Source organism: Clinocottus analis, unplaced genomic scaffold (genome assembly GCF_023055335.1).
Source record: "Clinocottus analis isolate CAN_PGR_092001 unplaced genomic scaffold, fCliAna1.0.p SCAF_19, whole genome shotgun sequence".
Lineage (NCBI taxonomy): Eukaryota > Metazoa > Chordata > Actinopteri > Perciformes > Cottidae > Clinocottus > Clinocottus analis.
This window is the reverse complement of record NW_027175920.1, coordinates 13,570,045-13,688,232: the sequence shown is the minus strand read 5'-3', so window position 1 is coordinate 13,688,232 and position 118,188 is coordinate 13,570,045. Positions and strand designations below refer to the sequence as shown.

The window sequence follows — 118,188 nt, the reverse complement described above, 5'->3', positions numbered from 1 at the left end:
GAAAGACTGATTATAGAATGTAGAATTTAGAAGTTTTATTTTGAAGTTGTGTATCCAGTTACTTACTTACTTACTAGTAAATTGACTTTTATGAGTTTACAGAGGTTTTTTTTGTGAATGAAATATTTTACGCAACATTAGGAAAAGGGTTCGCTTGTAGTGGTGAACCCACCGAGAACTAACCCCTAAATCTGGAGCTCCTCTGGGCCGTTTTATCAGCCCGTTGTTTTTGCTCTCCAGCTCCTTACTATTGGGTGAATAAAGCAAACAGCAGACAGATGAAGATCGAGACTAGCTGGTGAACACAGTGGAGCATTTAGCACCTAAAGAACTGATAGTTTCCTCAGATGTTAGAGACCAAAAACTGAGCTAAAAGTGAGAGTGACTGACTTTCATCTGTCACAGTCACAAAATAATGTTTAATAGTCCAAATCTAAATATTAGATTTTATCAAACTTAGATAAAAAGGTGTCCAAAGAAATAGGTCAGTGTTTCACCGACTGACTTAGTACAATCTAGATTTCGAGCAATCATCCTTTTTTGTTGTCAAAATTAATGTCAGTTGGTTAAATTATTGACTTTTCTCCCTATAAAAATGGGGAAAAAATGTCCTCTCTCAAAAAACAAAACATGTTCTTTTTCTATTTAAGTTTCACAGAGTAGATATGTTGCAGTCAACAAAAAAAGAAAGCCATTAAGATCAGCTGTACTTTAGGACCCTCTAAATGTGTTTATTGGGTCCTTTAAGTAGGAACTGAAGGACAACTCGTCTTCCGCAGTACAGCAGCTACAAGACGGACCATACAGTTTAACTGTAAAAGCAGATGTTAAATTTTATTCACAACTTTAAATGCAGGTTTTACAATCATTCCGAGTGTGTCAGACACAAGTTGGCTTCAGTTTGTGCAGCGTCACCACTGGTCGGTACCCGCCAAGTGATGCGTTCAGTCGACAGAGCAGACAATTGTACAATCTGATTCAGAGCAACACAAACAAAATGTGTTTCTGCACCGAATCACCAACAATACTGTCAATCAACGTGACAAACGCAAAGAAATCAGAGGAATATTTAATTGAACATTAACAGTTGCATTGTGGTGGATCCACACGGAACAGATCGCCTGTTTATGGCCACAAGCTTCAACAAAGCACTTCAGATTCCCTGATTAGCATTGGCTGATTTTAGCATCGCCATTAGGGGGGCGGGACGTGGTGAAGCAGTTTACGGAGATAGTGGGAACATGTGTTTTTAGAATTTAAACAAATTAAAATAAATAAAAAAGGTTAAATATCTGTGTCTGGAGAGCCACACTGGCCAACAAAAGTATGTGAATACACCAATTACCACTCAGAAGATTTACCTAGCAACATTAAACAATTAGAGAGGTCAAAAATATTGTGATTTCCACAGTTGAATCGGGTTTTTTGAATCTCAGCCAATAGATACGTTTTTTATGATTTAGGATGGGAATCGTGCATGTGCCAACACTTTCACAAACTCTTAAAGAAATAGCTCATTTTTGGGAAAGGAGCTCGTTTGCATTCTTGCGGAGAGTTGCGTGGGAAGATCAACGCCACTCTGTGGGGTAAAGATGAAGCTAAAGCTAGCAGTTGGTTAGCATAAAGACTGGGAAAACATGGCATTAACGATGGCCACAACTTGACCAAAAACAGATATATTGCGCCAATACGTAAGCTTTAGACGTGCCGGTTAGCAGACTTTGTTACCAACATTAGGAGCCAGACTAGATGCTTTTAGTCTTTATACGGAGTAACTTTTGGTTGCAGCTTTATATTTAGCATACGGAGCCGAATCGATCTTCTCATCCAACTCTCTATGAACGTTAACAATTTAAGTGTCAAACTATTTCCTTAGTATTTTGTGTTTCGGTAAAAACAAAAAACTCAACTTTCACAAGCTCTTAACAAAAAAAGCATTTAGGGAAAACATATTGCACAATGTATGAAGAAAAAAAAAAAAGGACGAGGAAAACAAATACGCGGTATGTTTTTTTCCTGCTACTATTCTGTACAGTTTTATTGAATTAGAAGTTCAGTCTGGCGCGTTGCGTTTATACAGTGAATATAAGAAACTCTAGTAATACTAAGGTGACGCTTTACAACGCAGGATCAGAGACATGTTACCTCATTCTGATGCTGCAAACATCTAATATTGGTATATACACAAACACACCTATGTATATATGACAACAACAACATGTGCACACATACAGATTCTCTCCAGTCTCGAGGCACTCCCTATAGTTCGGTTAGGTGGTGTTAGTTGACAAAAATCTCAATATTTTCAACCCGTCTAACTATCAGAATCGTCTATGCGATTAAAAATAACCATCCTTTTGTAAATTCCTCGGAAGACGTCTTAAAAAGCGGCACGTTGTCCATTCAAAAAAATAACCTCTCTTCTTTTCGCTAAGAGTTTGGTTTGGGAGTCAGAGTCCCGTGTTCAGAGACAGTCCTCAGGAGTCCACGAGAGACAAAAGTCTGCATCCCTGACGGCGTTTCCATCCGTTCATCTTTGCCGTCAGGGTTTCTCTCCAAAGTCTGTGCTCCGCTTTCTTTGTCCTCCCGTCATCTGTAGCTCTTTTACAGAGTCTGCCAAGATAAGGAGAGGTGCAGCGTGGGACCTCTCCTCCAAAATAAGAAAATAAAAGGTGGAAAGAAAAGAAAAAAAAGGAAAACGGCTGTGTCAAGTCTTTAAATGGGTCAATGGTCATATTTTGTCATCGGTCATCTCCAGGAACTGGGCGTACACATCTCTGGCACACTCCCCTTTCTGGTTGAAGAGGAACTTGTAGTAGCTGCCGTCAGCACAAATAGCTGCAAAGTGGAGGAGAGAAACGAGAATACACTCAAGTCAGCAAAACACAGACTAGACGCAGAATCAATCGTCTTGCTTTATTTGAATGTACCAGTTGTTGCAAGTCGACCTGCACGACATGTTCCTTTGAGTCGAGCAAGTAACATTCAAGTAACTGCTCCATGCACACAACAAGGGCTTTTGTGACAACCGAAAAGAACAAAAGCGTCACTCGCTACTAGTTGTTAGGGCAAAACAAAGAGTCCATCTATCAAATTTAGTAACATTGTTACTCCGTCTTTGTTTTCTCATCTGAATAAGTCAAGCTCACTCGAGGGGTTTGATTTTTCCACCTCAGGGTTGCATTTCTTGCACAGTCTTGCTTCTTTTTAGCAACGGCTATCACAGCTCTCAACAATCCTACGGAGAGTACAAAATTATCTTTACCGATAGAGAAGAGGCATTTCACAACCTCCAGCAATCCCCGATTACGTGCACCGCGAGACGCCCTCCTACTCTGATTAGTAAAAGCCATTTTGTGCATCTAACGGTCAGCGCGATGTTCTTGGGAACCTTCTCGCGCCTCGTCGATTGCAACAAGCTTTACACGGGTTTGAGAGGGACGGCATGAGACGAGCGTTGAGTCCTGAATGCCAAACTGAACTCACCGATGACGGCATTGGTCTCCGTTCCAAAGGCACACACGCAGGGAGAGCCTGAGGGGACCTGGAACTTAGAGAAGCTCCACTTGGAGCTGAAGTATTTGGGAAGAAAGCTAGCTGACGCCAAACTGCAGTGAGAGAGAGAAAGAGAGAGAGAGAGAGAGAGAGAGAGACAAGGACACGCAATCGATCAGGACTAGATTTGACATCACTTTTGTGGAGAAAATATGGAGAAAAAAAAACTTCAGTTGAGACTAACCTCGACTGTTTGTTCCTTTTAGGGTCCTCTGCAGCGAAGATATGCACCGTGCCGTGGTCACTGGACACGCAGATGAGGGACGCGTCTTGGTTGAAATTAATGCTGCGAACGACAGAAATAATGAGAACCGGAAAGGCTTTCATGAGCGTCTTACAATAACACATTGACTTGTAGCCAGCTTATTGGCACAGAGACACTGCTCACCTTTATTATAAAAAAGGGCATGAACTCACTTTCTATAAAAGAACAAAGGTCGGTAGCAGTGCTACAGTGTGTGACTTAACAATACGAGTGGCCTATCGATCAGGGTTTAAAGGGCACGGTTTCTGTCATCAGGCAGAAAAAGTGGATTGCAATGCTTGTTAGGTAAACACAATGTTTATTGTAATTTAAATTAAGTGAACCATGTTGGACGCTCACCAATAAATGTTAGCTGCCTGAGAGCCTCGACGTAGCTCCTGTATGAGCTGGCCCGCGGATGTGTCGAAAATTCTAATGAGGGTCCCCTGCGGAAACAACATGGATCAGTGGCGAGGTGGCGACAGCCGACACAAACAACACGGCAATAGAAGAATCGTCCTCCGGCTCACTTTCTCCGACGCCGTAGCTATTCTCGTGCCCTGCAGGTTGAGAGCGATGCAGCATAGCGCCCCCTCGTGGGCGGGAATGTCAACGGGGGGCTTCTCCGTGTTGGCCAGGTCCACTATCTGCACGTGGCCCGAGTGAGTCCCCGGGAACGCCAGCAGGGAGTTGTTGCTGTTGGGACACAGCACACACAGGCCTGAGGAGTACAAATGGGGAAGAGAGGGGGGGGAGGGGGTTGGTCATCTATTGATATCCCTTTCAGGCTATTGGTACTGGCATCGGAATATAGCTGAGGGGCCTGACCTTTGGGGTTATAGCAGGTCTCAAACACATGCAGCTGATGGGGGTTGTGGGTGAAGGTGAAGACTTTGATCATCGAGTCCAGGACCACCACGATCCTGAGACCAAAGGAGAACAGACACACAAGCTGCATTTTAAGCTAAATGTCAAAGACTTTACTACACACAAAAAAGCACCCACAAACCTAATCCTAATCTGACATTTAAAAAAGAAAAAGTGTTAAATTCAGAAGCCGCTCGATTGACAATGAGTGTGAGAGACACGGCATCAGGGCGTGCACCCCGTCTCATTGTAGACAGTACTGCTGTGTGATTCAAATGAGACACATTGGGAAGTGTTTTAGATGCCTGCTGACACAGGCGATCTCTGAAACCCTTAGGAAACTTGCATCCACCCACTCGTGCCTCATTACGTAACACTCATTTCGTAACTATCAAAAAGTATGACTTTTCACCTGTCCCGCCGAAGCTTCACCGCTTTGACTTCTGTTGAGAACTCAATCTCAATTACTGTCTTCTTCTTCAGGTCATCCCAGATCATCACTAGAGTACCAAAAAACAAACAAAAACCACCATCTGAATAAAATATAACAAAAGTGGCAGCGGGAATATTAATTCATTATCACATGGACCAAAGTATGATACTCATCAATTCAATCCATAGGAGTGTATAACCTATAGATACGCGTCTTTTTATCACATTGTTTGCACTTCCTGGCAGTGAAGAAGAATTCCTAATGATACAATTCAATAACTGAACACAGCCTGGACCTGCACAAGCAGCAGAAAAGAGATGGCTGGATTGCCCAATAAAAAAAAGTGACTCATTTACTAAAAAGCCTTTGAACACCCACACAGATGATTTTGGTTAATAACCTGAGAGTAGACCTCTGCTCAGGAGTGTGCTGTTGAACCGGTTTGGGTGGGACAATCTACCTGCACATCAACCAATATCATTTAATCGTAGATGAGAGACCTAATAGGTTCCCGTCAAAGCTCCGGCCCACCTTCGACCTCAGCAGAGTTCTGAATCAGGTGATGACTGAAAACACCCGTGTTGGTTGTACAGAGGCTTGAAACTCTTTTAAGGTATTGCTAATTTTCTGTCACCCATTATGAGCTTCCAAGCTACCATGGCAAGCAGTAATGGCTGTGTTTTTGGTGTGTATTTTCTTCAAACTAACATCACTGCATCAAAGAAAAACTGTCTCTGACTTTTGTAAGTCACATTTCTGACTTTACATGATCTACAGACATCCTAAAAGATGTAAACCACGAAGTCATTTTTCAGTGCAAAAAACTGGCTTGAGTCCAGTGTAAACACTTCATCTGATATCGGGGCAAAAAAAACAGAAAAACAATCAGCATTGCTAACTTATAAAAGACAAAACATACCTTTGTTGGTTGGGTACTTTGGCTTCTTTCCTCCTCCCACCAATGCTAAATAGTTACACCTAAACAGCATCTCCACGTGGCCGACCCCACCCTCCAGGAACTCTGAAAGTCAAAGTCATAGGTAGTGAACATCAATAACAATAAGCTGTTACTGTAAAAGAAGACAGCCCACTGCTTCTTAAAACCCCTGCTTATTCATATCTAATGGATCCTCTCCCTCTCTGCATGTCCAGCACACATAACATCAGTAGGAACACTTCCTGTGAACTAGTCCATGATCAGTTCTTTCCAAATTAGAAAAAGTTTTCCTGTGTGTGTGTGTGTGTGTGTGTGTGTGTGTGTGTGTGTGTGTGTGTATTCCATATTAATATTGCTGGCCCTCTTGCAGGCGACCATCAGTCCCATGGTTTAATTAATATTCCGTGTGGAAGAGTGATCCAGGAAGTCTGCCGAGTTACATTATCCCCATTTGCTTACCGTTTGAACAATAAGGATGCTTTAAGTATTAGTATAAAAACAAATGTTAACGTCAACAAAGCTCGTTACCTTGTTTCTCTTTCTCTTTGAGAGGATCTGTGTTGTACACACGGAACCCGGTCTCCATTCCACAGGCAAAGCATCCTGGGAAAGACACACACATCAACAATTATTGTCATGTCCGGAGCTTTTTACAATTAGATCTTCAAGTGGAATCATGAATGTCGGCGGCATCAGGAAAGTACTGCAGCGATAAGAAAGAGACAGAGTTGACACACAGCATGGAAATGATGCGCCTCTGAGGGAGTTGCCTGTAAAACTGGCGCACCGTATGTTGACATGTGACGACAGCGATGTTCGGTGCTACCGCTAGCAATAGTTCTTCAATGGGCCACATGAGGTCACGTGAACGTTTTCTTTATTACCTTAAACTACCCCTAATTTCTGACAAAACTAACACAACGTTAGCTGGCACCGTCCAGTAGCGTCAATACCAATACATGTATATTAAGTTAAAACCAACTAAAGGCGAACACTTTAAATCTACGGCCTGTGAAAACGTGTGTGGGTGGGGAGAAAATATAATTTACTATGAGCATTACATTTGTACGTCTCACAACTGAGAAATCTAAGAACAATGCTGAGCGTCAGGAGACATAATATGAGCTCAATAACGCGGTAAAACCGGTCAAACTTAGCCTAGCAGACGGTTTTCTAGCTAGCTATCGTTGCCGCTGGCAGTCGACGTAAGTTACGTCGTTGTGGAATTTCGGCTAACAGCAGCGTTGGCACTAAGCTCGAGTAACCACTGTTCACACAGTTATCCAAGTATCTACACTTTCACCACTCGCTAGTGACTCGCTTAATAACCAGCGTCATTTCGCTATAGCGTTTGGCTAACGTTAGCTGATTTAACGACTATATTGTAGCTGAAACAAACTAAACAAGCTAACGTTACGTTAGCTGAGCAGCTAAAGCTAACATTAACTCAACGTTGCTGTTTTCTGGAGTGACTACCACACAGCACCAATATGTGCCAGTACCAATAAAATTAATAAAACAATGTAGAGCTATTGTTATGCTTCATTTATGCTCTGTGAAGACATCGGTTTAGCACCGCTAGCTTAGCATCAACGACGCTGCCAATTTCTATTTGAAAAAAACAAACACATTACAGCACCACGTCTTACCATTGTCCTGGTTGAATCCAGCATAAAGCAGCCCGTTGCCGTGAGGATTAGACGGTAGTAGATTCATTATTTTAACACAACAACAGAAAGCCAAATAACGTAAGTCCTCGAGCTGCTGCCTGAAGAGCTAACCTGCTAACGCTACCATTCCTCCGGAGTCTGCTGGGCAGAGAGCAGGAAAACAACTGCGGCTCCTGCCGGGAGAGCGCTGTCCGCAGTCAACTGGGGAGTTTACGGGGCACTCCGGGAACGTAACGCTATTTGAGGAAATATTTAACGCTGAAGTCATTTGAATAGGATCTTCATTAATGTGTTTAACATACAGTGAAGTTATTGTAATGCTTTTGAGACAAGCACTGAACAAGAAAGGGTTTTAATCAGCGAACTTCAGTCGCCGTTGTCGATGATCGGATTCACGTTTCCTGTAGACATAGTTTGTCGTCATGCTTAATAACAGAGATGATATGGTAAGTGTAACGGCAGTGTTACTGTGAGTAGCATGATAAGTTAGATTTTCCAGCGATTTAAAAACAAAATGTAAGATAGTTTTTGTCTTTAGTGACGTGGCATTTCACTGTGAGTCATCCTAACATATACTCGACGTAAACCAGTCCAACCTCGTAACCCCAAGTCACTTGATGTATTGTCGTAATTTCGACAAAGCGCCAGTTCCTGTTATGTAGCCCCAGTGGCCTAATGGATAAGGCACTGGCCTCCTAAGCCAGGGATTGTGGGTTCGAGTCCCATCTGGGGTGAGCATTTTTTTTTTCCAGCTGAACCGAGTTATGTATACGTTCAGTATATTCACACATTTACGTACTTTAGTCATGAGGGCATTTGCCTTTGCAGCCAAACTATCCAGCATCAATATTATGCTCCAGTTATATTACCAACATTTATTGAAATGAAAAGCAATCAATTGAGTGTTGGAGCTGATGGAACGAGCTAAAGTAAATGTAATGTTTGATATTTATCAAATTAAAAATATATATTAAAAATATACCAATTGTTCTTTACAAATCTGCAAATTGGTTGGATGAAATTGATTTATAAAAGGTGCCTTTAGAAAATAAAAACATATTTGCAGTGTAGAAGAAAATGTATCTTTAAATTGTATTAACTGATTATTTTATATTGCCTGTGTATTCATGCCCGTTTGGTCTGTGATGGTAACCCCTGTGCAGAGAGAAACTATTTTTACATTAATTAACAAACCTATGTGTAAAACTTTTGGTGGCGTGTGAAGAGAGCACAGGCCAGACCTAAAGAGGCCACATCTTAATGTATCAATCACTTTGGTAACACGGTACTGTACTGAGCCCCACCACTACAGACGTGTGAGTTGGGTCGAAACATATTTGCTGTAGAAACATTTGTCAAGGCTCCATCCCTGCATCAAATCAAACCAGAGTTCCTGTCAACAAGGACCAATGTGTAAGCGACCCTTAAAACACATTTGAATAACCTCACACCTGAGCAAATCGAATGCCACTTGAAATCAAATGTTCAATTTATTCAAGAAAAGAAGTCAATTCCCAATAGAATCAAGGATTATATTGTTTATACATACAAATCTTATGTAGAACTACAGCAAACATTTCTGTAAAAAATACAAAAGGTAATTTTTTTTTAAACATGTTTGTTTTAATAATGCACTATACAATTACACAGTTCCCAACAACAGACGTCGTGACAGCAACGTGGCTGACATTAAGGAAAACGTCCTTCTACTGGAACACCCTGTTTCAATTGAACTGTCAACATCCGCAGGGCTAATGTGTTCCCGGGCAAGGTCAAATCCTCAACAGTTCCTCAAAATCGGGCCGATGCCCGACCCCTGACCTCCTTCACTAGGGGACCGTCGAACAGAACCCCCATGCAAATTAGTATGGTGCTAACATTAACTACGCATGAACGAGTCTCCTGTGTCGCTTTAAGCCATGCAAGCTTGAGAAGCCCTTGCTGCACACAGAACAAACATATGGTCTCTCTCCTGTGTGGGTGCGCATGTGCAAGGTGAGGAAGCAGGACTGGACGAAACCCTTTTCACAGACGTTGCACTTGTAGGGCCGCTCCCCTGTATGGTACCGCCGGTGTATCTTTAACTCTGCGGCGGACCTGAAGGATTTGTCGCAGTCGTCGCACTTGAATGGCCGTTCGCCCGTGTGAATCAGGGTGTGTCTCACCAAGGCGTCCTTGCCGAAGAACCCCTTCCCGCAGAACTCGCACGGGAAGCGCAGCCCTTTGTGGTGGAAGTTGTCGTGCTTCAGGAGGCACCTCCGGGACGTGAAGGTCTTTCCGCACTGGGCGCATGTGAAGGTCGGCATGGGCTTATCAGACATGGGCTCGCCGGAGTGGTGCACGCGCTCCACGTGCCTGGTCAGCGTGACGCCGTGCCGGAACTTCTTGCCGCACTCCCAGCAGAGGAACGGATACGCTTTGGTGTGTTTTTTCTGGTGCTCCACGAGATCGGAGTAAGACCGGAACCGTTTGCTGCAGTGGGGGCACTGGAATGGTTGATAGCCGGTGTGTTTCCATTCGTGTCGGATGAAGCGCTTGAGACTGGCGAAGGTCGTCAGGCAGTGAGTGCAGGTATAAGGCTCGACGGGGTTGTGGACATCGATGTAGTGCTTGTGAAGGGACTTGAACACAGGAAAATTCTCCTCGCACCGGTTACACTGAAACGGCGTGTGCGATTCCTTGTGCATCGCGAGCGCCTCCGAGTCGCGCACCAGCTTCATGCACACCTCGCAGTAGAGCGGGTTGTGCGTCTGCTTGTGGGATTCCAGCGTCGACTTGTACTTGAACGCCTTGTCGCATTTGTCGCACCGGAAACAGTGCTTCATGTCCTCCGGCTGCTCCGGGTCCACCTGCTGCTCGTTGTAGCAGATGTTTCTCAGATGGAACCTGAAAGTCTGTTTGCACTTGAACTCGACGCTGCAGTGGGGACAGTAGAACGGACCCTCGAGCACACTTAATTTTTCTTCTGGGCTTCTCTGTCCAGATTCTTTAGATGTCCCCTCCGCGGAGGTCTCGCAATCAGGGTCCTGGTCCACGTGGGGCTGCTCCTTAAGAGTTTCTTCGTCAGGAACCCCGCTGGAGGACTGTTCACCCTCACCGGTCTCTTGCTCTTTTGCTTTCCTGCCCGGCCTCGCCTTTGTCTGATTTGGACACCGATGTTGCTGCAAGTAACGCAGGCTCTTGTAAAACCTTTTACACGAAGGACAAGAAAAGGGCAGCTCCTCCGAGTGACGAGTCATGTGCCGCTCCAGGAATTTGGGACGGCTCACCACCGTGCCGCACACTTTGCACGTTCTATCGTCTAGGTCATTGCTTTTGGTCGGGGACTGGGATCCGGCACACTTTGTAGGGCTACTGTTGGTGTTCTGCAGCTTTCCCGATCTCCTCCACTGCGACAGGTACCGTTTCATCTTGAGTCCGCGGTTCTTCCGCACTGGTCTTTCCCACGCAACCTCGTAATCTGGGTCCTCCTGCTTGCCCCTCGCTCTCCCTTGCAATTCAAAGTCTTCGTCGTCGAGCCGTTTCTTTTTCCTCCCGCGCCGGTTCGGCTTCTTCTCGACGCCATCGAGCACTGTCACCTGGCCGTCCACCCCGATCATCAGTGTCCCGGATTGGTCGTAGTTGTGGTCGTCTGCCATCTCACTCTCGCTGGCGTCGGGGCCGTCGGCGGAGTCAGTGATCACCACTGCGTCCATTTCGGCTTTCACCCCGCTGCGGAGGCCACGCCACTGGGCTCTCGTGCCCTCGCCGGAGTTCCCGGTCCCCTCCGCATCCACCTCTTTGTTCTCGGACTCCACCTCCATCTCGGTGCACACCGTGTACATGAGTCCGCTCTCCGCGTCCGTTTCTGTCTGCTCGTTGACGATCACAACTCTTTCCACAGGAGGGAGACACAGGGCTGACAAGATGCCACTGTCCACAATGAAAGATTCTGAAACGAGGAAATTAAAAAGGTATTGAGTCTGTTGTATTTGTCATTTTAACAGGGAAAAAAAAAAGTATCATATATATATACATATATATATATATAAATAATACACAAATGTTTCCACTGACACAAACACTTACAGTGAATGATAAATAAGTGGTTTGGTGTGCAATAGTTTTTTTTTGTTTCTGGAACAAACAAAGCGTTACAGCGAGCGTCTATCATAATCACCAATATCCTCCAATTGTCCGAGGTCCTTCTGAGTGTCCAGCAGGGCTTTGAGCTCCTGAGGTTGAGCAAAAGTCTCCATGCATTTGTTCAGAACCGAGGAGGTATCGCTGAGCAGAGATGCGATCTGGCAAAAACAAAACGAAAACAGATATGAGGCAATCGTGAGGACAGATTCCTTCTTTCATACACGTATGAAGCAACAGAAGAGAAACTTTAAACACTGGAGTAAAAAGCCGATGTTCTAAATATAAATAAAAAGGGGACTTTGACTGCCAGTGCTTGTGACAATCGGACGCAAAAAAACTGGCCTAATTAGTGCTTTGGAATAGAGCATACTATTGTATTGTTGAGTCGATATTGAAGTCTACCTGTTGGAGAGTTTGGGTGGGAAGGAGCTTTTCGAGTCTGGACAGAAACAGACACATCAGTGTTTGGATTGCTTTGTCATATGTGGGGCCAAAGTCTCCTGGGAAAACATCCTGAAACATAAAAGGAATTCATAAAATGTTAAATATCAGAGTGTCCCATGCACATCTTGACTCCTTAAATACTGGGCAAACAGGAGCATGTCATAAAACAGTACAAGAATTCCCTGTGAGATGTAAACTTCATTAATTCCCCTCGAAACTAAAATTACCTGGAAGAAGTTTCTTCTCTCCTCAGGATCTCTCAGCAGATTTTGGACAAGGCCCATGAATTGCGAGTCAGGTGCTTCTTGCCCTGAATTATCTGCCTGCAAAAAAAGAGAACGGTTTGAAATAGCAGGAAAAAAAAGATGTTAAAAGCAAGCGCTTTAGGACTACCAATCATTACTGCCAAAACTACAGCGGCTTAGTCAAATTGAAAACTGAAACCCAACAACAACAAAAACTACAGGTTTAGACTCACCTGCACATTCCACAGAGATCTGAGGTTCTGCATTCGGTCCAGATGTGGCTGAATAAGATGGAGTTCTGCAGTCTCCTCAGAGCGACACAGCTCTAGGATCAGCTGCAATCAGAGGACAGCAACAATACAATTAACATGGGATACAGCGAAGAGAGAGAATAACCACCGGTTCTGGGTTTAATGAACACATCGCCCTGACTGGAAACTGAATTCACATACAACACCCGAGAGCTTTAATCATAGACAGTCCCAGTGCATCTGTGACAACCTGTTGATTGATATCCTGAGACACAGCTGGAATTCTGTTTCTGAATCACAATGATCAGACTTCTATCGTTCCGTGCAAGAAAGCAGAAGATGCAAGTCACTGAAGAAGTGGCGCTGGATACAGCTCCAACAAAAAAAGAATGCAAAAAAAAGGAACTGAGAAAAGAACTAAGGAGAATGTTTGTGCAACAAAGTAAGAGTACGCAAGTGAACGATTCTGAACGCCTGCCAGTTTGATGATTGACAAAAATGAGGTGCAATCAATTTAAAACTGTCTCTGTTCTATCCACCAGGTTTAATCAAGCAATCCATCACATTAAAATAGCATTATTCACCTGTAGTATGTTCAAAGCCCAAATGAAAGGATGATTTTTGGGCATCAAACACACCACCTTGCCTGTAAGAAGATATTGATTTTACAGGCAATGTCATCTTTTTCTTTACAACAAATTCAACTCCTCCTTACCCGTGCTCTGAGACCCAAAATGAGTTCGGCCCGCTGCCTCGTGGAGAGAAGTTGAGGAACCATCTCCGTGACCATGAACACAAACTCCTCAAGCAGCCCATAGTCCAACACAATTTTCTGCTCCACCGTCTGCCAGATGGCCGCGGAGACCAGACGAATTGGCGGGATTAGGAGACGCAGCGCGGAGAGGGGAAGGGAGGGACCTACAAAATAGGATAATGGTTGAAATTAGAAGTTGACAAAGCACCACACCCACACTGAAACAAGTGTTAGTTTGTATATTAAGAATATATTACTTGATAGCCTGAGTTACCCGTGCCGTTTCTGGACATATTCATATCTCCAGACATAAGCACATTCTGGCTTAGTAACGAAATGACATTCAGAGGGCACAGAGCTTAACTATTGCCAGACTGGTTAATGTCAACTACATTTGCAAAATGGTCAACCTTGATGTTCAGCAGCATAATCAGTCACCCAGAGAAAGAGATACGTGCACGAAATAGTAATAAACGTACACAACCGTGCAGCTCGCGCCGAGTCTGTATTAGCGCCAACCACGACTTCTTCCATCTCTGGTCTTGTTTGACCTCCCAACCTTTGTTGCACCGATCGCACAGCTATAACCAGACGGAAAAACTGTGGTGTCAGGTAATGTTTGTGTTAAACAAATAAGCACTGCAGTGTTTTATGGGAAATCATTGGAAACCTTGGCGTCATCTCTTGAAGCGGATGTTTCTCCTTTCATTTCCGGGATCTAACGTAAAATGCACATCCTATTAAATGACACGATACACGTCATAACCAGTGGCTCTCACAAAGTGCATATTTATTGATAATGACCCTGCGTGGTAATGTATTCATTTAGAGTCTGTCGCAGTTTGTCGGAAACCAACTCAGACACTAAACGTTAGTTTAGTGCCTCAGCTGCAAAACTAAGTTTTTCCGGCAGCTAGCTTAGCTAGCGTTAGCTTGGATAGCACAGCCTGACGCTATAATCGAGCGAAAGCCGATAGAACGAAACTGTCACTTCATGTCCGTTGTGAGGTTAAACGAGCCACCGGTGTCCACCGGCAGGCAAATATGGGGCAGTCAACGTGGACTTTAAAGGAGTCATGTAGTGAGTTATCGCTCAAATGAAAAAAACTGAAGTTAGCAATGCCATTCCCGCGCGCGGGCTGCGTTGCGGCCTAACCAAACAAATGTGTTCAAAGCAGTTTGTACCCACCAGACATATCTCCGTCCATCCTGGATGTTCACTGCAGTTACATTACAGTTCGCGGAAACAATGTCCGTTGCTCGACCGAGGCCAAACCAAATAGTATAACGGCAGTTGCGTTCAGGACACCGAAGTCACACAAGCGATCTTTGTACGTCAACGATAGCCTGGCGTTCCGTCCGGAACAACAATCCGACAAGAAACAGCAAGATGTGATGAGTTCCGCGTGTTCCTTTTTGTTCCTCCCCGTGTCACACGCTAATAATATCATTTATATCTGTTGTATTCAAATACAAAAAAAACCTCTTACAAAGAGTTTGATTTCACTAACTAACTTAATGATTGACTAATCACATCATGTTGTTCGTCCATAAAGAGACGGACAGTCCGGTGTAAGGACTGACCACTCAGTTCTTATCATGATGCGCGGTCTCATCCGGATAAAGTATGCAAATCAAACTAAACTAAACATTTTAGATATTCATATGTTTGATGTACAGGTCTAACTCAACATTGTTTGAAATGTTTTTGAAAACATATCTACATACATGTCTATAAATATTTCTTCATCTATAAATAAATAACTACATAACATACACAAATACATCTATAAATAGATATCATATGCCCAAGTGAAAGCAAATTAAACTGTTAGAAATAACTACAAATACAAAACATTTTGTGAAATAATAAAAATTAGTCAACATAATTGAATGTGGTGAGGAATTGTATTATTTTATTTCAGTTTCTAATAGTGCTTTTACAGTTTTTTTTAATAAGGCTTTCAGAAAATATGTCTGAATAATAACTTGTTTGAAAATGTCAATGAAGTAAATTATAGTCAATAAACAGCCACCGCCGTTAAACAGATGCATGGACCAGTTTTTTGTGTCGTTGCATGCTGTAGCGCGTGGGAAAAGCCTTGCCGCAGAAATGACAGACAAATGGCTTCTCCCCAGAGTGTACTTTAGCGTGTGTGTTGAGATAACACACTTTTATAAAGCCCTTTCCACAGATATCACATTTAAATGGTCTGTCCGTGGTATGGTGTATGAGGACATGCTTCTTCACTTCAGAAGCTGACCTGAAGCACTTGTCACACTCGAGCATGGTGCATTTGAATGGCTTCTCTCCCGTGTGGATCAATTTATGCCTCGCTATCGTTGACGCGGAGACCATCTTTCCGCAGTACGGGCACGGGTGATGGAACAACTCGCGCTGGTGTTTGGTCTTCTGGTGTTTTTTCAGGGCACCTTTCTCCTTAAAGGACTTCTCACACTCAGTGCAGGAAAACTTTTTCTCGTTTCGAGCCTCGCTGTGGATGACATTCAAGTGGCGCAGCAGGTTGGGCCTATGGGCGAACGTCTTGCCGCACTCCGCGCACAGGTAGGGCCTCTCTCTCGTGTGGACCCGCTCATGGGAGATGAGATCCGCGTCGCTTCTGAACCTCAAGCTGCACAGGGCGCACTGGAACGGCAGGTGGCCCGTGTGCTTCCACTCGTGTGTGATCAAAGCGCGCAGCTTGGGAACAACCTTGGGACAGTAGTTGCATTTGAACGGCCGTCTGATTTGGTGAATGTTCTCGTAGTGCCTGCGCAAGGGCTTGAAAAGAGCGAAGGTCTCCTCACAGCGGTTACACTGAAACAGGGTGTGAGAGGACTTGTGCCTTGCCAGCATCGCCGCGTCCCGCAACACCTTCCTGCAAACCTCGCAGTAGAGGTCATTGTGGGTCCGTTTGTGACTTTCCAGGGACACTTTGTTCCCGAAAGCCTCGCCGCACTCGTCACACTTGAAAGGTTTCGCGGACCCCACCGACTTAGCTGGATCCACCCACTGCCGACTGTGCTCGAAGCAAGTCCGGTTCAAGTGCAGCCTCAACGACGAGAAGAACTTAAACCTGCTGTCGCACCGAGGGCAGGCGTAATTGCCGGAGGGGAAGTGGGTCTTCATGTGGGTCCTTAGGCCTGCGGTCACAAGCTCACTGCAAATGAAACACTTGACTTCACGGGTCTTTTTGAGAGCGCTGTCTTTGGTGTCCGAGACGCCCGACTTTCTGGCGGCAGCTGATACCTTTTTGGGAACAGTGAAGGAAGGGTCCTCATTCAAATCCCCTTCAGTAAAGCTTCCGTCAGGAGTCCCACACGGAGACTTGTCGTCCGAATAGTTGGAGCCCGAATCAGCCACACTAACACTAATTTCTGCGGTCTTGTGGCAAAAGTCCTTATCGGAGCAGAGAGACCACGAGTCGTCACTGCAATCGTCGATGGGAGCCAAATACGAGTAGTCGACTATGCCGAAGCTGCTCGAGTCCTCGTTGTGTAAACAAGCCCTACTGGAGGGTTTTGTCATCCCGGGAGACGATTTGTAGGCAGGGAAGGCCTCTTCACAAAAACCTTGTTTCTCTTCCGACAGAATCTTTTTCATCCGCAGGCCTCGGTTTCGTCTCGCAGGGAGAGTCCGCAGCGGCACGTCCAGTCTTTTTAGCCGAACGCAACATGGTTTGAGAAACCAAGGCTTCTTCTCTGCTTGGCCTTTAACAAGCCCTGTGTTTCCCTCATGTCTTTGAATGCCCCTCAAAGCCCCACCTGTTCCCTTTTCTCCAGGAGTCACACTGGTCTCATCAACCTTCATCCCACTCGTCTCATGTTCTGCGGTTGTGTCGTGAGACAATATCAAAGATCGCTTCTCCAAATCAGATGCACACAATAGCGTATTATCCAAGATGTTTGCTTGTGGTTCATCAGTCGCAGTTCTTTCTTTAATGGTGAGTTTTAGGGCTGAAATAATGCAGGCGCCATCCAAGGAACCATCTGAAAAGAGAATGGGGGGGGAAAAGCAATCAAATGGTGACTAAAAACAACAAAAGTACAAAGTATGCAGATATCAGAAGTGCATCATTCAGGGAAAACGCTGACTCGGAGGAAAAGGCCCAATTGGAATGACAAACCAAATGACGCCAGGAGCGTATTGAAAGGAATTGGTAACTATAGAGACTTGCCATTGTGATCCAGTTGGCTGAAGTTTTTTTGAAACTGCAGCAGAGTTTTGAGCTCCCTGCATCGAGACATAGAGTCTATACATTCATCAAGAACCGACGACGCCTCGCCAAACATGAAGGAAACCTGGAAGAAAAGGAAATGCAGAAGAAGGAAAAAAGAAAATTAAAAGAAACACAAAAACAAACTTTCAACTGACATCAACAACTGTTGGAGTCCCTCCTATCTGGCAGGAGGCTGCAGTCAATCAGGACCGAGACCTCCTGCCACACCAACAGCTTCTTCCTGTCGGCATTTGGGCTCATCATCAGAGCCCGGATCCCCCACTGACTGACCCTGTCCCCCATCAGGACTACTTCTTACCGGTCACTCCCTTGCACACTTCATATTTAAATACACATTTACACTTTCACATTACACTTTGAACACACTTACAAAAGACGTGTTTATGTTACTGCTATCTGTTTGTCTGAGCACCTTATTTTATACTTAATTCAAAATCTATTGCACTGTTGTTGTTGATTGTCTCGTCTGTCTAATGCTATAAACTTTGCGCCAAGAAAAAATCTTTGTCTGTGTAAACAGACCTGGCAAATAAATGGTTCCTATTCTGATGTTGCATTAAGAAACATGTGAGGTCTCTTCCTTTTGTACCTGTTGGAATGTCTGGAGAGGAAGAAACTCTTCGAGCCGGCACAGAAACATCCACATCAAGTCGCACAGTGCGTTGTCGTATGTGGAACCAAACTCTACGGGGAAAACTTTCTAAAGGATAGACACAGAGAAGAAGAAGTGTCTTAATTTCATGAAAAAACTATGACGACTGAAGTTATTGAAGAATTAGAAATAGAAGGTGTCAGAGAAAGACGCACAATGCAAAGGGAGTCAATGTGGAGGGACACGTTCATTCAATATGCATAACGCAGTTACAATAGGGGATACATTGTTGTTATGCATAAACAATAACACAAGCCTGCCCACTCTTTTATATAAACATATTCAAGGTGCAACAAATATACTAACCTGAAAAAAGTGTTTCCTTTCATCACGATTTGCCAGCAAGTTCTTGACTAGATCCACGAATTCCGAGTGTGGCACTTTGATATTTGAGGCACCTCCCTGTATAAAATGACACAGGCATTTAAAAAGAAACGGAAAAAAAAAAAAAAAGGAAAGGAGTCGATGACATCGTCAGCGCGGGGCTATTTTATAAGACCCCTCTATCAGATTTCTTACAAAGCAATACGCCCCTTTAAACTCACCTCTATCACCCACGCCTGGATGAGCGTTTGCACTCTGTCCAGGTGTGGCTGAACCAGCCCGAAGTCGGCAGTAGCTTCGAACTGACACATCTCCAGGATCAGCTAAACACACAAAGCAACAGTATGTTAAAAAACAGAGACTACAGTAATACAGATGAGCGGTTGCTCCTCCCTCACCCGCGCTCTGAGGCCCAGGATGAGTTGGGCCCTCTGGCTTGGGGTAAGTAGCTCTGGAACGATGTCCGTAACCACGGAAACAAACTCCTCCAGCATCCCATAATCGGCCACGACTTTATGCTGGACGGTCTGCCAGATCGCCGCCGAGACCAATCGAATGGGTGGGACCAGGAGGCGCAGGGAGCGGAGGGGGAGAGGAGCACCTGAGTGTAAACAGCAGTGGGTTATCTCAACGCAATGGACACCTTGAGTTTCTATGAACGCATCTCACCTTTACATGTGCTTAATACACGTAATGAAATAGAACGTACATGGGGTTTGTACCCGCAGTAACAAAATCTCATTCAAAAATACCATTGGCATGTGCAAAGAATACAAATTCGGTGGCCGCGAACGGTTCATGCTCGCGCGCACTGAAACCCGGATGTGCGACACGGACGTGTCAACAAAGAGCGCCGACGCTCAGAATGTCTTGTGTGTCGCTTCTTCACGGCTGCAGTTTGCTAAACGGGATTTCTTCGTCTGGATATCTGCTAGGCAACGTAGTGTCCTTTAAATTATTCCAACAGTGAAGCTAGCTAGGTAAATAGTGTTCTATAAACCTCAGTGTTTCCAATGGGAGTAACGTTCATAGTTACTCACGGTTACTCTTTGGTATAGTATATTCCATCCCGTTTATCCACCGCGTCCAGCTGCGATGTGTTCTGGGTTAACTTAGCAGTACAATTTTACAGTTACTGGAGAAGTGCTCCTGCTCCTCTCACTCTTAATTTGGTCGAGGAAGTTGTCGTGGTCCGACGAAGATCTTTTTCCGGGTTGCGCGACGTCGAAGGTTCCTAGCTCAAGTCGTGTGCACTGGTGGGGAGAAGGCGATGGAGATGAGAAAGTGAGGAGAACATGAGATGATGGATGAGGATGGAAGACAAAATGCCAATATAGATGAGACATCATAAATAATCTGAGAAATGCATTGCTACATGACAGTTTAGTTCCTTTTGCCAAATTATGTATACACAAGTGTGTTATGCTGTATTTGGTCTTTAACAGAATAAAAAACAAACTGAGATACATGTACTTAAAAAAAGGACACTCACTTTTCAGAAGCAGTTCTTCATCTTCTGTCTGCCATGTCTCAAAACAAGACTGCATATCGATTGCCTCCACGTGGCTCTCAACATGGCTGCAGCATTAATGGTACAAACTGTGACAAACACGCTGACGGAGCCGTTTAAATGAGAAATAGTTTGACAAATCACAATTACTGTCTTACTTGTGCATTATTCAAGGTATATACAGATATTTAATAGTTAAGAAATGAGACCAAATAAACCTATTAAGGCCTATTAAGAGTCCCTCATTCTTTTCCTCTCATCAGCAAAACAAACAACCTTCAATATTAGACTCAGGGAGACTAGCATTATTAGAACAATAGGAACATTCAGACACTCTTTTGTGGCTCTAAGGTGTACTACAGATATAAAGACTGGATCCTACTAGATCCCCTGTGACCCCCCCTCCCCAGTTTATAATATGTATCTAGGTCTTGAGCCGGAAGAAGGTGGTGAGGGATCCCTTTGGTAAAAGAGTGAGACAATATTACTGATGGCCGCGACGTAAAATCGGTAAAGTGCTCTGTAAAGGTCGTAACCACAGCATTGACACAAATGTTTACCATAAAGTCTTTATTTGTGGTGGCAACATCATGCAAAAGCTCTGGTAAGAAATTCTAAGGAAACTTGGAATGGTGTGTGATAACTAAAATAGAAGCAGATTCGTCTCGAGAACCATTTCAGTGGAACAGCGTTCGCAGGTGTGCTCTTCTCCAAAAGGGAGATTTCATTCCACTGTCCAAATTGCACACAAACTACGGACTCCGTTGATCGGACACCCCGGGAAGAAGATAAAAACAAAATACATCTGCGGCTAAAAGAAAAATTAAAGACGTTTGTTTCATTTTTCCTTCAAACATTTACAGGGGTCTTATTAAATTAATGGGCTGGAGGGAGAAGAGAAGAGAAGAGAAGAGAGAGCGAGAGAGAATTACTGTAAAAAAAAAAAAAAAAGTAAAAAGGGATACTGAAATAAAAAGCAAATAGCTTAAAAAGCCATATTTGCAATGATGCATGTAATTTCCAACCCTTTACTTTCATTCACACAAAAGCAACTTATACCTGTCAATTTTTTAACATTGATTTCTGGAAGAGAGAACGTTACATTTTGGCATCTACATTGAATTTCTACTCTACAAAGGTCACGGGAAACTGAAATAGACAAAGTATTTATACATGGAAATGCATAGTGGTCAAAAATGAAAAGAGAAAAACATGAGTAATTTGACCATTCCACAAATTCCTCCTCGAATTGATTCAGGAAAAAAAAAGAAAGCACATTTATTTCGATTGCTTTAGTCAATAACATCCCACCACAAGAAGTCCGCTTCAATATCATACAATGCCAAATTGAAGGCAATTTTACATCTTCAGCTCTTATTCACCAATGTGTCAAATCTTCAGAGTACACATTTTTCTGTAGAAAAAAAAACAGTGTTTTTTTTTTTTTTTTAGTTTGTAATTTTTCTTCTTTCTTTATACAGAATATTTAAAAAAAGTTAAGGCAAGATGCATCAAACAGAAATCCGAAAGGCCACGAACCAGCCTCTGCAGGCGTTCTGATCCCGATGATTCTGGATCAAAAGTAGGTGCAGCCGGCGGCTCCCATTCGCTCTCTGTCTCAGGCATCTTACACTGGCAGGGGGAGGTGAAGAGGACGAAGCAGTGGTGGAGGGCTGGGTGGGGTTAAGGGACTCAGAGGCATCCACTACCTCTCCTCCTCCCCTCCGATCCCTCTCTTTGAGTCTCCCAAAACACTCCTCTTTGGCACTTAAGCCGGCAGACTCAGCTTCTTTCCTTTAAGCACTGAAATGAGACGAGACAATGTTTTGGTTGACGCTTACAACACGACAGATCGTCAGCGTTTATACAGCAAGAAAACTGTTTTTTGTGCCGACACTCGAGAACTAGAGACCCTTTATAGCATGACAATGACCAAAAAAAGGTTGTTTCATTCATTAATTTGAAGAGACAAAACTCCAGAATTGAACGTAAAAAAGGACTGTTTTGTTTTTCTCATGAAACATCTCAAATAGCAAAGTTATTTTATCTTTTGATGCCATTTCTTTTTCTAGTACAACCCGGTTTTAGCTAGTGCAGTTATGAATTTATTTAATGTCCTTTTAAAATGCTCTGAGCAGAACATATGGAATTACATTCAGTATTCACAACCAGCCCCCCGCTATCTCACCGACCTGCTCCAGCACCTCGCTCCCTCCGTCACTCTGATGCCAACCTCCTGTCCACCCCACTCATGACCAAGCGCCGAACCTGGGGTGACAGAGCTTTCTCCATCGCCGCTCCCTCCCTCTGGAAGTCACTCCCCAAACCCAGTATAGACTGCACCAACCTGACAACTTTTAAACCACTAATCAAAACGCACCTTTTTAGATCTGCTTTTAATGTGTAATTACGAATGTGTAGTTACGAACACTGGACTGCCTGGAAGGTCTGGAGCTTTATTACAAAGGAACAGTGTGTGAGATTTAGCAGCATCTAGTGGTGACGGTGCAGATCCCCCCCCCCCCCCCTCTCCGCTCAGCCGCATCTTCCCAACGCGTGTCAGAACTACAGCGAACCTAAAGTAAAGACAGGTATCTTTAGGCTTGTATTACTACAAGGAGCTACTCTTACCAATACTTGGTTCTTTTTCATGACAAAGGCATCGCTTTTTAGTCAATCTTATCTGTCCTATTGTCTGCTTTCTTTCAGCCATCAGGGAAACTTACAAGAACAAACTAAGATAAACAGACTAGTTTGTATCGTCTAATCTTGACAAGCTTGCTGTAAGAGAGGCGAGATGTGCGCTGCAGCCTAAATCACCCCAATACATTTCAAAGCACTAAACAGTAACGTAAGGTTTATCAGTACCCCAACAATTTAACCATAGTTTAACGAGTTTGGGTTGACTGCTTTCAGTTGATTTACGGTTAAGTAACCAATCTATGTACAGTAATGCAAACTTAACCCACTACTCGAGCAAATGGAAACACTTTGGATAAACAAAAGAAACAAACACGCAGCAGCACTCACCTTTTGTTACATACAAATAGAAGAAGTCGCAGTAGAGGATGGTCTGTACCACACCAGCAACGATGGCAATCATGTCAAAGAATCCCTCGAAGTAGAACCTCCATATCCAGTTGATGAGGTAGAGGGCTCTGTAGAGGCCCAGGAAGAACAGGTAGTGGGTCGTGATGGTCTCGGCCTCACCGGTCTTGCTAATCATGAAAAGCTGTGGCAGGATGGCCACCGACTCCAGGTAGATGGAGAACGTCCACAGAATCTGGGCAAAACAAAGGAGGAGACGGAGTGTTGGTAGGAGGAAATAGTGGGAGAGAGCGCCATCATGTGCCGACTGAAGTCAAAGAACATTTGCATACTTGTATCCTCCCCAACTGGCTGTGTGCTTAATGTGTGTGCGTGCGCTCAATGTGTGTGTGTGCGCTCAATGTGTGTGTGTGCGCTCAATGTGTGTGTGTGTGTGTGTGTGTGTGTGTGTGTGTGTGTGTGTGTGTGTGTGTGTGTGTGTGTGTGTAGACTATTTCACAGCTGGAACCGTCAAAAATGTCTAAATGTGTCCTTTCCTACTGCAGTTTACATGAATGACAGGTGTTACCGGTCTATGTTCATGTTGTAATGCCATGAATTCAACTTCTGGAGCGAGAGAGAGCAATTACTAGAAAGCACAATCACACATTGACGAGCAAGACAATAAAAGGTTGGGCTGGTTTAAAAAATAAATGAAAAACAAACAGAGAGAAGCCATGAATGAGAGTGTAGTGACTCCTAAGCAAATGGAAAATTTGCCGTTTAGAGCTTCCTGCATGAAAGACGAGATTTACATGTCGCCTCGACTATGGTTTTCGGCTCCTACACATTGATTTTTGTCTTTGTCGCTTAGAAAACTTGCTGGAAAACTACCAACGCGTGCATCCTCCATCCTAAACAGAACTTTAATCTGCTTCATTACGGCGGCCTCGGCTCTGCAAGCAGCTTGTCTGCATCATTGTCAGGCTGGCCATCTGTTTTTATAAACATGATACATTAATCACGTTGTCGTCGTGCGTGCATTGCTGTGACTGATTTGAATATTGGTGCCCTTTTCATTATCTTATTTGGGGTTGCGGAAAAAAAAAAAAAGGTGCAGAGAGAAAAAAGGAGAAAATAATAAAGCGTGGCACCAGTTTGGTGTCCAAATGAAGAGCCGGCAACGCAACACAAGCTGAATGAGCCACGACTGCTTAGAATCAAACCGGTTTAAGTTTGTACATCAGACCTGTAAAACCGGTATTCAACCCAGCTCTTCAAGATGTGCATGTTGATATATTGTATTCTTTACTGACAGTGACAACCAAAGGGACGGCTGGCTGCTGTATATGGAGCATCTCTGCTGTATGATAGGATAGGGGGGGTTATCACAGTGCGGTGTTGCTGACCTCCAAGGGAGAGAAGTCGTGGTTGACCAGGAAAGCCAAGCCACCAACCGGGACGACCAGAAACTCCACTCTGAACGTGTCGTGGTTCCCGTCATAGGTGGCCTTGAACTTGGCGTAGATGAGGTACACTGTGGCGTACGCACACCCGATGTAGATGACCTGAAAGACACAGACAATGCGTTACAAATAGATATTCACAGCCGATCCTACATCGACGAGCAACATCACACAGCTTTATGGCACGTTGCACGACCAGCCTTTAGCAAACACGGGCGTGTTAGCTCGCCGCAGTAGTCGCGCCAACGGCACAGAGAGTTAAACTAACGGATACAAGTTCCTCACCTTCATGGTGGAGTTATAGAGGGAGATGAAGGAGGTGAGCAGGTCCAGGTAGCGAGTGGTGAACACCAAGCCAAACAGGACTTGACTCTTTCCAGAAATACCTGTGAGGAGACCACAGAGGGCATTTGAATTTGTTTTATGGCAGGGAAATAGGTCCATTACAAAAGACTATATTGTCACATGCACATAGGAAAGTCAAAACCTAAATTTAACCAGTCAGCTGGGAAGCAACGAGGGAGTTCAGTGTCTCACTCAAAGACACTTTGACACAGGAAGCAAGGCTGCTACCCCATGTATATTAAAAAAAAACACTTAACGACTACTTGCATTGTTATCCAAAAGATAACAATGTAATACATTCAGTAATACATTGTTATCCAGAGGGCGATCCATACAGTTTTCATGGGACTTGCTAGTGTTATAAAAAAGTAGTAGCCAGAGCTCACAATACATGGCACTACATTTGTTTTTTTGTGCTTCATTTACAAGTAATTTGCATTTTAAACAAAAAAAACAACAACATCTCTCTACAAATAAACCAACAGAAGGTACTCACTGCCATGACGCAAACCTCACACACACCGCCTCGTCGTTCAAATGCTTTCAAACAACATATATCTGTTCACACCATCTCCAAAAGGGAGAACCGAAAATGGAAACATGAAATGTCACTCATTCAGAATGCAACATTCACTCCCTGTAGTCAGCCTCTGGACAGACAACACAAACGACACATCAGAGCCAAAGCTTGAAATTGCAATTTTTACTGGCATGATCACAGCAAACATAGTCTACTTATAATAGATCAAATATGCAACTGTTTAGATCATTGAAGCGTGAACTGCAGGTGCAGAGCTATGTGGTTTAACAAAGAGCAGCATTGACATAACTCTCTCTGGTGAACTTATGCCTGTCCTGCAGTGATACGACCATAACCTTTGACCATCGGGACAACGCAGCAAAGTGCTCCCCGATAAGGCAACACGCGATAATTGCCCCGGGCCCGACAAAAAAAAAATCCAGAAAAATGGATACAGACACTGACTTTTCATCTTCGACTGTCAGACGTGTGAGCAACTCGGTGTTGCCACGTCAGAGAGGTCACCCTAGTTAAACTCAGCGTATGGGAAGATCAGAAAGTTGAAGCTAGCACAGTTCCACCCTCACTCCCAACAAATTAAATAAACGAGGCCCAAAATGGCCAACTAACAACTGCTGTGGCTCTCTGGAACCCCCATGTCCCCTAACCTGACGTTGTTGCGGGGGGCCATAGCACTGTCAAGGCTAACGTGAGCTAACAGGAGAGCTGCAGCTAGCTGGACTTGACAGGTGGCTTTGGGTGTGTTTTCTTCCGAGACGAAAGTGTATCAAGTTCCACGTCGCGCCTTGGTTAGACACGTTCCTGACACTGACAGCGAGGGTCAGAAACGATGGCTAGCTAACGTCAGTGTTGCTAGCCAGCCGGCTAACGATAGCCGATAAGCTAATGGGCTCCAACTAACGTGACAGAATTAGTTTCACAGTAGAGATACCTTATGTGCGGTCACGCAAACTGTAAAGGGTATACGACTGACTGACTTACCAGCACAAGACCTGGATTTCCATATTTTTAGCAGCAGGATGATGATGGCTGCTAGATGGGAGAGATCGCCGGTTAGCCTGAACACGTTCATGTTTATTGGAGCTCCGGCAGAGGAAACCCGATTTTAGGACTCTATAAAGAGCTCCGTTTGTCTGCAGAAAACGATTAGTTTACGATCTGACAGCGTTGGATGACACCGTGACACTAAATAGACGGTTTCTAGCTTCAGAAGCTGGGAAAATGGCGAGTAAAGAGCGACGTGGCTTGGGGACGTGGCCAAGACAACAGCACCCAATGCAAGACGGGAAAACGTCCTTACGCTCAGCCAATCAGAAGAGAGGATCGCATTTATTTGCATAAATTATGCGATTCGAATGCTGCCTCCACGCTCTGGAAGAAATACAGTAAATACGAGCTTCCTATTTCAGCTCGAGGTTGCACACGTACAAGGAAATGTACCAGGAAATCCATCTCCGCTAAACAGAGGACATATTTGACACACCCGAAGACGTTGCTATTTTAATTTGAACTTAAACGAAACTGATGTTTATCACGCAAGTGTCCATTTTTGTTATATCATGATTAGTTAGTTCGTCCATTTACAACATTTTGGTTTGTGCACTGCAGGTGTATGTGAGCTCAATGACACTTCATTTAGCCATTAAAGTCAGTGGTGAAACCTTCAGATATACACCTGTTCAAAGGTTAATTACGTGAATGAGAGTCAAGACTTTTGACAAAAAAGTATAAAGACTATTTTAATAGGGTTCCTAGTGGACCCTTGAACTCTGTTGAAGACAGCTGCTACAAACTGACTGCAATTCAGTTTATGAAATAATCTCCACCAATTACACATTGAGTGGCATGGCCATATATGAGTTGAGAATTGACTGAAATTAATGCATGATGTGATACTCTTTCAAAACAAATAATGCATTAATTGTGGGGCTTTATTTTAATAGTGCCTTTGTGCACCACTGATTTAAAGTGAGACTATGTAATTTTGGTCGACTGTGGCTCAGTGGTGAGCGGGGTCGTCTTTCAATCAGAGGATCGGTGGTTCGATCCCCGTCGCCGCTAGCCCATGTCGATGTGTACTTGAGCAAGACACTTAACCCTAAATTGCTCCTGTAGCTGCGCCTACGGAGTATGAATGGTTCACTATACTGATGGCACCTTGCATGGTGGCTCCTCCCATCAGTGTGTGAATGGGTGAATGATGTCTCGTAGTGTAATGTTGGTAAACTGTTGCAATATTGTTGTGCAACTGACAGCAATCTTCTTTTTGCCAAGCAGGCCAAGACAAGAAGCAGTTAACATTACTTTGTATAGTGTAATAGTAGCAGCGTTAAAGTTGTAGTTAGTGTATTTTACAAGTTTGTATAACTTTTCTGTTCAAGCTTCCGTTTTGATAAACAAGGAGGGGTTCAATCATGACCACAACCCGGAGCAATGTTCACAAGTTCCCAGTTGGTACCAGCAGCAGTACAGACCTAACATGAGAAATCACCGTTAAAATAAATTCTCATTTCTACAATATTACTACTGTAATTAAAGAGTTTATCAACGCATAATTTATTATAGTATTCTTTACAGTACGGCAGCTAGGCCTGCAAACATTATGTTGTATTCCCACAGCGACGTGATTCTCATCTCTGGTAATGTTTTTTCCAACTGTATGCGTTGCTGCATCCTACTAAAAAGTGTTCTTCATTGTTCAGAAAGAGCTAGACGTTGTTTTATCAAGTCTTGGTGGAGACAAGGATGCCAGAAACACAACTCCAGTAAATGCTAACGTTGCTCTTGCATGTGTAACTGAGACAATTGTTACCTGACTCTATTGTGCTTTCAACTAGTTGTGCTGCCCTCTGGTGGTAACAAAATGAATAATCTAAGTTCCATAGGCTTGCTTTGAAAAAGGCCTCATATCATTTGCATTATGTTGTTATCTTATGTAATCACCAATAGCAGTAAAAGTTAAAAAAAATACCCTCCATAAAAAAAATTGCATTAAAATACAAAAACGTCCATTTCACTGTTTAAATCAAGTGTGTGCACAAACACTGATCTTGTCCTCAAACTGAAACTTTCATCCAGGGTTATTTCCATTCCAGGATGATGAAACAATAACAGTTTACACTTTTCATGGATAACTGAACACTTACAGCATGTCTTAGAGGAATTGATCCTCAGCTGCATTTTAATAAAGAAAAATTCAGTTTGTTTGTTTGCTTGCTTAAAAAGTAGAGATATCACTGTCGCACAAGATGGCTGGTAAATGTAGGATCTACAGAACCTGCGCATCCCAGCTGCATCACCCTTTCTAAAGAAATACCGTCAGAAATATTGTGTTTTCTGAATGATGTGTACAAAAATTGCACAAAAATTCATCCAGGAGGGAGGCTGCCGATACACAGCTGTGGTTGTCGGGGTCTCCCACGATTCCATGTTGCATTTTGGGGTTCAGTCAGACTCTGATGTCTCCTCTGAGGCCTTGAGAACAAAAACCGCATCGTCGAGGACGTAGTAATCGTTGTACATGTCCCCCTCGCAGAGGTATGGCAACCGGGTGACGGCCTCCACCACAAACCCCGCCCTTCGGAAGACCTCGTTGGACATGTTGGTCACTTGCTCCTCCCACGTTTTTCCTGTGACTTTAACGTGTTCTTTGGGACGCTGCCATTTCCCTCCTGGGGACAAACACAGACAGAATGATTGTATTACGCTGCATAGAAGGGAAGTGAGCGGGAATCATGCGTGTGAGAGCGGATTCCCGACTGACCGACTTCCACGTAAGGCTGGAAGGGAAGCACCGCAGCCAGGATGAGTCTCCCTGTGTTGGGAACCAGCGACCGCCTGATGTCCCGCAGGAGATGGAGAGGATCGTCACAGCGGTCCAACAGGTTCAGACAGCTGATCATATCGTACTGGAAACCAGTTTGCTGCCACTCATCGATACCGAGCAGTCTAAGCACGGCAGAAGAAAGTAATGCATTAACAAATTAAATTTAGGGCTTTACGGAAATTAGAGTTTCAGGCTTTTACACTTTAAAAATAGTTTAATTAATATCTTAAAAAGGTGTTAAATGTGATATTCAGAGCATTAATAGACCAGCAAACAACTATTATTATAGTTAATACTTAAATTAGAAGCTCACTGGGAATCAGAGCTGCTGGACTTAGTTCTTATTTTATTAATTTATTTGTGTCGCAAAGGTTGAGTTTCATCAAATGGCAGCTTGACAATAAACAAAAAAAATTGAAGTAAGAAAACAAGCTTGGAGCCATAGATAGCTGACTGTTGTGCTGATGGGATTAGTTATGTATATCGCACTGAATTGAGATTTGAGTTGCTCACTTGTAATTCCTCCTCTGGAGATGCCATTTCATGGGCGCCGACACCTCGGTTGCATAGACCTCTTTGAAATGGGCACCCATCACTTCCGTGACACCCCCGTCCCCGGCGCCGAGGTCCAGGAGCCTCCCGGACCTCCACTCTGGGTCGATCCGGAGCAGCCGCTGGAACTGCTCGGCGGAAAACACAAACATGGAGCCCCGACCGAGAAACCTGAGAGGAGGGAGATCGCGTCAGGACTGTTTTTGCACTACAGTAGGAGACGGGGCATGGGTGTGTCCGCGCCACTCACCCATTAATGGAGGTGCGCGAGACCAGTGGGCCGAGGACCGTTGACACGAACGAGTGATAGAGCTGGGTGAACAGCCAGCCAGACTTCTCCACGCTCCCCTTGAGGAAAGCCTTGGTGCCCGAGTCCAGGTGGCTCTGGACGAAGAGGGGTCGCACCGATTCTCCGAGCAGGTCGGCTCCGCACCGGTACCACTAGAGCCACAGGGGAAAGAGTAACACTAAATTTAAGACAACTTTAAGAAGCACTTACAGCAGGGAGATGGATTAAATCTCCTCCCAGTTTCATGGATAAAATGTGGATTAAACCTTCTAATAAATGTAAACACATGTTCCTTTGATTGGATCTTTTGTTTTTGTTTTCATGTAATTAAATTTGGGGATTTCAAATGTGTATCAAACCTCGAGGGAAGTCAACTTTCAGCAAGCAAACCCCTCTAGTTTATTTCCATTTGACGTTTGGCACCTAACCTGCTGAGATTTTGTGGGTATGATTAATTGACATGTCATTTTTTTTTTAATTTGTGTTAGCACACCCACGTATCCAAGTCTCTGGGTCTCTTCAAATGATTTGCATTTGGTGTTTCAGTGGACAACTCAGACACACTTGGATATGTCGACCAGAAAAACTCCAACAGAATCCTGACATTAATCCAGCCAGGATACATGCGGGCATAAATCTTATTCCTAAAAACTACAATGTGAGACTGAAACATGCAAAAACAAGAGAAGAAATTCTAAAACAAAAGATCATCAATAATAACGTTAGTAAGACATTAAAAAAGGAGGCGGAAAGATCAACCTCTTCTTTGAACAGCCTCAAAAATAAAAATAAAAATAAAAAATTTCAACCTCTGTAGCTTCCTATTGTAAACTGTTCACGGTCACGAGTCTGGCCTTCACTCTCTTCAAATCGGGCACCGATCTCGGACCCAGCGCGTTGACCGACCGGGTGCGGTTCAAGCAATGCATACCTCTTGCGTCTCGATCGCGGCCGCGTCGTTCTCGCTCGCCATGTTCATAAACAGCGAACGTGCCAGTGGGCTACGGACGTATTTCCCCGTCCACATCTTCCTGATGGAGAGCAGAAAGGCGACGTAACCCAGCAGCCACGCAAAAAAAATCAGTGTCCTCAGCTGTAGATGACACATAATGGACAACAACCCTCAGTAGGAAAGCGGACAGACAGCTGCTGCAGTCTGGAGGACAAGGAAAGACAAACCGGTGGTTTAGCACCGAAGACGTGCTTAATATTTGATGCTGATAAAGGAGGCAATGGCAGCCAATTGTTAAGCAACACGCCAGGGCATGTCTCCAATTCCAAGACAACAAACAAACAAACCTGGGGTGCGGTGTTTTTTTAAGAAAGCCTGCTGCTATTTACTCGCCATCTTAGTCGTATAATCCGACTGTCCTGCTATTGTTACTTCTAATAAATTACCCTTGCTCGTTTTTCAGCTCCGTGGTCTCTGCCCATTATGACAACAGACATCTGCACTTCCGCATAGTATGCACTTCCGGTGTTACCGCTAAATATGTCCCCGGATTCATCGAACCGCGGACTCTGTTCGGCTTTAACTGCTCAACTGCATCGTGTGTTGCCAATTCAGAGAGGAGGGTCACCGGTAAAGCCGAACTATGCATCACGTGTCTAAGAAGACAGGTAGCCGTCATGTTTCACACAAATATTTAAACTATTTTTTAGCGTGACGTCATCGCCGTGGCCTCGTTCCATAACCTCTAAAATATTGCGCTGTATAACATAAAATTGTTTCTTCGATACACGTCATTTAAGGGCTCAACAAAAAAGCGCACATTATATTTATTACAGTGTCTTTATTCAATGGTTTACTGTAGGGGTTAATACTTGCCATGAGTTTTGTGTGTTTTTGTTGCGCAGCTTTGTGACGGGTTAACGTTACTCTCACGTGGCCCGCCGCGCAGAACTCGGTTCTGAATCCCTCACATTAAGCATCATGGGATGTTTCTCCCCGCCAGCCCTTGAAATGAAACTCGAGGACCGTCACGAGAAAAGAAATATTTAGTATTTTTGTAATTCGTATCATTTTCATCCATTAAAGTAGATCTGCGAGGCCTGAAGCAAACAGTGTGTTGAAATGTTTCAAATGAACAGACCCAAACTTTAAGAAAAAATACAAAATTATGCTGTGCAATTAGGGCATGGAAATAGGCCTTTTTGGCAAGTACATTTGACGAAAAATACAGTCTTAACCCCTAACTTGAAAAAAACCAACAAATTTACTTGCACATTTATCACTTTTTTTTCCTGAAGCATTAATGCTTTTTTGTTGTTGTAAACAACTAATTAATCTCTCCTTATAGCTCCCCCTCTGCCCTTGTCCTGTCTGCGTCTCCTGGTCCCACCGCTTCGGCTGCTCTCCGCAGCAATCTGGGAAACTGTCCAGCAGAAAGTTGTGGCCGACTACGGGCTGCTGGACGACTTTGTGACAGCAGTCACTGAGATTGTCCCAGAGCTTCTCAATCCTAGACAGAGGCGGTTGCTGAGCCTCGGCCTCCGGGCTCAGGTACCATTTTGAGGACTCTAACATGATGCAATAATGAGCAGGCAAATTGGGAATTCAACACATTTTCCACTGTTACAACTCTGTCTTGGTTTTAGCTGACACTGGAGTTGTGTCGCCCAGAGCGGACAATAGACATGAAGACCCTTCAGCCACACCTGGACGTAATCACTTCACTGTGGAACACAGAGGTACATTCGCCTTTGTTTCATGAGTTTTGTTGGTTTTATATTCTTTACTCAACAAGAACTTACTGACTTCCAACCCGTTTTCACAGATGAGTGATTCAGGGGCTGGGTCTTGTGCACCCAGCTTTCTCGGTCTTATTCACACCCTGCTGAAAGACCAGGAGGAGAGGCAGCACTTCTTCCAGGTAGGTGGTGTCTCTGGCTGTGTGACTTTGAGATATGTTCATCCTGACTGTTTATCAATGTCACTTGCTAAATTTTAGGATGTTTTCCCGGTGAGGTTTGGAGACAAGTACTCTGAAGACATACAGATGTTTGTGGAGATATTCCTCTTGCAGCTTGACAAGCTGCTTCCTGTACCAAGTCATAAACAGGTAACTTGCACTGTGTGGTCAAGACTTTTTTGAAATTTACGACACTATCATTTTGGGAAATGCGCTTATTTGCTTTCTTTCCAAGTGCTATAAGTAGATTCATATCAACCACCAGGAGCTGGAGTCAAACATCATTAGTATAGCTTAGCATGAAGAATGGAAATGGGGGAAACCACTTTCCAAACCATAGCCCGCATAGAAATAGACATAAATTGATTTTATATACGCCCCCCGGTGGCCAGTAGATATAATGAAGGTTCAATACACTCCTGCATCGACTTCACTTTTCAGACCCGGAGGTTGTCGCCTGGTTCAAAGTTGAGAAATACACTTACCACAACAATGGCACTAATGAATACACTGTAAATTGTAAACTGCATCTAATTTTTGGAAAGAAAGCAACTAAGCAATTTCCACCACAGTGTTTAACTATTCAACTGATCTTTCTTTCGCACGAGCAGGTCGCCTGTATGCTCAGCGACGTGCCTTCGGTTCTGTCCGAATGTGTGCAGTCTTTCCATCAATCTCAGGAACTAAAGTTTCTCCTGGAATATCAGAAAGAGCTCAGTCAGCTGAATAACAGTGGTGAGTCTGGATGGAAGACTGACATAACTGTGGTAGAAAATTCGGATCTGCTATATCATTGAAGGCACTCGGCTGTTCATCTAGTGGTAAATGTGTGTATTTCAAATTTTCAGATCAAACAGTTGGCGCCAGCATTTGTTCAGCTCTCTGTCTGCCACCTCTTACAGCAGCCGTGACGGAACGAAAAGAAACGCCACTAGAAGTAAATGTGCTCACCGATTACATGGAAGCCTTCAACAAAGAACTAATAGTGGGTACCGCGACACAAAAAAAAAGGGCAGAAGATGTAAAGACGTCGATCGATGACCTAGGGAGGAGAGAAACTGGAAACTTGGAGAATCAACCCTTGGGTAACGGTGTGGAAGGAGTAGCGGGTGAGCTCTTGCGCTCTGTTACACATATCGGGTCTTTGGACGGGGATCAGGCGAGTGTAGACTCTTGTGCCGTTGATGTTCAAGTAGGTTATGTTAAAATCCTTGCTGAGGATGCTGTTTCCACGGAGAACCAGCCCTCAGCTGAAGACTCAGTGATAGATATTAGAGAAGACGAAAAAGTTCAGGCACTGGTTAGAACTACAGACGACAGTGAGCGCAATATCATGAGCCCTAGTGAGACTGAAAAGTGCACGACCGAAACTTCCAGCACAGCAATTGACAGACAAGTGCAAAACATCGACATATCTAAGGTAGTGCCGTCGCCTGTACTGTATGCACCTGCTGTGGTCACATCCAAAAGGCCGGTCAGAGAAAACCGAGGTCTAAAGGTGAAAAACGTTTCAACAAAGAACAAAAATGAGCAGCCAGAGAGGGATCCTCGAGTCCCGTCAACCGGCAAGACTTGTCCCACATGCGGTAAGACGTACAGTCGTGCGTCAGATATGAGACGGCACCAGAGGACCCACACGGGAGAGCGGCCTTTCCGATGCTCGCAGTGCGAGAAACGCTTCCAGTTCCAGCATGACCTCAAGCGGCACGAGTTGAATGCGTGTCGAAAGCAAGTGGACGTTCACGGCCAACTCCGAACTCCGCCTACGGAGGTGAGGACTTGTGAAAAGCAACCACTCAGCAGCAAAGTCCAGATAGGAGCCATGAAGGAGCAGAGCCAGGATGCTCGTCGGGGTAATCAGAGGGGCAGGAAATCAAAGAGTTTCAAGTCAAGAAATACACATAAACCCTCCGATTCCGGACTGTATTGTGTTGAATGCAACAGGTCGTTCCCAGACACGGAGAGACTTAAAACGCATAACCTGAGACACAAGCCTCGTTCGTGTACTAAGTGCGGGGAGAGTTTCAACGGTTTCGTAGACCTGAACCAGCATTACGCCGACGTGCACGACTTCAGAGGACCTTTTCCCTGCACCTCGTGCGAACGCACGTACACAGATTTGAGAGGTCTGATCAGGCACGAGCGGCTCCACACGGGCGATCTCCCTTTCAAATGCCCCAAGTGTCCGAAAGCGTTCGGCTACGCGTCCGCTCTGGCGCTGCACGACCGGACTCACACGAAAGAGGCGCCGCTCCTCTGCTGGGACTGCGGGAAAGGCTGCAGGTCCAACGCCGCTCTGAGGATCCACAGGCTGTGTTGTCACAGCGGCACCACGGAGAAGCGCTTCTGCTGCGAGCACTGCGGTCAAGCGTACGCGCTCAAGAGGAGCTTGGACCTGCACGTGGCGAAGCTGCACGCCGGCGTGCGCTACCCATGCTCCCGCTGCGGCAAACTGTTCCGGAGTGCGAGTTCGCTAACGAGACACGATCTGACCCACACGGCGGAGCGGCCGTACTCGTGCGCCGAGTGCGGCAAGAGTTTCAGGTCGGCGTCGGAGCTGAAGATACACACTCGCTACCACACCGGGGAGAGGCCGTTCAAGTGTCGGGAATGCGGCAAGGGGTTTGTGCAGTCGTACTACCTCACCGCACACATGAGGATGCATACGGGGGAAAAGCCGTACAAATGTCCGACATGCGACAAATGTTTCAAAAGCGCGGGTATTTTGAAGAGACACCAGATGACACATACAGGAGAGAAACCCCATAAATGTTCAGCCTGTGAAATGGCTTTCAGTCGGCCAGAGCTTGTAAAAGCTCACGCCAAAAAGTTTCATTAAATGTATTGGCTGACCAAAAAAATGTTTTCTTCAAGGAGTAATTCAAATCTCTCACAGGATCAATAAAGTCTGTGTAAGTAAGTTCTATTTGCCTTTCAATAAATGGTCTTTATCAGTATTGTTCGTTTGTCTTCTGTGGTGGCTGTGGGCGTGGCTTGGCTCAGGCAACAGGTGCTGTTGATGAGGCCTAATTGGCCACAGGTGAAGCCGCTTAGGGGTTTGTGTCTTGTCCCTATGTGAGGCTCAGCCTGGATGGAGCAGGGAGGCGAGAGCGGAGGCACAGTCTGCATGTCACAATAAAACCGGTTACCAACGTGATATCAGTGTGCTCGTGTCATTGGTGCTGGGGGGAGCCCGGGGAAGTAGCAGGAGCTTGTTACAGTGGCCTCTGCTGCTGAGCCTAACCATGCCCGCAACCACCACATCTTCACATTCGTATCATCATAATCAGGTGCTAAATTGGAAATCCACGCAGCGCCGGCTGAGGAGCCGGTTCGCAGCCTACAGTGCTGACGGCGCCAAGAGTGCAAATGACGCGAACTGTCGAGGGGGAGCTGGAGGGAGCTGGAGGGAGCTGGCGGGAGCTGGCGGGAGCTGGCGGGTGGATGGCGGGCGCGCTTCCACGACGCCGTCAGTCTCGACAGCGTTAGCAGCTGTAACCACCATGAGAGCACGGGTGCATCTACGGCGCACGCTGACACGCACAGACATGATTAACTTGTTAAACTACATTCAGGAGATGTGAGGAATGCTTCAGCATCTTAATCTCATCCAGTAATGTCCCATAATGTTACTTAATTGGTAGCACTTTATAATAACTACACACTATTTAGCATTAGTAGAGCATGAGTAAACACTTAAATCATTTAGAAAGCATTGTTCCAACATGCACACTGATTAGTATGCAATGCATAAGCATAGTTATACATGTTTTACATTAATAAGCTTGACTGAGTTCCTACTTTATAAATGAAGGATTCCCCATTTGTAAATAAAGTAATATATATTAGAAACTAATTAATAAGGATTTATAGATGCACTAATAGTTAACATGTCCGTTTTAATACTGCAATTCACGATTAATTCAGGTAGTTACTCGTCATTAAGTGTTTCGTGTGACCTCATCCAAAGTGATGACTATGGATTGTACATACCAGCAAACTATGAAACATCTCAACACTCGTGCCACTGACGGGCATGGACCCCATCACCAACATATTAATGTTCTTTATCACTTTGTGTTGTGTCTATTTCCCTTTTGTGTTGAGAAGATAACTGAGACTTGTGTTAGCTTTGAGGCACTACTGGCCTTTCAATGTCACGTATTAATGCGTTGTAGAGCATAGATAGTCCTCACTTTCGATGACGTCACACAAAATACTTAACTATTAACCACCTGAATTAATCAAGAATTGCAGTATTAAAACATGTTAATCATCAGTGCCTCATATATAAGTCCTTAAGCATTGGTTTGATATATATATATATATATATAGATATATAGATATAGATATAGATATATAGATATATATATATATATCTTAATTTACAGATGGGGAATCTTCATTTATAAAGTATGAAAACCAATCATGAAATGCATTAAAGTCAAACTTATTAGTCAAGACTAAGGCATGTATAACTGCCTTTATGACTTACATACTAATGAGTGTTCATGTTGGAACAATGCTTTATCAATAAGGATTAAGTGTCTACTTATACCTTATTAATGCCAAATAGTGTGTAGTTATTATTAAGTGCGATCCGTAATTTTATTGTTTCTATTCCATCCATTAAAAGGAATGGGGTGTAACATTTAGGGGGGATTCATTGGCAGAAATGGAATATAATGTTCATAAGTATGTTTAAATCAATGTGTAATGACCTGAAACTAGGAATGGAAACTAGGGTTCTTTTCCACGTCGATGTTAAACTACAGACACAGCGACATGGGGACAGTTCAATGAAGCCGGAGAACAACCACGCTCGTTACTGTACAATAAAACCTTTTGACAGTAACAAGCAGATACTTCATCAATACATCTGTTCAACTGGCGATGTAAACAAACGTAAAACCTAATTAAATCCCAGTCTGTCATCCACTGCCGCCATGTTTACACAAGCACAGAGCGAAAGATCAGCCGTTCTTCTTTCTTTTTAATCACAAGCCGTCTGCATGAAGTCACTTTTTCTTAGTCTGGTCTGGTAAACTTCTCTGCTGGCTGAGTCAAAGCAGTCTGGAGGACAGACTGATACTATCTGATTTCTGTTCATTATTTATCAACTTACAGTCCTTCTATAGTGACTTTGCTGAAAAGGAATGATTTAATCACAAGAGTATTGATATGAGTAGCTCCTTGTAGTACTAAAAGACAAAATATATTTATCTTTATCCGAGGGCCATCTTAGTTCTAGAGACCGGCAAGCGGAGGGATACGTTCGTGCTTGCGATCTGCAGCCTCACCACTAGAGGCCACTAGATCCCACACACTTTAATAAGTCGGCTCATCTTTCCACATTGTGACAAAAAGAAATAACTCTTCAAACAGACAGTGTGTTTGCAGTTGCCCCACAGAAAAAAGGCTTTTACTCAAAGAAATACAAACTAAAAGGTTATGGGTTTTAAATAAATTTATATATAAGAAAAAGAAAAAAGAAAAGAAGCATTTACCCACTGAAGCAGAACGAACACCTATCACTTGTTTTTCCTTGTGTAACATAGAATACATTCTGAATAGGCTTGTTTGGTGGCCTTAACAGAATAAAATAATAAAGCAAAGAGTTGTCAACTTTAACACAAAAGGTAACAAACACAGCCCATGATGATGGGGGTGAGGGAGAGGGAGACAGCAAAATGAGAGTACAAAAAAAACAAAAACTAAGAGGGTTAAGTGCAGCACTGGTCAGAATCATATAGTGTAGATTCAGTCGAAAGTTTCTTCAGTTCCATATTCAGATAATCTGCTCAAGTACATTGTCTCTAGATCAGTAACATGCAAGCTCGATGAAGCATATGGTCGAATACGCATGGGAATATACTTTCTCATAGGATATTTATAAAATCTGAAAAAAAAATCTGTAGATGTACAGTGATAAAGCAATTTCATTTGCATGAATCAGCAGGGGGGAAAAAAAGAACATCCACTCCGTAAATAGTGTTTTCTTTACTACATTCATTTCACTGAACAAAGAGTCCACATATATATTTATATATATTTTAAAAAAAGGATTCCCAAAATATCATGTTGTGATGTTTAAATGTTCTTAAAGACCCCACTTATAGCTTTTAGTTAAATTATTACTAGATAGTATCTGTGCCTTGGTAAACGGAGAAACACTCAAAAAAGATCCAAAGATACACTTGTACAACGGAATACTGCATATCTACTCACGACTGGGTTTAGGTAGGTCACATGGAGGCTAGCTGCCGGAGACGGGAATGTCCACACGCACGTTACACACGCTTCCCTTTTGCCGGAATACACAACTGGTGAATCCGCTCGGTTGCTTTTCTCTATCCGACAAACAGTAAAGCGCTTGTTTGCAATGCTACCAGGATGAGGCTTCTTTTCCGTCTTTGGGGGAAGTTTCAGGACTCTTCGCTTGTCCAATAAAAGTATTTTTTCTTATTTATTTTTTTTACATCTGGAAATCTCAGATTTGTGAAAATGTCTCCCTGTGCTTCTTCTTGCCGTCTGGGTCTCAAGCTTCATCAGCAACTCTTTGATTTTCAAATTTTGGTCTTTAGTTTTTGCATCGTACTGTATTTAGTGGTCTTAAACATATGGAAGAGGATTTGGGGTGGGTCGGAGGCGGGGCTTTCCAACATTCTGTAGTCCCACGGGTGTTTCTGAGTCTCGTCGTTTTTTGTGTGTTTTTTTTTTGGCACCTTGGAGTAGATGGAGGGGTGGGAGGTGAGGCTCAATGTGTACAGGAGAGCAAGGGGTCAGGACGCAGACCGGTGTGTGTGTTTGTTTGTTTATGTGTGTGTGTGTGTGTTTGGGGGGAGGCTACTTGTCACCGATCTGTTCACTGACCCCCGCTTCTCCGGCTCTGTCCGTGGTGCCGTTTTTGTTGGTGTTGTTGTTATTATTGGTGGCCACTGCTGCTGCTCCACCCTCCTCTTCCCCTTCTGCTTTCACCCTCTTTGATTGGGGTTGGTCTTGCAGTTCTCCGTTCTGCCTTTTGGTAGGGAGGCACGCTGAGGCTGAGGCGTGGGCCGCCAGGAGGTGAAGAGGGTTTGCAACAGCTGGTAGGAAAAGGAAAAGAAAGAATTATTGTAACTTCTGCATGCTTCAAGACATCTTTGACCTTGCTATACAATGGGCGACTGTGGCTCAGTGGTGAGCAGGGTCATCCTTCAATTAAAGGATCAGCGGTTCGATCCCCGCTGCCACTAGCCCATGTTGATGTGTCCTTGAGCAAGACACTTAACCCTAAATTGCTCTTGTAGCTGCGCCTACGGTGTATCAATGGTTGATAATGCTGATGTGGCATCTTGCATGGTGGCTCCTCCCATGTGTGTGAATGAGTGAATGATGTCATGTAGCGTTAAAGCTACTTTGAGTGGTCGGAAGACTAGAAAAGCTCTACAAGTACAGGTCCATTTACCATTTACACTGTACACAATACTTTATTATTTTTTTTACATGACATCGGTCAAGGCTGAAACATCCTCCAACAAATATAAGCATTACAAAAACGACCATAGAGCAGTGCTTTTTTGCCCGTCGCTGCTACATGTCAATTTTAATGCGAGTGCAGGATGCACTCGACCCAACGGGATCCGGCATGGCTGCAGCCATCAGTGCAAACGTGGTGTTTCATATTGTCGTCCGTACCGGCTCACTTACTTCCTTAGCAAATTTGGTTTTGGTTCAATTCTGCTAATCAATAATTGGTGGTGGGGTTAACGTGCAGAGAAGAACAGCAATGTAGCGGAGAAGAAGAAGACGGAGAGCATGTCTTTGCTCTGCGTGTGTGTGTCACCTGTGCTAGCAGCAGTAGTGATGGGCACCAGATGGGTCCCGTTTTGTGTGATGGCCTTTACTGGGAGCTGGTGCTGACCGAGCGGGGCTTGCTGCACGATGGTCAGCGTCGTCACAGGCGCAGCCTGAGAGCTCTGGATGATGCGGCTGACTCCGCCTATCGACGAGGCTGTGATGGAGGGGATCGACTCCACTTTGACTGTACGTGGGGGGCGGAGGGAATACATTATATCAAATTTAATTCAGACACGCAGTCGAAAAACATAAATGCGTTATGAAAAAAAAAACTGCTCGGTTCGGGAACTCACGTTTGATCTCTCTGTGCTCTTTGTCGCCATTCTCCTGAGGTTTGGGGCTGGCCGTGGCAACGGGCTGCCCGCCGACAGTTGCCATCGTGACAGTCGGGATCTGGTGGACGACGTGCACCGTCTGCATGACGGGGGCGGAGTTCACCGACGTGGTTACGATGGCTGGCGACGCCATGGTGTAGGTCACAGGCTTCATGGTCGTTTGAGGCATCTGGCGCTGCACGGCGATCAAGACCGGCTGGTTGTTGAGGGGGGAGCCTATTAGGGAGGGAGGGTGCGCCATCACACACAAATATAGCAACAGTGAGGACTATTTTCAACCATATGGCGGCTTCAAATGTCAATCGTTTCATTCCGAAGACAAAAAAAAAAAGGTTACTCTTTACCATGCTGTGCAAAGCGGGCCTCCTGGATAACGGCGAGCTTGGGCTGGACTGTAGCGGTTTGGATGGGGGCTGGCGGTGGGGTTGGCTCTGGCTCCATGGGGACTGGGGACCCCTCTCTGGACAAGCTGTCTGGAGTCTGGACCCCGCTGGAGTGAGCAGACAGGGCCCCTGTGTGGCTAGGAGAAGCTGGAGCGCTCCTAGGATGGAGGATGAAGTACGGTTAATTATGGCCATATGTTGTAGTCGCACAAACGTGTGAAGTAATACGCTCGAGTCTAAATTAAAAGGTGCTTTAGAAAATACCGGCCCACATCTGAGCATCTCCACCCACGGCTTGAGAACTACCCTTTTTGCAAAAGGTGGACCATAATTTTCTTGCAAGCCAATCAGAGCAAGCCAGGCCTTTTGTTTTTGAAACGTGGGGCTTAAACAGACAGGCGATAAAACAGAGTGTTTTCAGACGGACGGTGAATTCAGGTTAATTCAGACAGACAGTTAAAAAAATAAATAATACAAGTACAAACTTGAGAACGAGCCTGATATGGGCCCCTATAAGTGCTCCATACCTGGAGGACAGAGGGCCCAAGGGGGTCCTGAAGCAAGGCACTCCCCTTGGCCGGCGCTTCCTGAAGGCCTGTTCTATCAGCTTGCCCTCAGAGGAGGGGTCGATCCTCCAGAAGGAGCCCTTGCCCGGCTCCTCCTGAGAGCGCGCCACTTTGATGAAGTACCGGTTCAGGGACAGGTTGTGGCGGATGGAGTTCTGTAAAAAAAACACCAAGAGAGCGTTACCAAAAGCCAAGGGACACTTTTTAATCCCGGGAGCTACATTGCATTTGTTATATGGTGTTGAAATATAAAAAATGTTTACATATGACGGCCGACCCTTCAGTCCTGATGGAGAGCGCAACTGAACGGTGTCTGCGTTACTGTACACCCACAGACATGCAAGTGTAAACCATGGTGCCACGTAGTGAAGAGACTGACCTGCCAGCCTTTATCAGCCGTTCTGTAGTAGGGGTAGTTCTTGGTGATGTGTGTGTATATTCCATTCAGTGTGAGCTGTTTGTCCTGGGCCATGGTGATCGCTTGGACTATTAGTTGTGCATATGAGTACGGAGGTTTGGAGTCATCCTGTGGACAAGAAAAAGAGAAAGGATTTTTTTTTTTTCAGTGAAATAACAATTTTACAAAGTTGCGTCGTCACCTACTAGTTAGATCACAAGCGTATACATGCGCGAGCGCGCACAGACACACTCGAACTTAGCAAAGTTCAACCAGGTCCTGTGCTCCAAAGTTGTTGTTGTCAGCGTTGGGCAATATTTTGACTTCAATGAGTAACCAGGGCTGGTAACATTGAACGGTCTTTGTCCACATTTCCATTGCTCGGCTCTACGCTCACCTTTGGGCTGTCTTCACCTGAGGCCTCTTTGTCGTTTTCTGAGTGGGAGTTGTCTCCTATGAGGTCAGAGGCCAGAACGCGGCCTGTCCTGTAGCTGGAGAGTCCCGCCCCCCGTGGACTTGACGGACAGGAGTTTGCCGCACTGACAAATAAAAAATACATCTGTAATTCTGATCTCATGTGAGAGAGCAACCACTTCAATGATACAATATTTTTATTGCACACTATGAAACCCGCTCTTACCTGATGGTGCCGGTAGGTGAAGGCAACGGGCTCATGAGGTGGGCAATGTTGTCAGGAATGTTAATGGTCAGAGGGGAAATTTGGGGTTGGACGGGCTTGACCGGTGATTCCGGCACGTTCCTTGGCTCCTTCTTATCATTGGACAGGGCTGTGAACGTGATCTTTATACTAGTGCTGGGGAACCGGAAACAGCACCTGGCATTGAAAAAGACGAGCACAAACGTCAAGTGTGTGTTTCAATGTTGGTACGTTTCCACTTAAAAATGACGTAAGTGTGTGTGTGTGTGTGGGGGGGGGGGGGGGGGGGCGCAACGTAAAACGAGCATCCTGCCTGGCAACAGGTCGAACTGAGGCCGAGAGGAGCCCCAAGTTTCAGCCTCAGGGTTTAAATATGGACGTCCACCATTATGTAACACATCATGTCTAACATGTCTCATTTATTATTAATAGGGTATATTTGGACCAGTTGCTGACACTTTCCAATGATTTACTCCTGTGGCTGGGAGGTGACCACACCGACATATCACACCTTCAGTACTTATGGAGATTAGATGTAAAATATGAGTTACCGCCACAATAACAACAACAATACATGGTGAGTTTAGAGAGATTACCACCTGAAAGAAGAAAAGACAAACAAGTGGAGCAGTGTAAACATACCGACAGGGTAACCTGAGGCCAAGTTGACACTGAGCCAGCTCAAACTAGCACGAGCCTCAGCGTCGTAGTTGACGATGTAACATGTACACAAAACAAGTGTTGTGCCTAGTATATAAATATTGTGTTTCAGCACATCGGACACATGTACCCTACAAGTCCAACCAAAAGCATGTGTTGCTGCATGTTTTGTTTAACAGTGGCAGTTGAGTGTTAGCCGCACCCCCCCCAAAAATACAATAAGTTCTCGAGTTTTGCACCAAATTCAGTAACAATTATAGACAATTTAATTGTTCTTGCTTTGCTATGAGTAAACACAGACATTGCGGGACATGTGTTGAAGACTGTTTAAATGGATTGAGGCCACTCTGCAATTCGGCATGCACAAACCACCGGTTTGTAAAAAATATATCTTTTTTTTCCACCCAAAAGCTATCTTCCATGTAACGTTAACGCATTATGGCGAGTAACTCACTTAAGAACACTAAAGTCGATGGACTGTCTGTCGAATAAACTAGATAAACCCAAACGACAGATAAACCCAAACGACTAACAGGTTGTGATATCAAGTTAAAAGGAGTTTTGTGGATAAACGTTATACTGTTTTGGCACAGCGATGTCCTGTGACGTTATCGCCGTACACACATGCAGCGCGCTATCAGACTCGCGTTTCCTTCCACAGCACGTGCAAACACCGCTGCGGGACAACAAAACAATAACAACACACGGAAACCACAAACCGGCTAAATGTTCGTAGCTCAAGCACACCGGCCGTATCAGCCTTACATTCGGGGGAGCTGGAGAGGTGGCGCCCCTCTTCTCTGGAACACCCCATCAACAAACACCCCGTTTTTTCCGAGGCATCGGAGGTAGAATTCCCCCGTGCCGGTGCCGTCCTCCCCCGCGGTGAATATTTCGAGGTGCCGCCGGGAGATGAAGCTGGAGTGTCCCATGCTGACGTCCACCGAACCCTGCGAGGAGTTCCGTCCGATGGTCACCGACCTTTTCTTCATCAGATACTCGAATTCTCGGCCCTCCAGCCGGGCTACAGCCGACCCCGACATCCCGCTTACCATCGCCATCTTCAGATGTATCTGGTGGAGGTTTGGAGGTGTTAGTTGAGCGGAAACGTACAGGCGGTTGCAGGGAATTGAAGGGGGGATATTTTTGGTTTCGTGAAAAAACGGGGGATCAAATTTTACACCGTGGAGAATTTGGCTAGGAACGTGCCAGACCGGGGACACAGCGGCTCCGACCCACCGCCGCGTAGAAGAGGAAGAAGGGAGGCGCGTCGGCCAATCAGAACCGGCCAAACGGACGGAAGTGCAGTGACGGACAACCCGTTGGACCAATGGGAAGTCGAGCTGGGGAGGCAGATGTGTTGTGTTTACCAATGACAACAATAATAAAAATAGACGTATAAAATTGAGCTCGGTTGCACCGCAGGCTGACACGCAGATGGGTGGAGAGATGTAAAAAGCGGCGCAGTGATTTAAAAGGGGTGATTTTTCGACATCCTGAACAATGACTTTTTTCATGTATTTTTTTTTTACTGGATACAGTATATTACATTTTTCATCATACAATACTATGACTTTTTTCGACCTACTATGCTATACGTTGTTTTTTGGACACCCCCCTCAACAAACAATGTAGTCCGTCTGTTCTGTAAATGGCTCTACTTTTTTCCATTTCTTCAGTCTTTATTTTTTGACAGAACTTAATAAACCAGCTTCACACTAGTTTTGGCAACATTGTACTAAATATTATTAAACAGGTGGTACAACAAAACCTATGTCATCTTGTGGATCACGGCATTCATAAGTCAATAATAATAATGACTTCCAAGGCAGGCAGGTGGCAGCTGTTTGGGTAGGCCTTGAAAGGCCTTGATTGTCCTATTCCACCAGGACTGGTTTTCTGGCCACTTGGGGACAGCAGAAACACGCTATTTGATCCCACACCAAATCCTGCGCTAAAATATCCGACTCTTTAAGGGCGATATACACTCTTGCAACTACAACTGCGGCTGGCCACGCAGTTGGATCGACGGAGTCGTTTTGGTTTATAGTTCCCGTGCCGTTTCCATACGCCAGAGCAGTAGGTGGTGCAACAACCGTTTAGAGTCGACCTGCATGCCGACGTTCACCGATATCTCCCTTCAGGAATTTACCGCCATCTGCTTGTCCTTATACTCCGTCAGACAGGTTATATAAATGCTCATATATGCGGACCTCTTCAGCCAAAAACGTTCTTCAACGGGATCCATTGTTCGTGTCTCTGCCTTGGCTGTTAAAAACAGTGGTATTATGCTATAAAACCGGAAATGCGAGATTTAGAAAGGATGTGGTTAGCAGACCAATCACAGCCTTACGGGCTGCGAACAGCTCGCGTAGCTTTGACGAATAGTCAAAAATTTTGGGTAACGCACGCAACATGGCTGAGGGGACTACACAAGGGGCCCTTGCGTGTCTTGCATGTTTGCGTCTCTGCATAAAACCAGAGTATAAATGACCCGTCAGCTGCTTTCACGCTCCATTTTGTTTAACAGCTTTCGAATCCTAGCCCCACACTCAAAGATAATTTTGGTCAGATTTGCTCCCCATTTTGAAACTATTCATTTATTCTTTTATTTTTTACATGAATGCATCTTCTGTTTTTGTACTCTCCTTTTTGTTTGGTTATTACTCATTATTCTCATTGTCATTATTTAATTTTGCTTCTTCTTATGTATTTTTTAACTTACATTTTCTAAGCCACTTCCCCCACAAAAAACAAAGGGTCTGGGAGCTGCCATAGATCAGCCTTCTCCTTAAATGGTGTGAGGGCGACCAATGAGTCAAAACACTAAATATATGACGACATCATATGTATTGTCAATAACTGCAAGGCCAAACAATATGCCTGTTGTACTGTTTACTACGGCATGAATCCGGTTCCCCGCACGGGTCCATGCAGCCAGGGTTTCCGGGCTGCGGGTTAGTTTACTCTGAGTACCGCGGCCACCACCACGCTGTGAGCGCGGTGTGTGGGGCTACATGTGCATGCAAGGAGGTCGTGAGAAATAATGGACGCAAAAAATCCCTTGAGACCTCGTGGACGTCGCCTCAGACCCGGGTCCTCACGGCCTCCGGGCCGCCGGGGCTCTGATGCCGGTGGACCGGTTTGTTCAGACCGCGTCAACAAGAAAACGTGCAGCACTGGAGGACAAACCCATGTTCACACGTGGTCCTTTGGCAATGACGTAATCATATCGGATTGAGCTGCGTTCAGGACTAAAGCAGCGTGCGTGAAGGTTCAAAATAAACTCAAGGACCCTTATAAGCTTTTTGAATCAATGTAAACTTATATGTTATGGCCCTCAACAGTGAGTTTGTCCCGTTGATAATCTAACATATATTCTAAGACTGCGGTTCTAAAATGGGGGTACGTGAGATTAAAAAAAAACATCCATTTTGCATCCATTTAAAAATACTTTTAAAATGTATTTAATAAATATTCGACAAAATATAAGTGTATTTTCATGAATATAATTTGATATATAAAATCAGACACTGATGGCACGACACTGTGTATTATATCTTTTTTTTAACACCAAATGATTTCGTGCTGAAAAAATAATTCGAAGTTTACTGAAAAAAGGTGAGAACCACTGTTCTGATACTAATACGCTAAAACCAGGGTCCATTATATTTGCTGATGAAGGCCATGATATGTGGTTGGACCCCAAAGAAAGCTAGGAGACTGAGTTCAGATTATGATATGTGTTTATTTTTTAATCAAACTACTGTTCTCATTAAATTTGTCTTACTGCTTTAACTACTTAATAAATCATCAGAGAAATCGGATTCAAAACAATAAAATTGAGTTGGTTAAATCATTAAACATTCTTAAAATACGTTAAATTAATTCATAAAATGATTACTTATTATGGCGTTGCTGAGAAATACAACATTATTTTCCATATATGTATGTAGTCAATTTCTGTAAATTAGTAGTCATATAATTTCTTTACAAAAAGATGGAATAGGTGCTCATGGTTTTTAAAAAAAAATCAATGTCTACAATCCTAACCAAACTATCCTGAACTATCATAAACTTACTACTCACAACTTGTTCACGTTTTTTCAAAAAGGGAGAAAGCTTCATACTCTAGTTAAAGTATCCTCATGTAATTGTACAGCTGTGTTTCTATCCTGTCTGATTCAGTATGTAACATATTAAAGGAAGAAGCGCGGGACTCTGGTAGTCTGTTTATGAGAAAGACAAGCAGGTTTGTCTGCACCAAATGTGGTGAGAAATGCTTTCATTCATTTTATTCCCATTTAAATGTATATTTCACATCCTTCATTTTGTCTTTGTAAACGGTATCAAAGTACTCTGCCTCCGCCGGTGTTAGTTGGTTTTTCCAGTCTCCAGCTATTCCTGAAACACAATATGCAAGAGTAGGAATTGTAACGAAATGATGTGTAAAATGCTCCCTATTGTAAATGATGCTTTTAATGTAATGTTGCTACATGATATGAAGTCTGTACACCAGTTAGTTGTAAAAGTACTCCTAGAAAGTGTGCTTCGTTCTATGAATCGCATGTAACAACAGTGGAATTAAAATAGTATTTTATTCAATGGACCCACCTTTCCTGAGAAATTCAGACTTGGTCATGTCCATGTGTCCGGGCACAAACATCGAGTAGTTTGACATTTTGTTGAGCTTCATGTTCTTGAAAATACATCGGTCCGCTATCTTCTCGATGGTCTCCTCGTCGAGAGACTTTCTCAAGAACAGAGCCAGCCGGGTCACGGAGTCCTTCAGGTCCTGCGCCACAGAGAAACACAGACCACCCCACATGTTTGTTTTTTTATTCCTGCAAAAGCCACAGCGGCATCAGAGCGAGTTCAGGAGGTGCCACCCCGCCCACTAAGGGAGACAGGAAGTGTATGCCGGTTCAGAACCATTGATGGAGCTCGTCACGCCTCGTCTTTGTCACAGAGCATCTTCGTGAGTGTGAGAGCACGCTAAACTAACTAGGTAGAACCCACATTAGTAATACTAGAGGAAGCTGCGCTTGTATAGACGCCTGCATGGCTGTGGACTTTGACTCTTTGTCAGACCTTGAGGTTTTGAGAGTTTTTGTTGTTGTTGTTAATCTCACCATTATCATCTCTTCATAGGAGATGTGCATCACGTTGCCTTCAGCATTCAGCCAGCTCTTCACGTGATTGAACCACGAGCCGTACGTAACTAAGAGGAAGAGAGAAAATCCATTTCAATCTTATTGCCAATGGCATGCGGTTACTGCTCTTACTCTTATTAAGTATTATAATTATTGACAAATATGCTGCATCGAAATAAAATTGAGAACAACCTTTTCCTTCAAGGAACTTCTGGAGGAACTCGCTCTGCGGGCCCGGGTTGACCATGTGGGCGGCCATCCCAGAATAATGAAAGGCAGATGTGAACACATCTTTGGGGTTCCTCATCACGTTGATGACCTGAAACGATGGGATTCACATCCGTTATTTATTCCGATGGTTCTAGGAACGCCAATAGGTGAAGATTGAAGACTTGGATTTACCCGAGGCTTAACTTCAAAGAAGGACGGGGGCATCATGTCGTACAGGAAATGTGTACTAAACACTCGTGGGGATGGCATGTCCTCGAGGTTATAGACAGAAGCATTAGTCCCCTCCAGAAAGGGAACACGCTCCCAGCAAGGGAGTGTCTCAACAGAGGCCGGATCTCCTCCACTTATGATCAGAGGAACGATCTCCTGCGTCCAAGTTGTACCTGAGGAGTGTACGACAGCAGAAATATAATGAAATCTGTAGCTGGACTTTAAAACATGTATTAGTTTATCATGTAATTAAAAAGAAGCAGAAAGGGAATTTTACATTCATAACTATGTATAATCTCCAGGAACTAAGAATCAACATGTTTGTTTTCGCTGTGAAAAAAAAGAAGCTCGATATCTAAATGTGGTGCGGGTCCTACTGCCGTGTTTCTACAGTAGCCAAGAAGGGACAAACCGAACACTGGCTCGAGAGAGAGCCCTTCGCTTGTTTTTACGTCATCTAATGGTAGGGATGCGAAACTGGCTATAAACATGAGCCCCAGTGCTAAAATGTCCCGACATTACTGTTTTTAAAAAAAAAACTTTTTTAATGTTTAGGTGTACATCTGTGCTCTCTGTCGGGAGGGGTCAGCGAAAGCACTATTTAATTGGATCCAATCTGCAACACACCACTCCGTGCCACTAAATTGTTCACACGAGGATGGATGCAGGATGAATTGACGCTTGTGGATGTTCGGGAGTTTGAGGGCAGAGGCCCCTGTGCGTCAACTTTGTGGAAAAACAGATTCAGCTCAGCTAGTTTTTGCAGTGTGTCCCACACTGCTGCCACTGCACAGCCCTGCGTCTGTAGCTTGTCGGAGGTGAAAAACTGTTGGTGAGAGAAGCCTGCAAGGTGTTAAACAGTTTATAAAGGCCTTGAGGTATTGACGCAGGCTTTCATGCGTTCAACACTTATTGACTCATCCTTTTTTATGAAAAGCTCAAGATCTTTTTATATGCGCAAGATCTAGCAAAACTTATGCAAGATCTCAAGGAACATTCCTCTCCATGGAAGTTCAGAACATCACCAACATTGGGTCACCTCCAGCCGGTACCGATTTATCCTCGGCTGTCAGTGTACACAGTATACGTACTCAATGCAGTTTGTTAAACAAGGAACGGGTACGGAGATAAACATCTCTACTCTGACAGTGATGCTACAATGTAAAATCCGATTAGTTAACCTTACTTAAAAAAAGCTTGCGAAACGGTTGCATTAAAAAAATCCAGTAAAGGAACTTATTACAGGCAAGTAATGTTGACTGTGCATTGTATGTTGTACTTACATGTTTATTTAGTGTACTATACTTACACTCAAGTTTAAGTAACCAAACATTATTAGTAAGGAGTACTTAAAACTTTACTCAAGATGTACTTTTAACTAGTATAGCCTACTTCAAATTAATATTTCAAAGAACTACATTATTTCAAGTGAAATATACTTTGTGTATATTCGGCTGTGCACTTCAGCGGTTCAAGCGGTCCATACGACATGAATTCTTCATACACCGTTGGTGCATAGACGTAACAACTGTTGTCGCTCTTTGGCATACAGCAAAATGTAATGTTCACAGGTGAGGGTGCAGCAGTCTGAGCTACTTACGTATCAGGGTTATTAGTGTTACTACAGTGATTGGTAACTGTGTCTTTGATAGTATTAGTACAACGATCAAACGTCTCTCCAGCTGTTAAAGTCGACCGACAGTGGATCCAGCTGTGATCAGCTGATGGGCCTTCATAAGAAACTTAATTGTTGCTTCATTGAAGAATGAATTAAAAGATGTGGCATGATGAAGAAGTCACTTGACAAGTAGAAATGTAAAAATGAAATTACAAAATGCTCACCAGACTTGGGGTACGTTGCAATGATGATATCATCCGGCCGAAAAGAAAACTCATTGAAGTACTTCAGGCTCTGTGCAGTGTGGAAATAGTTTGAGATATATATCCCTTTGTAAACGGTGTACAACTCAGCCTCAGTCATGGCCAATGAGCAACAATTAGGAGAAGCTCTGCAGTGATATGTGGGGCTGCTGGTTTTTCTTTGAGTCTTTATCTTTTGACTATGCCTGCACTCCAATAATTGAAAACCTGTTCGGTTGGCTGTGGGTGGAGCGCATGACATTAGAAAGACATTTCTTAAAAGTTTCTATCGACCAGCTGTTCGTGTTGTTGGAATAAAACTGAACATTTTTGGCATCTTATACATTTGTCATCACATTTTTAATTTAAAAAAAAAATAAACGACACAAAAACCCACATGCAAGCAGCATATTGAACAACTACACCAGTTTTGGAAAATAAACTGCAGATCTGTGCTGGACAAAAAAAAAAACACACACACACACACACACACACACCGACACTGGGACAATATAGCAAAGAAACTTTATAGAAAACTACTTGTAAATCAGCCACTGTTTGTTGGTTCTTCCATCTGCAGCAACCGCTGGAACACAACATGCTGAAGTAGGAATCACCTCTGTCCCAGTGCTTCCCACCTGAATCCCCCCTGGATCCCCACATGTACTGCTTATTATAAACATCCATTACACATATGTGAACCTGAATCTATAACATACATTTATAACAAATACCACACAGTCAAGTCATCAGTTACAACTCGGGGAGGCCTCTTCTTCTCACAAGCTCTGTCAAAACATGCTGCACCACGCGAGAGAGCAGGTGGAGAGAAGCGTGAGTGTGTGGATGGTAGTTTGTGTTACAGCCACTAGGTGGAGAAAGAGAGCAGGTGGAGAGAAGCGTGAGTGTGTGGATGGTAGTTCGTGTTACAGCCACTAGGTGGAGAAAGAGAGCAGGTGGACAGAAGCGCGAGTGTGTGGATGGTAGTTTGTGTTACAGCCACTAGGTGGAGAAGGAGAGCAGGTGGAGAGAAGCTTGTATCCAAAAATGTGTACACTAGAAGCAGAGGAGAGCCACTGAAGCTTTTGAAAGATCATGCCACATAATATCATATCACATAACCCCCCCCCCCTCCCGCCCCCGTCCTATGAAAGGGTTTATTCTATACTATAAACATATTATAAAGAAAAAAGAAAATAAGTTCTTCAGTGTGACTGAATGGAAATCACACCAATGGAGGATTGAAATTGGAGGATTTATTGCTGAAACAGCAAAAGACTGAGCTAACTCTTTTTTTTTTAAGTCTATGGGTAATTCATAAGAGTAAAGACATCATAATTACAAATATAAACCATAGCATGAAGAAAACAATATTGGCTTCTGTGACTGAGCCAGTGGTTCTCAAACCTTTTCTGTCACGCCTCTCTTTGGAGGAAGCAAACTGTTCGCGCCCCACCGCCCCAACAACATAGGAACAAAATGGTCCAACTTTTTAAGACTCCTCCATTGTTGCTTTTTTAATTAATAGATTAAAGAAAATTGAAATCCCTTTCAAGTAAACCAAATTGCTCCATCTGACAAAAACTATTAACATGTGCAATCACTTTGTTAAACAATGCAAATAAAGTTATGTATGTGCAAAAAAAAAACTTATGTTTGGCAAAAAGATTACCAAGGAAGCCGGTTGAATCCCTGTTTTCTCCCCATAGTTTCATGTTGAAGTGTCCTTGAGCAAGACACTGAAGCCCCAGTAAGTGAGGAATGAAGGAGCTTTGTGCTTAACAGCAGCACAAAGCTCCTTAATTATTAAGAGAATAATTCCCCCACTGTGGGATTAATAAAGGAAACTTTAAAAGAATCTGCATCTCCTCCCGCACCCCACCTGTAATACCTCCGCGCCCCACTAGAGGGTCGCGCCCCACAGTTTGAGAACCACTGGACTAAGCCAACCAGGAAAAAGAAGTGACACAATGTTTTTTGATGTTTCATTTAGCAACAGCGTGTCCAGATAATGGATAAAAAAAACAATAAATCTAAATGAAAATTTGCCAAAAAAAGGCAACGCAATGACATTACACCTGAGTGGCTGCTGGTTATTGTGGACTGTTGACGGCAGCGGTTGAACATTTTCAACTGGACCCGAACCGGATTAGAAATCGTTCATGGTGGTCTTGACAACGGCCCTGCGCAGGAGTCTTCTGCATCTCAAAATTAGGGCTGTATCAGAAATAGCAGCAGTGATGTTTGAAACCCAACCATACCAAACACATTCAGAACGTTTGAAATTTGCCATGAACATGCTGCAACAACTACGAGGTGCAACAACCCTGGTGCTCAGTTTAATCAGGACATAGCTCATTTTATAGTGCATTAAAAAAGAATCACAATCACATAATCTTTTGTTCAGGTCCATTTCCTTAGCTTGAATGATGTGCAAGCTCTTAAATGTCATCTGTAAGTGCATGAACAGTCTCGGTTAAAAGAGGGCGTCAGCAGTCCGCCATCCAATCAGATCGAGCCACCAGTAACCTCAGTCGGTCCCCCGATGACTGCATCAGCTCCTTTCCACTAACAGAGACAACGAGGTGGAAGAGTTATGTTATCCAAATGTTATATTTGAACGTGAGTTTCCTCAGATAGGAAAGGTTCTCACCTCTGGTAGTCCAGTCCGAGCAGACTGACTCCGTTAACGGCCAGGATCCTGTCTCCCGGTACCAGCCTCGCACACCGGGCCGCGGGGGAGTCCGGGACCACCGCGCGGACAAAGACGCCTTTCACCCTCGTGGAAGTGTCCTAGAAGATGAGGGCAACGCGTCATGGCCCACTGCAACTTCTTTTAATACCACATAAAAGATTAAAAAATACTCTTTCGGGAGCTGACCCAACCAAATTGCTGAATGTATAGGAGGAAAACCATAACCACATCATTTATAATTTGCGGTTCCGAATGTGCAAAACCCCAGACAGTCCTGAAATAAACTGCAACCGAGAACAGAGATATATTCAATAGAAGAATGTCAGCAATGTGAAGTATGCATTTCGATAGCAACTACATCTGGAACTGTTAACTTGCTTCAGTTTATAGTCACTTTATGTGATCTGCATAGTTGTGTTTTGAAAAACTGTAACCTTTACTGTGGTTGAACTCAGCGTCGCCACGCCGCTGCGTGATCTCTGACAGCAATGTCTCATGTTTAGCAGTGACCATGTTTACTCGCTGTGTTTAGCATGGTAACATTGAGCTACTTTGCAAGAGCGTAGGTATTAAATGGGGCGTCTGTGCTGAATTCTTCTGCATTTATTTAGGGTGGAAAAGTCTTCATCTGTGTAAATGAGAACACTAGGTGAAGGCTGCCAGACGACAATGCAAATTGGAAGTCTGGTGGTTCAATCCCCGGCTCCTCCAGCCCTTGGGCAAGATACTGAACCCCTGATACCTCATAACAAGGGTGTCAGATTTCGTGTCAACTAATGTAAATGTACAGTGTAAACTTTTCTGTGTTGGTCGGAGCTTTGGCAGGCTGGATGGATAAAACAAAGACAGCGTATGTCACTTCCAATAAGCCTTAGACCATCGCGGGATGAACGTCACAGTTTGACATAAGTCCCTGAGGGAGGTGAGGGGTCGCCGTGAGCTCAGACTTCTCTTTAGTAACAGGACAGAACTATGAACTATGAACTACAACACTCACCATTGAGTCCACTAGAGCGAGACCAAGTCCTTGTTCACCTCGCTCCAGCTCCAAGCTAAAAACTTCATCATTACTGTCATCATCATGGTCAACGCCCTCCTCCTCCTCCTCCTCCTCCTCCTCCTCCACCTCCTCTTCTTCTTCTTCCTCTTTCAAGTCAAAAAACCTCTTGACGCGTGGGCAGACTGACTTCGGGCGGTCTACTTCCAGAGCAGCGAGACATTCAAACACTAAACTGCCTATGGAGACAAAAGGACACGCTCAGTTTCCTTTTAACAGACAATCAGGAACGGGGATGAAGCTCCGTGCCGTACCTTCGTCACTTGCGTCCACACTAGAGGACCAGGGAAGTGTCTCACCGTCTCCCTTCATCCACTTATCAACAGGATCTTGGAAGTGGGGGGTGTCGGGCGGGGTGAGGAGACAGGAGGGGTCCAGAGCAGACCTCCCCGCGTCACCGGCCTCTCTGGCCTGCCGCTCCAGATCTCTAAGCTTGCGGGATAAAAGGAGGACGCCGCAGGAGGCGAACTCGTCCGGGTGTCGGGTGGAGGAGGGCGAGGGAGCCGATGAGGGTGACGGAGGTAAGGCGCCAGAGGTGGTGGAAGGGGACCGGCGGTCACGGACAGCAGCCTGGGATGAGACCACCTCGACTGGCGATGTGTCCTCGGTTTCCAGACTGACCTTTGGAAGGACGACATTTAGACCAGTTAGGATGAATTAAAAAAGCACATTTGAGGATCGGCATACTTCATCAAGGCGAACGCTCCCAATTGTACTCATCAAAGTGTGTTTATAGAGCTCCAGCACTAATTGTACTGAGCCATTTTGGTCTCCAGAGGGCGCTGTGTGTCTGATAAATTGCCTCAAGAGATGCCGTTTGACTTTACATTGAATGCATCAGCCTCTACGGCGCTGACTCTTTACCAATATGCCAACTTTCAAAATATAATGAATCATATTTCCCAACCGCTGACAGTATCATCTATATTGTCCAGTATGTAAAAATCCCAAGGCACGTACCTTTTGCTCCCCATTAGCTGTGACCTCTTCAGACCGCGAGCCAGAAACGGAGGCCATGAACTCTTTGAGCTTGTCCAGCTGTTGCCTCAGGGATGCATCGGTTACCTGCCTGCCCAGTAGGAACTGGTAACCCTCGTCCGGCAGCACCAGAGGGTGGTGGGTGTCGAAACTCTCCAGGATATCAGCTGAGGGAAACGAAGGCTCGAGTCACGATCGGTTTGAGGGTAAGCTAGAGGCAGAAGTGCCGACCAGGACGCGGACCCCTCACCAGTTTGTTGTGCGTCGGCCCGGTCGTGAACAGATGGAGTCCAGGTGTGTCTGCAGGGAGATGCTGGGCTGTAAAGGCTCAGCAGGTGGTTCAGCTGGGCTGGACTCAAGGCAGGGTAGTCAGACCGCAAGGACACCCAAGATGTCTAGACCCACACACACACACACACACACACACACACACACACACACACACACACACACACACACACACAGTTAGAATTCATGGGGAAGCTGAATTACCTCACCGCCTTACTTAATTATTCTATCACCATGACTGAGATCATATTTCACCTTTGCAGTATGAGTTATATTACAATTTAGATTGATCATGCAGAAATTATTTAGGAAATAAATATGATACAAAAGGAATGTTCCAATTTCTTTCTAAATGGGAATTGGACCTTAAACCTTTCTATATTAGTTGGATTGCGCCAATAGACTGTGATTCATATCTACATTAATCAAACCACACCCAAACAGTCCTGAGTTTTTTTGACCATTTGACTCTCAATAAATAACTTTAAAATGTTTTCTTTTTCAGATTTTGAACTTTGAGTGTTAATAATGTCACACGAAAATACTCAAGATTTGAAACCGATATCATTTTTCACTCACTCTGCAGAAATCCCACCAGCCAATCCTGAGCATGTTACGCCTCTGATGATTATTTATAGTTGGATAAACCCAACTCGGCTGAATGTGTACAGTGTGTGTGTGTGTGTGTGTGTGTGTGTGTGTGTGTGTGTGTGTGTGTGTGTGTGTGTGTGTGTGTGTGTGTGTGTGTGTGTGTGATCTGTACCTGCAGTAAATTCTTCCTAGGTGTTGCCAGCAGATTGATAGCTGACGAGAGTGTGTGTGTGTGCTCCGAGACCAGTTCTCCCAGTCCGGCTGCGTGAGCCCAGTCCAGGAGCAGGTCAAGATTGGCCCGCATGCGTACGCCTCTGGCCCACTGGTAGAACCCGGGCTCGGGGCCTGTGGACACGTCACGGGGAAGATTCATCTTTAAAATCCCTTCTTTGCGTGCTCCTCTATGTGTGAACGCTCTACGTGCACTGGTACCTCTCTCCATGAGCGAGTTGAAGAGCGACGCGTTGATGAAGTAGAAAAGGTAGCCAATGAGCTGCGAGGAGATCTCCGGGTGGAGCTGACAGTCCTGCAGCAGCCTCCAGGTCTCGGTCAGAACATCCGCAAGATGCTGGATCTCACCGGGGACCTGCAGTCCGCCGCGACCCGGGACCCGAGAGCTCTCGGGGGTCGCCCGCAGGTCGGGACTCTCCCTGAACGGGTTGCAATCCAGAAGGGCCGGCAGGATGGGGTAGAGGACCTGAGGAGACAGAATCGGTTGAATAAACTGTGCAGCTCAGTGTGAGAGTGACTCATCCATGTGGAACCGGAAAGTGTTGACAATTCCTGCGAGTCCATTTGAGGTTGGAAAAGTTGTGTGGTGGATGTTCTGATCACTGAGATGAAGTAAAACACGTAACCCTCCTAACCAGATCTCAGACCACCCATATGGTCTCAGAGTGTTTGTCTCTGTGTTCCTCGCACCACCACCGAGATGCTACGAGAGAAATCAGCTGGAATGAGAGAGTGACACACTTTGTTTTCAGCCAAACGTCCTCGCTGCTTCTTGAGAGCGAGCCCGGACAACGCCAGCTTTGTTCGGGCTAATTGTACACAGACATCCTCGTTCCCCTCCGATCTCACTCTTACACCCACCGAGCTCCCGAGGCCAGCGGCCGCCGTAGATCCACATTCCTACAAAAAAAAAGCTGAATATGGCTCATGTGGGCTTGGCATGCCGCTGCAGCAGGACTGCTGAGTGAAGACTTCTGCAGGAATCCACCCTGAGCAGATCGGTTTACATCTAGTGTAAGGCCCCGTGCGCCAGAGCAGGCCGAACATGAACGGCAGAACCGCGGCTCCCGACACACATGAGACAATGGAAAAAGGGCGTCTTATTAAGCCCAGTGATCTTACAGTGTTTCTGGTTGGAAAATGTCACTCAGCGGAGCCAAGCCAGACGAGATTCATTCGTTTTGGGATCACCGCATGCATCCAAGGCACGCATTGTTCCAGTCCAAAAATAAATAAAGGGTTGTCTGCTTGTTTGTGCATTTACTCTGATGGACAAGCAAACACACACAGTCTGCCCACAAGCCTGTTAAAGCGGCTCAATATTCACTGTGACATGTCTTCAGTCGGTAAAAGCTGCTCAGCAGTGGCGCCTCTTGTTTTCACATCCCCGCAGCAATTAGCCCTCGCGTCAGACGAATAAACAGAGACGTAAGAAGATGCCGCCTCGCGGCACAGCAGGGAGTGTTTCCATTCAGTTGTTTGAAATGTTGAGGCGTCGCAAATGAATGAATAAAATCAGCTTCAGCAGTTCGGTCAGAAGTTGGCGCTACAGGCTACACATGGATGTCGTCCACCAGTCACCATGTACGAGTGAAAAATGGAGGGGGATCTTCAGGAAGATGTTTCAATTGGGCAAGTTTTATGGCTCTTTCATGTCAGCTACTATTGGCCAAACAAGCGTTCACACGTTGTGGGAACATCACAAAAGACGCTTTCAGCATTCAATGTTTGATTTGTCAGAACTTATTCGGCCAAGATGTTTCCATATGGCCTTTAGCATAATAACTATTATAAAAAAAGGCACAAAAAAAATGTTTTTTTTTAAAAAGATTTATGTGATTCTTGCACATGAAAATTGCCAGTATTTAGTTATTGAATAATAACACAGCTACTTTCTGTTTTTGTTGGATGGTACGTAAAAAAAGAAACAGCACAGAAGAGGATGAGCTCTGTCTTCTCTTGTTTGCCTTGTTTTCTCCCTGGAAGATTACAGTCTGCCCTGCACAAACTCAACCCCGGGTCACACACTGGCATTAATCACTGTGTCAACCCGCTGCACTGATGAAGAGGAAAGGATACGATCTCGAGTAAATCATTAGGGCTTTGGCCAGATTACTCCTCAGCGTGACACCGGTGACTTCACCACATTCCTCACAAAATCTGGCCTGTCAGTTCAGGAAGAGATGTGGACGGGTGCCCGCTGTGAAGTGACAGTCATGATGGATGACACGACGCGCCCGGATTAACTGGCGAGAACAAGAAAAACTGAGACCAATGTCAAAACTTGGGACAGCTAAATCAGAAATATTTAGTTTTCACCCCGTGAGAGAGTTGTGCGTGCACCACTACAGCATTTTTGTAGTCTCTGAATTCCTCCACCATTCTATACAGTTAATCCTAATGCTTGTCATCTGTGCCACTGGGTCGGATTCTGCAAAGTATTCAGATAAAATCATACAGGTTCGTTAGAAACTCCTTCAACTCAACCTCCAGCGGCGACCGGCCCACCTTTGACCTTTAGTCTGGGCTCCGTCGGGTACCAGGAGCAGAGCTTCGCCTCGCTACTGGGAGCCGACGCCAACATCCCGCTGCTGGAGACCCGGGCCAGATTGATGTGCCCGCTGGAGGGAAAGGAGGCTCAGGAGAACCAGAACTAGGGCCGCACAGAGCAGACTGTCAGACCCGGCTGCAGCAAAATCAGAGGTTTTTTTAAAGGGAGTCTGGTGGTCGGAAAACACTACCGCGTTTGTCCACTGGGACCGCTAAAGTCCACCAAAAGTGAAAGTTCCTCGTAGTAGCTTTAACATCACCTGCGGAAAATCAGCATGTTAGCATCGTCACTGTGGGAGTGTTGGCATTGAAATGTCAGCATTTAACATGTTAGCGTGTGGTTGTTGAGTTTTTTTAATGCAAAATTGACTCTCAAATCATCATATGTACCATACAAAAGGAAACAAGGTCTCCACTTCTTCCAAAACGCACAGCTCACACAATCTGTTTTCACTTGAATACTTCTGAATCTCCCAACATTAATAGCCAGAGGGAGAACACCAGTTCCCAAATGTTTGTTGGCTTCTAGATAAACAAGAATGTGAACAATGGCCAAATTCCTGCTTGCTCTAATATGCATGCACGTACTTAATTATTTTTTGAAAGGTTTTTCTGCAAAGTTAAAATAAAAGTGTTCTTTTAATAGACTTAATATTACAAGACAAATAACCTTGTACTCAGCCCACGTCTTAAGCAAACGTTTTAAGTTGTCAGGGTGGGGGAACTCAGACGTCCAATTTAAATCACATCCCGCAAGTGTAAACTTCATGAACAAAGTGTGTGATATTTTCGGGATTATTTATGGATTTACTGACAAACCCCATCTGGAAGTCATTTAGTTCATCAGGCAGACTTGCTGAGAGAAACACGTCTGGAACAGGTAGTTAGATAACCACATCCTCCTGCACTGAGCAAAAAAGAAAAGAAAATGCTGCCCAAAAACTTGCAAGACAGCAACTATTCAGGAATTCGTCTTCTCTTCAGAGATACAATGTCATATCACTGACGTCCTTCCTGCGTGGGAAACCGATACAGAAGAAGCATCCAGGTCATTGGAGGGTCTGTGCAGGAGAGAATCGGTGTGCTCATGCAGCTAAGCCGTCTGTAATGATACCCAGGAGCAGTACTGTACATAGGCTCATCATTAGGTTGTTTTATTTTTTACACACGACCACGCGGCTCAAGTGGAAATTTGTCTGAAACTTTCCTGGCACGCTTCCATGTAATGCGATGGGTGTGGTGCTATGGAACTGCACAGACCTGAATTAGGACGACAATGAAATGCTCTTCTTGCCCAAGTAACACTCTCTGAGCATAGAGCTCGATATAAACTTTACACAATCAGCCGTCAGTAGGCCTGTGAGCCTTTCCTTTGAACTTGAATATGTTTACTTTTTAGGGGGCGATGAGATAAATGCGAAAAATAATAGAGGGACGTGTGTCAAAGAATTTTGATGTAAATTCTTCATTTATCACTTCCCAATAAAGCTTGGTGTATATGCAGTGTATTTTTTGGCATCATTGCGCAAAAATGTTATGAAAACCTTTTCGGGAACATCATAATTCAAGTGCTCTGAGAGAAAACTAGACTTCTGCACATCCTCTTGGCGCTGTTTGCAGACTTTAGAAAAACTAGCCTGTGACAGGAGATTTAGGTGTTGAAAGCCTGATTCAATGGTGGAATATATATCCTGCTGGAGGAGCACTGGCAACAACTGCTTAGCAAAGCAAAAAAGAAAGGCAGACTTGACAAAAAGATATTGTCTGACAGTATCAATGAAGCGTTTCAGAGATGGAGATAAAACGTTGCCTTCTGGTGACAGCTACACGTTAGCAGTTTCTGGACTGACATTTTGAAGACTCAACTTCAAATCTTGAATTTCGGCCGTCGCCATGTGTTGTTTTTGCGCAACCGATGAACGAAAGTTGCCATATTTGGAGTGTGGAGGAGTGAGTCGAGTGACATAGAGACGCCACATACGGCTCAGCTATCTGTCAATCACTGTAAACTCAACCTAAAGCATAGCCTGTTTTCTGGTGTATTTGACTGTAAATGATAATCATTTATTAAATGAACATCAGGCTGTATTGAAGAAGACTTTAAACTAGAGATTGAGCCATAAACTCATGTTCACAACGTTTACTGAGGGAATAAATCAACAGAGAAGTAGTAACTTTCTCATAAACCTCTATACAACCAGACTTCTTTTTGCCACTAGAGGAGTCGCCTCCTGCTGATCAGTGGAGAGAATGCAAGTTAGAAGAGACTTTCGCAGAACCGAAGGTTACCGCAGAGGGGAGTTCTGCAGCAGGAGGGATGTATTTAAATAAATAAGTCCAAAATTCACACTCCTTCATAGCTTCCAAAAACATTTTCATTGTTCAAAGTAAAATGAAATTAGAAATGAGTGGTAGCGTTGAGATTTTGCCCTAGAGGCAGTTGTTACTTGCTGAGGAGCAACTGCGCCTGGTTACTTGTGTCTTTCAGCATGTTACACAGGGAACACATGTCTTTGTCTCTCAGCCTTTTTTATAAGGTTGAACATGTCCCGTGCTGAAATATTATAGGTTGCAATGTAAAGCTTCCTTGGCAGCGCCTGAAGATCCCTGGCTTGATTCATTCATCCTGCTCCAACACACACACACACACACACACACACACACACACACACACACACACACAAAGGGCCCTTGGTGTCCTGTCTCTCTCCCATGTCAGAATGCCACAAGTGTGGTCTGGCAGTGTGGCTGGTTGGTCTATTAGTGAGCTGTCAGTGTGGCTAACTGGGCTCTTTATTCCCAGCCCGTCTCTGATTATTTTCCTTCTTCTGAAGCGACACATCATAATCATCTGCGACGCAGCCGTCACACAGGCCTGCTTTGACTCCTCTCTTTGGCCGAGAAAAGTTCCTTGTGACAAACGGTAGAAGGAAGATGGTTAACTTTCCCATTTGAGACACCGGAGTACTATTTAAGTACAGCTACGGTGCATCTATGTCTAATTCTGCACATTCGCTTTGGCTATGTGCTTGGTCATCCTCTCACCTTGGTGATGTAGTACACACACTGCTGGAAGGCGAGCATGATGACCTCCTCCAGGACAGCCATCGTCTCCTCGCTGGCTGTACGGACACCGGACAGACGTAGCGCCAACAGGGCTGGAAATCACACGCTTTATTAAATGACACAGTTGTGATGTATTGAATGTGTGTTTTAGTTTCACGTGGGCAACTTTAAACCCTTCGTCAGTGAGATAGAAAAATACACTTTTGTGCTTAGAAATATTCAAATATGTCAGCAGGTAGGTGTCCTATTGAACCACTGAAGATGAAGACTTTTTGTATAACTGTAATTTCTTCTCAACGTTTGTAACTAGCCCATGAACTTGGTTTCGTTTGATAATACACGTGACATTTTGCTTACCTACCAGAACCTGGTGAACCTAGTGAATCTAGAGTAGATTTTATTCTTCATGGTCAGGCATCAATTTCCAAGCTCAATACGTGACTAACCCAAGTTCTCCACCTCCTTGCTCTCGTCATCGTCCGTTCCTCCTTCATCTTCCTCCTGTTCCTGCTCGTTTCGGGTTCTCCAGTCCAGAATAAGAGGCAGCTGGCACTGGATGAACTGCAGGAGCTCCAGACTGTTGGACATCCACACCACCAGGGGGCGCAGCCTTGAGATCGCCTCGGGCTGGCCGAGAGCCTGGAGGTCCTCCGAGTTTGAGCCTTTACCGCTGAGACTGCAATACAGAGGGGGAGATCTGCAGTGTCAGTCTATGAACTGTGACACGAGTGATGGCTGAAGAAAAACTGTAAGGTGCGCTTACACGTCAGGTTGAACTGCAGTTAGGTCCTTAGTGTGCTCCTGTGGGACAACAACAACCACAAAGCTTTGCAATGAGGGCCTGAACACGTAATATATAAGTACAACATTGCAGATGGCAAAAACATAAGAAAAAACATATGAATTTAAAGTCTAGTAGACCAAAGGGAGGTGCTAAATTCCACATTTGGAAATGAGAGACCGCCTCCACCCGACTCTCAGCGTGGCTGACAGCTAGCGACTAACAGCGCTAACCAAAACGTATTGACTCAATATGAAACGTGATTTATCTTGTATTATCGTGGACATAACTGTCATTATAATCATGGTCTTCCTCATTTAGACAATGATTATGTATGTATTTTTAAAAAAAAACTTGAAATTACTGCTGTGGACCTGGATATCAGTCGGGCCATGTCGCTATCATCCCAATCAGCCGATGTCCCATCACATCCTCTATTCTCCACAACTCACCCACATGGCGCTCTGAACTCCGCTCGCAATAAGCAGCAGCAGCCGGCGCAGGTCTGACGTGTGGAGACATGTGGACGAATACTGCACGCAAAGACACAGCAAGAAGGCGGCGGTCAGCGGATGTCCGCCTGTGACGCTCGTCTTTCCCATAGCAACTATCTCCTTGACAATGCGCTCCTCGTCCTCGCTCTCGTACTCCAGAGTCGGGCTGTGGCGTTTGGGTGATTTTACGACGGGCTGGCGACGATTCAGAGGGCTCTGGAGGTCGGCGGAGGTTGTGATGCAGGTGTCACAGAAGACTGTTTTTCTGGTGCGGCTCCTTCTAGTGGCAGAGGAAGTGTGACCCGTGGTCCAGGGGACAGCAGTCATGCCGGGCTCAGGAGCAGCATTGTCCTCTTCCTTTGTTTCCAAGAAAGAAACAACAATAAGGAAACATTTATGTCATCCTATATGTTCTCACTTAAGGAATTTGGGGAAATGAAAATCGCAACTTCTGCCTCCCTCTCTCACCTTGTGTGCCGAGGCTACGGGATCCTTGAACAGAAACAGGTAGCGCTGTCCCATCCCGATGACGTCTCCGGGGTTAAGCTGCACTTCTTTTGTGAGCGCTTCGCCATTCCTCGTGACCGCGGCGTTCGGCCAGGGGCAGAGCACGGTGGGGCCGCCGACGTCATGCCGATGGAAATGGCAGTGCCTCGGAAGGATGTCGGTGGCAAAGAGAAAGGTGTCCGGCTTCGTGCCGTCGTCGTGATCGCCGCTTTGCCGACCGAAAGCCAGGTTTGGCCCAGCGAGTAGGTAGAGGACAAAGTCCTGAGTGCAGAACAAAAATGAAAGATTTACCACACAATCTGAAACAATTGAGTGGATCTTCTCCATTCTTTTGATTTTAGTTGATGTTTATTCAAATTCAGATTTTCTATCATTACATTATTGCAGGTGCTGTTCTACGCAGCTCACCTGTCTTTCTGTTTCACCTCGTTAAGGTGAGACGGCTAAGTTAGCAAATCGTTTCCTTTTGCCCCCCCACCCAGCAGACACGGAGCGTCATCGCCGTTCAGGTTTCTGGCCACCTGGACAAACCAAAGTCCAATGTTCACCCTCCTTTTAGCTCTGCTTCTTTAGCGTTACGTCAACGCGAATAGTGTGACCATCTGGAGGTATTAGAATATTAAAATCCAAGCCTGATTAGACACACAGTCTTTTATTAATCAGAATGGCGAGCACAATTGTAGGGATTATTATACTTGGCATTCCCCTTGTGATGCCCGTTTTTTCCAACAGGACAGATTTAACCAGCTGACTTAATTCACAGATAAACTCCCTAAACCTTGTTCACAAGAGTGTTTCTCAATTGTAGATGATTATATTCTTATGACGGGTCTTTTGGGAAAACAACTGTGACGCAGAGCCTCCGCGTGCCTGCCTGCGTGTGGCAGTTGCTCGCCGTTAACACCGCGTGTAATCAGCCAGGAAACAGTGCCAGGGTTGTCTTTTTCTGTTTCCTGATCTGTGTTTTGACACTTTTTTTCTCTACGTACTGTTCGCTGACCTTTCCTATTATGATTCTCCATCTGTCTCTCTCTTTATCCAGAGAAAACATGCTGTGAGAGCGCTTTACAGTGAGTACGGGGCACAAGGCATTAGTTAAATGCATAAAAGTAATACAGTGCACATGTCAACAGTAACCCTGGCAGTTACTGTAGCACGCCCTTCAGGCGTATGCGGTTTACAATAACAAGGGCAGATTCTGGGCAATTTCTGAAACACGGAGTCTCATTTCAGACAAAAAGCAGCCTCTCATTTGTAGCGGCTGTAAATTGTAGTGGCTGAAATGATGATTTTGTAACTAGCTAAGCTAATTAAACTAAAGTCACCCCCACACATGTGTTAACAAAGCCATATCCAAACTTGTTCATAGTTTAGTTTTGACACTGTTTGGTTGATTAGCATACCTGTTTGTGTTTTCAGTAAAGGGACTTTTAGGGCTGATGTGTTTGCCAAAAAAACGTGATCTCAGCTAACCTTCGCTGTGGTTGCTGAAGTGTGAACTTCTTATTTCTGATAAAGAGCAGGAGCCGCTAATGGTATCTCACTCTGGTAGCATCCCGGAGCCGCTTTCACATTCTGAATGAGGCCTTTTCCTTTTTAGTTTTTTACATAATCTGTAACCATTCAAACTCGTCTATAATTGGTTAACAATGTGCTCCATGGCCTCAGGCATAATGCTGGGTTTTAGGTTAGCTAGTTAGCTGAACCTGCTAACGATTGCAGTTTACGTAGTGCCGATTGGAGCCTTTGCCATTGTACTTTTGGTTTTGAGAAAGCTCAAACTCTTTAAATGCCTTTTCTGGGGATAACTTACGTAGCCACGGTATCTTTCAGAGAGAGGTGACGAATATTTTTTTAAAACAGGCTCTGTGGCAAATACAAGTTTATGGTACTTACACGTTTTGTTAAACTAGATCATCTTCACGAAGATTTTTAAAGCACGCCGTCTTAATTAGCCGTTAGTTTGCAACCGCCTTTACTAAGACACGATAAAAGCTTCCAAACTCTCACAAAGGGTTACTGACAACGTTTTACCATAACACGCAACATTATAATCTCTTGAGCTTGTGTTAACCACAGACCTTCAATCATCCAACCAAAGTCCTGTGAAAAAAAAGAAACATTGACTTTGAGGGAGCCGGAAACGCAAAAATGCTGACTCCTTTCTGGGCCCCATGAAGTTGACCCCTTACAAATTAAGAGACATAGACTGGCCAAAGGATCTCAAAAGCTTGCCACCCGTTAATTTTACATTCACTGAAGTTGGCGCCTATCATGGTGTTTGGTGTTAGCGCCTCCACTTAGCCTGCAATTAAAAAAACAGCGACTAAAGGTTTAACCAGTTGTTTTATGTCAATCCTGAACCATTGAAAAGCTCATAACTGTGATTTTTTTTTACCACCCAAACGAAGGAGACGACAAAAAAACCTCCTCCAACCCTAGTGTGTGTCTGAATGAGATACCTGTGCCGGGCTGCAGCCCTGCAGCAACAGCAGGTACGGACAGTCGTGAGGAGGGTGAATGGAGTACTGTGTGGTGTTATCGTCGCTGCTCTCCGTCTCCTCCCTCTCCGACTCCTCTCCTTCCCGCTCGCCCCTCGGCCTCGGCGGACAGAGGCCCTCTGTTTTGGGCTGCGGCCCGCCGTCCCCCTCGGTGGGGACGGCCGGGCTGTGAATGCCATTCTGTTCTGGGCTTGTTCCCGGGCGCTCAGAGCTCTGCGCCAAGGTTTGAGTCAGACTCTCGCTTCGATCTTTGCGACATGCATCATGATCGCCGTCCTCTTTGGCCTCTGTGTCAGAATCTAAGAGGTCCATCTCACTTTTGCTCCTCCATAGTCTGTGGCCTCGTCCCATGGTCCTCCCTAGGATGGTGGAGGTCACTCTGGAGCGGCTCTTCTGCAGCTTTCGAGCTTGGGCGTTGATACCTAACGGGGGGATGAATAAACAAATAAAACCGTTGGGATTGTGTTTGAACCCTGCAGTACAAACGTGTGCAAATTGAACTGCTGTATAAATACATCAAGCCCATGAGTAATGGCATGTAGCGATAGGGCAACGGTAGTTTTTCCCCCCTCTAATAAGGTGAGGTGTGTGTTCGTCCATTTGTACGTCGTGTGTGTGTGCCAGAGTCAACACGGAGAAGCCCCACACAGGAAACAGACCTCAGTGGAAAGAAAGACAGAGCTCATGGAAATACAAAAAAGTTCACCCACTCAGCAGGCATCCACAAGCTGACACTGATCGGGAGCTATCACAAGCTGCGCCATTCATAAAAGCCACACACAAAACAGGATGCACTCGTGCATCGCGGCCACAGCTGTGTCAACCACAGCCCGAGGGGCTGATAGTGAACGGTTCGCCGTGCACATTTACGCACAAGGCAGCGTGGTGTCCAGCGTCCACGGAAAGTATTACTGCGCCGCATCGAGCTTTGTAAATATCAGTGGATCAGGCGTTTACTGTGCTAAAGCTTTTACAACACTTGTGTTAAAGCGGTACAGCGTTAAGCAAGGGTGTGTCACCGGAAGAAGTTGAGTCACTTTGCACGGTGTGTGGTGTCTGCAAGCTTTGGGAAATCGATTAAATTTGCTGTCGTTTTTTATGGCAGTAAGAATGAACTCGGAGCCAAAATGTGTAGCAAATTGAAACAAGGGAAAGAAAAGAAAGAAATTGGGAGCTATTGAAATATAGTTTGGTCTGTGTGGCTTGGCGGATTTTTTACTGGAAAAACGATGTGCCAACAAACCACATTTTTACTGTGAGAACTGTAAAACTGGATTTGAGTCTGACAATACTTCATTTAATGGCACAAGCTGTTATTCCAGGACATGCCGACACCCTGCATGTCGGACGCGGTTTCGCTGTGAAATGACGAGGGCGCCCCCGGAGTCGGCTGCAGTCGGACGCTGTACCGGCGGTCACGGTGTCTTTGTCCCTGGACGTCTTCTCCTCTATCAAGCTCCTCCTCTGGATTTCGAAGCGCCGCGCCAGGCCTTCTCTGGGTTTCCACAGCGACTGCAGGATGAGGGGCCTCTCGTTGTCGCTCACGACGCGGAAGCCCTCCGTCCTCCATCGGTGGTCTCCGGTGGAGCCGATGGTGTCGCACAGAACATAGGACTCTGCCTCCTCCTTGCCCAGGCCATACCTGGACGGCATTGTCGAGACAGATATTAGAGTCACGATGACAAAAAGTGTGCTTTTGGAAACTTGGTTCTTGCATTTTAAAGCAAAACTGAAAACAATGTCTCTATGTAGGATTTGAACATTTTGAATGAACAAAACCTTTTCTAACATCCCGATACACTCGAACAGGCACTGCACAAGTATTCCCTCGTTCTTCATCATTTTGAAGCAGCGATTGGAACATAATCCAACACGTAGGGGGGCTAAAAAATAAATACTGTCCTAATGTACTATTCTAAAATAAGAAAAGCTGTAAAACATCCTTGCTAAATACACTGAGTCAACACAGTCTTGGTTGGTCTGGTGGACCAGTAGCTAATGTTCGCTTATGTTGCTGTATATCCGACATTTGGGAGTTGCACTGAGTTGACGACTCTTCTCCACTCGTTGTCATGTGCTAGCCTTTAGCTTTATCCTGTAATTCTCACTGGGGGCCGCTGTTTAGTAAAAGTTACATAAATTTGCATGAAAGCAGACAAAGAATGCATCTTTTTCGACTGTACCTTGAATGAGGAAAGTAGTAGCACTTGAATGATTAGCTTACTGATAGCACTTTGTAGTTTAACTTTATTGAAGAAATTGTACTTTCTCGATTCTTGTTCTGAGTTTGTCCTCGTGGTTGAATGCACTTATTGTGAGTAACTTTAGATAAAAGCGGCAGCAAAATGAAATGTAATGTAAACCTGCGTTGGCTTTTTTGGGGCGGTCAGTAGAGGGCAATGCAACAAACTGGACACGCAACATTGACATATTGCCACTGTCCCGTTACCACAACTTAGCCGGTTCGATCCCCAGCCCCCCCACAGTTCACACGTCAAAGTGTCTCTGAGCACGACACTTAACCCCTCGTTGCTCCTCGGGCGCCTCACAGGGCGCCCACTGCTTCTTAACCGAGGATGGGACAAACGCAGACAAGAATTTCCCCAAGGGGATTAATAAAAGTGTATGTTTTTTTTGTTAAGCTGACCTGCTGAACGTATTAGTAGACAAATGTTTTTTTTTTACATATCCAACCAAATGTTTAAATATTGGCTTTACTTTTAGCTCTAGTTTGGTTTTAACACGTCATGACTGGCTACTTCACTAGAATCGAGTGGTAAGTGTCAATTAGAGCAACTTCGATATGAAATACTTCAAAATGCAGATTTACAGAGGGTAATTTTCTTCACAGTTTCCCTTAACATCATATCCTGATCATGGATCATCCATTGGACCTGCATGCAGCACAGAAATGAACTTATCAAGAGTCCTCTTCGCCAGATTGCTGAATATTTTCGCTAAACCATTACTGAAAAATAAATGTATAATGATGCAGCTCAATGTCACTGCTGCAGTGTAAATGCTCACGAAGGGAAAGGAAAACTGATTTTCTCCTTCCTCTAGGCTGAATACCACTTGTATTAATCATTCCACTACGTTTTTGGCTGAAACATAAGCAAAGGCTGACAGACATTCACTCTCCGGAGGGGCCGCCTTTAGAGCCCTGGCCCGACACTGGATGTCTCTCACACAAATCTGTGGTTTGTTCAAGACTCTTTCAGAACTACTAAATAAACTATTTGGCACATGCACACGCACACACACACACACACACACACACACTTACACACACACACACTCACACACCAATTACAACAAACAGAACAGCGGGTCAAGGTCAGCCTTCATCTGAAATATACTAATCATAACAGCATGAACATGGCCTCCTTTCATCAGCCGCCAGCGCTTTGTGTGTCGAGGACTGCTCCGACTGCTTTCAATAGACAAATAATGGAGCGCAAAGGTACATTTCAGCAGAGGAAGCGCATTGCTGGACTTAATATAACTCACACAAGGACTCGCATATGAAAGCAGACGCATATGGCAGGCAGACGCACACACACACACATGCACAGATGACACATGGTCTTACCGTTCAAGGGCCTCTCTGACTAGCTCTTTCGCACTGGAGTGCGTGGTGGCCAGGACGCTCTTGTAGTGGGCTCCCTCGCAGATCTCGTTTCCAAAGATCTTCAGGATCCCCGGTGCGGTTATCTGATTGGACAGCTCGGACGGGTCGTCCGCTCTCAAGGCCTCCGCGGGAACCACTGCCAAAGAAGGGATGACGTTTTGATGGTGTTTTTTCAATTGTGGTTCCTTCGTATTGATGGCATTTTTATCAAAGGCACAACCATAACATATGCACTTCCTATGATCAGTGCGGGCAGGAAATGATATGTGTCGGTTGAGCTGGTTCCTCCAAATCACATCATGAAATCTAACAATTTAAGTATGAATTTTGGTATTTGCATGTGTTCATTGTTTTCACAATGGTCTCAATTTCAGTGGTTTGAATATTCCTATTACCTCAACACAATGAAGAAAAGCAGTGATAGTGACTGCCACTTGTCTCCGTCATGGTTTTATTTGTTCACCCATATTAAAATCCCCCTCAGCCATTTAGGATCGCACCCATTAAAATCAAAGCGGTAAAGGTAAACTAGCGACATGCTAGTTTATAGTTTCGAAAATGATTCAAACTCCAAACAATGCTGGATCCTACGTTTCCCATAATGCAGTTGATAGCATCTTTTTGTTAGACCCTCCATGTTAAACGCCCGCTCAATGATAGAGGCTGTTTGTTATGAACTAGTAGTTTACACACTGGATCTGAAATACCTCTGATGACATCATCAGGGTCCAGAAAGAAAGCTTGTCCAGAGCCATGAACCGTAAACCGGTGCCTTTATCTGTAGAACTGGCGGCACTAATTATAATATATATACAAATATATAGATATATATTAACAAAAATTGCATGAAAAGCGTGAAGTCGTGGTGACGTACCGCTCCCCTTCCTGGTTTGAATGGACAGCGATGCCCTGATTCCCGCCGTCAGCGCCATGGAGCCCGAGGTGGAGGCGGGGCCGTGGAGGAAGACGCCCGAGAGGCGGTTAGTTTGGCGACGGATGCGACTCCTGCCGGGCTGTCTGACGGCCTCCGCTGACCTGCTGGTGGACGAACTGCCTGAAGAAGCTGACCTGATGGAAGAGGAGAGGGTTTGTGAACAAGACGATGAGTCCCTTCTGATTTGTGCTGTACCTCTCTGGCTCTGCAAGGCCAGTAAGACCCGGTAGGGTGCTGCAGGAATTAGTCCTCAAATCCCCAAATTAGCATTTCTGCACTTCTGGCGAGAATTCAATGTTGTGGTTTTCTTTTAATGTGTTTTTTGGATGCTTAAAGTAAGGTCTGTGGTTAACACAAGCTCAAGAGATTTTCATCTATGAAATATGTCGGGACATGCCCCTCACAGGAATTTGAAAGCTTCCGCACGCCTTAGAATAGGCGATTGCTAACAAGCGGCTAAACACCAACGGTCCGCCTTAAGCTTCGCGGTGGTGGCGGCGTGAAGTCAAGATGGCCGCGTTGTGGTTTGCTCGTAGCCATAACGTAGCCATTTTTACTTCTGCCGACTGAATCGACGCTTTTAAAAATCCCGATCATCACTTGTGTTCATTTGTGAATCTTTCCGAACGAAACGTATAATTATAAATGTTTGTTTGCCAAGGAGCTTGTTTTTCCGTGAAAATCCCAAATCCGATGGAACAATCTCTTTGGCTTTTTGTCAAGGGAACAAATACTACGCTAACATTCAGGGTTGGCCTGCGAAAATACTTTATCACCCGCGGAGTTTCACGCCATTATGTGAGCAGAGGGATGGGGGGAAGGGAAATACATTGTTTTTAGTTTTTTTTAAGGAGAGAAGTTAAGGAGTGATGATGATAAATAGGGTAAAACAGAGGATAGAAAAACAGAATTCAGAACTGCAATTGATGCGACAGCAGAAAAAGAAAAAGAGAGAAGTGATGAATAAGAGAAAATATAATATTGCCATGAAGAAAATACTTCGTAGAAGTAGAAAAAGGAAAAAAAGGAAGCGCGAGTATGTGCACCAAATATTCTGCAACACAACAAAATTGAAACCTGCATCCCATACTGCTACAACATACATACGTGTCTGTGTTCCAGTCCCTCTCTCACCAGGCCTCCCTCAGCTCTCTGCTCGCAGCACATTAATGAAAGAATGAAGTGTTGTTTTACTTCGGAAACAAAAGCTGGTTTAAGCTTCTTATCGCCGCGGTTCAAAGGTTCTCTGCACTTATGCCACCCTCTGACTGTGAAGGGTTCCAGGCTTCTGACTCAGAGATGTCAGAGCAGCCGCCTTGTGCAGGACGCCGGGCAAACGCAGTGATGGAAGAGACTGCCGGTGGTTCAGTGACAGCGACACATAAAACAGCTTTGAGCTCAATGAGAAGGGCTTAAGTTAAACCTGGAGAAATATTTTTTCTGGCACTCTCACTTTTTCTTTGAGGTCAAGACATGAACACTTTCAGATTATATTCTCAAGGAATGCGATGTGTTTCTTTTTGCACTTTGTGTCAATGCTTTTAAGGTCTTGTGTGAAAACCCTTTGAATGCCTTTGTTTGCTGAAATGTGCTTAAAAAATAAACTTTGCTTTAATGGGTTTTGTGCTGTTGTTGTTGTTGTTGTTGTTGTGCAGGCTCCATGAAAAGATGTGCATTGATTGAAACGTGTGATGTCCAATGTGCTTTTATGATTTTTGTTTTCCTTTCTTTCTTTTTTTTGCTTGTTTTACCTTTCGTCCTTATTCCATCACATCATTCTCCAGTCTCCCCTTTAACCAATTAAAGCACTTCTCCTTCAGAGGTACCTTAAAAAATGTATTTTTAAGAGCACAAAGAGAGACACAAAAGAAAATACTTTTAACATCCTGAACTTCTTTCACTATTAAGTTGTACGAAGAGTAAAAGCCCCCCTCGTTCATACTCACTGGGATCCATCACTTGTCTTCCTCCCCAGCTTCACAAACCGTCTCTTTGGTGAAGCTGCGCGTAAACCTGGAGGTCTCGGCGGGAGAGGACGCAGCTCTTCGGAGGACAACTTTGTGTGATTCATTCCCGTCCGACGGACCCGGGAGCTCCTGCTCGACTTGAACTCCTCCAGATCCAGATGATCGTTCAAGCGCGAGGACAACCGGTTACCATCGCCGTGCGATGCGCGCGGGTCGCAGCGCGTCATTCCTGGAGGGTGTTTTCATCCACAGGCGTCACAGATGTTTCAGCCCATCCAGCTGCTGGAACTGCTGTTCGGCGCAACGGCGGCGCGTGGCCCGAGGGCGCGGCTTCACTTCACACTGTGTCTGTGACGATGACACGCCGGGAGAGAGCGGGGGGAATCTGCACACCTCATGCTGTTGTTATTATTAGTAGTATTATTATTTACTCCGCGCGCGGATGGAGGAGGCAGTTTGGGTTCAGACAGATGTAACCCGCTCTCCAGATGTGCGTCGACAGCGCAAATGCTCGGCGATGCCAAGCGCGCGCTCCTCTCATGAACCCAATGAACCAAAGGACCAAACGCTGCTGCTTCATGACTCCATCTTCTGGCTGCGCACAGATCTGAACGTATATCCTAAAAGTAACGAGCTTGCTGTTTTACGATGAGTCTCATTTATGTTATCACATGTCTTTCCTCAGTGTGAGTTCAAATATTAATAGTTTTTTTAATGACTTGTAGCTTCTGGCCATATTACTTGCAGCTGCAACGCTCGCCCACAACCTCATCAAAAATGTAGAACAGATATGCACGTGCCCCTGCCAAGCCTCAAGTCCCAAATATATGTAATTAAACAGCTTAAAAACTACTTTAAGGAGTAAAAAAAAAACCGTTATAAAAGCCTATTTATTGATTACGGTGAAACACTGCAGACACAGTCTCTGTATGTGAATACCAGCCTGAGCTATGTCTATCTTAAACAAGCTGTATAGCTATCCAGCCCTTTTGTAAATGAAATAATCTAATTATTTGTATTCTTCATTGAATAAGTCATTTATTTATTTAATGTAACCAACACATTCATTTAAAACAAGGCTGTCACTATAGGTGTCCTTTATTGGGAATTAATGGACCCCCTGCAGCCAATCAGAATGAAGTATCACTCAGCCCATAGCAAATAACATAAATAAAAACAACACTAGTAAAACCTGACATCAGCAGGAGTTATTCATTCCCTTCAGCGAGCTTCCTCCAGAGCCACAGGAGACACAACACAGTGTCTTTTACTGGCTGAGTCAAGTACACACATGAGAACTCGATGTACAACGTTGATGTATCGCTCCTTTAAGTTCAAGTTTGCCCTAGGACTTTTAATTTCAGTATAGTATTGCCACTGTATACTCAATTTAAGTAAACGATTCAAGTACTACTGACAATCTGATTTGATCCTGTAGGACACATCCAGCAGGATTACTGATGCACTGATACAGAATATAATTTAAGTTCACAATGTCAACATCAACACAGTCCTGATCCTGCAGCCACGTCTACATGTGCCACCAGTCGACCACTAGATGGTGAGCTCAGCCCTGCAAACAGCTGGACCTCGACCCGCTGCTCAGTTACAGGAGGCGAGGACATGGATGGATGGATGGATGGATGGATGGATGGATGGATGGATGGATGGATACTTTTTTCATTCAGGGGGGAATTTGTTTGTAGCAGCAGCAAGCACGTTAGTGAACATACAAATACAATACAATTGCAGAGCAGAACATAATAATTTAAGAACATTAAATAAAAAGGTATATGCAAGTATATACAGTGAATTAGAAGTACAGTGAAAGCGGAGGGTTATTGATGATTCAATTGAGGAAGGATCTGGCCAGAGGGGATTTATTATAGTCAATATTGCAGTGGGTAGGACAATCATTTATTCAGTTTCCTCTTCTTCACCACCTGTTCCGGATACTTCTGTTTGCAGCCGATGATGGAGCTGGCCTTCACCAGTTTATTGAGTCTGTTGGTGTCACCGGCTCCAATGCTGCTCCCCCAGCAGACTATGGAGACGTATAGAGCACTGAGCCACAACCGACTGGTGGAACACCTCTAGCATCTTGCTGCATACATTGAAAGATTGAAAGAAAAAGAGTCGACTCATCCCCTTCTTGCACACAGCGTTGGTGTTGGCCTTCTAGTTCAGTCGGCGGTTAGAGGAGACACTCAGGTACCTGTACTCCTCCACCATGTCCACGTCCAGTCCCAGGACACTCAGAGGTCTAGGAGCCGTCATCTTCCTCCTGAAGTCCACCACCATCTCTCTGATCTTGGCCACGTTCAGAAGCAGGTGATGTCATCCACTTCTGCCGTGTACTCCTCCTCATCCATCCCTAAGACACCCGAACATAGCAGAGTCATCAGAGAGCTTCTGCAGATGGCACGACCCTGTGTTGTAATGGAAGTCAGTGGTGACAGGGTGAACAGGAAGGGGGACAGAACAGTTCCCTGTGGGGCTCCAACATCACTGACATTTTAGACAGCACACGGACCATTCTGACACACTGTGGTCTGCCTGTGAGGCAGTCAGTGATCCAGGAGATGATGGACAAGTAAAAAAAAAAGACTCTCACAGAGACATCGGTTACATCCAGGTGCGACTGAGGTCGTTGCAGCAGGTAGATGATGTCGTCGTCCACTCCCACATGAGGCTGCAAGCAAATTGCAGAGGGTCCAGTGATGATTTCACCTGCGGCTGGACGTGGGCCGAGACCAGGCTCTCCAGCAGAGAATTCAAACAGGGAATACAAAAAAATGCATACTTTGCAGTGTTTTTTCCATGAAGTCATTGTCAAGACTTCCTAAAGCTGTACGGACATGTATGTCCAACTTTAAAACATCATTTTTTGTTTTACCCTGACTTCGCTTAAAAGGTCACTTGTACAGATCAAACATCAGCTGGAGGGGAATCTCTCTTGGCATGCACGGAGAGAATGCTTGAGACCTTCTTGCATAACCTGACACGACTAATACCCGGGGACCTGAGACAGCTCCCGCAGGGGTAAATATAACACAGGGTTTCCCCTCGCAGGTGAGCTGCCCCCTCCCTCCCCGGACAGGTCCCCTTAGTTTACCTGCGCCGCATCAGAAAAGGAGATCTAACTAATCACTGGAGCACCTGGCTGCTCTTCTTGGAACATCGAGGGCAGAGGGACTTAACGTCCGGTAATCAGATTCCCCCGTTGGACGAGGAGTGACACCTGCAGCAGGACTTAACAAAGCCTCACGGCATCACAGACACGGAGTTCCACTCCAATATAACTTGAAGTCGAAGCCGCTTGAATGCGAGGATGTGTCTCCTGAACATAACGTTCCCTCTCTCCACCAACGTGGAGCTATTCTGCATCTCAAACTGAATAAAAAGCAATGCACTCTGTCTTTCCTATATCCTTTGACCTGAATTGACTTCAGAACAGGCCCTTGTGTATTACACTTTACTCTGATGTTTTTTTTTTCTTAACAGATAAATCTCATAAACCACCGCTGCAACTCAAAAGATTACTGAGAACTCCTTATCTCAGGCGGATGTAACCTCGCGGTTCAAAAGGGATCGCAAGTCCAGCACACACTGACTCAGAAGGACTGGGTATGGCTCTCAGTACGACTTCTGTCAAATGGATTTTAGAAAATGTCAAACTTAAGGGATTTAAATAAAACATTTTGAGGGGGGTGGGGGGGTCACTCACAAGGGAAGAATGAATCATATTGTGATGTGACTTGGCATTGTACCACTGCATTGCATCTATGTCTCGCCTCAGATATGTTCAGGGTACATTCAGTGCTCGAGCGTGTACAGCTCGGTCGGCGTTTGGCTGTCGGCTGTTTCTCACTTACAACATCAAATATGGGAAATCCCTCCCTGATCCCAAGGTCACGGTCATCTCAGGGAAAACAGGTGAGAAAACGTCTGTGAATCAACGGCCTAATGCGTCTTTAGTGATTGATCCCTGTGGATGCATTTCCCCCTCCCCGACACATTAGGAGGAGCCGGTGGCCACAGGGGCAAGCGAACAGAGACATGCATCTGTTTTCTTCTAATAGGCGACAAACCACATGCCGTGAGTATTTACAAGATGCTTTCTGGAAACACAGTTCTCTTACTGATAATACTTTTCTTTCCGGTTTAGCTTTGAGTATGATTTCTTACATTCTCATGGGGTCATTTAAGTTTTGCTAAAATGATGCCTAAAGTTTTAAAGATGTTGTAGTAGTTGTAGCGTTGTTGTAATAATGGATTAGCATACAGGTTGTAATGGCTATTCCTTGATATCTTTGACTTGAGTATAAACCTGGCACCTTCCTGCAGTTAACACGTTTCTGTACTCATTCACGCAAAGACAATTAGGCCGAACAGACCGATCTTACTGTGTGTCGTAGTCCCAACACCCAAATACTAAATATTTGGTTTTGTCTAATGAATACTTGGTTAGGGCCAAAAACTGAGCGGAGGAGGAGTTTCTTCCTCAGGCCGTTAAAAGTCCTGAACCACTGACTTTCAGAATCATAACAATAAACATAACAAAATACACAATGCTCGAGAGGCACAAAAAAATACAAATAACTGACCAAATAAATAAATAAAATGAAGAAGACACAATACCAGTTTAAAAAAAATGAAGATTTTAAATGTTTTGTGCAGGAATGTGCAGCCCAGATCTTTCCTGCTCGCCTCAGGGTCCTGAAGGCGTATACAGGTCCTGAAGGGGACTGGTAGATCGGGGCCAATCGCCCGATCCGCAAAGTGAATGATACACGCTGCCGTACCGTACCGTAGATAAGTGAGAATGGAGTCGATAATGGTGACGTATAGAAGTGCACCACTGTTTTGACTTTGGCAGCTTGAACTTCTTCAGTGGCCTCGGCGAGAACATCTGCTGTTGAAGGGAGTGTGCACTCGAGGCCCCTTAGGGTGGCAGGAGGCCCTCCGCGGCGTCAACAGGGGAGTCACAGGGTGACAGGGGAAAGGGAGTCGGCATTGGATAACGCCTCCTTCACATATTTAAACATAAAATTTCAGAAAACCCAGGAAAAGGTAAATGTTTCACAGCGATATCTATTTGTTATTTGCTGTACCCCATTCACCAGATGGTGTCTTCAAAATGAATGCTATTTACAATACATACCCTTAAAAGGCATTTATTTTTCTCCAAGATCTCCACTTCAGTGGCACTTACAAACACCACATTTTCTAGTTTCATTCCTGTCTAAATACTAAAGGATTTCACAAAAGGGGTTTGTTATTATATAATCTGTAGCCTGACGTATACAACAATGTATTCCTAATACATTGAAAAATGGATTTACTATTATTATGAAATGGCTGTAAGTGCTGATTTATGATTACAACATCCTATTTCCCTCTGTAACAACCTATGAAATTAACTTTGAACCTGGCTTTGTTTCAGTTCTGGAGATGGATGCTAATTTAGATGAGATTTAAAAAGACTATACATAATGTGCTTGTAGATAGGAAAAAAAAATAAAGAAAAAGTGTCATTGAAAAAACAATTGTCTTAATTAACTTAATTAATCAACCGGGGAAGATGTATTGCTATCTATAAGTTAAAGTTGTATTGACCTGCAGTGTCACCCCTATACCGTAAAAAATTATAATACAGAAAATAAAGGCTTCAAACACCAAAATGTCTGTGAGATATCGAGCTGTGCTGACTGGCAGACACTGAATGGGTGGGGCCGAGGACCTGCTGCTGTCAACTTTCACACACATAGACGACTTGAAATACCGTCGAGCCTCGTCTACATTTATTTAACCCGCTTCACCCCGACCCCTCTGCATCCTGCCGGCCTGGTCCTCAATGGAAACCTCCCTCGGGACCGAGACCCCCGCGACCTGCCTGGAAACTGCTTTCCGCGCTTATAAAACCGTGTCGACGTGACTCAGCAAAAAAAAAAAAAAAAATGAATAGAAGAAGACAGATTTCAAGTTGTTGAGTCATGTGTGTCGTGTTGCGTGCGTGCGTAAGAGAGAGCGAGCGAGCGAGAGCGCGCGCGAGAGAGAGAGAGAGAGCGCGAGAGAGTGGGCGGGGCCTCGCAAGCTGACACCCTGCCATCAACACAACCTCACGTTCAACTCCTTCTTCGCTCCGAGTCGACTTTTCTTTTCCGTCTCTCAGCAGGACGGAAGGAGCGTCTCTCACTGTCCACGGAAACCGGAGCGCCTCCGCAACACGGACCCGGTCTGTCTGGCATGTGACAGTCAGCGAGCGGCTTTCTTTTTCTTTTCTTTTTTTTTCTTCTCCTTCTTCTTCTTTCTGTTCCCCCCCCACGCGAAGGAAACAGGGGAAGCTGGTCGGCGCGAGAGAAAAAGAGCTGCGGGGTTAAAGAGCTCTCAGTCGGTTGTGCCCGGTCTCCCGCCCGCCAGAGAGAGAGAGAGATGGAGCGGCTGTGCGGACCAGACCTCCCTTTCTGGGTCAGTACGTTTTGCGCCACTCGCTGCTCTTCGCTCTCCTGGGTTTTCCACGACACGGCTGTGTGTGTGTGTGTGTGTGTGTGGGTGTGTGTTACAAGATACTGTAACTCCATTGGCCGTGTGTATGTGTGAGTGTGTACTACTACCTGGCAAGGTTGAGCAATGCCATGCCTTTCTTTTCTTTTCCGGTTCGCAATGTAGAAATACAGCAACGGTCATGGCTGAGTGTAAATAACCTACTTAACAGCGTTTAGTGTGTTAACAAGCTCCCAATTAATGCCGAATTACGTGTGGTTTGCTGTATAGAGAGGCCGGACACTGTGCTTAAGGACGAACTGTTGAACTGAACTATTTAGTGTACACCTTGTAGGCGACAAGGACTGTGAACTTTATCTCACAGTCAGTATACAGTAGCACTGTCTCTAGGAATAATACCGTGATAGAACAGCAGAGATAACACCACAAAGTATGAGTAGGATTACACACCGATATGATAAGACAACTGCAGTCTCATTAGGCATATTTCTGTACAGGTGATACCATAAAATATATCATTGACAGATATTATTATAGACACAATTACCAATATCAGATAAATAGCACTAGTCACCACACCCTGTCAGTAAGTACTTTGAGTATTAAGATATGAGAAATGCAGGAGGGTAATTGGATGAGGTAGTACCTCACACAGGCCGGTTAAATCCCAAAGGGAATATTATGTTAGTTACTTTTCCTCAGAGACCTGGATGATGATGTTCAGTGTAACTGGGATTACGCACTGTGTCTTTAAAAACATAAAATGTACAAATGTGTCAAACTTGCAATTGCGTTTTCTCCACAGTCACAAATCCGATCACTGATTTTCATCCACGTCTGAGGCAGATCTGCGGCAGTTTTCTGCCTCGAGACGTCAACAAGGATTCTTTGAATTTGACGCTTGTGCCAGTGTGTTTATGGGAAAGTCTGTTTATAGACCTGTTGGCATGGTAAACCAGTGTTCCTCTCTTGAGGGCTGGGTGTGATATTGTGGGTGGTGTAGAAGTCTAGAAGTTTGAAATTTAACGTTAGACATGAACATGTAACATTTACGACATTATTTGCCTGATGCATCAACAAAAAAACAAAAAACAATCCCACACCCTCAGTCAGCGCTACATTTTGGTTGTCGGCTGTGTCACATCCCTGCAGCTGCTTCACAGTAAACCCGTGGTGCGTCCTTGCTTTATGCCATATTGCTCTTAACAGTTTTTTTTTCTTTTTGGAGGTTAGGTTTCTGGGCTTATCAGTACAACAACACAAACCGTTGCTCTTGTTGGAGCCCTAAGCTGAGTGAGGGGCCACTACTACGCTGTTTTCTCAATGCAAATCTCATCAAACCGCCTGGTGTCTACAAAGAAGCAGAACCCGGAAGCTTTGAGGCTCTTTTATGTTTCCAAAAGGGGTTAAGAATGTGCACCTGATTTTCCACTTGCTCGATATCACACCAAGGTCCGGCTTGTAGTTGAGGTCATCTAAGAGGATCTAAACTAGTTGCTGCTGTTTACTTCCACTTCAAACAAAGTGTAGGCGGTTGCAATCCCCCATGCACTCAAAAATGCGTGTTTGCTGCAAGCCCGCTTCAACACTAAGGCTTAAGATCAAGGACTCAATTTGCAATCTCATTGTTTGCTAAATATGTTGGATACAACCCGCACCTTTTATCTCCACTTGATAAAAGCTCAAACAAGACTTATGTTTGTAAAGTCAGCGCTCCAATCGCTCCTTGCTTTGAAGGGAAGATTTGTTAACAAGCTTTCAAGTGATAGCCTGGACACAATATTCTCAAAAAAGGGGGCTTTGGAAGTCTGCTAACACGGTTAGCTTGTAACTTTCATGTGACACCTTCACAAGGCCAAGATCTCTTAGATTTGATCTCAAAAGCACAGCAAAGTTGAGACCACTCTTGCCAGACAAGAACTTTAAAGTCATTTAATTAATATGAGAAAGTCTGTGTGCAGCACTGTTTTCCACTTGAGGGCTGTGTGATGAAGAGAAACATGCAGTGTGTTAAATATTATGCGGTGGTATCAGTTTGTAATTTCTTCTTTTTTTTTGTGCAACTATAAATCAAAACGTTAATTCCTTTTCAACGAAATTAAAATATGTTCCAATTGAATTTGAAATAATGTTTTATATGCTACCAGATTAAGACTTCAAACAATATTGCTAAATCTGATTATGTTCAGGATGAATCAATTCATTGTTTGGTTTCTAAAATCCCAAAATATAAGGTTTACAGCGTTTTTTTTTTTTTTAATCATTTGGTGCAGAGATAGTTTGCATCGGCATCGCTGATGCACTTGTACAGGGTGGTTAATGGTTAATGTATCACTCATTAGAGCCACAACAGTATATCGTGGCGTGCATTGCATGCAAATGTTGGAGCGTGTCATCACTGGATTCTGTGGCTGGCGTGTGACTGACATGTGACTCGAAGTGATTTTCATGTTGCGTGAGCTGTGCCGGCGCATGACGTTTGCAAACAGTTTGTAACAATGTTATAACTCTCAGCATTTCTAGTTAGTCGTCCTTCTGTGCTGGTATTCTCAGGTCCTGTTCAGCAATCATCCCAATAAGTAATTCAGCTAAAAGGAGAAAAGAACTCCAAAGCCCTCGTGGTTCAAACACACTGGCAGGTTCAAACTATTGCGCTAAGTTTCTGTGAACTCACCCATTCATTTGAAGAAAACAAAGGCATTAATCGACTGTGCTCGAATTACAAAAGCTATGAGGAGTGTATTCACAAGGAAGCGCGGCACCGATGTGAAACGGGCCGACCCCAAACCCATTCGTCATCATCAGTTAATACCGGCAATTCAATCCGTCAGCGGCAGCTCAGGTTGCCGATGTGTTGATGCTGTAAGGTGTTGCAAAAGTCAGGACGGCTTTTCAGGTTTTGCTGCTGTAGGCTGAGGCTGAGTGGAAAGTGAAAAAGAGGAAGGTTGCTATTGAAGAAGTTCGAGTCCCGATGACAATGGGGGAGGGGGCGTTTGGTGGGAAAGTTTAACGCTTCCCAGGAGTTAAAGTGCGTATTTTGAGGTTTATCCACCGCACTGTGAATAAACAATTTGACTGCAGGCAAAGTAATATGTATTGGTAATGACTCTTTTGTCTCTGATCTGTCCAATTGGTTGGTACAATGACCCCTTTTTAAAATATGAAATGTTTCGCCAATACAACCTCAGTCCACTCTATTGACCCGTCCGCTCCTGAACTGGCCAATTGTAGTCTAGTACTGGCCCCGATGGTTTACTTTTACACAGGGATCTGTCGGCTGCATATATCCTTCAAGCGCGTATTGTAGACGCTTCTGTCTGCTTCTTCGCTTTTTCGTTTTTTTCCCAAGAAATGATGGTGTATTTAGTGCAGTTAGTGACAGTGTGGGCTCTGTCTGCTAGAGGCTTTACCAAGAGTCAATTGCCCACCTTTCCTAAATATCATGTGCAGAATCAACCTTGGTTCAATTTTAAAATATAACAGCTGGCTGTTATCTGGTAAACGTTCAAAAGGTTACTTTATATTCCACAAAATCTGCCTCTCTTCTTCTCAGAAGTAAGATTAAGATTGACAATGTTTAGTGTAATGCTATCTTTTTTATTTTAATTATACATTTGCCACGCTTGCTTTTGCCTGGCGAGCGTGTTTGAGGCTGTGAATGGACCGCTTCTTGCCAGTCTAGTCTGGCAACATTGTAAATACATTAATTGCGAAGTGATAATGTAATTAGGTCAATCCAAAAAGTTGCTAAATTTGTTGCTTAAAAGTTGCCAAATCTAGCGAGAACGCAAGATCCAAAATTCTTGTAAAGTTTTATATTCTCACAGGAAGTTCTTAAATGTAGTGTCTACTTCCCACAGCTCAAAAAATGCTCTCCCAGCAAAAAGAAAAACAGGAATTGAGAATGTTGAAGGGATCCCTCAGCCGTATGACTAAATGTTGCCTGAAATAGAAAGGTGCTTGTGTATGTGAACTACATGATGGTCAAGTGGCAATCTGCTTTTCAAAAACATATTTTAAATTTGTAGAATAAGGCTTCTCAAACAAACTTTTTTATGTCATCCATGTCCGACTGCAGGCTAATCTGTGATTTATTATCCTTCCCGCCTGAGTCCCTTCCTGTGTCCTGCAACAGTTTTATTGCTTTTCTCTTTCAAGTACGACAGCAAATTCCCTCTGAAGCAGGAAGGAATGTCTATTCAATAATCTGCATTTGAAGAATTAGGTGTTGTACAGTAGACAGGGAAGAACACAAACACTACAAATAAATAACATTGCTCACGTTTCCATGTCGGCGAACAGCAGCGATTTCTGTCCTGCAGCCTTTACTGTCATCGGCTTTCCAGAGTAACAGGGAACAGACGGACAGCCGGCAGCAATTTATTTTCAGCCCCACTCCACCTGCACTACTTTAGATGTGTGCTAGTTGACTGTAACTGATTTTGATTGCCTTGCAGAAGTGGGTACAGACAAATACATTTTCTTCATTTTCAGGCTAGTTCTGTAGATCTGGTGAAAGTCCCCTTTCACTCAACCCTTTTCAAGGCGGGACTGTTGCTCCTTACTTTGCGAGCAGAGGATTCGATCGCCATGTTTAACATCCTTGACATACCCTTCAAATGCTCAATGTGGAGCCTTCGGTCTGCTTCTCTTTGCGATCGTGTTCTCACAAAAGATTAAAATGTGTTTTCTTTAGAGAGTGCAGTTAGCTCTGACAGCTTGACATAGTAGCAGTCAGGGGCGGGGCCCGGCGAAGGGTCAGTGCCAACACCAGAGGGGTGTCATTTCACGGGATTAAAACGTTCCACTAAATCCACAAAATGATACTTGCAGTAATTTACAAATGTAATTCCTCTTTTCCACTTACTTAGTTAAGCTTGCACTAAGTGTGCAGCGTCGTAGCAGGGGATGTGACCACACTGATACAAAAGAAATAATAATATCAACATTTTGGGATTTTTTTTTGCCAAGCGTTGGATGAGTAATTTGATATCACTGCTTTAAATATGAGACTACTGCGGCTGCAACTAACTATTTTCTTTTAGGGTTTAATAAAAAAGAAAGCCTTTATTACTTGTCCTCTTGTACAATGCCTTTACTTTTATTTATTTCCTATTTACCTTAGTTATGTCACAATGGTGCCTCACATCTTGGAAAATAAAGGTATATAAAAACTAAAAAACAAACAAACAATATGTGGACAATAGGGAAGCAGGCAAATCATTCTCAAATGTTTTATTGTTCTTGTCTTATTTTTTTACTTTTATATTTCACTTAATTTTTTTGGCATCTACTGTCTTTTATATGTGTATTTGCCCACATTCAAATGTACTCTTTTGTAAAGCCGTTGAGCTACATCTTTTGAATGAAAAGTGCTACATAAATGATGTGTATTATTATATTTGATTCGGTACTGCTCACGGATGGTTCTGTTGTGAAGAACTGCTCTGGCTAACAGACGTATCCCCAAAGCGCCATAATGATACGTTATTAATGTCTCGCCAGTGTGTCTCCCCATCTTAAATGTCCTGTTAATTAGCTCGGGCTAAATCTGGCGTCTCCGGCTAGTTTGTGTCCGGCCGAATGCACTATTGCTGCTTAATTTTAAAATGCAAGGGACAGAAATCTTTCATTTAGTTTTCTCTCCCTTTTGTGATGGATCACGTGAGCCAGGCTTTGTCTTCATCAAGCATTAGCTTTACAATAGTTTATCAGGGGCCTGGCCTGATAAGGAAATATATTTGATCACAAAACAAAGAGAGAAAACAGACGGAAGAGATTTCTGCCTATTACGTTAATTTTTTCAGCATCGGAAGGAAAAGGTAACAAAATCCTACCAGCTCATAAAGCACACAAGTTATCATACAAAATATGTTTTAATGCATACAAAAACAACAACCAGGCTACCTGTTTCCAGTTTTTATTCTAAGCTAAGAAGCTTACTGGCTGCTAGTGATTAGCTTGGCTTTACCGTACAGATCTGAGAGATTTATCAATCTTCTCATCCAACTCGCAGCGAGGAACCAAATATTTTCCAAAATCAGGTCCGGTTTTTGAAAAGGGGCTCAAACTGTGACGCTCCTCATCCGATGGCTGGCATTACAATGACTTTGTTCAGGCAGGCGACTCCACAGAAAGAGAAGTCTGTCAAAGTCTTGCTGTGCTTACTTGTGACACGAGTATTGGGTTGGCTGGGTCCCAAGGCTCACTGTCGGCCTGCTTCCTACGTGGCCGTGACGTGATACTGCTAATGTAAACTTTCTGCTTCTTTACATTAAAAGCTTTTCATCACTCAGCCTCAGGAATGCTTTTACTGTGAAGCAGCTACAGCATTTATTCTTTGTTCAGAGGGAGTCACTTCATGCCTCCTGAGCTAGTTTTTAAAATCATGCATATTTGATAATACAGAAAAAAAGTATTTCTATGTTATCGATTAGATTTTTCTAATTTTTTATCGTGTAGAAAAGTGACTACATAACAAGTGCAGACAGGTAAATAAATTATATAGAGGGATAAAAAAACAAAGAGGAAAAAAGCAAACTGAGGTTTAGACTGAAGAGTACGAAAGTGAGAGACTGAGGTCAAGCAGTAGAAAGTGTGTGCGTGTGTGCCGTGCATCCAACTTGCCCGTGATCTGGTTAATGGGTGAGTGGTAGAAATAATATGAGACACATTTCAATCCACACAACGATAAATATCCCTATAAACATACAGACACAGAAGTATTCTTCTGGATTGATTGATGTGAATCTAACAACGGCTGCTGATCGCATGTCACCCGATCCCAAAGCCTGACCCGGTTCACATTGATTCTGTTCATGTGTGTTTATGAAGTCAGGCGTTCGTGATATCCCCAGGGCCCTGGGACCTTTGATACAAGCTAGGTGCTATGCAACAGTCCCACGTGTGATGAAACTCACAAGGTTAGCGGTCTCTGTTTCATCATGCAGAGGATTTGATCTTTTTAATGTCGGGTCTCAACCCGGCCGACTGAAGTAATCTTCCCGTCACAGCCCGCTGGCTGTAACAGCAAAGCGCCTCACCCATTTTTTTCTTTTTTTAAAAAAAAATCTCACCTTTTGTTGACGTTTCAGGTTTCAAGTGTAGCGATAACCGCCTAAAAGTCTGTGAAATGGAATGAAGGGCAGCCATTATGCATTTTGGGGGTGTGTTAAGAGCAGCTTTTCTTTTCGTTTTCATGATTATCGTCAGTGAAAGTTCATTTTGCTTGTGAATGTTGGTAACATCGAGGCCTTTTGTAAAACTGCTGGTAGTTCATTTTAATAGCTTAATAGCTCAATAATTGCGTGAATTGAAAGTGATTGTTAACTTTTAGAAAACAGACTCTGTATCAGGTGAATTAATTTGTATTTATTTATTTTAAAGAGAGGGATCACACTCTTTTAAAATGACCTCTCAAATAACAGCCTTTATTTTCTCCCTTCATCCATGGAAACAATCTCCCATTTTTACATTCAGAATATCCGCTGGCACATGTTTGAAAAGTTCCCCCATTGCAACGTATTCTCTCACATGAATGCTCCATTTGAAAGGCGAGCCATGGCAGAAACTAATTAAACCACATCTTGTTTACATTCAAGTGCCCTTTGTCACCCAGATAACAAAGAAAAGAAAAATCTCCTTGACTGGTGCAGCCAGTTATTAAAATGTTATTTGCTTGGTGCCTTTTTCCCCATTGTGCAGGGTGGAGATATCTGAATGCTTTTAAATTTGACGTTTACTTTTCTCTGCGGGCTTAGATAGGGATGTGTTTGGTACAGGGTTCACGTACAATGATGAAAGACCTAAAAAAGTCATAGAATACAAAAGCAATTTTCAGGCCCGGAGAAAAATAATCAAACCGAGATAGTTTTGAAGAAGTCCTGGACATTTGCCTCACAAAAAAAGGACATTTGTCGAACAATACTTAAATGGTGTGAGTCCTCTTAGGTGTTACTAATATAATCTGGGGCATTCAAAATGTGGGCTATGTAGTATAAGGTGGGAGAGGCAGCGCTAGCAAGCCACGCTGAAGGAGCTAAGCTCCAGGCGGCTGCTGCTTCGGCACGAATCGACTGTCAGCACTATCACAGACCTTTTCCCCCCACGGTGACAAATGTGACACAAGCTGCCAACGCCAGCGCTTCCTTCTCATCCACCGTCGAATTAGGGTTATGTTGTATGCAAATAAATAGTCCCGCCTATACATCTGAAGACACAAACCAGCCTTTTCAGGTTCTACTTTCCGCTTCAGTGAATGTTTGCTTATGAACATTTGCAAACACGAATAAAGGGCTGTCGGCTACTGCTCAGGCTGACATGAGGGAAAGAGGGAAGACAAAAAAAAATACAAAACTGGAGGACATATATTTTGTTAAGCACATTTGCAATGAAACACCGCGTTACTTCCAACAAATATACAGCAGTTTGTCACGAACCTGGCCACATGGTTATAACAAAAAAAAAGGGGATACACACAAGCGAGTAGTTTACAAAAAGGGTTTTTATTAAAGGCTAACTGTGTAGTGTGGAGTCAGTACATTCAGGAGTGGATGTGAGCGCATGAGTGGAAAGTGTGTACGTGGGTGTTGTACAGTGGAGAGACTAACCATAATCTTGAATACAAAGCCAAATAGGTGTCGCAGACTAGAGGGCCTTTTAAGAGCATGCACTTGCACACGAGGCCCATGCGTTTCCAGTGCCGCTAATTAGCAGATGACCCTCTGCCAGGCCCTCCTGCAACCCTGCGTGTGAAAATGAAGTATCCCAGAGCACAAGAAACCCAATAAAACACAACAATTTTGAGTAAGGACAAAAATCTTACATTTGAAAAATGTAAGATTGTTTTTTTATTTGTATTATTCTTGTCAGACTACTACTCATCTTAAATAAGCACCTGATTTTACATTTCTTCATTTTTTACCTCAACATCGGCACCATCAAGGCTCCTTGACCTATTGTCTCTCACATACCTCCAAAGCTCACTGACTACAAAGCCGTCTTTTTACCTGGTGATTCAAGAGGGGTTGTGTCTCTGACAAATTAAGAAATGAGCGTGTTCAGAATCGCCTCAAAAGCTGTTTGCATATTTCATATAGTGTGAGATGTGTGCTATGTTTGTGCAATGTGATTTTAAAATCTCTTCAGTTTACCTTCTAAACAAACAGCATTTTATCAAGTGATGCTAGACTAATATGTGTACCAGATCTGTTGGCTATGCAACGGTTACACCTGGCAATTACTCTGTTAATATTTAACAACTCACCCATTCTCTCCATAGGAACTAGTTTGTGTGGCGCAGTTAGATGGACCATGTGGAAGCATAAGCAGCACTTACTAAAAACGGAAAAGAATGCATTTACAAGTCATAGTGTTTGTTTACCCCCCACACAAACACACACACACACACACACACACACACACACACACCAGCAATGAGCAATTACCCGTCACCCCCTTACCGCCGCAACACTTTCACACTTAGCGCATGATTCATGCAGGTGGGTGTGGCGGTGCATCTAGCAGCTGTGTTTATCTTAGTTCTATCTGTGGGTGGGCCCACATCAGCGTTTGTCCAGGAGAGCACGGGAACCGCCGTGTCACTGAGATGCATGTTTACTTTACCTTCCTCCTCCGGATGTCCTCTGGATCACTCGGTTATTGTCCCGCTGCAGCAGAATAAATGAATCACACTGTTTTCGTACAATGTCTTGGAAAAGTTGAACACAAGTTGTTTACCACAGGTTGTCTTACCCAAGTTTCTTAACCTTGGTGAAAAAGCCCAAGACTGTTTTCTGCACCTTGCATGCTTTTGTTTCTATTTACAAGCAGCAGAAGGGACCTAGATTGATTTAAGTGCAATACACCTGACTAACAGCTGCAATGCGTTTCTGGTCTGATTCATTCAGGAAGAGAACATAGTATCACAGTTTTGAAGCTCTGTGTTCACTCCAATAAGTAACACATTCTCATTCCTTTGCCTCTAGTCACCCCGCTTATCTAGGGAGGAATCTTACGTTAGATATTTGGTATTTCCTTCACCCACTGCTGCAGCCTCCCCTCAAAAAGAAACAACCTGAAAATGTCGGACGAGCGTTTGACTTGCTGCACTTTCCATTATGGAAATCCAGTTCCCTCCATTGCTAAAGAGTAAATAGTGTCAAAGTGTTTACAAATTTCTCCTCAAGGAAAACATCCGGTCTGAGGAAATGGAGAGGAGCGCTGATGCAATGTTTAAAGTGCAAGTCTGAGTCATGACGTCTGCTGGTCAGTGGAACGGTTTAGATGGCATGTAAGCTAATGTGCTGCTCCCCATGTTGTGTGTTTCCGCAGGAAGCCAACCAGACGCTCCACACAGATCGGCCCGACCTGCCGGAGTGTTTCCAGCTCTCTGTCCTGTCATGGCTGCCGTGCGTCTACCTGTGGGCCGTCTTCCCCATCTACCTCTTCTGTCTAAAGAGGAACCACAGAGGCTACATCATGATGTCCATCATGAACAGATTTAAAACGGTGAGATGATCCTGTGTTATTTTAACACCGCATAAAGTCAATGAGCCCTGACCCTAACCCCACTGCTGAAGAGATCGCTGTTTGCATGTATATTTAAATTGTGTCTATGTTGAGCGTGTCTGTATTGCACCAACTTAGACACTACACGTATCTTGAGTTGTCAGCGATCCACCTGTATCTTGTGAAGCAGGTTGGATGAAGTGTTTTTAAGATATGTGAAGGATACAAACGCACACCGATTGGCTTTATAGTCAGATTTGACTTTAAATGCAACTAGTAATTACTAATTCCTCCCTGCCTCCTCCATAATGTTTTAGATAGATCACTGGCTAGTTGATCATCTCCACACCTTCCCTTTTACAGTCTGTACTTTCCGTTTTTAATCTTTTCTCCTCCCTTTGTGTCTGCCTTCAGGTGTTTGGCTTGTTGTTGTGGATTTTGTGTTGGACCGATCTCTTTTACACATTTCATGAGCTTCGGCAGGGTCACACCCAGCCACCCATCTACTTCATCACCCCGCTGGTCGTGGGCATGACCATGGTGAGTGATATGTCCATCCTAAAACAGTTGCTTCTTTTCGGGTTTCGTAAGAAGATGTGCGCTTCTGGTTTTATAATTGAATGCTTCTGCTGCCCTCTGTTAAATATTTAATCCCCTTTTTTTTAGAATAATTGTTGGCCTTCGTAGCTTAGAGGATTAGCAAAGTATACAAACCATGTTTATTTGATATGTTTCGAGGCGCAAGCATCTTCTCCATTAACTTTGTAGGTAACAAATGCTCACGCTTATTAGGGCTGTCAAAAATGGCTTGTGTTGGTATGTTTATTTTATGATATGTATTCCAAAATTTCTCATAAAAATTGAGAGACCAGAGTCTCCTGGCTCTCTGCCTGCAGACTTTGAGAGCATGCCAGGCAGACAGTGCTGCTGCTTTTATTTTCTTAAATACTTGAGGAGAGCTAGTCTATAGTTCTCCAGAGAACTAAAAAAAAAAACTAACAACAGATAAACTTGTTTCACCCGACGTTTGACGGGGGAGCTGCAGTCAGCATGAAACACTGAACCAGTCAGACCACGGTTTACCTTACATGCCCTCTCTAAATTCTGTCCCGGCTAATCTAACTCAGGCTCTCCTTTCTGGCCACCCGTTCCTCCCCCCTCTCCCTCCTCTCTCTCAGCTGTTGGCCACGTTTCTGATCCAGTTTGAGAGGTTACGCGGGGTCCAGTCCTCAGGGGTCCTCTTCATCTTCTGGTTCCTGTCTGTGCTGTGTGCTGTCGTGCCTTTCCGCTCCAAGATCCTACAGGCCTCCAGCCAGGTGAGAACACGTCTAGAAACCTCAAATGTCTCTTCACCTGTCAGTCCTGACCCTTTTCATCTCTCCCCCGCCTTTATCGCCGCTTCTTTACTGCAATTTCCTTGTCTCCTCTGTACATGTACTCTTTGTAGTTCGCGCTTGTTCTTCATCCCAGTTGCCTGTCCCTTACACTCCTTAGTGTTCTTCAGGTGTAAAGACTGCTTCCTCAGTAAGCTCCCTCCCTCCCCCATCTTGTTGTCTCTGGAGTTGTTGTACAGCTTACAGTGAGTGGATGTTTTGCAGGGGTCAGCCCAGGACACCGCTAAGCAGAGAGAGGGAATAGTAGGCTTGTTGTTTCACTGCAGTAGAGTATTTATCTCACCTCTAGTGCTGCAGCTCACTAACAGAGCTGCAGCACGCTGCAAACAAACCCTGACAGGAGACAAGACGGTGTATGAAGTGAGAGGCTGGAGGTAAAAATGTGCAGCAGGAGGCAAGGTGGAAGAACAAGAAAATAATTGTAAAATATGTATCGGAAGTAGCTCCAAAATACAACATTAATATTTCCATGGGAGTTGATTGGAGTTGTTGATGAATGGCTGGCTGATTACTTGGCTCGGTGTTTTGGCTACCAGAACTGTAAAGCTCTAATCTACCAGGACTACAGGACTCTTAATTAGTGACCTATTAATCATTTCTGCTATAAGGCTAAAGAGAGTTTTCAAGAAAGAAAAGATTAACATTCAGCTGCTGTAATCAATATATTATTTTTTAATCTCACCAATTAATTCCATGACTACTCGCTTGTAGCGATGAGTTTCCTGAGCATTGTAGCGTCTTTCTTTCTTTGTTTTTACAGCTCGCAACCTTACAGTTTAAGATACGTCGCCCTGCTCTCATCAGCATTGTCTCCAACCGCTTTTTCAGGAAAAAAGCCTTGAAACCCTGTAAACTCTACGATCCAGCACCAAATATAAGACAGTCAGTATTTTTGGGGTTATGGTGGAGACGGTTTAAGCTTAGGTAACTTTACCAATGTGAAAGCAATTGTGTGCGATAGAATTATTTGGAAATGTTGAAGTGATCTCTCATCCGCTTGCCAAGTGATCTCTGGCTGACAGCCACTGGCAGAGACGCACTACTACAGAATCTGTGAAGCTCATTGCTAACAACAGTGGGGGGTTGGCCCGTGAAGGATTTCAACTCGGGTGTGGATGTTTGGATAAGGATGGCAGTCTTCTTGTGTCGCGGACTCGTATATAATTACAACGTCCTAATTATAAGACAAACACGTTTGTTGCACCGGCGTTTGTTCCATTTTAACAACAGAATTATGTTGGGTCTTTGCTCCATTAGGGCCACTTATTGTATTGCATTAGGGACACTTATTGTATTGTGTAAATGTTAGCAGCGGTGTTAACCTGCAGGCAATCACTGGATTGTTGTCATTATCCGAGTTATGCTGCTTCCTCTTGGTTAACATGTTTACGTTGGTTCATATTCATGTTTTCTATGTGTGCAGGGTAATCTGATGTAAAGCTAAAACCCCACATGCAGTGTTGCTGCTCAACAAAGTGAGAGCAAAAGCATGTAAAAAAAAAAAAAAGCACTCGACCGGATGTTGAAGAAATGCAAAGTCAATATGATGGCGCACCCTGTGAGGCTAAAACTACAGCTGGCTGTGAGATCTTTGTCCATCAAGTCCTACGCTGTCCAGGTGTGGGCGAAACTTTTTAACGACTGCGGTTGTGTGCCTTAGTGCAACATTTTTTTTCTCCAACTGCTGTCACAGACTAGTTGCTTTTGTGTTTTAGTCCTTTGTTCAACATGATGGATGGCATTTGGCATTCTCACTCAAAGCTTTTAGCTTTCTTTGTTAATGCCCCGAATAAATACCTGAAACCCAAATGTGAGGTAAAGTCATGTTCAAACGTTGCCTCGAGTACGTTTTGTAGCTGCTTTCGTGTTAAAATGAGCAACCCCAAACAGTCATGCAGCAGGCAGCCAGACGTGGAGGCAGAGCATCAAGTGGCCATGTGTTGAGGTCAGCCGCACAACTGCACTGCTGGAATCACGTTGATCCAAAAAATCAGCCCACAAGCAAGTTTGATTCAGGAAAAGTGAAGGGATTGTACGTGGCTTCCCTGTGTGTGTGTGTGTGTGTGTGTGTGTGTGTGTGTGTGTGTGTGTGTGTGTGTGTGTGTGTGTGTGTGTGTGTGTGTGTGTGTGTGTGTGTGTGTGTGTGTAGGAACTCAATTGAATGATGGAAGTTGACCTTTGGTCCTTGAGTGCATCTCGACAGTGTCTTTAATGCATGGCAATATTGATGTAGTTTGGTTAAGGTGTTTACACTAGACTCATTCTCTTAGCTGAGTTTTTGCTTTGTACTCACTGGTACAGAAACTCAATTGCCACAGGATGATCGACAAAGTAGATCCTCTAAATTTTCATTTTAGGTGGCTTGCCGGGACATTTTGTACAGAATTACTTCGACAATGATGGTTTTGGATGAGATATTTTGAGGATTATTGGATGCTTTGATATGTGTGGTTCGTTGTACGCTGGCTTATCGCTGGCCAATGGGAGGCGGTTAGATGCCGAGCTGTGCTCGATGACCTCAGCACCCGCAACAGTTTTCAACAGGATATAATAAACTGTAATGTTAGTAAAACTTGGCTTCATTTGGTCTACCTAAGCTCAATCTATTTTCCAGCTTGTTACCCATTTTTTAGATTCTGTTGTGTCGTCACTGCCAAGATGGTGACGGCTGGAGAACTTTGAGCTTCATTTTGGTCCTTCAGAAACTTACGGGTTAGATCAAAGAGACTACGTCCATATTTTCTACTCTATGGCTACAAAAGAACAAAATTTGCTTGTCTGAGACCTTGATATGCAAAATATGCCAATTGCATAATTTTTCTGGAGAAATATTACAATTTGCAAACCCTTTTCACTACGCCAGCATTAATTTAGCACGATGCACTGCGATTGTATGATCAACTTTATCACCCACAATGGCTTCTACTCAGACTCTATATGTGCCGTCATGATATTGCCTTTAAAAAATTTGCCTACATGTAAATGTACTGTTTGACAGAATGCATACAACTGTATGTTCAAACTCACTTCTTTGCATGTGTCTTTGTTTTTTTTACATTTCAGAACGAAGTGACCGACAAGCTACGATTCACCACGTTCTACTTATACTTTGGCCTGGCGGTCTGTGAGCTGATCCTCTGCTGCTTCAATGAGAAACCTCCTCTCTTCTCCAATGTTGTCACAGACCCTGTGAGTTATGCGTCCAGCTGCGCTGTTCGCTCACATTTGTGTGTGTGTCTCTGTATGTTATTCGTGAGAACATCTTTTATTCCTGCCTACGCTGTATTCAGTGTCCTGAGTGGTTAAATGTCTGGATTGGGCTCTTTGGGGCCGCTCGGTGCTTGTTCAAGCAGGTCACATACCATTCACACACACAGCAAATACGGTTGTTACTGGCTGCTCCCTGAAGTATGTCATCCTTATCCTTGTTTAACCTCTCTGGCCTATTTGTCTGAACGTTTTCCCATTTTTCTCAGAATCCCTGCCCGGAAACCACTGCAGGATTTCTCTCCACCATAACGTTCTGGTGGTTTACAAGGTGGGTTCACTTTGCTATCTGCCCCTCACTGCATCATCCACAAACCCCCACTATATTGTGAATATATAAGGATTACAAAGTATATTAAATATTAGATTAAACAAATATTATGAAACTAATAATGAATTGGACTTTCTTTTTCAAAATACGCTTTTTAAATGTAACTTTTTAAATGTTATTTTATGTCACTGTATTGTATGTCATTGTCATGACAGTCACTGCTAATGCAACCGTAAAGCTAATGCAGGTACAAAAACGATTATTATGAAGTGTAAAGGCAATAAGTAAAAAGATAACAAACTACACCATGGTTGCACCACTTCACGTCACCGTCACTAAAGGCGGCCTAGTGTTTGGCGTGATGACGTTTAGTAGTTTCATTTAGCCAAGTAGATCAAAACGTTACAATCCATGGTCTAAAAAGCTTCTGTCAACCACGGACAGGAATTAAACAGGAAACCTGTTGGTCAGGGAACCAGAAGTGCTTTTAAAGCTGAGTAATATTATAAGCTCGCAACCTCGCCTTAGCTGGCTCTTTAGCATGCAGCTTTGTTAAGCTACATAAGTAAGATGTGTTTTTACAGCTTTTACTTGGTTGATTTAAGTAATTTGGCAGCGTTGTTGCCTTCGCTAACGGGAGCTAACTGGCTAAATTTGGACGTGGTAGTTGTTTAGTCTGCATGTGGTTGGCTGAAAGGTTACGAGCGAATACTGTCATGGAAAGCGATATTATGAAATAAAAGAATTGCATAAAATAAAAGTATCATTGGGAAATAAACTATATAAATGTTCCATTATATGTGATATTTATTTGCAATTAAACACTTCTTTCAATTAAACAGTCCTGCTTCCTGCAGTACATGATTGTAAATCACATTAATATAGTTTCATTGCTAAAGAGGCTCTGTAACATACTTACATATCAAAATACAGAATAATTACAGGATTATGCCTTTTCTTTAAATAAGTGAGACCATATTCATACAACTTGCAACAAACAAGTTAATGCTCTTTTTGATTTATTTTTGAATGGATATACTGCATCTTTTTCCCGTTTCCTGTCAGCCTAATGCTCCTCATGCTGTAAAATGCATCAAGCCAATTTCCGGTGATACCCGATCCACGAGTACATAATGATGATTAGCAAATCCAGGAAACTCCATTAAGTGTCTTTGTAGAGAGCATTCTTACTGAGTTGTCTCAGTATCTCAAAGTTGTCGAAGTTAACCAATTTTAAGAATCACTTATTGTCTAGAGAATAAAAAACAAAACATATATATATATATATATATATATATATATATATATATATATATATATATATATATATATATATATATATATATATATATATGTTTTGTTTAGTGGAGGCTGACGACCCTCTAACGTGTGATTTGTTTACTACACTTGTGAGTCTTGAATTGGATTGAATTAGTAAATACATCTGATTTATTAAACTTTTGTTTCCCTTTCTCTCAGCTTGGCTATTAAAGGCTACAAAACACCTCTGGAGTACAAAGACCTTTGGTCTCTGAACCAGCGCGACAGCTCCAAGGTCATGGTGCCAAAACTCCTCCAAGAGTGGGAGAAGGAGCTAGCCAAAGCCAAGAGGTACGTTTGTAGTAGAAGAGGAAGAGGAGGAGATGTAGGAGCGAGCGATGCATTCTCCATTTCTGAAATACACATTACAAGTTTCAGGTTTTCCCAGTAGGCGTTCCTCCTATAAAAGCTTTACGTGGAGCCACAGTGCATGAAAGCAGACACTATGTTTACTGAAAAAGACAGCAGGTTATTGGGAGAAATCAGGTTAAAGCAGGAAACCAGAGAACTGCTGTAACCTGGACACTACAACATGCACAGCTGGTCAATAATCACATTTATCCGTTAAGTTTTCCTCTTGCTGGCACAGTGAGAGACCAGGCGTTTCCTTTATTGCGCGAAGGTTTGCACATTTATATGCACTCTGCTGTAGAGGCATGTTTGCCTCTACAGCAGTGAGCCCCCAAACTCATTGGTTTCTACTGAAGAAATTCATCTTTGAAATGGGTAATTATTATTTAGTTTAGGGAAAGTTGAAAACAACTGATCACTAGTTTTTCGACAATGTTTTTTTTTTTCTCTAACAGGAAGAACTGCTGCGTTTCAGATGCAGATTTATCTACATTTGGTGCTTTAGTCAGTATTTGTAGGAGCAGGACTTTTCAAAATAAAAAAAGTTGTGTTCACAGTAATGAAGCAACATGTCTGCCAGGTTTCTAATAGTTTTTGGACAACAATTGAGCTCTATGGCACAGAGGAAAAAGACACATCGGGCTAAATCTTTACTGAAATAGGATCAATTCATTGTTGTTTTTTTGACAATAATAAAAATGGAGAAAAGAAATCTGGTTTCTCCAGCAGAATTAAAAAATTTTTTTCTCCCAACGGTATTTGTGAGCGTGCATGTGTGTGTGTGTGCGCGCATGAAACCCATGAACATGTGTTTGTAACCCTTGCTGCAGCATAGCTACATCTAATATATAAAACTGTTGCTGCTGCATATCATCTTAGAAGAACACACACGCAGTCTTACGGAGCAGACAGTGGAGAAGATCGGACATGTTTCGCTTTGCTCTCATTTGCTCTCATGTTATTAACTTTTGTTTTGTATATTGTGGGGCAGAACTAACTACTTTTCTCACGTCAGTGAAGTGTATTCAGTTCCAGACTTGAGAAACAAGTTCAATTGCTTGTTCACAGTGAAAGTGTCTTTAGCTCCACATTGTGCCACTCCACGCTTGTCTTGCACAAAACACACTTGATGAGTCCTGTGAACTCCGACCTCCGAAGCGGCTGCTTCCTCTTCCCCGCTTCTCTCACAGTCTTCCTGTCGGGAGTTTTCCTGTGCCCTCTTGCTGAGAGCAACTTGTAAAACCATATGGAAAAGCTTGATTAGGCCGTTTCACTAGTCGTCATCTGGAAACCGGTTTGGCGTCAAGATGAACTCCGTCACAGTTGTCGCGTTGAAGTGTGGTCACCAATTAGTTCACTGCTGGAATCCGACTTATGCACTTTAAGCCGGTATTAGAATAGATTTTGTGAAGTCTGCAAAACTTTTCTTTGACTGAAAACTTAGGGCATTTGTTATCAAATGGGACGAGAAACACTCCACAACATCAAGTGTTTTTTTTTCGGTTTGCCGTACTACTTGCAAATGCAATAATCCAGCTTTGTCGAAGGGATTTAATATAAGTCACTATAATGTATGGAATGTGTTTTACTTGGCATAATTAGGAGCTTTAAAAGTTAATCCATGCATCAATGGTGGAAACAGGTATTAGTTGCAGCCTCCCCATCACTTAAAGGGATAGTTTGAATGTTTTGAAATGTATGAGCTACTTATCTATGGCGTATTTACGTAGAGCACAGGGCGATCTGCACGCCCCGCAGTTTGACGATTTCCACCATCTTACTGTCTCTCTCCTAACCAACAACCTCTCAAATTCCCACAGTAAAGAGAATCTGTCCAGCCAGGCTGTGTACTCCAAGCCCCCGCCGTCCACCACCAACCACGTCGGAGGAGAAAGTAGCCCGGAGGAAGTGGAGGTGCTGCTGTCCAATCAGAAGGCCACCCATCAGCCGTCTTTCCTACGTGCCCTCATCAAAGCCTTTGGACCGTACTTTCTGATCGGCTCAGCTTACAAGCTAATGCAGGATGTCATCACCTTCGTCAACCCTCAGCTGCTCAGGTAGAGGCAGAGGCTAAATGTTCCTTTGTTACACCATATTTGCAAGTTTGGAAAACCAATAAGCTTCCATTGTTTCGGAGTTCCCGAATAGTATTTTTACAACATCTTTTTGAATGTCGCGTGTATGTTTTGCATGCCGGTTTGCATCAGCAAATATTGGGCAGCTGTCTCTTTTTTTAAACTGCATACTTTCCTTGTTCAGGATGGAAAATCATTTTGTAAATACAGTATGTTTCATTTGATTTACGACCGGACCAGGGTGGGAATTTAGTGAGAAGGGCTATTTTATGGAAGCCTTATCTCTATATAGAGATAAGAGATATGGTATCAGAAATGGATGACCACGCAGTGTCTCTGTATGTATTTTGTGGTTGAAAAAGGCTACATTTATTCTCTTTTATTTGTCAGATAATATTCTTTCATAGAACATATTTTGATATAATATCACTATAATACACTTTTGCTCTGACTAATGTCGTTCTGTTCCTCATGATTTGCCATACTGTTTTATACTTGATTAGTTTCACGCTTTTTAAATTTGAGGCCAACAAATAACAAAAACATGTAAAATTGTAAAAAATAAAGTAAAGCTTTAGGACCTTCCTTGTTTAAGACTGGGAGGTTCCTTTTTGTACCAGTTGTTTTTTATTAAATTTTACAGAGATACTTATATTATACAGATTCTTTTAGAGAGTAAATTTGATCCTCCCTCCATTTAAACCTTGAAAACTTGACTGCAGGAGCAAATATCAAACCTCTAACCAGAGAAGAAGTGTGTCGGACATATTGCAGAGGACTGTTGAGTAATAGTCCTCCATGTTTATGTGTCAAATACAGTACGTCCAAGTTCAGAATTATCAGAGCAAATAAATTCAGAAACTTTAAGTCACATTGTCATTAATGCAATATTATTGATGGCTTCAGTAGCTATTTAATACAAACTTTTAAGTAAACATCCATCACCTTTCCAAACAATGTTCATCAATACACAGTCAAATGTGCCAATCTAAAATGAAAGAGTGTTCCTATGAAAGCCCAATAATGCACTTTAATGCACTGCCTTTGCAGAAATCACTTTTAAATGGCTGAATAATCTTTTGAAAGGCCAGCTGTCGACCCAGCCAGTTCAATTCCACTGCTTTCGCATATAGTTACTCGTCACAGTATAGAAAGAAACAACGGTTTGCTATGTAAACATTTAATGGCTTAATGGCGTCCTGAAGAGAGAATGAATTTCATTGTATCGGCTCAGGCTGATTTACAGACTTAACTCCATCTGTACAAAACGGCCCGTGGCACAGAGAAAGTTCAACAGTGTGCGAGCATCCCTGTCCACACTGTCCTACCTCGCCGTAGCAAGAATACTTATCACATTAGGCTGGCTAGCAAGCTAAAAACATGCTAGGTTAGGGAAAAGTCTGCCTCTGCCACCGAATAAACCGAGTAAGCAAAATATGTGAAGATGGCTAGCACGCTAAGCTAACCATTATGCCAGACGTTCCTCCTCAGCTACCTCACCTAAGCAACCAACATCATTGAAAAGCTTTGACAAAGAGCAGACGATCAAGTAAAAGACACTTAGAAACCTAAAAATATAAATTATGATTTCAGGTAAATGCTAACAGAGACTAGTGTATTTGCACAGGTTTGGATCCCTTGAGACTTTTAGCCACAGATGTTATCTTGTCAGAAGGACATACTGCGTTTCATGACTCTTCTGTTGCATTGGGACAGAACAGTACACTGTTACGCGCTAAGCCACAGACGAGATGCGGTTCCTCAGAGAGCAGATGGACATGTAATGATCCTCTTACGGCATAAGGGCAAAAAGGCTGTTAAAGTCTCTGCTAATGTGTAAGATTCTAAATAATTAATCTGGGACTAGTTGCATTGTTTACTGAATGGATGGCTTTAATTTTTAAATGGTTTTGCGGTATCAGCGGTTCATGTGAGGGCAGAGGTGCCAGACTGTGTGTCAGAAGTCATATTTTAAGATCTTGTCAAAAGGTTACAGGGAGGGTGTTAACAAAAATGAAAAAAGACTAAAAAATGTGTTTCTTTTGTGATCCAGTCCATTAGCTTTTTTTGTGTGAACCCTTGCTGCAGTCTTCTGGGGGCATTTTTGTAGTACAAGTGTTTGCAAGTGGACTGTGGAGAGTAGTGTAAGTCGTATCTCTGCACAGCGCTGGCTCTTTATGGATAAGTTCAGTGTTGTGATCTAAAACCACATGTACTTTCCCCCCATTCACTCTTAAAGGATGCTGATCTCGTTCACAAAGCAGAAAGACGCTCCCGATTGGTGGGGTTATTCGCTGGCCTTCCTCATGTTCTTTACGGCCATCTTGCAGACCCTCATCCTCCACCGTCACTTTCAGTACTGTTTCGTCACGGGCATGAATATACGCACGGCCGTCATAGGAGCTATCTACCGGAAGGTATGTGGCCCTTCTGAACATCTCGGCTGTAGTTTTACACAAATGCACCCACGCAGTGGATGCAGTATGCGTCACAGAAAATACATTTACTTCAGTGATTGGTACAGTTGTGACCCCCTCCCCTGCATCGTTGTTCTGCAGGCGCTGGTGATAACTAACGCTGCTAAGCGTTCATCTACGGTCGGAGAGATAGTCAACCTGATGTCTGTGGATGCACAGAGGTTCATGGACCTCACCACCTTCCTCAACTTGCTGTGGTCTGCCCCTATTCAGATTATGCTGGCACTATATTTCCTCTGGCAGGTACGTGCACAGATCCCACGACGGGCGACTGAACACGCTCTTAACTTGGCATTCCCAGTTTGTTCACAGTTTATTTACATGCACACATGTTTATTGTATGCAGGATACCTGTGCTTTATCTCTGCATTTGTTTTTAATTTAATTTGACTATTTTTGGTATTTTAAAGAACCTCGGCCCGTCTGTTCTGGCTGGGGTGGCTGTCATGATCATGCTGATTCCCTTTAACGCCGTCATCGCCATGAAGACGCGGGCCTACCAGGTATGAGCCGTCCATCCGCGTCCACCTTTCGCTGTTTCTTTGGTACTCGGTTAGTCTAAGACATCCCAGATAATGAACAGTCTGCCTCCTTGTCCTCTTCTTCTTCCACCACTGTGTCTGTCCCCCATCCCAGGTGGAGCAGATGCAGTACAAGGACTCTCGTATCAAGCTGATGAACGAGATCCTAAACGGCATCAAAGTCCTGAAGCTGTACGCCTGGGAGAACTCCTTCAAAGATAAGGTCCTCGCCATTCGGCAGAAGGAGCTCAACGTGCTGCGCAAGACGGCCTACCTGGGAGCGGTGTCCACCATGGCCTGGACCAGCGCCCCCTTCCTGGTAGGGGCTCGGTCCAGAGACCGCTTTGTGAGGCGGATTGGTCAGGAATTAGGCGTTTGGTGAATGTCGTGATAAGCAGTGGCCTTCTTCATCTCGTTTCGTTGTGTGGAACATGAGACAGAGAACATTTCAAACAGGCTTTTAATAAATGTCGGCAAAAATGTCGTCACAGTTAATTTTCTTAAGATGACAGCATGAGAATCTGGGCGGCTGTTTCCAAATTAGGGCTCGTTAGAGGAAGTGTCGTTGCCTGCAGGCAGTCTACATGAGCCCAAACATGTTTGACAGCCATGAACACAATCCAGCAAGTATTTAGAAATGACGAAGGAGCTTTATTAGGAGCTAGTTTGGAGCTCACTTGTTTAGAAACTGAAGATTTTGTGTTTATAATTTATTTCATTTTTTACATTTCCTCAATAACGCAATTGCAAAATGGAAACACTTTCATCATAAGCATGAGAATTGGTTTATGGGAAGTGGTATTTGGCAATGGAGATGGACGACATACCATTTATAAGTACCAGTGGAACAACAACAGCAGCAGCAATATACCACTCAGTCAACATACCATCAGCCACGTATCTCTTTAAAAAAGATAGATATATGTATGTATACATATATGTATATCATGCCTGGAGAGAGGAGGGTGAGTGTTGCAGGTAGGAGGTTCAGACAGGTTTGGCTTGGTGTCAAGATCAGCTTGGACGATCTGTGATGTGGTGAATGTCACCATCTGTTTATAATGGTCGCTGCTGCTGAGTCACCGCTTGACTCAGCTTAAATTGCGAGTGTGTGTGTGTGTGTGTGAGTGTGTGTGTGTGCAGCGTTTCGCCGGTGAACTGATGAACCTCAGCCTCTGAGCGGCCTGTTTGCTGATGTGTTCCCAGGTTGCCCTGACAACGTTTGCAGTGTATGTGTCTGTGGATGAGAACAACATCCTGGACGCGGAGAAGGCCTTCGTGTCGCTCTCGCTCTTCAACATCCTCAGGTTTCCTCTCAACATGCTGCCACAAGTCATCAGCGGCCTGGTGCAGGTGGGCGCCTTGCGTTTCCTCCGCTCGTTCTCCGCGTCCTTGCTGCAGGTTTTCATTGAGCGTGTTTGTTCTGTCCCAGGCCAGCGTCTCGCTGAAGCGGATTCAACGTTTCCTGAGTCACGATGAGCTGGATCCAAATTCAGTGGACAGAAATAACACAGCCACAGGTGAAATTAGACACGTCTCCTGCTTTTGGTTTAAGGTTTTGCTTTTTTTTTTTTCTTCCACCTTGCCCAGCTTCAGGCAGGTTTTTAGATTTCTTTTCTTTTTTTTGCATTTCTGAAAAAAGTGACTAACACAAGAGAAAACCAGTTTCGTTTTTCATTGCACATGCTTGAACAAACTATAATAAAAGTGTGCAATGTCATTATGTGTCATCATAGATAGATAATAGATAGATAAATATACTTTATTAATCCCCAAGGGGAAACCGTGTTTGCCGTGTGACTTCAACTGGCTCTTTTCAAAACAAGGCTTGAGAGCAAAGCCACTGTTAACCACTTACAAACCCACTTCCCCGGGGACTCAGAGCCTGAAGAGCTTTTAAGTGACTTAAAGCTGAACAGGAATGCAGTCCAGTCTCTAGCTCGCTCAGACCACATCTCGCTGTCGCCTAAAGATAAAAAAAAATTCACGACTTTTCTTCCTTAACAGATTTTTCAGTGACGGTCGTCAACGGGAAGTTCACCTGGTCTAAAGAAGATCCTCCTGTTCTGCACAAGTATGTCATGAAAAGCTGCACATCGTGTGTTTCCATGTTGTCTCATGTAAATCCAAACATGTGAACGCGCCCCGTGTGTTTGCAGTATCAACGTGATGGTGCCGCAGGGCTCCCTGCTGGCGGTGGTGGGCCACGTCGGCTGTGGGAAGTCCTCGCTGATCTCGGCGCTGCTCGGTGAAATGGAGAAACTGGAGGGAGAGATTTCTATTCGGGTACGGCTGCTATTCATTATCCTGTAAAACAAACCAGCAAGTAACGAGTATTGATCCTTTTGTTTTCCCTCCTTTTTTAAAAAAAAAGCTGCACGAATGAATGTTTTTACGTTGAAGGTACAATGGTTAAGGTCTAGTCAGAGTCTTGTGTTTCAAAACTTCAGAAAATGACCCAACATTATTCGCAGGATAGGAAGAGGTTACAGATTTGATGTTAGGTTAAAACATCCGTGTACGGTGTTACACAGATTTCTACTGAAATGAGCTCCTTGGTGAATGTGAATTTAGATTATATGGAGTTATTAGTGGAGGTGTAATACTCTTCCCTAATTTGCTTGGAGCATACTGCCGGATCTTACGCATTGCACCTTTTTTCGGTGGCAATGTACTCAAGGACAATTCTCACCCAGAATTTTAGCGTCTCTTAAGTCTTTGTTTATTCACACCACCTCCAGATATGTCGCCCCCGTTTATATGACAAAAGCAACAACCTTGTATTAGTTTTTATTATATGTGTTGGTCATGTGAGAGTACCAGCTCTTAAGCATTTGTGCGCATACATTCACAAAAGGCAGAAAAAAAGATGTCGATCACTTAATCAGTTTGAATTTGTTCATATCGCCATGTATGCACTCCTTAGCACACGAGCGGCAGAAGGGTCAGAGAAGTGGTTCTCTGGTAACTGTAAATATCATTGACAAAGCAAACAACTAAAAAAAAGAATGCAAAAGAAAATAATGCACACAAGGTTGAAGATAAAATGCAAAATTTGTGAAAATAAAAAAAAATGACAGGGTAACAAGGTTTCTTGGTTTGAACAATAAATGTATTTTAGACTTGTAGTCTTTACATCTTTACATCAAATCTTTACAGAAACCAAAACGTTACCTACAACTCTCTAATTGTGATCTAAAGACCCGTTTTATCCTCACTTAAAATAATAGTTTTATTTAAATTATTTAATTTCTTAGACTGCATTTTGTTTTTTGTTTTTTCATCCAGAAAATCCTACAAAATACATTCTGTTATTGAATCACAGCGACCCTGCAAATGTTTGACCTTTGGACTGAGCCATGCGAGCCGTTTCCTCTTTTTTTGTCTTCATGCTAAGCTAAGCTAATCACCTGTTTGCCTTAAGCTTCATATTTAACAGACACACACAAAAGCGGTATCGTCTTACTGTCGGACAAATGTCTCTGACCCTGGTTGTTCGTTCATTCAAGTAGAGTGAAGTGATGAATCTAAATCCATGTAAATACAACATGTCCGCGTGTGTATCGGTATAGATGGATTCTGGTCGGTTGCTAACTGCAGTTGGTGGGCCTCTCCTCAGGGATCAGTGGCATACGTACCCCAGCAGGCCTGGATACAGAACGCCACCCTGCGGGACAACATCCTGTTTGGGAGATCCTACGATGAGCAGAAGTACAGCTGCGTTCTGGAGGCCTGTGCCCTAACTCCTGACCTGGAAGTGCTGCCTGGAGGAGATATGACCGAGATAGGCGAGAAGGTGCAAAACAGACACTTCCACTTATTTAGTAAATGCTTTTTGTTTCTGTTCTCAGGTTTTGCTTCTTCTTTCCTGTATACATTGTACCTTCTTTGAAAGAAAATTGCGTGGTGGTTTCTGCTGACGTGTCTGGATCCCACAGGGCATCAACCTCTCCGGCGGGCAGAGACAGAGGGTGAGTCTGGCCCGAGCTCTGTACAGCGACACTGACGTCTACCTCCTGGATGACCCGCTGTCAGCCGTGGACGCCCACGTGGCCAAACACATCTTTGACAACCTCATCGGTCCAGAGGGAGTGCTGAAGGGCAAGGTGAAGAGAGGCTAAATCTGGGTTCTCGTCGTCGTCGTCGTCTTTTTTTTCCTTTCATCAGTTTGTAATCTAAAAAGACGAGTCAAGAACACTGCAGAGGTGAAGGACCTTCAATATACTGACTGGTTCCTAAATATATGGTGCAGCCTCCGAGAACTGCAGTCATGACGCATTTCAATTGAGGAAGTTGTATGTGTCTTTTTTATCAGAGAGGAAATGTCATCTTAAATCAGTTTTATTACACATATATGACACTGGCTTCTAATAAGAGCTGGTTGACTTCCTGTTTGACTGGGATTTGCTGGGAAAGTGCGAATATTATGTCACTAAATCCTTAATTGAAGTCTAATTTAATAAAAAGGTGGGCCTTTGTGTGCCTGTAATATGATGTGTGTAGTAGTTTATCAGTTCATCAGATAAAAAGCCACAACCAATGTTTCTTTTGTTGTTTGACTGCAGACACGTATTCTAGTGACACATGGCATCAGCTTCCTGCCTCAGGTGGATAACATTATGGTGATAGTGGACGGCAGGATGTCAGAGATGGGCTCCTACCAGGAGCTGCTCAGTCAGAACGGAGCCTTTGCAGAGTTTCTCAGGAACTACGCCCTGGAGGACATCGTAGAGGAGGAAGACGCCACTGGTAGAGCGTCACATTGTTTTTGCTTCTATATCACCTCACATTTTATGGTTGAGCTTCATTGAAAAAGCAAAATAGCTCCATAACATACTGCTAACAATGCTTTCTACAGAGGAGTCGATTGATGAGGAGGAAATGTTCCCCGAAGACACCCTTAGCAACCACACAGACATGGTGGACAACGAGCCGGTGATCAATGAGGCCAAGAGGAATTTCAGAAGGTAGAGGAACTATTTCTTTCCAACTGTTTACAAGGATGCGTATTCTCTTTATATATTCTGCCCTTTTCTCTTGAATGAGATCAGTAAAACGTGCAAACGTCCACAAAGGACGAGCTGTCAGCCCCATTTTTGGGAAAGCAATATCTTGGGGACCCTAAAATATGCCACGCACATCCTAGGATTGAAATTCGGTGGTCAAAGGTCACTCTGACGTCACAAAACAGATCTCACTCAATAATTCCTCCGCTATTGCTTGACAATCTCACAAAATGTCGGAGGCGTGCGACTGCCAGCTGCTAATTGTGGCCGTTACATGGAGGTCATCTTTGCTCCCTCCGCAGGCAGATCAGCATCATCTCAGGAGACGTGGAGAACCCCAAAGGCCGCTCGGTGAGGAGACACGGCTGCAGCCAGAGGAAACACTCCGATCAACCGGAGAAGAAGAAGCCACAAGAGATGCAGAAACTCATCCAGGCGGAGACGGCAGAAACCGGCAGGGTCAGTCAGATTTCTTTAATCAGCCACTTTGTGTTTTACAGATGTACAGATAGACCTTTTGCTGAGGCCTGTAGCTTTTCATAGTAAGTTTTGGCAAATTTAGATACTATTGGACTGAAAAGCTGGATCCAATGCAAATGCCAAGCTGTGCAGGAATAAGCGCTTACGAGTAAATATACATTTTGCTTTATTCATTATATCGGGGGGCATTACCCCTAATACATTATAATAGAAATATTCACAATACATACATAATATTTCCCGATCATCGACACATCAGGCTGTAGACAGATCAAATCATATTTACCTGCGTGCGTTGTTTCTGATCGTTATCCCAGAGGAAACACCGGGTCTAATCTCATCAAAGTAAAAGTTCGATATTAGCTTCAAAATAGAATCTGAACTTCTTTGTCTTCATGTCCTCAAATCCTCTTCACAGACATAACAATGCAACGTTACATTATTACCATTACAAACCGTTATGTACCGAAATCAACAAATACAACGATTTACATATTTATAAGGGCACACAGAGAGTGCAGACGTTTGCCAAGGCTGTTCCCATAGGTGACCACTGCGTGACTAACATAACCTCCTTGGAGGAAGCGATAACACGTCATTTTAAAAGCTTTGTCATCGAGGCTGTCTGCGCCGACCTCGACTCAACGCTGCCCTCCCTCACCAGGTGAAATCGAAGGTGTACCTGGAGTACGCCAAGGCGGTGGGAGTTCTGCTGTCGGTGTTCATCTGCTTCCTGTACGGCTGCCAGAGCGCAGCGGCCATCGGAGGAAACATCTGGCTCAGCCAGTGGACCAATGACGCCTCGACAAACCAGACCAAGGAGAACGTTCATATGCGGGTGGGCGTGTACGCAGCGCTGGGCATTACACAAGGTAAGCAACACTTGAGTGGCATATAGAGCATTATAGGAAGCACAAAATCATCTCAAAGTCAAGCCCGTCATGTTTATGCATTTCTACAGAAACTGCCTTTTATGCCTCCCTAAATGTTCTAAATGTTCAACACATTGTATGCATATGTAGACATAGTGACAAATGCAAAGGTAACCACTATTTATTTAGAAGTTAAAAATAGTATGGATTTGGATGCATTTCATATTAATATTATTATTAATATTTTTTTCTGTTCATACATAGCTACACACATAGACACTCACACGTACATCTTACCCAGTTACCTGCATCCATATACGTTTATATTTGGGTTGAGGCATTAGTTCACCGGCAGCAAGTTGTTGTTGTTTTTGCATTGCGGATCATGTTCGGGAGATCCGACCATTGTGTTTCCAGGTTTTATGTGCTGCCACATCACAGTGCCGACATTATTTCAGAACAGCTGCTCTAACTCTATCGTGCCAAATGTCGCTTCCACCCTCACCAGCATCTCGTTGAAGACTGCATTGAAATAAACCAAATGTGTTTGCCTTGCAACCAGTTGAACCAGTTTTTTCCTTCTTTTTTTTTATGCCATAAGCCGGCCGGAGGACATTCAAGTGGCTGCGGATGTGTATTGGACAGACGCTGACTGTGTCTAGTAATTCCATTACTTTCTCATGCCGCAGTAAAAACCCTCCCCTCTCCAATATCCCCCCCCCCCTCTCCATTCCCATTCCTCTGATTCAACCCCATCCCAGGTATCCTGGTCATGATCTCTTCCTTCACTCTGGCCATGGGGAACATCGGCGCAGCGCGGAAGCTGCACTTTAACCTGCTCACCAACAAATTTCACACGCCCCAGTCTTTCTTTGACACCACGCCGTTAGGACGCATCATCAACCGCTTCTCCAAGGACATCTACATCATAGACGAGGCTCTTCCGTCCACAGTGCTCATGTTCCTGGCCACCTTCTTTGTCTCTCTCTCCACCATGATAGTTATCGTTTCCAGCACACCCATCTTTGCCGTTGTCATAGTGCCGCTGGCTTTCGTATACGTCTTTGTGCAGGTACTCGAGCAGGAAAATGTTGCCTGTGTGCTGAATGAGCCTCTCCTCATTCTCTTTTTTCCCCCTTCTTTTTCGCAAAATTCCTCTTCCTGGGGTGGCATGCTGCATGCATGTTGGAGCAGCAGCTTTATTAACTTTCCAGTTTCAGCCTTTGTCCCTCCCCGTGGGCTGTGATTTTGTCGATGATGAACCTGCTTCCACACACTCCAAAAAGACGCAATACTGAAGTTGTCCTCAAAAGTACCTTTAGTGGTTCATGACCTCCATCTAGTGGTGGACCAGTGTTAATACAAACGGAGCCTCTTCATCTGTTACGCACCAGCAATGTGTCTGGATTCTTTTTTTTGGGATCGTAATGTGTAGCATGTGCATGCTCGTCAAGTCTTTTATTTATTTATTTTTGCTTTAAACTGACAATATGGAGCGTGAGTTACCAGTTGAAATACTAAAGTTGTTTTAAAGTAGCCGAGTTGTTGTCTGGTCGGATAAAGATAGTTTGAGACACACGATTTAGCTTTTAGCCGCTTGTCAGTCACCAATGAGAGCCATCATTTGCTGTTCTAAACACGGGACGCTGTCAGGTTCGTGACCAGAAGGCATGTGACCTACCACATCAAACAGGATTTCTTTAAGCTGCAGACTGGTTGGCCTCAGGTTACGTTGAGGAGTTTGAATCGGTGTGAAATGAAGAGTAACCGTTGGTTTGGCTGTACATGGTCATAATGTTTGGCCATGTGAAGTCACAAGTGATTAGGCTTATGCTGGTAGAAGGAGAAGTACCCCTCCCTCATCCTCCTCCCCATCCTCCACCTTCAGGGCAGTGTGGAGGCGCACAAGAAGTGATGTTTTTCTGTTTGTCTGCGGCTCACTTCATCATCAGATATTAGGAACAGGTCCTAATCCATTTAACACAGGTGTTGTTTTGTTGTCACACTTGACCCCTCCACCCCCTCTTCCCTCTCCCCCTTCTCCTTCTCGCAGGTGCGCTGTTGTTGGCTAACTGCCTGTTGTGCCGGGCCTACAGTATGCTGGAGGCGGCCAAGCTCACGCACCAGAACATGCTCCAGGGGGTCCTGCGAGCTCCGCAGGCCTTCTTCGAGAGCACCCCCACTGGGCGCTTACTGAACCGCTTCAGTAAAGACGTGGATGCTATAGACTCCCACATCCCAGACAATATTGATATATGGATGCGCACTTTCTGGTACACACTGAATGTGCTGCTCATATGCTCTGCTCTCACCCCAATGTTCCTCATAGTCGTAGCCCCGTTATTGCTGTTCTATTGGTGGGTCCAGGTAAATAGGAAACGAGTCTGCTCATTCATTAATACAACATGCATGTCTGTGAGAGAGAGAGAGAGAGAGAGAGCGAGAGAGAGAGAGAGAGAGAGAGAGAGCTGGTAGATCTTTGCATGTGGTTGAGTCAGTCACTGCTGTTCTAGTGCTGTAGGTGCAGTGTAGTCGTAGCTGGCTGAAGCATTCATGGCCCAGCGTAGTTTTAAAGACTGCGGAAGCTCTCGTTAGCTGCACCACCACCTGGTTCAGTTGGCTACACCTAAATTATGTTATAAATTCAGATTTTTTTTAAAAATAATAAAAATGTTGGAAAATTTAAATTCCAGTTATATCACATTTGTACTGAGAGGCAGAGCTGCTCTGGAGGCAGCAGTAATCCTGTGGTTGTACTTCACAGTGTTCGTTCAGAACTAAGCTCGGCTGCTGTTCTGCTACTCAGGACCCAGTCGGTTCTGCTACTCAGGACCCAGTCGGTTCTGCTACTCAGGACCCAGTCGGTTCTCCCCACACCGCTGTGCTGTAGTAGCTTCTGCCCTCTGAGGCTTAATGAGGGTTATTGCTGCCGCAGGAGCATTTCTGTCTGTCTGTCGGGGTCCGGGCTGTCAGAGCCGGGTGAACTGTGGTCGCTGCAGAACAGCAGTTGTTGATGTTGATTTGATTAGTTTTGATGGCTGCAGTAGTGATTAAATTTGTGTGAAACATTAATAAGGCAAGTTTAAGGAAGCCCTGACCGGAAAGTGAGTGAAAAAAAATTCTGGTGATCTATCTTCTATCTAAATAGCTTATTTTATTTCTTCAACTATAAAAAACGGTGAAAAAAAGTTTTGTATGAGCATACCTTGATTACTAGATCATGTAAGTTACTTCTCACCATTCTCAGACGTTCTGGAGTCGTACATTGAACACAACACGCACAGCTGAGCATTGAGTGTCTCATACTGTATGCAGACTGTCTCACATACGGGATGCAGACTGGATCACATACTGTATGCAGACTGGATCACATGCTGTATTCAGACCGGATCACATACTGTATTCAGACTGGATCACATACTGTATGTAGACTGGATCACATACGGGATGCAGACTGGATCACATACTGTATGTAGACTGGATCACATACTGTATGTAGACTGGATCACATGCTGTATGCAGACTGGATCACATGCTGTATGCAGACTGGATCACATGCTGTATTCAGACTGGATCACATACTGTATGTAGACTGGATCACATACTGTATGTAAACTGGATCACATACTGGATGCAGACTGGATCACATACTGGATGCAGACTGGATCACATGCTGTATGCAGACTGGATCACATGCTGTATGTAGACTGGATCACATACGGGATGCAGACTGGATCACATACGGGATGCAGACTGGATCACACGCTGTATGTAGACTGGATCACACGCTGTATGTAGACTGGATCACAGACTGTATGTAGACTGGATCACATACTGTATGTAGACTGGATCACATACTGTATGCAGACTGGATCACAGACTGTATGTAGACTGGATCACATACGGGATGCAGACTGGATCACAGACTGTATGCAGACTGGATCACATGCTGGATGCAGACTGGATCACATACTGTATGTAGACTGGCTCACATACTGGATGCAGACTGGATCACATACTGGATGCAGACTGTCTCACATACTGTATGTAGACTGGATCACATACTGTATGTAGACTGGATCACATACTGTATGTAGACTGGATCACATACGGGATGCAGACTGGATCACAGACTGTATGCAGACTGGCTCACATACTGGATGCAGACTGGATCACATACTGTATGCAGACTGGATCACATAATGTATGTAGACTGGCTCACATACTGGATGCAGACTGGATCACATACTGTATGTAGACTGGATCACATACTGGATGCAGACTGTGATCCACCCTGTAAGATATGCGCATACATCCTTTATTTCCTCACAAGTATATATTACTTCGTATACTACTACCAGCAGGCACATTTAAATAAATATAATCTGATTGATTTGGTTGATGAGGCACTTAAAATTAGCCGACACACTTTGCCAACACTGACGCATTTAACTTGTCTGATATTTTGCGATGTTTATGTCTCGCAGCAGGCGGTCTTATGCTGCATTCACAGCAAAAGCGTTGTGAATGTTCGCAATGCGTTTGCTGTGAACGCGGCATTAGACTTACTCTTGATTATATGGTCTTGACTTCCTCAAATGGGTTCATGATAATCTCCTGCTCGTCAGTGGTGAAAAAAGAGGCTGAGTTTGTTTGTCATGTTGTAGCGTTAGAACATCATGGTTTCAGCACTCTTCTAAAGAGGAACAGGCACGAGCAATTATCTTGAGGACTGACGTCTGGTTCGCATTAACGAGACAGTTTGAGCACAGATCACGCTTTGAGAAATCGAGTTAGCCTGACGTCCATCATCGTGGTCATTTAAGATGGACATTTGATCAACTTTGTTGAACCATGTATGAGGAATAGGGCCCTGCTGGTAGAAAACTAATGCAGTAGTGATGCACTTCAGCCTCTTGTGGACAAAGTGAGTATTACAACAACAAATACTCAAAATTGATCCTGATTACAAATTCAAAATAAAACTCCTCCCACAAAACCCTTTTCACCAGTTGTAAAGTCATAAACACCCGATCAGACGAAATGGATGACCAGAAGTTCTTCTCACTTTCATTCAGGGCTTCCGTACTAATTCATCCAAACTAATTCTTTGCAAAGTAATTGCTTGTGTCGTGCAAATATTAATGTGATTAGAATATGAGATTCTCACGAGGTAAAAGGCAAATAGGGCGTGGCTCTTCTGTGTGTTCATGTTGAGGGATTAAGATGATTGAGATCAAGGGATCAGGTTAAAGTGTAGCATTGTGATGAGCATCTAAGATGTGATGACACAGTGTCGCGTACACGCCTGTCCTTGATCTAAAGTTGACACAGCATGGCATATCTCTGCTGGTTCAGCCTGTGGAGGGGCTCTCCATCCAGTTTAGCTCACTTGTCACGAGGATTACTTATCAGTCTGCGAAAACAGTTGTGTAATGTTTTCTTTGGGGTTCTGGAGGGAGCTTTCCAGACTTTGAAAAACAAAATGAATTACCCTCGATGATGTCATTAGCGTTACCTCAGCTTTGGCATGAGACTTAACCTTTTTACCAGAAAGGCTGTATTGCTATTTCCAGCTTGACCCATAGTCGGGAAAACAAGCCAGGATATCTCTGCAGGCCTCTGCTGCTTTTTTGATTTATTGTTTTGTCTTAGCCTGAAGGATCAGGAAAACATCTCGGAGGAAAAAAAGACAGCCAATTTAACTTTAAAGCATTTCCTAAACCGACTTAGAATCTGTTTTATTCTAATTCACGAGTCTCAAATCAGTAATAACACGTAGTCACTAAACCTACATTGGAGTAGAAGTTCACAGGTTATTTTCGGGTCTGCGTGCGTTTACCCTAACCGGACCTCCAAATGACCAAAACCGTCTGAACTAACACGAGCTCTTTCTATTCCTGTGGCGTTGTCATGGCAATCCATCCATCCTGCATGGCCCGCGTCTTTGCTGCCTCGCCTGCCTCTAATCGTAGCTTCTGCTTGATTGACTCACCGCTCTCTGCACAAATATCATGAACTACTACGCTTTTCAGAAGGCCAAAGTAACTGTATTTTGTTCTTAGACCATGAATGTATAATTAACAAACGTGTGATGGCGAAACAAAACCCCTGCAGTTGAACCCATTTTACCTCCAGTAAAGTTTTCACGTGAAGACATTCCTGAAGTGAATGCAGGAGACTTATGTGGCCTCTAAAAACCTCTAAAAGGGAATGTCAGAGGAGCACTGCAGGTGTTTTGCTCACACAAGCTTTTTTAAAATACTCTGTGTGTGTGCGTCTGTGTGTGTGTGTGTGTGTGTGTGTGTGTGTGTGTGTGTGTGTGTGTGTGCACCATCATTGTTTTTGAATATCTGAGCACCTGCGACAGCTCGTTCAGTTGTATTGTTGTTGTTTGTTTCTCTCCCCCTCGACTCTGTAGAGATTTTATGTGGCCACGTCTCGGCAGCTCAAGCGCCTGGAGTCGGTCAGCCGCTCGCCCATATACTCCCATTTCTCCGAGACCGTCACCGGCAGTAGTGTCATCCGAGCCTACGGCAGACACTCTGCCTTCGTGGTGATGAGCGATATAAAAGTGGACGAGAACCAAAAGAGTTACTACCCGGGTATAGTGTCAAACCGGTAAGTGAGGGTCCCGTTTGCAGAGCGGCAGCTGTTCCAGTGTTAGTCGTCTTCCTCTGTTTCACAACATAGGGTGTGTTTTACAGTAAGCTTTTTAAAAACCCACACGCTGGTACCTCCAAGCAGCGTTTGGTGATTTGGAACTTGACTCTTTCAGAGTGAAAGAGTAAACTGTTAAAGAGTTTAACTGTCAATCCAAACCTCATTTGGCTTACTTGAAAAGTGTCATTTTGACATGACAGCTGTTTGATTTAGCATGTTTATCAACCGACTGATCGATTCCCCATGAGGGTAAAGAGAGGCGAGAGGCCGAATGTTGGACAGTCCAGCTTTCTCTGGACAGAGTTCCCACATTCTGCAGACTCGCTGATCACTTATCCAACACATGCGGTAAGTAAACAAGCAAACTCCATCACATCCATCCTGTGGGGGATGTGAACTGCTGACGGGCCTGTATTCAGTACTGGAACAAAACTGAAGCTGTAGCTCTCTTACAAAAATGTAAACGTTTCAACACTGGAACACAGCTGCTGCCAGATGTTTCACAAAGTCCAGCAGAGTTTCAAGGACTCGCTGCAGTGGGATACGTTCACTCGGCTTCGGTGGCTGAATGTGCCTTCACTCGCGGCAGCGTTCTCTTACATACACGACAGTGCCGTGACCTTTGACCCCCCTCACTAAACCCTGCCGCGGCGCTCTGTCACACAGGTGGCTCGGAGTGCGGATCGAGTTCATCGGGAACTGCATGGTGCTGTTTGCCGCTCTGTTCGCCGTGACTGGAAAGGAGAATCTGAACCCGGGCCTCGTGGGTCTGTCGGTGTCCTACGCCCTCCAGGTACGCAGCGCTGTGCACGCTTCTGTGGTGCTCTACCTGTTTACACCGGTTATGTAAAGATCAGCAGCTAAGGTTAGCAACGTTTAAAAGTCCTAGGACACACTGGTAAGTTATGTCAATGTATGACTGTTATTATGAAGTGGGGCACATTTATTTAATATTACTCTTATCTTTCTACATGTTGAGGTTACACATAACTTTTTATATTTTTTATAGGTCAATTATGTGAAATAAGTGATGGGTTCAAACAATTTGGCAGGTCCAACTCATCTACCTTTTAACTACTTCAACCATCAAGCCACCAATTGTAGCTTTTTATCTCTAAACTATTTTAGCTGAGAATCCGTCTATGGTTAGCGAGCTATTTCTAACATTTATCCATTCATTATAGATCCAACTGTTCCGCTTAACAACATTTTCATGCGCTCTCAATTGATCAGGTGTTCGTGTGGATTTAATATGCGGATATATTTCCAATTCAATCATGATTCCTATGGTTTTGCCTCCGCGCTGTGGTCTGACCGTTCGTCGGGTTCTCCTGAACGCATATCTTAGGGACGCCTGGATGGCATTACATCTGGATAACCGGCTGAGATTCTTGGGGTCAAAGGTCACCATGACCTCATAAAACACATTTTTGTCCGTAATTCAAGAATTAAAATGCTTTTTAATAAAGTGGTAACCATTTTGGAGTTCAGGTGCTCCCCAATGTTTTCATCTACCCGCGGACAACATCAGAAGTACCTCCTGGTTCTCACAGAAACACTTTTCACGGCTTTTAAACAACACTTTTTTTTGTAGGTGACCATGTCGCTGAATTGGATGGTGCGAATGACTTCAGAACTGGAGAGCAACATCGTGGCGGTGGAGAGAGTGAAGGAGTACTCTGAGACCAAGACAGAGGTATGTGTGTGTGTGCGTGTGAGTGTGTGTGTGTGTGTGTGTGTGTGTGTGTGTGTGGTGCAATTAAAAAGCATGCATTTACTCACATTCCAAAAAGCTGTCTTGCTGCCAAGTCCAGTTCTCAAACAACACAGGACCTATAAACTCTAACTAGATCCAGAAATGTCAGGTTACCTGGTGCCAACGAGGGCCCCTCTGTTACATGAGGCGAGCGGGGCATTTGTACTGTCGACCGCGTGCTCTTTCAGCAGCCATGTCTGTGGGTGCCCTTCTATAGCTGCTATAGCTGTTAGTGAACACTTTAGTTTGGAGCATCCAGTGTGTCTCAGAGGTGGAATAAATGTCTGGCAGCCCCTCAGTGACTCTTGAGTTTTTTTGTTTTGAGTGATAGAAAAATCTGTTCTGCTGAAAGCCAAACAGGCTGATGAGTTGTTCAGAAGGTTTTCCTCGTCAGAAATACAGCTTTTTGTGTTCACAGGCCCCCTGGGAGGTGGAGGACAAGAAGCCCTCCCCTGAGTGGCCCGCGGAGGGGAACGTGGAGTTCCACGACTACAGCGTTCGGTACCGAGAGGGGCTGGATCTGGTCCTGAAGAACCTCTCGCTGAGCGTCAAGGGAGGAGAGAAGGTGGGGGCCGGTGTGGCGAGGCGATCAATACGCAAACGAAATGTGGGTCAGCGGGTTTCACTAATCCCCGCCGTGTGTTTGTTTCCGTACAGATTGGTATCGTCGGTCGCACAGGGGCCGGCAAGTCCTCCATGACGCTCTGCCTCTTCCGATTGCTGGAAGCCGCGGCCGGAGAGATCACCATCGACGGGGTGAAGATATCGGAGTTGGGGCTGCACGACCTGAGGTCCAGACTCACCATCATTCCACAGGTACACAACACACGAACGAGAGGAAAACACTGCTGCCCTGGAGCCTCTGACAGCACCATTTAGTGATATTACTCTTTCTCACAGTTTTCCACACAATATCATGCTCCACAGTAACATATAGATTGCTGAG

At 44.2% G+C, this 118,188-nt stretch overlaps 10 protein-coding genes and 1 non-coding gene across 29 annotated transcripts in view; 3 read left to right on the top strand and 8 right to left on the bottom strand.

The window, feature by feature from the left end:
* Positions 1–807: 807 nt before the first annotated feature.
* wdr45b (WD repeat domain 45B) lies at positions 808–7,857 on the bottom strand. The gene is made up of 10 exons (XM_068583908.1): positions 7,686–7,857; positions 6,565–6,639; positions 6,019–6,120; positions 5,079–5,166; positions 4,628–4,722; positions 4,330–4,520; positions 4,160–4,245; positions 3,740–3,841; positions 3,487–3,608; positions 808–2,838 (listed from the first exon to the last, which is right to left on the bottom strand). Exons 1-10 carry the CDS (start codon positions 7,750–7,752, stop codon positions 2,732–2,734), a joined length of 1,035 nt encoding a protein of 344 aa, XP_068440009.1. The 5' UTR covers positions 7,753–7,857; the 3' UTR covers positions 808–2,731.
* Positions 7,858–8,367: 510 nt separating this feature from the next.
* Positions 8,368–8,440, top strand: trnar-ccu (transfer RNA arginine (anticodon CCU)). Its single transcript has one exon. It is a non-coding gene; the product is annotated as a tRNA-Arg (tRNA).
* A 789-nt stretch (positions 8,441–9,229) lies between these two features.
* Positions 9,230–14,876, bottom strand: LOC137790036 (zinc finger protein 791-like). 2 transcript variants are annotated; one of them, XM_068583979.1, is made up of 8 exons: positions 14,715–14,876; positions 14,005–14,106; positions 13,487–13,689; positions 12,754–12,855; positions 12,503–12,598; positions 12,234–12,344; positions 11,866–11,989; positions 9,230–11,637 (listed from the first exon to the last, which is right to left on the bottom strand). In XM_068583979.1, exons 1-8 carry the CDS (start codon positions 14,731–14,733, stop codon positions 9,590–9,592), a joined length of 2,805 nt encoding a protein of 934 aa, XP_068440080.1. In that variant the 5' UTR covers positions 14,734–14,876; the 3' UTR covers positions 9,230–9,589. The 2 variants fall into 2 exon arrangements, with proteins under 2 accessions (XP_068440080.1, XP_068440081.1); XM_068583980.1 differs by lacking the exon at positions 14,005–14,106.
* A 557-nt stretch (positions 14,877–15,433) lies between these two features.
* Positions 15,434–19,924, bottom strand: LOC137789201 (uncharacterized). Its single transcript, XM_068582502.1, has 7 exons — positions 19,783–19,924; positions 19,141–19,343; positions 18,964–19,065; positions 18,725–18,820; positions 18,356–18,466; positions 17,704–17,827; positions 15,434–17,515 (listed from the first exon to the last, which is right to left on the bottom strand). The coding sequence occupies exons 1-7, from the start codon at positions 19,808–19,810 to the stop codon at positions 15,567–15,569; spliced, it is 2,613 nt and encodes an 870-aa protein (XP_068438603.1). The 5' UTR covers positions 19,811–19,924; the 3' UTR covers positions 15,434–15,566.
* A 1,244-nt stretch (positions 19,925–21,168) lies between these two features.
* On the bottom strand, positions 21,169–26,891 carry kdelr2b (KDEL endoplasmic reticulum protein retention receptor 2b). 2 transcript variants are annotated; one of them, XR_011077862.1, is made up of 6 exons: positions 26,613–26,891; positions 25,031–25,131; positions 24,689–24,847; positions 23,283–23,535; positions 21,792–22,055; positions 21,169–21,666 (listed from the first exon to the last, which is right to left on the bottom strand). XR_011077862.1 is itself a non-coding variant. In XM_068583813.1 (5 exons), the coding sequence occupies exons 1-5, from the start codon at positions 26,701–26,703 to the stop codon at positions 22,021–22,023; spliced, it is 639 nt and encodes a 212-aa protein (XP_068439914.1). In that variant the 5' UTR covers positions 26,704–26,891; the 3' UTR covers positions 21,169–22,020. The 2 variants fall into 2 exon arrangements, 1 of the variants encoding a protein (XP_068439914.1); XM_068583813.1 differs by having other exon boundaries at positions 21,169–22,055.
* A 779-nt stretch (positions 26,892–27,670) lies between these two features.
* mettl9 (methyltransferase 9, His-X-His N1-histidine) lies at positions 27,671–31,745 on the bottom strand. Of its 5 annotated transcripts, none has more exons than XM_068582480.1 (6): positions 31,697–31,745; positions 31,230–31,391; positions 30,260–30,450; positions 29,971–30,180; positions 29,395–29,579; positions 27,671–29,302 (listed from the first exon to the last, which is right to left on the bottom strand). In XM_068582480.1, the coding sequence occupies exons 1-6, from the start codon at positions 31,730–31,732 to the stop codon at positions 29,076–29,078; spliced, it is 1,011 nt and encodes a 336-aa protein (XP_068438581.1). In that variant the 5' UTR covers positions 31,733–31,745; the 3' UTR covers positions 27,671–29,075. The 5 variants fall into 5 exon arrangements, with proteins under 5 accessions (XP_068438581.1, XP_068438582.1, XP_068438583.1 ...); XM_068582481.1 differs by having other exon boundaries at positions 27,672–29,302; positions 31,230–31,454; positions 31,598–31,745; XM_068582482.1 differs by having other exon boundaries at positions 27,672–29,302; positions 31,598–31,745.
* A 148-nt stretch (positions 31,746–31,893) lies between these two features.
* Positions 31,894–36,156, top strand: LOC137789736 (zinc finger protein 135-like). Its single transcript, XM_068583502.1, has 7 exons — positions 31,894–31,918; positions 32,662–32,801; positions 32,897–32,989; positions 33,076–33,171; positions 33,250–33,360; positions 33,822–33,945; positions 34,059–36,156. Exons 1-7 carry the CDS (start codon positions 31,894–31,896, stop codon positions 36,047–36,049), a joined length of 2,580 nt encoding a protein of 859 aa, XP_068439603.1. The 3' UTR covers positions 36,050–36,156.
* Positions 36,157–38,659: 2,503 nt separating this feature from the next.
* On the bottom strand, positions 38,660–45,298 carry foxk2a (forkhead box K2a). Its single transcript, XM_068583529.1, has 9 exons — positions 44,814–45,298; positions 43,371–43,565; positions 43,128–43,269; positions 42,713–42,859; positions 42,295–42,488; positions 41,729–41,925; positions 41,343–41,600; positions 41,036–41,233; positions 38,660–40,295 (listed from the first exon to the last, which is right to left on the bottom strand). The coding sequence occupies exons 1-9, from the start codon at positions 45,107–45,109 to the stop codon at positions 40,057–40,059; spliced, it is 1,866 nt and encodes a 621-aa protein (XP_068439630.1). The 5' UTR covers positions 45,110–45,298; the 3' UTR covers positions 38,660–40,056.
* A 2,850-nt stretch (positions 45,299–48,148) lies between these two features.
* On the bottom strand, positions 48,149–51,623 carry sult2st2 (sulfotransferase family 2, cytosolic sulfotransferase 2). Its single transcript, XM_068583792.1, has 6 exons — positions 51,485–51,623; positions 49,604–49,815; positions 49,394–49,520; positions 49,181–49,269; positions 48,663–48,843; positions 48,149–48,452 (listed from the first exon to the last, which is right to left on the bottom strand). Exons 1-6 carry the CDS (start codon positions 51,621–51,623, stop codon positions 48,343–48,345), a joined length of 858 nt encoding a protein of 285 aa, XP_068439893.1. The 3' UTR covers positions 48,149–48,342.
* Positions 51,624–52,685: 1,062 nt separating this feature from the next.
* radil2b (Ras association and DIL domains 2b) lies at positions 52,686–74,135 on the bottom strand. 3 transcript variants are annotated; one of them, XM_068583517.1, is made up of 19 exons: positions 73,753–73,780; positions 72,910–72,958; positions 71,747–71,940; positions 70,834–71,008; positions 68,651–68,883; positions 67,203–67,663; positions 64,702–65,001; positions 64,192–64,590; positions 63,722–63,759; positions 63,405–63,634; positions 62,938–63,050; positions 57,544–57,808; positions 57,284–57,456; positions 56,483–56,627; positions 56,215–56,399; positions 55,509–55,875; positions 55,195–55,433; positions 54,156–54,295; positions 52,686–54,070 (listed from the first exon to the last, which is right to left on the bottom strand). In XM_068583517.1, coding segments are annotated over exons 2-19 (3,738 nt in total). In that variant the 5' UTR covers positions 72,912–72,958; positions 73,753–73,780; the 3' UTR covers positions 52,686–53,991. The 3 variants fall into 3 exon arrangements, with proteins under 3 accessions (XP_068439618.1, XP_068439617.1, XP_068439620.1); XM_068583516.1 differs by lacking the exon at positions 72,910–72,958 and having other exon boundaries at positions 73,753–74,135; XM_068583519.1 differs by lacking the exons at positions 72,910–72,958; positions 73,753–73,780 and adding an exon at positions 73,558–73,698.
* A 5,759-nt stretch (positions 74,136–79,894) lies between these two features.
* abcc3 (ATP-binding cassette, sub-family C (CFTR/MRP), member 3) overlaps positions 79,895–118,188 on the top strand; it is a 40,689-nt gene continuing 2,395 nt past the window's right edge. Inside the window, exons 1-28 of one of the 11 annotated variants that reach the window (XM_068583984.1) lie at positions 79,895–80,244; positions 90,613–90,789; positions 91,204–91,329; positions 91,968–92,105; positions 95,247–95,372; positions 95,660–95,721; positions 97,201–97,332; positions 99,213–99,449; positions 101,707–101,884; positions 102,026–102,187; positions 102,355–102,447; positions 102,581–102,784; positions 103,672–103,818; positions 103,898–103,985; positions 104,473–104,539; positions 104,625–104,751; positions 106,085–106,261; positions 106,404–106,571; positions 107,031–107,214; positions 107,324–107,432; positions 107,774–107,930; positions 108,616–108,823; positions 110,877–111,190; positions 115,245–115,444; positions 116,153–116,279; positions 117,081–117,182; positions 117,661–117,807; positions 117,900–118,058. In XM_068583984.1, the coding sequence (XP_068440085.1) occupies positions 80,209–80,244; positions 90,613–90,789; positions 91,204–91,329; positions 91,968–92,105; positions 95,247–95,372; positions 95,660–95,721; positions 97,201–97,332; positions 99,213–99,449; positions 101,707–101,884; positions 102,026–102,187; positions 102,355–102,447; positions 102,581–102,784; positions 103,672–103,818; positions 103,898–103,985; positions 104,473–104,539; positions 104,625–104,751; positions 106,085–106,261; positions 106,404–106,571; positions 107,031–107,214; positions 107,324–107,432; positions 107,774–107,930; positions 108,616–108,823; positions 110,877–111,190; positions 115,245–115,444; positions 116,153–116,279; positions 117,081–117,182; positions 117,661–117,807; positions 117,900–118,058 (4,152 nt within the window). In that variant the 5' untranslated portion in view covers positions 79,895–80,208. Of the gene's footprint in view, positions 80,245–90,612; positions 90,790–91,203; positions 91,330–91,967; positions 92,106–95,246; positions 95,373–95,659; positions 95,722–97,200; positions 97,333–99,212; positions 99,450–101,706; positions 101,885–102,025; positions 102,188–102,354; positions 102,448–102,580; positions 102,785–103,671; positions 103,819–103,897; positions 103,986–104,472; positions 104,540–104,624; positions 104,752–106,037; positions 106,262–106,403; positions 106,572–107,030; positions 107,215–107,323; positions 107,433–107,773; positions 107,931–108,615; positions 108,824–109,584; positions 109,896–110,809; positions 111,191–115,244; positions 115,449–116,152; positions 116,280–117,080; positions 117,183–117,660; positions 117,808–117,899; positions 118,059–118,188 lie in introns of those variants that run through there. The other 10 variants (XM_068583985.1, XR_011077871.1, XR_011077872.1 and 7 more) reach the window with 10 other exon arrangements.

Excerpts from the sequence above, each read along its gene's own strand:
- wdr45b (XM_068583908.1), bottom strand. The coding sequence starts at position 7,752 with ATGAATCTACTACCGTCTAATCCTCACGGCAACGGGCTGCTTTATGCT. Across the intron at positions 4,723-5,078 it reads GTGAAGCTTCGGCGGGACAG|GATCGTGGTGGTCCTGGACT; the intron begins GTGAAAAGTCAT and ends CTTTGGTCTCAG. Across the intron at positions 3,609-3,739 it reads AAAAGGAACAAACAGTCGAG|TTTGGCGTCAGCTAGCTTTC; the intron begins GTTAGTCTCAAC and ends CTCTCACTGCAG.
- LOC137790036 (XM_068583979.1), bottom strand. Across the intron at positions 13,690-14,004 it reads GGCGCGAGCTGCACGGTTGT|GTCCCTCCCTTCCCCTCTCC; the intron begins GTACGTTTATTA and ends CCTATTTTGTAG. Across the intron at positions 12,345-12,502 it reads AGAGAAGAAACTTCTTCCAG|GATGTTTTCCCAGGAGACTT; the intron begins GTAATTTTAGTT and ends TTTATGTTTCAG.
- LOC137789201 (XM_068582502.1), bottom strand. The coding sequence starts at position 19,810 with ATGGAATATACTATACCAAAGAGTAACC. Across the intron at positions 19,344-19,782 it reads TACTATACCAAAGAGTAACC|GTGCTCCTCTCCCCCTCCGC; the intron begins GTGAGTAACTAT and ends GTTTACACTCAG. Across the intron at positions 18,821-18,963 it reads TCCAGGCGTGGGTGATAGAG|GGAGGTGCCTCAAATATCAA; the intron begins GTGAGTTTAAAG and ends CATTTTATACAG.
- kdelr2b (XM_068583813.1), bottom strand. The coding sequence starts at position 26,703 with ATGAACGTGTTCAGGCTAACCGGCGATCTCTCCCATCTAGCAGCCATC. Across the intron at positions 23,536-24,688 it reads ACGACTTCTCTCCCTTGGAG|ATTCTGTGGACGTTCTCCAT; the intron begins GTCAGCAACACC and ends TGTTTTGCCCAG. Across the intron at positions 22,056-23,282 it reads CTATTTGTATGTAACAAAAG|TGCTTAAAGGAAAGAAGCTG; the intron begins GTGAGTGCTGCT and ends GTCTCATTTCAG.
- mettl9 (XM_068582480.1), bottom strand. The coding sequence starts at position 31,732 with ATGGGCAGAGACCACGGAGCTGAAAAACGAGCAAGG. Across the intron at positions 29,580-29,970 it reads CTCCAGAGGAGGAATTACAA|ACTGCTCGGTATCGATGAGT; the intron begins GTGAGCAACTCA and ends TGCCGTGCTTAG. Across the intron at positions 29,303-29,394 it reads CCAGCCTTACGTGGAAGTCG|GAGGGAAATGGCAGCGTCCC; the intron begins GTCAGTCGGGAA and ends GTTTGTCCCCAG.
- LOC137789736 (XM_068583502.1), top strand. The coding sequence starts at position 31,894 with ATGCATCACGTGTCTAAGAAGACAG. Across the intron at positions 31,919-32,661 it reads TCACGTGTCTAAGAAGACAG|CAATCTGGGAAACTGTCCAG; the intron begins GTAGCCGTCATG and ends TGCTCTCCGCAG. Across the intron at positions 33,946-34,058 it reads CAGTCAGCTGAATAACAGTG|ATCAAACAGTTGGCGCCAGC; the intron begins GTGAGTCTGGAT and ends TCAAATTTTCAG.
- foxk2a (XM_068583529.1), bottom strand. The coding sequence starts at position 45,109 with ATGGCGATGGTAAGCGGGATGTCGGGGTCGGCTGTAGCCCGGCTGGAG. Across the intron at positions 43,270-43,370 it reads TCACCTACCGGCACCATCAG|TGCGGCAAACTCCTGTCCGT; the intron begins GTAAGAGCGGGT and ends TTTATTTGTCAG. Across the intron at positions 41,926-42,294 it reads TTGGGCCCTCTGTCCTCCAG|GAGCGCTCCAGCTTCTCCTA; the intron begins GTATGGAGCACT and ends CCTCCATCCTAG.
- sult2st2 (XM_068583792.1), bottom strand. The coding sequence starts at position 51,623 with ATGACTGAGGCTGAGTTGTACACCGTTTACAAAGGGATATATATCTCA. Across the intron at positions 49,270-49,393 it reads GAAGTTCCTTGAAGGAAAAG|TTACGTACGGCTCGTGGTTC; the intron begins GTTGTTCTCAAT and ends TCTTCCTCTTAG. Across the intron at positions 48,453-48,662 it reads GTCTGAATTTCTCAGGAAAG|GAATAGCTGGAGACTGGAAA; the intron begins GTGGGTCCATTG and ends ATTGTGTTTCAG.
- radil2b (XM_068583516.1), bottom strand. The coding sequence starts at position 74,000 with ATGACGCGCTGCGACCCGCGCGCATCGCACGGCGATGGTAACCGGTTG. Across the intron at positions 71,009-71,746 it reads TCAAACCAGGAAGGGGAGCG|TGGTTCCCGCGGAGGCCTTG; the intron begins GTACGTCACCAC and ends CTTCTTTGGCAG. Across the intron at positions 63,760-64,191 it reads GAGTTCAGAGCGCCATGTGG|GAGCACACTAAGGACCTAAC; the intron begins GTGAGTTGTGGA and ends GTTGTCCCACAG.